At 48.3% G+C, this 144,179-nt stretch overlaps 2 long non-coding RNA genes across 3 annotated transcripts; one reads left to right on the top strand and one right to left on the bottom strand.

The window, feature by feature from the left end:
• Positions 1–20,037: 20,037 nt before the first annotated feature.
• Positions 20,038–25,879, bottom strand: LOC146871445 (uncharacterized). Its single transcript, XR_014959557.1, has 3 exons — positions 25,747–25,879; positions 23,142–23,233; positions 20,038–22,191 (listed from the first exon to the last, which is right to left on the bottom strand). It is a non-coding gene; the product is annotated as an uncharacterized LOC146871445 (long non-coding RNA).
• Positions 25,880–44,566: 18,687 nt separating this feature from the next.
• LOC146871444 (uncharacterized) lies at positions 44,567–115,786 on the top strand. Of its 2 annotated transcripts, XR_014959555.1 has the most exons (5): positions 44,567–44,705; positions 66,822–66,894; positions 66,997–67,066; positions 114,061–114,162; positions 115,156–115,786. It is a non-coding gene; the product is annotated as an uncharacterized LOC146871444 (long non-coding RNA). The 2 variants fall into 2 exon arrangements; XR_014959556.1 differs by lacking the exons at positions 114,061–114,162; positions 115,156–115,786 and adding an exon at positions 67,175–68,546.
• Positions 115,787–144,179: the final 28,393 nt, after the last annotated feature.

Genomic DNA, 144,179 nt, shown 5'->3' with positions numbered 1-144,179 from the left:
ACACCTCCTTTAGTACAAGTGGAGACGTAAGTCGAAGCTCCTGGTGAGCCTCGCCCCCTTTTCCCATCAGAGTCCGTACCACTCCGCACCAAGGCCACAGCTTCAGCTGGCCAGGCGTCTGTTATGGCTTCAGAGCAGAATGAGCACATTCCTCTGACAAGATCCAGTTCTTTTTGGTCAGTAAAGTGCGAAAAACAAGTGAAAAGGAAAACATGCCCTTCTCACCTAGTGAAGCTCAGAAAATGGCGACAACTCAGAAAATAGAGTCACTCAAGTATAAGCTTCTATTCACGCAAAAGAGCAAAATTAGTATGCAAGATGACATAAGATCAGGCCAAAGCCAATAGCAAGCACTGCCGTTAAGCAAGATAAAGTCAGAAATCAGAATGACATGAAGACATGCCAAAGGCAATAGTTCAACACATAATTCACATAACCCAAATAACACTATAGACTTTATCCCTCAGTGTGAGAAAGTGGGTTTCTGTTGCAGTAACCCCCCCCTTTTTTTGCCTAATAGCTGATGCACTCTTCCTTGTTGTGCCCTGGGCTCCTGCCAATCAGGTGCCCAGGACCTGTGTTCCTTCCCTAAAATACAAACTCCCAATTGGCAAACTCTGGCCACATGTCAGCCCCTAGTAAATGGTACCATAGGTACCCAGGGCCTTGTGACCAGGGAAGGCCTCTAAGGGCTGCAGCACTCATTGTGCCACCCTTAGAGGCCCTGTACCCTTACACACACACACTGCCTTTGCAGGCTGAGTGTCTGGGTGCAGGACAAAACAAAGAGTCGACATGGCACACATCTCTGTGTGCCATGCCCATCTCCTACACTGCCAAGGCATATGTCAGCCACCCCTCTGGCTGGGTGCCTTATGCCTATGGTGTGGGCACAGGAGCAGGAGCCCTGTGCCCCTACAGTACCCAGGTCCATTCATGGGCACTGTAAGTACAGTGCTGCCATTTACAAGTACATGGTGCTGAGAGCTCGTCAAACACGAGCTCCACAGCACCATAATGGCAACACTGAAGACTGGGAAGTTTGGTATCAAATTTCTCAGCACATTAAACCCACACTGATGCCAGTGTGGGATTTAATGTACTAAGCACCCCAGAGGGCATCTTAGAGATGCCCCCTTACAGCTAACCTACAATCCACGTCTGCTCTGAGGCTGCCCAGGCTGCCACACAGCAGACACGTTGCTGGACCCCTGGGTGGGAGAGCCCCTGCTCTCCCGGGCCTGCAACAATGCACATCCTGGGTGAGGTGAGAAATCTCCTCCCCCAGGATGAGCAAAGGGAAGCTTCAAAGGCATGCCGCCAGTTGGAGTTTCCCCAGGCCACTGCAACCCCCCACTCTGGCGGGAAGCTTGGCCGGAAACCCCATACAAGGACAGGGGATGTGCCAGCCTGCCCACCCCACCCCTCAGGTGGGGGAGGCGAGGTGAAGCACATCTCCGGGCTCTCGCCATCTTGAAGATGGGAGGCCCTACCCTATCAGGATTAGGCTACTGCCCCCCTCCCACAGGAGAGAGGTAGGATAGGGGGTGTACCCACCCCAGGACAAGGACCCATTGGTCCCTGGCCTTCACCTACCTGTAACGCCCCTAAATCTAGTATTTAGGGGCCCCCTGAACCTTCCTTCCCCAGATTCCAGATAGAAACCTACAAGAAGAGCAAGAAGAAAAAAAGACCTGCCCTGCAGCTGCTAAAAAGAGGAAGACACCAACTGCTTTGGCCCCAGCCCTACCGGCCTGTCGACCCTCGAACCTGCTCCTGCTCCAGCGCGGCATCTCTTGTGGCCAGCAACCTCAAAAACCCCGGAGGACCTGGCTACCTTTGAACTCTGATTCCCTGGGACTCCCATGAGTAGAGGCTCTACTCGAGAAACCTATTCCTAACTCCTGGCAGCAGCCCGGAACCGCGGACCCAACACACTCTGCACCAGCCAAGCCTGGCCAGTGCCGGAGTGGACAAAGACCCTGAGGACGACCCCACGGCAACTGTGACCCCGAGTCCGGCACCCAAGGACCCCCCTCGACATCCTGGACGAAGCCTGCAGCCTCAGAACCGAGTGCCACCCCAGCCGTGATCAACCAGAGGGTAAGATTCCCGACGTCAAAAGGCACCCCTGCACCCGGCGCCCTGCGGCCCCCTGTGCCCAATCCCGGGGTACCCACCTAACCTACAACTACCCAACTTACCCCTCGAAGTGGTGGTGGCACCGGAAACATCCTCGTCCCCGAGCCTGCAGCCTTTTTCCAAACCGGAACATTCCCATTGATTTCCATTGAGCGCCCGAAGGCTCAAAAGCACCCTGCACCCAGCCGCCCGAGTGGCCCTGGCAGTGCACTCTCTACACTAACTTACTTCCCCACTTGCCCTGAGTAAGTGACCAGGAGCCCAGCTCCCACAGACGCGTGGCTTGCCAGACAGCAGCCACCAACCAAGGCCCCCCTATCCCTCATAGGATAACATTGGGCCTAACTCACTCTGCACCCGGCCGTCCTGAAACCGCTGAGGGTGAACCAACTGTACCTACCTGACACTGGGGGACCCCTGAGTCTATGCCCGGAATTTCAACTCTGCCAGTCGAGTACTTACCCTTAAACCGCTAACTTCATTTTCCTCATAGGGTAACATTGACTGGCTTTTTCTTCAAAAATCTTCGAAGTGTGAACTTTTCAAAACTGTAAAAATTCACCAAAAATCAGCCAAGTGACAAAAACGAGTTTACTCACCTGTTCCTGGGTGAGCTCCCAGTGCTGGATCTTGGTGCCCAGCCCTGACCCTGAAAAGTACTCACAACTATACTTACCTCTAACTCATTTTTCTCCCATAGGAAACCATTGTCTGCTTTTCTGTGAAATTTCTTCTAAGTGTCTATTTTTACAAATTTGAAATATTCTTTTAAAATCGTACCATTTCTGCAAACGAAATTACTTACCTGTTTTTGATAAGGACCCCAGTCCTGGATTACTAAAGTAACGATAAAGTACTCTACCTGCAATGTGAATTTCTTGCCATAGAGATCCATTGAATGTTTTCTTTGAAATATTTTCTAAGTGCTAACTCTTGAAATAGCTAAATATTATTTAAAAATCATTACAGTTACTAAGTCGACTTTCATCACTTGATTCTGAATACTGACCCAAGGCTGGTTCTAGGAGCCAGACCTGGAATTCCAAAAGTAATCTGAAAAGTAATTTATTACAAATAACCTGAATGTACCATTGAGCTCAATGCATTGTGATGTTTAGGAAATAGGATTGTTTATTGCAACCAACTGTGACTGTTTACAAAAATTCATTGCTTAAGACAAAAAGTATTTATATGCAACCTCTCATTCTGAGAAAGTATATTTTTATCCCCTTTGTGGTTCTAAAAATAAAACAAGCATATATTTTATATATATAAATCATTGGTTTAGAGTTCAGTTATTGAGTGTGTGAAACCATTTGCTGACTGAGTGTGTACAATAAATGCTTTACACTGTCCTCTGGTACTGCCTTACTGCTCGACCAAGCTACCACTTTTGAGAGTAAGGTCATACCTAACTTTGACCTCTATCAGCCTCTGGGGGACTGGGGACTCTGTACACCCTGTACCTATTAGGGAACAGTATATACAGAGCCACTTTCTCACATTGGTGGATCAGCGGTGGGATACAAACTTGCATTTGTTGGACTACTTGGTTACCATCTGATCACACGACAGAACTCTTAAAAATTGCCTTTAGAATTCTGATTGGTTTTTCCAAAATTACTAAAAGTCTTGCTAGGGCCTTGCTTAAGTCCCATTAGAATTTTAGAAAAATAAAAGTCACTATAGTCAGGGTAGAGGGTTAGAACTGTCAGGTTAGAATGTCTCAAACAAACCCAGCTATTAGTGATAATAATAACATGGACCTGGTGGAGGAGCTCGACCTCACACCTTACTTACACTTGTCTTTCAAGGAATTGAGGTCCTTATGTAAACTCAAAAATTTACAAATGGGTCTGCATCCAACCAAACAAGGGCTCCAGGAGCTCCTGGCTGAGTATGCTAAAGACCACCCATCTGAACATGGTGATGGCCAGTCAGATGAGGAAAGGGAAACAGGGGAGGTGGACAACAACCTCCCCATACTATTTCCTAGGGAGGAGATGGCACCCATACCCTCCAACTCAAGAATTAGCATCTGGGCACTTAGAGACCACACAGGTGGCTCTGGTCCCAGAGACAACACTGGGGGACCCCCCAGTGAAGAGGACAGCCTTGTGAGGCTGGCCAAAAGATTAGATCTAGAGTCCAGGCTCCTGGCTCTAGAAAAGGAAAGGAGAGAGATGGGTTTAGCACCCATCAATGGTGGCAGCAATAATAAAAACAAGGATAGGGAGGAAACTTCTGACCCTAAAATCCCCAAAGGGATTGTCCCTAAATTTGAGGAAGGTGATGATATCACCAAATGGTTCACAGCCTTTGAGAGGGCTTGTGATATCAGGAAAGTAAAGAAACCTCTCTGGGGGGCACTCCTGTGGGAACTGTTCTCTGGTAACTGCAGGGACAGGCTTCTGACTCTCTCTGGGCCAGAAGCAGGATCCTATGACCTCATGAAGAACGCTCTGATTGAGGGATTTGGATTCACCACTGAGGAGTATAGAATTAGATTCAGGGGGGCTCACAAAACCCAGACCCAGTCCTGGAATGATTTTGTAGATTTCTCAGTGAAGACACTGGATGGTTGGTTAGCTGGACATGGTGTGCAGGATTTTACTGGATTGTACAATTTATTCATGAAGGAACATATTTTGAGTAACTGCACAAATGAAAAGTTGCATCAGCATTTGGTAGACCTAGGTCTAAAATCCCCCCAAGAATTGGGAAAAAAGGCAGACCACTGGGTCAAGACTAGGGTGACTAGGACGTCCACTGGGAGGGACCAGAACCAAGGGGTCCCAAAGCCTCCCCAGAAGAAAGAGAGTGAACCCCTTGTGGATAAAAGAAAGGAGTCCCAGGTAGCCCCCCAAAAACCTGACCAGGAGGGTGGGCCCAAAGACACCTCACAAACTAAGCCAGGGTACCAAGGTAAGAATTGGGATCCCAACAGAATATGGTGTTTCAACTGTCAAAAGGCTGGACACCACACCCAGGACTCTAGCTGTCCTAAAAATAAGGTTCCTAGTACAGCTCCAGGGGTGACTAGTGTAGCCCCAGGGGTTGCCAGTGTAGCTTGGGAGGGAGGGTCCTCAGATGAGGAAGTCCTCCTAGCTTTCAACTGGGGAATGGGCCCAAGAAGCAAGCTGGAGATCCCAGAAGGAAGTAGACACTTCCACCACCTACTGGTGAATGGAATCCCAGCCACTGCCCTGAGAGATACCTGTGCCAGTCACACTGTGGTACATGACAGGTTGGTATTCCCACACCAATATGTCCCAGGGGAAACAAGAAGGGTAAGAACTGTCCCAGGGGGAGTCACTGTTAGGCCTGTGGCTATAGTGCCCCTAGCCACAGCTGGGTCCCTTAGATGGAGAAAAGTGATAGTCAGTAAAAACCTCCCCCTTGATTGTCTCTTGGGGAATTATCACTTAGATGTGGAACTGAGCCAAAGAGAGGTGCTGGCCCAATGCCAGGCCTCGCCCAAAGAACCTGTGGGGGCTCAACCTGCAGTCAGTGCAGCTGAGTCCCAAAAGAGTGAGAAGAAACAGGGTAGGAAAGGTGGGCAACCGTTAGCCACAGTTCCAGAGAGCCAGGGAGATTCTATCCCAGTAAGGGAAAACTCCCACAATGGCACTGGTAAAGCCCCCCCTAGCCAACAACAAGACCTGACTAGTCAGGCAACTGTCCAGCCTGAATTAGTGGCTCCTCAGGTGGCAGAACAAAGGGTGGAGAAGGGGTGTTCCCTACCCAGAGTAGGGACCCCCTATCCTCAAACAGACCAACAGCCAGGACCCAAAGAGAACTATAAAATAGCTCCCTCACTTGCCAGTCAGGAGCTAAAGGTGTGGTTCTGGGCACTGACAGCTGTCAGCAGCCTCTGCTGGGTGTTAGCCTTCATGGCAGCCCTATCCTTGGCATGGTGGCCTAACCCCCTGCCAAATAGCAAGTCAGGCCCCCTGACCTTATTGGTCATGGTGGGGTTGCTCAAGCTGTGGGTAGCCTCTGTGGGTAAGCTGGGCCTAGCCCTGGCTAAGTTAGAAACTACCGACGTATACACCTCTAAACCCAAAATAGAAAGATGGGACAAGGACAGTAAAAGACAAGGAGAGGAGCCTTGGGAGATACGTCCTGAAACTAATAAGACAGGCCAGCTCCCCAAAGGGACTGACCTAGGCAGAAGGATGTAAGGCAGAGTAGGCCCTGCAACTTTCAAACCACTTCCCCAACTCTTCCTTGCCTGAAAGACTAGGTAGACTCTCCCTGCTTTGGCAGAAGTCTCCTGGCCTTTGGGCTGGGGGGGGCTTGTGTGAGAAAGTGGGTTTCTGTTGCAGTAACCCCCCCCTTTTATTGCCAGTAGCTGATGCACTTTTCCTTGTTGTGCCCTGGGCTCCTGCCAATCAGGTGCCCAGGACCTGTGTTCCTTCCCTAAAATACAAACTCCCAATTGGCAAACCCTGGCCACATGTCAGCCCCTAGTAAATGGTACCCTAGGTACCCAGGGCCTTGTGACCAGGGAAGGCCTCTAAGGGCTGCAGCACTCATTGTGCCACCCTTAGAGGCCCTGTACCCTTACACACACACACTGCCTTTGCAGGCTGAGTGTCTGGGTGCAGGACAAAACAAAGAGTCGACATGGCACACATCTCTGTGTGCCATGCCCATCTCCTACACTGCCAAGTCATATGTCAGCCACCCCTCTGGCTGGGTGCCTTATGCCTATGGTGTGGGCACAGGAGCAGGAGCCCTGTGCCCCTACAGTACCCAGGTCCATTCATGGGCACTGTAAGTACAGTGCTGCCATTTACAAGTACATGGTGCTGAGAGCTCGTCAAACACGAGCTCCACAGCACCATAATGGCAACACTGAAGACTGGGAAGTTTGGTATTAAACTTCTCAGCACATTAAACCCACACTGATGCCAGTGTGGGATTTAATGTACTAAGCACCCCAGAGGGCATCTTAGAGATGCCCCCTTACAGCTAACCTACAATCCACGTCTGCTCTGAGGCTGCCCAGGCTGCCACACAGCAGACACGTTGCTGGACCCCTGGGTGGGAGAGCCCCTGCTCTCCCGGGCCTGCAACAATGCACATCCTGGGTGAGGTGAGAAATCTCCTCCCCCAGGATGAGCAAAGGGAAGCTTCAAAGGCATGCCGCCAGTTGGAGTTTCCCCAGGCCACTGCAACCCCCCACTCTGGCGGGAAGCTTGGCCGGAAACCCCATACAAGGACAGGGGATGTGCCAGCCTGCCCACCCCACCCCTCAGGTGGGGGAGGCGAGGTGAAGCACATCTCCGGGCTCTCGCCATCTTGAAGATGGGAGGCCCTACCCTATCAGGATTAGGCTACTGCCCCCCTCCCACAGGAGAGAGGCAGGATAGGGGGTGTACCCACCCCAGGACAAGGACCCATTGGTCCCTGGCCTTCACCTACCTGTAACGCCCCTAAATCTAGTATTTAGGGGCCCCCTGAACCTTCCTTCCCCAGATTCCAGATAGAAACCTACAAGAAGAGCAAGAAGAAAAAAAGACCTGCCCTGCAGCTGCTAAAAAGAGGAAGACACCAACTGCTTTGGCCCCAGCCCTACCGACCTGTCGACCCTCGAACCTGCTCCTGCTCCAGCGCGGCATCTCTTGTGGCCAGCAACCTCAAAAATCCCGGAGGACCTGGCTACCTTTGAACTCTGATTCCCTGGGACTCCCATGAGTAGAGGCTCTACTCGAGAAACCTATTCCTAACTCCTGGCAGCAGCCCGGAACCGCGGACCCAACACACTCTGCACCAGCCAAGCCTGGCCAGTGCCGGAGTGGACAAAGACCCTGAGGACGACCCCACGGCGACTGTGACCCCGAGTCCAGCACCCAAGGACCCCCCTCGACATCCTGGACGAAGCCTGCAGCCTCAGAACCGAGTGCCACCCCAGCCGCGATCAACCAGAGGGTAAGATTCCCGACGTCAAAAGGCACCCCTGCACCCGGCGCCCTGCGGCCCCCTGTGCCCAATCCCGGGGTACCCACCTAACCTACAACTACCCAACTTACCCCTCGAAGTGGTGGTGGCACCGGAAACATCCTCGTCCCCGAGCCTGCAGCCTTTTTCCAAACCGGAACATTCCCATTGATTTCCATTGAGCGCCCGAAGGCTCAAAAGCACCCTGCACACAGCCGCCCGAGTGGCCCTGGCAGTGCACTCTCTACACTAACTTACTTCCCCACTTTCCCTGAGTAAGTGACCAGGAGCCCAGCTCCCACAGACGCGTGGCTTGCCAGACAGCAGCCACCAACCAAGGCCCCCCTATCCCTCATAGGATAACATTGGGCCTAACTCACTCTGCACCCGGCCGTCCTGAAACCGCTGAGGGTGAACCAACTGTACCTACCTGACACTGGGGGACCCCTGAGTCTATGCCTGGAATTTCAACTCTGCCAGTCGAGTACTTACCCTTAAACCGCTAACTTCATTTTCCTCATAGGGTAACATTGACTGGCTTTTTCTTCAAAAATCTTCGAAGTGTGAACTTTTCAAAACTGTAAAAATTCACCAAAAATCAGCCAAGTGACAAAAACGAGTTTACTCACCTGTTCCTGGGTGAGCTCCCAGTGCTGGATCTTGGTGCCCAGCCCTGACCCTGAAAAGTACTCACAACTATACTTACCTCTAACTCATTTTTCTCCCATAGGAAACCATTGTCTGCTTTTCTGTGAAATTTCTTCTAAGTGTCTATTTTTACAAATTTGAAATATTCTTTTAAAATCGTACCATTTCTGCAAACGAAATTACTTACCTGTTTTTGATAAGGACCCCAGTCCTGGGTCTAGGCACCCAGTCCTGGATTACTAAAGTAACGATAAAGTACTCTACCTGCAATGTGAATTTCTTGCCATAGAGATCCATTGAATGTTTTCTTTGAAATATTTTCTAAGTGCTAACTCTTGAAATAGCTAAATATTATTTAAAAATCATTACAGTTACTAAGTCGACTTTCATCACTTGATTCTGAATACTGACCCAAGGCTGGTTCTAGGAGCCAGACCTGGAATTCCAAAAGTAATCTGAAAAGTAATTTATTACAAATAACCTGAATGTACCATTGAGCTCAATGCATTGTGATGTTTAGGAAATAGGATTGTTTATTGCAACCAACTGTGACTGTTTACAAAAATTCATTGCTTAAGACAAAAAGTATTTATATGCAACCTCTCATTCTGAGAAAGTATATTTTTATCCCCTTTGTGGTTCTAAAAATAAAACAAGCATATATTTTATATATATAAATCATTGGCCTAGAGTTCAGTTATTGAGTGTGTGAAACCATTTGCTGACTGAGTGTGTACAATAAATGCTTTACACTGTCCTCTGGTACTGCCTTACTGCTCGACCAAGCTACCACTTTTGAGAGTAAGGTCATACCTAACTTTGACCTCTATCAGCCTCTGGGGGACTGGGGACTCTGTACACCCTGTACCTATTAGGGAACAGTATATACAGAGCCACTTTCTCACACTCAGTATACAACTTTGAGCACATGTGTGCACCACCACCCACAACACTGCACCTCAGCATCCCATGCCTTCTATTCTTAGCAAGACTATTCTACTGAAAAACACCAAGATTACAGGACAGAAGAGAAGCAGACATATGCAGGGCCATCCTACGTTAAGGCTAGGGTAATATAACACACTACAGTCAGTACAAAATGGTGGTGGTTGAGAGTCATCATAGGGTGTCAGACAACAAAAAAGGCTTAGTCACTACACTGAACTGTTCCCATTGGGCACAGGGTCAAGACTGATTTGTATATGGCTGGGTTCAAACTGGAATAGCATTGTGAGCAAAAAAACAATGGATTTGCGCCCAGATCTCTGTACTGGGGTAAATGTATGACATTGTTCTGCATTCTGTCCATCAATTGTTGTCTTTGCATTTGTCACCCCGAGTCGGACAGGTATGCCCAGAAGTGGGTCCCTTGCTCTCCAAGCCACTGTAGTCAAGCTATCCTGGCTGATGAGGGGTGAAACCCCGAAACAGGTCCTAGGATGCTTGTTTCCAGTCCAGGGAGGACCTGGACTGTTCACACTATACACACTATATAAGCTGCTAAATATCTGTAATTGTTTTGAAAATAAATATGTATAAGGAGGTGTAATCAATGTGTCTTTATGATAAATATTATTTTTTACTTCCTGATATAGATGCAAATAATAAAATGATAAGAATATAAGGTTAGTTTACGTTGTGCTATATTGTTTAAAATTAAGTGTTTTTTTTGGTTCAGTGCAGACTGATTACAGTCTAAATATTACAGTAATACACAAAAGGGAATTTTTTATTTTTAACTGTCTTAAATAAGAAAGCCCCTGCCCCGCCTGCACGTAGTTGCTTGTTGCAGAAGGAAAGCAGAGAACGTGCAGGCGCTGCTGAAAGTGTCCCGGTGTTTGGAAATTAAACCAGGACGAGTTCAGCACATTTTTCAGTGGGGCCCAAATTCTTGGCAGGGTGGGCAGCGTTCACCCTGTGAAAAAAGTGGGTGGACGCCTTCCACCAGCTTGTACCCCCGACTCGTGCCCTGCTTCCATGTTCACAAGCATCTTATGTTTCATAATATGTGAATGTGTGTTTTTCATGCTTGTATCTTGTTCCTTTATGTTTGCTTGCATGATTGTTTAGGAGCACCTTTATGTGTAAGCATGTGTATTTCTGTGTTTTAATCGTTGTCTCATTATGTTGTTTTTGTATTCCTGTGTGAACGCGCACGTGTGTGTGCGCATGTGTGCATGAGCGTGCATCCCACCCTAGTGCCGAAGTCTGCCTGCGTGTACGTGTTTAGGATGAGCAGAAAGAGCACCGAGGCACTTGGTGATTTACATCTCAGAGCCCTGGTCTCTGGCCTGGGATGGCTTCCCGTATCTGTACAGTTTGATATGCGTTCTGCTTTGTATTACAGATGATCCCTGCCCAGGGGAAGTTGTTAATCTCGGGCTCTTTGCACATGAACTCTTAACAACCAAGAGCACAATAACACCGATTTATTCACGGACCCTGGCACTTGCATTTACAATAGAAATGGGGAGAGGATGTGGTCTCACGGCTAGACTGCCGCCCTTGGAGCTGGGAAACCAAGGGTGGAGCCTCGGGTCTGTAGAGAGCCACACGGGCTCTTCCATACATTGTGTCCAGCATGCACTCCTCGGGGGGGGGCTCAACCCGAGGAGATATAATAAACGGCGAAAGACCGCTTGGGGTCTTCCTGCCATACCCTAGCCAACTGTGTGGAGTGTACTTATTCGTGGCACTGTTTTGGCCTAAATACCCCGGGCCCCGGCCGCGCTACATCGGCGACGAGGGCGGTCGTGCCCCAGTGCGTCTTCTCTGCCTGCTGTGGAGTCCACCCGCATCACTCTGTCACCCTGTGGACAGCATGTCTCTGCTGTCGGCGGCCTGGGCTGCGGTTCCTGTGCCCTGTGCTGCCGCAACAATCAAGCCTCTTACCTCGTTTTCCTCCATCTGGTGCTGCCCGGAGTGGCCGCACCGTATCCTGGCCGCGTATCACCGTGCCGCCTGCCGTCGTCACAGCCTGCTGGGAAATGTGCATGTCCTGCACCCGCCCGCACGTCTACTTGAGTCACCGGGAGCATGCTGAAGCTGGCGGTGCATGCACTGAGGACCAGAGAGAGATGCCAGCACACCGGTGAGTCCCGTGTGTCAGAGGGTGTCACTGCTGCAGCGCGCATGAGTCCATGTGGCAGGTAGGAGCAGGAGAAGCGCTCCAGATGACCGGTGCCTCCCCCTTCTGAAGCACGAGAGCCGGCCTCACAAACAGCAGCCCCCGGTGGACACTAGCACTCATTGCACCCAGCAGCCTAAGTCAGAAGGAGCCCTCTAGGAAAAGTAGGCTCTGTAAGGCTCCACAAGCTGTGCTTAACCCACAAACTGACAGCCAGGCCCCTAGGGGAGCATCTGAGTGTTAACACGGCTCACAGGAGTGTAGAGCCACCTCGCCCAAGGAGGAAAGTCTGACACAGCGTGCCTCCTTAGACCTGCCAAGCACGCAGCTGCACACCAACCATACAAGGTATTTCAGTTTCACAGCGCTGACAATGTGCTCGAGCGCGCCTATGCTATGAGCATCCCGTCAACCGCAGGCACAGGTGGCCAGCAAGCCAGAGCTGGCGGATCGCAAAGAAGGGAGAATGCCCCGCACCTGGGTCACTGCCACGCGATTGTTTCCCCGCTACCACCTTTCAGCGAGAACGCTGACCCTGCAACGGCGGCCCCACGTTGGAAAGCGTGGATCAGACGTTTGAACCATTATTTCAGGGGCACTAGAGAAACCGACGGCACTGTAAAATATAATATGGCGGCGAGGAGATCTATGACCTCTTTGAGACACTGCCCAACACAGGGAATGATGACGACTATGAAGCCGCGGTCGCTGCACTCGAAATGCATTTCGACCCCCAGCTGAACCCTGATTTCGAGCGTTTCAAGTTCAGGCAGGCATCGCAGTCGGACACAGAGTCCGTGGACATGTTTTATGTGTGGCTGCGCAGACTGGTGAGCATGTGTGCCTTCACGGACCAGAGGGAAGAAATACACAGCCAAGTCATCCAGGGAAGCCGCTCAGCGCTGCTAAGGAAACTGATCCTTCGGCAGCCAGGGATCTCTCTGGATGAGATCCTCATCCTGGCCAGGTCTCACGAGCTCTCAGATGCACGGGTGGGCGAAATGGAAGCTGCCTTGCACAGAACCGCTGCAGCGCCACAGGCGCTGAAGTACACACCTGTTAAGGATGAAAGAGTCGAGGCCATACAACGGCGCCCAAGCCCGGCTCACCCTACACCATGACCGTCTATGAGTGGGGCGTGCGGCAACTGTGGAATGGAACACCCGCCAATGGCGGTGTGTAGCGCAAAGGGGAAGACGTGCTCCCGCTGTGGGAAGGTGAATCATTTCGCCAAGGTGTGCCAAAGTAGCCGGTCAAGACAGACTTACGCCAGGCCTCGAAGTATGATGCAACATCTACACCAAGTGTCGCTCGACGATACACAGTCCCAGGAGGGCGACTTGATGCGGGGGCGCTGCCTCGCGCTCGAAGATGATGACGAGGTGTTTGTCATATCCTTCGTCAGCAGGTCGGACAAGCACCGGCGGCCGCCGCTGATGTGCTCTGTGCTGGTTGGAGGGTCTACAGTCCAGGCGCTCATCGATTCGGGCGAATCGGTCAATGTCATTGACTCAGAGCAATACGAGTGGCTGTGACCACAACTTCCTCTTGCACCTACCAAAACCCGGATTTACACTTATGGGGGTACGCACCCTCTGCCCCTCAGGGTGGTCATCGAGGCAGAGGTCACCAGCGACAAACATGTTACGAGGGCCTGATTCCACATCACGGAAGGGAGGAAAGGTACCCTTCTCAGCTGTCGCACTGCAGAAGACCTTCGGCTGGTTTCTTCGCTCATCAGGTTCACGACTCCCACCCTGACGCCATCTTACCAGACTTCACTGCACTATTCACTTGGCAAGCTAAGAGGTAAACAGTTCAAGCTCCACATCGACACCACCGTGAGGCCTACGGCCCTGAGGCACCGGAGGGTGCTGTTCAACCTCCACCCGCAAATAGAGGCGGAACTGAAGAAACTTAACGACCTTGACGTCATTGATAAGGTGTCCGGCCCCACCCCGTGAGTGTCCCCGCTGGTCGTGGCCCCCAAGCCAAAACAGCCGGGAGCCATACGGCTCTGTGTAGACATGAGGCTCCCGAACATAGTAGTCAAAAGGGAACGTCATCTTACCTCCACCATGGATGACATCGTGGCAGACATTAACGGAGCCAAATGGTTCTCCAAGTTAGACCTGAACGCGGGGTACCACCAGCTGGAACTGGAGCCTGAGAGCAGGTACATCACCACGTTCTCCACCCACGTCGGCCTCAGGAGGTACAAGAGACTGAGCTTTGGGGTGTCATCCGCAGCCGAGGTCTTCCAGAATGCCATCTAGGAAGCGCTGTCCGGCCTGCAGGGCGTCGTCAATCTGAGCGATGACATCCTAGTGTTCTCGAACCCCCTGGAAGAACACCACACTCTTCTCCGCGCTTCCCTGCAGCGGCTGGAAGATTGCGGACTGACCCTTCATAGGGCTAAGGGTTCTTTCTACCAGGAGTCAGTCGACTTCTTCAGATACATCTTTACCAGAGACGGGTTGAGGGTGGACTCCAAGAAGGCGATGGCCAACCGAGCGGCGAGCATCCCGAAGTCCCCCACATAAGTCTGCATTTTCCTCGGCATGGCCACCTACTGTTGCAGGTTAATTCCAAATCTGGCCTCTGTCGGAGCCGCTCCGCGCCCTGACCCACAGTGACCGTCAGTGGGAATGGACCACAGTTGCCAACGCAGCATTCAATTCCATCGAGACTGCCATCATGGACAAGACAGTGATGGCCTACTTCCACCCAGGGAGACAGAGTTGGTGGTAGACGCCAGCCCAGTAGGCCTGGGAGCGGTCCTCCTACAGGAACATGACCAGGAAACATGGAAGCCAGTCGCCTATGCCAGCTGGGCGCTATCAGACACCAAGACCAGATCGAGAGGGAGGCCCTGGCAATAAAGTGGGCGTGTCAACATTTTCATCTCTATCTGTATGGACAGGAGTTCCAGGTAGTGACGGACCACAAGCTGCTGCTCCCACTCTTTTCCGGATCATCGAGGCTGGCGCCTCCCAGGATTGAAAGGTGGCCCGTTCAATTACAGGCATACAACTTCAAGGTCCTCTTCCGTCCAGGGGCACATAGCCCAGCAGACTACCCCTCGCGTCACCCTGAGCCGTCAGTCGATCGGACCCCGCCTGCAGAAGTGGCATACTCTGAGGCGTTCATGAAGATGGTCTCGTACAGGGCTGCCCAAAAGCCATGACATTGTAGGAGATGGGCCAAGCAACGGCCGAGGATGAGATGCTCTACAACAAACAAATGATGGACGGAATGCTGACAATGCAGACATTCTCCCCCAGTCAAGAGATCTGGGTTAAATCCATCGTTCTTTAGCCCACTACACCACCCCAGTTTAGACATGGCCATATGCAAATCAGTCTTGACCCTGTGCCTCATGGGAACAGTCCAGCCCGAACTGCCAAGCCATGTCTTCCCTGGACCGGAATCAAGCATCCTAGGACCGGTTTCTGGCTATCAGCCGTCATCAGCCAGGATAGCTTGACTCCAGTGGCGTAGTCAGCACGGGTCCCACGTCTGGGAATACCCATCCCACTTAGGGCGAAAAGCGTTACAACAAACAAATGATGGACGGAATGCTGACAATGCAGACATTCTCCCCCAGTCAAGAGATCTGGGTTAAATGCATCGTTCTTTTGCCCACTACACCACCCCAGTTTAGACATGGCCATATGCAAATCAGTCTTGACCTTGTGCCTCATGGGAACAGTCCAGCCCGAACTGCCAAGCCATGTCTTCCCTGGACCGGAATCAAGCATCCTAGGACCGGTTTCTGGCTATCAGCCGTCATCAGCCAGGATAGCTTGACTCCAGTGGCGTAGTGAGCACGGGTCCCACGTCTGGGAATACCCATCCCACTTAGGGCGAAAAGCGTTACAACAAACAAATGATGGACGGAATGCTGACAATGCAGACATTCTCCCCCAGTCAAGAGATCTGGGTTAAATCCATCGTTCTTTTGCCCACTACACCACCCCAGTTGGTTGCGGGCGGGGCTTGGGAGCAGCCCGGAAGAGGAGCACAGGTCGGAACACCGACGGAGCCGTGCCGGTGTTCCAGGAGGCCAAGAAGTCAGGCGGGAGCCTATCCCGCTCTGACAGCTACCCAGACGCCGCGCAGCCCAAGAGGAAGCTACTGGCTCAGGCAGACCGGCAAGGAAAGGAGCGGAGTCCCCAGAGAGCAGCCCGGTGAGTTGAAATGGGCTTGGGGGCTCCGTGTGTGCGTTGTTGGTGCCGGTCCAAGCCTGGCCTACTTCCTGGGTGGCCCCCGCCTGATAGGGGGGTCGCTCTAACGAGGGGGGCACGTTGTTTCGAGGGCCAGAGGGGCCCGGGAGCATTTTCAGTGCCCCCAGTGTGGGACTGGTTTTCACAGCGGCACCGCAGTTGCGGGCCACTGCAACGTCTGGGGGTCAAGTATATTTCAAGAGCCAGCGCGCTCCAACACTCGAGGGCCCGATAGTTATGGGGCCCCTGAGGGCCACAGTGCTTGGGGGCATAGTTTATTTACAGAGCCCGTGTGGCTCCCCCGTTTGGCACACTGAGTGATTCACAGAGCCTAGGTGGCTCCAACGATTCGCATTATTTGTTTCAGAGCCCCGTGTGGCTCCAACGTTGGGCATATTTGTTTAAAGGGCCATTGAGAGCCCATGCCTCCTTTTTGACATTCCTGCCTGCACAGCTGCCCAGCAAGTAGTGGGTAGCTGCTACATTTAGGCCTGATCCTTTGCGCCCCTTTTGGGAGATTGCTGCATTGGCAGCACAACGCCCTGACATTGCGGGACATAGGGAATTTGAGCCCAGAGGAAAGGTCAGTTGGCCTGGGGTCCATCTTAGTGTGTGTGCCCCCAGATGGGGTACACTGTGTTTATGCCTAAATGTGATGTCTACTGCACAATGCCTTTATGCCCTGATCTATGCCTCTAATGATGTTTATGGTTATGAGGTTTGTGCGTAATATGGTTATGCTAAGGGTTTTTAGGCCTAATATGTTTCATGCCTAATATGATTATTATTGCATAGTGTGTTCCTAACTTTTACCAGTAGTTACTGGTTGCGCTCTACATTTATTATTTGTGCTACATTTACAATTGGCGATTTGTGATTGTTCTGACAGTGGCCCAATTGGCCCTGGTAGGTGTATATAATCCCCTGTAGATACTGCCCAGTGCCAGTTGGCACAGTGTATATTATGTGATTATGATCTAATGTGTTTATTATAATACAAAGGCTATTTTTATATATAACCTTGTGTGGAGTTCCTTTTGTGGTGTGCCTGGGGTGTTGTTGCTGTGTGCGTGCGCAAACGCTTTACACATTGCCTCCGGGATAAGCCTGACTGCTCATGCCAAGCTACCAAGGGGGTGAGCAGGGGTTATCTTGGGCGTGTAACTTCCTTGCCCTGACTAGAGTGGTGTTTTCTGCCTGGCTTTGGCGCAAGCCTTAGCCAACCAGAAATCCCATTTTTAACAGGCCCCAAGCTAACCGGGAGGTGGAACGCTTTATGCTCACACTCAACTGCGTTCTGCGCATCGCCGTGGATCAAGGGGAGGGCGTTGAGTCAGCACTCAATCAATTTCTAGATGCATATGGCAAATGCCCCACAGCACCACCCGGTGTGCCCCAACTCACTTGCTCTTCAAAAGAGCCCCACGGGACAGCATTCCAACTGACGCGGCATGGAAACCTCCAGAGAGGGACAACATAGCCACACAGGCTAGGAGGAGTGTGACCAACCAGAAGGCCAGCAATACCAGAGAAGCGAAAGAGCCCCAGCTGGAAGTTGGAGATCGCGTCGTGGTTAAAGTCAGGCACCCCGGCTGGAAATTCAGAACACCGTACGAGCCAGAAGAATGGACCATCGCCAAGGTGCAAGGGACCATGGTCACAGCACAGAGAGGACAGCAAGTGGTCACACGGAATGTATCATGTTTCAAGAAAACCCATGGTTTGAACACCGACTTGGAGGAGGCCGAAGATATGGGAGAGGCTCCGTGTCACATTCCCATCAGCTCACCGAGGCCTGTGACCTCCCCAACAATAAACTCACAAGCAGGAAGCGGACAAACCGTGACTGACACTCCAAGTCACAGCCGAGATACTGTGACTGAATCCCCCCCCCCCCCCCCAATACCCAGGTAGATGCATTGACCAGCTCCAACTCCCGGAGCCAGAAGTATGGTCTCCAGTCGAACCCTGCACCTAGCCAAAGGTTGAGGACTTCCTGTGCACATCCCCTTAGGCATGCGAACTGTGGTGAACAGACACTAAAGAAAAGGAGGGATGTAGAGAGCCACCCGGAATCTCCTATACATTGTGTCTAGCATGCACTACTCGAGTGGGCTCAACCTGAGGAGATATAATAAACGGTGAAAGAGCGCTCGGGGTCTTCCCGCCATACCCTAGCCAACTGTGTGGAGTGTACTTATTTGTGGCACTGTTTAGGCCCCGCCGTGCTACAGGGTCGTCCTTCTGGGAAAATCACTTAATCTCCCTGCGCCTACCAAAAAAATTAATGTGTCCTTGTGTAACGTAACTGGTGCTCATGTAAAGCGCTCCAATACCTTTGGGTCGAGTTTGCGCTATAAAAATCTGCAAAGAAAAAAAAAATCTCACACACACCTACAATCAGACCAGCAAGGTTTTTGTGATTAACGCTTCGGGATTCACGTCCTAGACATCCCCTTATCTCCTATACCCTCCCTTGCCTCACTTCCCACATCACTGGAAGTATGAATACGTATCAGCGAGTGGCACTAGGTTGTCCGTATGCCATTGAACAACAAAACACATTGTAAATAGGCGTCTTCTTTGAAATGCTCCAGAGTGACACCTGGTTAATATTCTCACTCCAGATCTCACCGTCATGTTTGCTGGGGCTGCTCTCCACATAGTCAGAGGCATGGGTGATTTATGGGTTTTTGACTTGCATCAAGGTTCAGGTGGCAATGAGTGCATGGAAGTCATTATCTGTGGGTGACGTGGACGTGCCAGGTGTGATTTCAGCATCCATATTGCGAGGTTACATAAACCACCCAAAATGCGACCGGAGTGGGGTTACTCTTCCTACATTCAAAGTGTTCGTCAGCCTCTCTGCTGCTCATTGAACATGCAAAGCCCCCCGCATCCCCAGCAGTTGCTGCTAAAATGCTCAGTTTATGCCTCCACCACAGATAGCCTTAATCTCCGCAGGTCTCTCCAACTATTCATAATACCCAGCTGCTTCTCTGATGTTCAACATGCCAATTACTCAACACGCAGAGTGCCCAGCATCCATTGGAGCTGACTCCCTGCTACTCTATTCTCCTCTCAACCACTGCCTTGTGTAGTACTTTACTGCAGCAAGCACTGGGGGGGAAGCTATTCCAGATCAGCAGGCCAAAGGGAGAACACACCCTTGCACATGCTCTCCCCACCTTTGCTACCACTCCCTCGCCTCCCACTCTCAGCTCAGCCAGCATCAAATGCTCAAAGATTTTTACATTAGAATGTGGATCACTAATTAGAGGCCAGCGAAGGTGGTTGCACAGCCTCTAAGGAAGCACTCCAGTACCCTACTCGTTACAGTTCTGCAGGCAGCGGACCTTCCTTGCATATAGTGAGGATTAATGGGTGAAAATGCGAATCTTAACATGCACTAATGCTCACAGCGGGATTAAATAGTACAGAAGCCCTTCCTTGTTTTTAGGTACCACTGCTTTATAAATGCTTGCTTCATCCCCAGGACTACCGACCGGTTAAACGCAAACATTTTGTATACAAATTTCAAATGGGTTCATCCCCAACCCTACTAGCCTTTTACAAGCAGCTGTATATTATATTATATATCACTGCTTTATACGTTCCTGTTTCATTCCATGCCCAATTTTATATACCACGAACTCCAAACCAAAACATATAGGTAAAAACATTGTCATTTACAACGCCAATAGCTCTAACTCTCGCAAACATGAGACCTATTGTATAGGGCAATAAACACGTCCAAGACCCAAATCTGGGGTAAAAGGCAGCTTTATTGGACAGGCAGGCAATTCCACACATAACTTAAAATACAGGTCATATACAGATCATATTTCAAACAACATATCCCTCCCTAACACCCCGCCCCTAAAACAATATACCCCAAAACAACTATTACCCACATTGTTCGGCCTAAACCTCCTACCCGAACCCCTATCTACATATCCTGCCTACCTCTTGCCTCCAACCTCGCTCCCTAGCTTCCCCCTGTCCGAAGCTATTCCTAATGCCCCCAACCCTTCCTGAATGAATGAATGAATGAATGAATGAATGAATGTAGGAAAACGTATAATGCGCAACTAAGCCCAAAGGCATCAAGGCGCCTAACACAAAAAGATCAAACAGACCAGGAACCAAAACTACGGGTAGGCCTTGGCAAAGAGCCACGTCTTTAAAGCCTTCCTAAACGTGGGGACAGTATATTGAGTTCTAATTTCAGAGGGGCACGTATTCCACAGTTTTGGGGCTAAAGACGAAAAGGCCCTCCCTCCCCATTTGACTCTTCGAAAACGGGGAACTGACAGCAGATTCTTTCTCAAAGAGCGAAGGTTTCTGCCCGGGACATAAGGTACAAGCAAGTCCTTCACCCCCTCGGCCCCCACGCCAGATAAAGCCCCGTAGGTCATGCAAAGGATCTTAAAAACGATCCTATCTTGGATCGGGAGCCAATGCAGACTCTTCCTGGCAGTGGTAGCCGAAGAAGTCCTAGGAGCATTAAGCACAAATTTGGCTGCCGCATTCTGGGCTGTTTGCAAACGTGCCACAAGGCCCTTATTTATGCTGGCATAGAGAGCATTGCAGTAATCAAGCCGTGAGGCGACCAATGCAACAACAATCTGTTTGCGGGCATGCGGAGCCAAAATGTCTGATCTTCCTAAGGATCCTAATGATACCCCAACAGGTAGCAACGGTCCTATTAACCTGCTGCGACATGGAGAGAGAGGGATCGATCAGAACTCCCAGATTATGGGCCGAGTCCGTGGGCACAGGGCACACTCCCAAAGAAGGCAATTCCACACATATCTTAAAATACAGGTCATATACATATCATATTTCAAACAACATATCCCTCCCTAACACCCCCGCCCCTAAAACAATATACCCCAAAACAACTATTACCCACATTGTTCGGCCTAAACCTCCTATCCAAACCCCTATCTACATATCCTGCCTACCTCTTGCCTCCAACCTCGCTCCCTAGCTTCCCCCTGCACGAAGCTATTCCTAATGCCCCCAACCCTTCCTGCCTGTCTTGATCTCCTCCAACTCTGCCACCAGGAAAAACCCTAACTCAGGAGTTTTTCCTGTCCCCCCCCTGTTTGTTTAGACTTTCCAATTTGCCCTGGATATGTATTATCATTTGAAATAAAAACAGAGCACCACTGTCGCCAAACAGGTGAACAAATTTGTAATAATTGTTAACCATTGTTAACCATTGTTAAGAACTGTAAACTCAACTGAAAACACTGTCGCCAAACAGGTTTTAACATAGATCCATTATATATCAAAGGAAAACTACCACCATAATCTAAAGTACAAGAGGAGTACAGGAGGGGAGGTGGGCGGGGGGGAGAGGGTAATGCAAACGGTTACAAAAGAGAAAAACATTTTGTTTTACTAATAACCATCTGTAAATTGGAAACGAAGAACGAAAATGCAAAAGACGCAAAAATGCAAAAAATGCTGTTGCTTAAACAGCGATATTTCAACACCATGTTTCTATTTCAAGGACTTTAGAAACCATATCTATTATGTTTAGAAGATAAATCTCATTCCCAATAAAGGACACATGAACTCCATCATGTCTAAAGAACTGGTTGTCTTCTTTTGAAATTTCATTGTGAACTAGCCAATAAATTCTGTTAGAAGAACAAAAACGCTGCAGTTCTCTATTCACTTTCCTTCGCGCTCTTTCAATTGCTGTAAATCTCTCCGCCCCTCGCCAAATTCTGCGTGGCATCAGGGCTGTCAGGACCAGCTGAGATTTGGACCAGGTTTTTGAAAAAAGTTCCAAATCAGATTTCATCTCTATTAGTAGCCCAAGCCCTGATAACTGAACTAGATCGTTCTCCCCTAAATGGATCAAAACAATTTCAGGCTTGTTCTTAAAAGACAACTCGCTCATAAGAGGTAGAAATTGGCCCCACATCATGCCGCTTTTTCCCCACCAAGAAATAGACACATCTTCGGAACTAAAACCTAAATTCCTCCCAAAATGTCTTTTTGCTGCCTGTTTTGCAGCCCATTTGACGAACGAGTGTCCAATTATCCAAACGTGCCGCTGAGACATTGATAAACTTGTCATCAGACCTGCAAAGAAAAAACAATTAAGATCTCATATTTTTAAACTTTGTATTCCAAATTTCTAATATAACGCAGACAACAATCTGAGGACCAGCGTCCCAACTTCTTAACGTCACTAATGGAAAATCCCCATGTGGCAGCTTCTGAAGCCGCCCCAATGCGAAACAAATGTGTACCAAAAAGGGCAGGATTCTTCCCAAGCTTCTTTAAAGACTTCCGCAAGACTGCTAGGAACTGGGTGGCTTTTAACTGAGATCCATCCAAATGACGGAAAACAAACTTCGAAGATGCACCTCCTAAAGCTAGAAAATCTGACCATGCCTGTTTGGGGCATAAAGGACCACCGATATGTTGTAGAATTACTCTTGAACCTTTCCCTGTTTTTGAGCGTTCAAGAAAAATTTCAATATCTGAATGAACCAGGGATACATTGTGGGTTTTAAGATCCTCATACATAGCAGTACCCAGTAATTCAGATATCCTAAACGCTCCAAAAAAGAGCCAAATCATGCATAACTTGAACAATTGTGCTTCAAAATCGGAAAAACAAACATCATATAAAATGATTGTTAACTTATACAATAACTTTAAAGATGTAGGCTCCCTTTTGTACGGCCCTCTCTTTTTTGTTTTCGCCCAACCCTGCAGAATCCTCCTGCCCATTTCCCCCGCTCATGGCTCATATCCCCAAAAGAACTTGCCGTAAAAAGATATTCCAGCCAGCTTCCCTGCGATAGTCGTAGGGGAAATGTTCTTGTCTATATTGAACATGATAAACTTGACAATGTCTGCTCTGCGGTGACACAACCCTCTGCTATCATGAGTTCTATATAATGCGCCTGAATCTAAAAATTCCAGCCAAGCTCTCCTGTATACCATTTTAGTACTTTGTGCTAATGAGTTTTCAATGAGTAGGTGAGCCTTCATGTTGCCAAATCCCATATCCCGCTGGGTACCTGAGTTTTCCGTAGATCTGCTCCGGGCGCCAAACCACAGAATCTCTCCCACTGGAAACGAGATCAGGCATCTGCGATGTTATTCTCAACCCCTGCAATATGTTTTACTTTGAATATTATATTCAACTTTAAACAGTCTAGCATGAATATTTGCAGTAACTTCAACAACTGTCTGTCCTTGGCTTTCTGACCGTTCACAAGATCTACTACGGTCCTGTTATCTACATTAAAAAGCACTGTTCTATTTGCCAGCTTATGTCCCCAAACGGTCAGGGCCACTATCAAAGGAAAACATTTGAGGAAAGCTATGCTTTTCTTATCAGCAACCCATCTGGCAGGCCATCTTTCTGCGCACCACTTCTCTTCCAAAAAATTCCAAAACCATTGGCGCCAGGGGCGTCAGAGAACAACTGCATTTGCCAGACGAAATCCTCGTCTAGTGACCAAAGAGTGACACCATTAAATTCTTTTAAGTACCATAGCCATACTTCAAAATCCGCCCGCATGCTAGCAGTTATTCTGATTCTATGGTGTGGCTTGATACCAGACATGGAAAAGCCGAGGCGCCTACAAAAGGTTCTGCCTGCCTTTATGACTTTGCAGGCGAAATTGAGATGGCCTAACAAACCTTGAACTTCCCGTAAAGTCAGTTTATCTGCATTACATGCATATTCCAATAATTTAGTTATTTCCAATATTTTCTTTTCAGGGAGTCTAGCTTGCATGTTCATAGTGTCTATTTCAATGCCCAGATAAGTCAGACAACAGCTGGGGCCCTCTGTTTTGTCTTCTGCCAAAGGAACGCCCAAGTCCTGAGCGAATTCCTTAAAATCCTTCAAAGCTTTCTCGCAATTTTGTGAACCAGCCCGTCCCATGAATAAAAAATCGTCCAGATAATGTGTAACTCCAGTGTGCCCTGTTCGAAAAGAGAAACACCACTGTAAAAATGAGCTGAAGGATTCAAATAGCCTGCATGATATCGCACAGCCCATAGGAAGGGTTTTTTCTACAAAAAACTTTCCTTCAAAAAAGATGCCCAGAAATGAAAAGTCAGAAGAGTGTACCGGTAGGAGCCTGAAGGCTGACTTGATGTCACATTTTGCCAATTCAGAGTTCGCCCCTGTGTTTCTTATCATTATCAATGCTGAATCTACAGAAGCAAATTGGACCATAGAGTCCTCCTTTGCAATAAAGTTGTTAACAGAAAGACCCTGAGGCCAGGACAGATGTTGGATCATCCTATATTCCCCTTCCGCCTTCTTGGGCACTACGCCTACCGGTGAGACCATGAGATTGTTTAATGGCCAGAAATCAAAGGGGCCTCCCATCCTCCCTTCCTTCACTTCTGTCAGCAGTTTTCTCTTGACGATGTGTGGAAATTAATTTGCCGATTTTAAATTTTGGGCAAACCTATGGTACCTAGGCCCTTAGTTACCCAATTTAAACCCTTCTCTGAAGCCCCATTCTAATATAGTTGCTTCTTGTGTGTCCGGGTAGAATTTTAACCATTTACATAGTTTGTCCAACTTGACCGGAGTAAAAGCCCTTGTGACCAGGCTGGAACACAATACCTCGTCCTCTGTTTGGAAAAACGCCCCCTCCCCAATTTGATTGCTCTCCAAAGCATTGCATAACTGCATGTTTCCCCCCGCACTTTGAGCACTCGTGCTTGTATTTACAAGGGTTTTGTGCACAATATCTTTTATTGAAGTTCCAGCATGTACCGATACCATTGTCTGCGGTCTGTTCCAGGAACCCACCCCCCCAGGGTGGGCCTGCTCTGAAAGGGCGGATAGGAAACCGCTAAGCCGCTAGCTGTATGCATGGATGGTGTAGGCCTTTGAGGGTACATCCACTGAACCCAGAGTTCATTGTCCACCTGCCCCCAAGGTTTTTCGGGTATTAAAACTAATCTGGCTCTAAACTCCTCATCATAGTGTGACCAGGCATAACCCCCAAATACTGTAGCGGCCTTCCGAATTGTATTCAGATACTTAAAAAGCGACACTGACCTGTCAGGGAATTTTTCACAGTATATGCTTGCGAAAATAAGAAAGGCTGATGTCCATGTGTCAATATTGGTTGGCACCCTTGGCCTCCTAGCTAACTCCCATGCCTCTTCCTTTGACCCTTCTTTTGCTTGTATTTCTCTATGTAAAAATGTAAATACATCAAATTCCCCTTTCCAGATTTTTTCTTTGGTAGCTCTGTTTAACCCCTTCCATGCCCATGACGGAACGGTTCCGTCATGAGCATCGGTTGCGCTGTGCTCATGACGGAACCGTTCCGTCATGGGCCCGCCCGCGCTCGAACCCTTCAGCACCGCGGGGGAATTCCCGCAGCGCTGAAGGGGTTAAATGTGCACCAAGTTGCATGGACAAACCCATGTAAGGTAAACGTTTTATTGATGACGTAGTCTGAAATTCAGCTGTTTTAGCGTTGCTGTCAGAACTTACTGAAACTTTTATTTTGTCATCTACCAACTCACCTTCTGCTTCCACCTGGCTACCCTTATCCTGCTTTGTGACCTTATGGCGTTTGTTATCTGTACCCAAGCTTTTCCCCCCCCTCAAACGTTTATGAACAAACTGTGCGGGAGCCTCACCTGAGGTTGTGGGAATGTAGTCTGCAGTATAAGCTCTCTTCTTCAAACCCTTGTCTTGAAATCTTGAACTGATTCTGCCCTGATTGTTTCCGTTTTCTCTATCCTGCGAAAAACAAAATCTAGAGAAATTTTTAGTACATTCCCCCTTTCCCCTCATGGATTCTTGTCAGTCTTTCAGTATCGCCCTTTCATCCACAATGTCACCTTCTTCCTATGATTCAATTTCATCTTCTGAGAAATGCATGTCTACCACCCCGCTATTCCCTACACTCCCACCCCTCATACTACCACATGGCTGCTCCCCATCCCCTATACCCCCATCATATGTTTAGTTTTGTATTTAGCAACTCTTTGTGTGTCCAACGACGTGGGGAATTTCGCCCCAAAATCCCCCTCCACATCGCCTCTTATGTTGCAGGACGTTAGACACCTGACCGGACGTTCTTCACCACCCCTTCTTATGCCTGGCAGTATTTTGCCCACATTGTGTTGCAAACCGCTTGAATTTGCAACCGTAATATCTCTGTTACCTTTAAGTTTTAATAACCTAAGGTCATCATTTATCTCCTGTGGTATCCACACCCATTGTCCATCGTGTTCGCGCTCCCTGAAATGTGCAGTCTGACTAACAAAATTCCTGTCATGACTGTCCAATAATAAATCATTGTTTTTATCTACATTTGAAGAACTGGAAAAATTATTCATATCATGCGTGCTTTTTTGAGGAGATACATATGCCTCTTCACATGCACTGGATGTTCTCTTTGTCTGAAACATGGAGTCGCCTTTTTCACTGGAAATTATAGGAGACAAAACCCTGACAGATTACATTTTATTTTAAAAATTGACATTTTTAAGCTGTTTTTACCAAATATGCAAATATCATTTTTTGACACCAAAACCTGTGGCTCCTGTAAATCAGGGCTTTGTATTTGCTGACTTTGCCCACTAGGTGGAGTATTTTCATTATTTATATGAGGCAGCAGTTCTGTTTTTAACCCCTTCGATGCTCATGACGGAACGGTTCCGTCATGAGCATCGGTTGGGCTGTGCTCATGACGGAACTGTTCCGTCATGAGGACAGCCCCCGGGGGAAGCGCTGGCGCTCCCCCCCTTGTGCAGCGATCTTCACCCCCTTTACGGGGGTGGCAGCGGAAGAGCTTCCGCTGCCACCCCCGAGCCCCCCCGAGCCCCCCCACGCTTTCTGATGACGTCAGCGCGCACAGCGCGCGCCGGCGTCATCAGGAAGCGTTGGACGCGCTGGAATCCATTTCTTCCAGCGCGTCCAAGGGAGCAGAGGTAGGTTTTTGTAGTCCGGTGGGGGCCGCGGCGGTGAAATCTGTAGTATTGAGGCATCGGGGGAGAGGAAAGAGTATTTCCTCTCCCCCGATGTCTCAATACAGGGCATTCCTGCTCCACGATCGCGCACAGCGTCGCGATCGTGGAGTAGGGATGCCCCACTAGACACCAGGGATTTGGTATTTCGAATTTGGGAAGCGACCCCTTAGGCAAGGGTCGCTTCCTTGGGGATAAAAATTTGGCGAAGTCTTTTTTGCCCCCCTGGGGGCAGATCGGTCCGCTTTCTGCGCGTTTCTGCCCCCAGGGGGGGCAGAAAAGCCCACTAGACACCAGGGATGTCGTTTTTACTATGTAGGAAGCGACCCCTTAGGCAAGGGTCGCTTCCTTGGGGGCAAAATTTTTGGAAGTCTTTTCTGCCCCCCCTGGGGGCAGATCGGTCCGCTTTCTGCGCGTTTCTGCCCCCAGGGGGGGCAGAAAAGCCCACTAGACACCAGGGATGTCATTTATGCTATGTAGGAAGCGACCCCTTAGGCAAGGGTCGCTTCCTTGGGGGGCCCAATAATTTGAAGACTTTTCTGCCCCCCCTGGGGGCAGATCGGTCTTCTTTCTGCCCGTTTCTGCCCCCAGGGGGGGCAGAAAAGCCCACTAGACACCAGGGATGTCTATTTCGTTATGTAGGAAGCGACCCCTTGGGCAAGGGTCGCTTCCTAGGGTGGTAAAGTGATTAGAAGACTTTTCTGCCCCCCCTGGGGGCAGATCGGTCGTCTTTCTGCCCGTTTCTGCCCCCAGGGGGGGCAGAAAAGCCCACTAGACACCAGGGATGTCTTTTTCTTTATGTAGGAAGCGACCCCTTGGGCAAGGGTCGCTTCCTTTGCGGCCTAATTATTTAGAATACTTTTCTGCCCCCCCTGGGGGCAGATTGGTCGTCTTTCTGTCCGTTTCTGCTCCTAGGGGGGGGGCAGAAAAGCCCACTAGACACCAGGGATATAAATATTATTGTAGGAAGCGACCCCTTGGGCAAGGGTCGCTTCCTTGGTTTTGAAGACTTTTCTGCCCCCTCTGTGGGCAGATCGGTTTTATTTTTTTGCCGTTTCTGCTCCCATTGGGGGCAGAAAAGCCCACTAGACAACAGGGAATTAGTTCAATTAGAAATAGAAGTGACCCCTCGCTTCCAGGGTGCAATTTGTTATATGTATTTGGCTCACCTGCCCCGGGACTGAATAGCCTTTTTTTTTTCCTGCTGTTTTCTGCCTGACCTGGCACACAAACCGATTGACCATTTGGGTAGTGACATGGCATGTTATAATGTTTATTGTTATATTTTTTGTGATTTCCAATTGTAATGTTTTTTTTGTTTACTTTTTTGTTCTAGGTGAAGGCTTTTCTTCTGTTCACGTTGACGTTTTGGTTCTGGTGGTTTTGCTGTTTGTGTAGTTTGGTAAGAGACTGTTTTTTTGTACAATGCAAATGTGTTTGATTTCTCTGCCTGTTTTTTTTTGCAAATGGTGTAATAATAGCAGTATGTTTGGTTTTTGAGTTTCAAAAACTTTTTGCATTGGTGCACGATGTGTATTTTGTTGTCTTGTGAGTAATTTGTTTTTTTTTCTTCTTTCTAGTTTGATATCGTTGGTCTTTGCTGTGTCACTGCAGAGTTTGTTTCTGGTGAGTGCAGCTGTCTCTTTTGATTTTGGATTGTATAGTTTTTGAGTACATTGATCTTATTGATATAAGGTACACATTTCTTTACTTACTTGGTTTGCACATTGTTGGTTGTTGTTGACTTGTTTGTGCAGTCTTCTATCTTAGTAGGTATAATGGCTAGCCGCAGGATGACTGCTCAGCAGGTTGTTGGTTTGCTGTTTGAGTCTTCCTCTGATATTGGGTCAGAGACTGACTCTGCTTCTGAGGGAGAGGGGGCAGGGGACGATTCTGGCAGTGAGTTTTCTCTCCGTATGGGGTCATCGGATGATGAAGATACTCTTAGTGCGGATGAAGTGCCTGTGTTAGAGGAGGAGACTGATGTGCCGATAGTGCGGCAAGAGGCATCTGGGCTGCAGCCTGCGGCTGCAAGGCTTCCCGTTGGTGTAGTGCGGCAAGAGACATCTGGGCTGCAGGCTGGGACTGCAAGGCTTCCCGTTGGTGTAGTGCGGCAAGAGGCATCTGGGCTGCAGGCTGGGGCTGCAAGCCTTTCCGTTGGTGTAGTGCGGCAAGAGACATCTGGGCTGCAGGCTGGGGCTGCAAGTCTTCCCGCTGAAAGTGATGACCTCTGGGTTGCCCCTGGCATGGTGCAGCCGGAATTTCCTGAGTTTACTGGTGTTCCAGGGTCTAGAGTGAATACCGAGAACTTTTTGCCTGTAAATTTTTTTCTGTTGTTTATGGACGATGTGTTTTTGGCAGAGATTGTTGAGCAGACTAATTTGTATGCCGAACAGTTTTTGAGGGACAACAGTGCCAGTCTTAAGCCACACTCTAGAGCTACCCGGTGGACTCCCACAAATGTTGAAGAGATGAAGAAGTTCTTGGGTTTAACTTTTTTGATGGGCTTGCTAAGGAGGCCATCATTGGCTTCATATTGGTCTAGCAGTCCCTTGATGGCAACGTCTATTTTTCCGGCAGTCATGAGTCGTGACAGGTATTTGCTTCTGCTTCGGATGATGCACTTTGTTGATAATGGTTTAGCGTTGCCACGAGATCACCCTGATTGTGACCGTCTTTTTAAGATTAGGCCTGTCCTTGATCACTTTGTTGATCGATTTTCTGAGATTTATGCCCCTGGTAGAGAAATTGCAGTGGATGAGTCTTTGGTGTTGTTCAAGGGCCGCTTGGTTTTTAGGCAATACATTCCTAGTAAGAGGGCACGCTATGGAATAAAGCTGTATATGCTGTGTGACAGTAGGACTGGATATGTCTCGAATTTCAGGGTGTACACCGGTAAGGAATCTAGGTTTAACCTCCCTGGTTGTCCGTCCACTTTTGGAGTGACTGACAAAATTGTTTGGGAACTTGGTAGAGGATTTTTTAACAAAGGCCACCATTTATATGTAGATAACTTCTACACTGGTGTACGGTTGTTCAGGGAATTGGCCAAAGTGGACACTTTTGCTTGTGGCACAGTCCGCTGTAACCGTAAAGGTTTTCCGAAAGAACTTGTTTGTCAAAAGCTTGTGCGGGGACAGTGCAGTGCGTTGCGTTGCCAGGAGCTTCTTGCTGTGAAGTTTACAGACAGGAGAGATGTCTACATGCTGACTTCCATCCATGATGAAAGCACTGCACCTGTGACTGTTTGGGGTCAGGTCGCTGAAGCGCGCAAACCTGTATGTGTTTTAGACTATAATAGGTACATGGGTGGTGTTGACAGAGTAGATCAGAGGTTGGAACCTTACACTGCTCTTCGTAAGGCTTACATTTGGTACAAGAAGTTGGCTATCCATCTTTTCCACTTGGCAATGTTTAATGCTTTTGTTGTGTTCCAGGATTCTTGCCCTGAGTCAAAGATGACTTTTGCTAAGTTTCAGGAGTCTGTAATAGGCAGCCTTGTTGTAGTGGAACAGGCAAGTGTTCCTAGAGTTGGACTGGTGGAGGATGTTGCTAGATTGAAAGAACGCCACTTTCCAGATCACATTCCTCCCACACCCGCAAAAGATTTTCCCAGTAGGAGATGTAGAGTCTGTTGGCGAAGAGGTTTGCGGAAGGAGAGTCGTATGTACTGCCCCGATTGTCCCTCTCATCCTGCACTGTGTCTCTCTGCTTGTTTCCGAGCGTACCACACGCGTAAAAACTTCTGGGAAGATTCATGAGTGGTAAAGTGAACTGCCTGGTCTGTATTCTTTGGAAAATATGATTCTGTTTCAAGGTTGGTGTTAGTGCAATGTATTTAGTTGCTGATTTTCTGTTAGAAGATTTGTATCTATTTGCAATTTGTTTGTGTTTTTATTTTTTTCTAAAAAAATCCAAAATGTGATGGCGGTGTGTGTAGGCTTGCGCTTGGCTGTTGGTGTGTGTGGACTGGCACTTGGTTGGTGGTGTGCGTGGAATGGTGCTTGGCTGACGGTGTGCGTGGACTGGCGGTGTGCATGGACTGGCGGTGTGCGTGGACTGGTGCGTGGCTGGTGGTGTGCGTGGAATGGTGCTTGGCTGGCGGTGTGCGTGGACTGGTGCGTGGCTGGTGGTGTGCGTGGAATGGTGCTTGGCTGGCGGTGTGCATGGAATGGTGCTTGGCTGGTGGTGTGCGTGGAATGGTGCTTGGCTGGCGGTGTGCGTGGACTGGTACTTGGCTGGCGGTGTGTGTGGACTGGTGGTGTGTGCGGACTGGTGTTTGGCTGGTGGTGTCCGTGGACTGGAGCTTGGCTGGTGGTGTCCGTGGACTGGAGCTTGTCTGGTGGTGTGTGTGGACTGGAGCTTGGCTGGCGGTGTGCGTGGAATGGTGCTTGTCTGGTGGTGTCCGTGGACTGGAGCTTGGCTGGCGGTGTAGGTGGATTGGCGATTGGCTGCCGGTGTGCCTGGACTGGCGATTGGATGGCGGTGTGCCTGGACTGGCGTTTGGCTAGCGGTGTGCGTGGACTGGCGTTTGGCTAGCGGTGTGTGTCGACTGGTGCTTGGCTGGCTGTGTGTGAGTAGTGACTTTCTGCTGGTCACTACACACACTGCTAGCTGAGTGCCACTCCACGCAATCCTTCAGCCTGTGTAGTTGCTGTGTCTGGATTGTGGGCGTGTGAAAGTGATGGGCCCTTGAATGGCGCTGTGTGCTGGTGTGAGTTTTGTTATGTGATGGGCCCGCGGCTGGCGGTGTGAATGGTTTTGTATGTCTCACACGTATGAAAGGTGTATGAATGGCCTGTAAAGAGGTTGGTGCCTTGTCGTGGCTTTACAGCTCACGAGCTGTGAGTCAATGGTTCAGTTTCTTGCCCTTTCAATTATTACCAGTGCATTTCATGTTTTGTGAAATCACTTGGTAATACAATTTTATCTACTGAACCATCACTCACCCTCGTGCCAAATCCAACCAGTATGTGTGTGTGCTTGCGTGTTAGATGACTGTGCAGTAATATTTGTCTTTCTGAAGCAGGGTGTACCTTGTCCCTTTTTGGTGATTTTTGTACTGTGTTGCTTTTGTACCTGGTGGTGCGAATGGTCTTGTTTGTATCACGTATGAAAGGTGTGTGAATGGCCTGTAAAGCGGTTGGTGCCTTGACGTGGCTTTACAGCTCACGAGCTGCAAGTCATTGGTTTGGTTTTTTGTGAATTTAATTATTGACAGTGCATTTCATTTTTGTGAAATCTCTTGTTAATAAAATTTAATACACTGAACCATGACTTGCCCTCGTGCCAAATCCAACCAGTATGTGTGTGTGTTTGAGGAATAGATGGTTGTGCAGGAATCTTTGTCTTTTGTTTCTCTGCCAAGGTACACTTTCCATGTAAGAATAACCCACCAACTGTAGATATTGTCGAAAACCCTTGGGAGTTCATGGTGATGTCTCTCTAGTGATTTAAAAAATATTTTTTATCCCCATTGTCCTGTAAACCTCAAATTGTCTGCCACATTTTCTTTGCAGTATTATTCCTAAATTCTCACGCTGTAGTAACAATAGGTAATCTGGTTTTGCAAGGGGGGTTACTTTGGTTTTTTGCCCAGGGCTCGGCGGCCATCTAGGGAAACCTTTCCAACCCACGCATTTCTGAAAACTAGACACCCGGCGGCTTCCAGGGAGGTATGGCTTGCGTGGATCCCCCAACGTTTCCTTACCCAGAATCCCCTGCAATCCTCATTTTTTGCCCAAAAAATCACTTTTTTCACACATTTTGGGGTGGGAAAGTAGTGGCATCACCGGGCTCACACAAATTTACCACCACCCAGCGTTCCCCCAGGTCTCCCGGTAAAAATGGTGCCTCACTTGTGTGGGAGGCCCAAGTACCCGCGGCAGGCAAGGGCCCCAAACGTAGTGAGGCGACATCAAGATGGCCTATCGCCAAACCACCTGGTTTTGCAAGGGGGGTCACTTTGGTTTTTGGCCCGGTGCGCGGCGGCCATCTAGGGAAACCTACCAAACCCAGGCATTTTTGAAAACTAGACACCCGGCGGCTTCCAGGGAGGTATGGCTTGCGTGGATCCCCCAACGTTTCCTTACCCAGAATCCCCTGCAAACTTCAATTTTTGCTTAAAAAAATCACTTTTTTCACACATTTTGGGGTGGGAAAGTAGTGGCATCACCGGGCTCACACAAATTTACCACCACCCAGCGTTCCCCCAGGTCTCCTGGGAAAAATGGTGCCTCACTTGTGTGGGAGGCCCAAGTACCCGCGGCAGGCAAGGGCCCCAAACGTAGTGAGGCGACATCAAGATGGCCTATCGCCAAACCACCTGGTTTTGCAAGGGGGGTCACTTTGGTTTTTGGCCCGGTGCGCGGCGGCCATCTAGGGAAACCTACCAAACCCAGGCATTTTTGAAAACTAGACACCCGGCGGCTTCCAGGGAGGTATGGCTTGCGTGGATCCCCCAACGTTTCCTTACCCAGAATCCCCTGCAAACCTCAATTTTTGCACAAATCACTTTTTTCACACATTTTGGGGTGGGAAAGTAGTGGCATCACCGGGCTCACACAAATTTACCACCACCCAGCGTTCCCCCAGGTCTCCCGGTAAAAATGGTGCCTCACTTGTGTGGGAGGCCCAAGTACCCGCGGCAGGCAAGGGCCCCAAACGTAGTGAGGCGACATCAAGATGGCCTATCGCCAAACCACTTGGTTTTGCAAGGGGGGTCACTTTGGTTTTTGGCCCGGTGCGCGGCGGCCATCTAGGGAAACCTACCAAACCCAGGCATTTTTTAAAACTAGACACCCGGCGGCTTCCAGGGAGGTATGGCTTGCGTGGATCCCCCAACGTTTCCTTACCCAGAATCCCCTGCAAACCTCATTTTTTGCTCAAAAAATCACTTTTTTCACACATTTTGGGGTGGGAAAGTAGTGGCATCACCGGGCTCACACAAATTTACCACCACCCAGCGTTCCCCCAGGTCTCCCGGTAAAAATGGTGCCTCACTTGTGTGGGAGGCCCAAGTACCCGCGGCAGGCAAGGGCCCCAAACGTAGTGAGGCGACATCAAGATGGCCTATCGCCAAACCACCTGGTTTTGCAAGGGGGGTCACTTTGGTTTTTGGCCCGGTGCGCGGCGGCCATCTAGGGAAACCTACCAAACCCAGGCATTTTTAAAAACTAGACACCCGGCGGCTTCCAGGGAGGTATGGCTTGCGTGGATCCCCCAACGTTTCCTTACCCAGAATCCCCTGCAAACCTCAATGTTTGCTCAAAAAATCACTTTTTTCACACATTTTGGGGTGGGAAAGTAGTGGCATCACCGGGCTCACACAAATTTACCACCACCCAGCGTTCCCCCAGGTCTCCCGGTAAAAATGGTGCCTCACTTGTGTGGGAGGCCCAAGTACCCGCGGCAGGCAAGGGCCCCAAACGTAGTGAGGCGACATCAAGATGGCCTATCGCCAAACCACCTGGTTTTGCAAGGGGGGTCACTTTGGTTTTTGGCCCGGTGCGCGGCGGCCATCTAGGGAAACCTACCAAACCCAGGCATTTTTGAAAACTAGACACCCGGCGGCTTCCAGGGAGGTATGGCTTGCGTGGATCCCCCAACGTTTCCTTACCCAGAATCCCCTGCAAACCTCAATTTTTGCTCAAAAAATCACTTTTTTCACACATTTTGGGGTGGGAAAGTAGTGGCATCACCGGGCTCACACAAATTTACCACCACCCAGCGTTCCCCCAGGTCTCCCGGTAAAAATGGTGCCTCACTTGTGTGGGAGGCCCAAGTACCCGCGGCAGGCAAGGGCCCCAAACGTAGTGAGGCGACATCAAGATGGCCTATCGCCAAACCACCTGGTTTTGCAAGGGGGGTCACTTTGGTTTTTGGCCCGGTGCGCGGCGGCCATCTAGGGAAACCTACCAAACCCAGGCATTTTTGAAAACTACACACCCGGCGGCTTCCAGGGAGGTATGGCTTGCGTGGATCCCCCAACGTTTCCTTACCCAGAATCCCCTGCAAACCTCAATTTTTGCTCAAAAAATCACTTTTTTCACACATTTTGGGGTGGGAAAGTAGTGGCATCACCGGGCTCACACAAATTTACCACCACCCAGCGTTCCCCCAGGTCTCCCGGTAAAAATGGTGCCTCACTTGTGTGGGAGGCCCAAGTACCCGCGGCAGGCAAGGGCCCCAAACGTAGTGAGGCGACATCAAGATGGCCTATCGCCAAACCACCTGGTTTTGCAAGGGGGGTCACTTTGGTTTTTGGCCCGGTGCGCGGCGGCCATCTAGGGAAACCTACCAAACCCAGGCATTTTTGAAAACTAGACACCCGGCGGCTTCCAGGGAGGTATGGCTTGCGTGGATCCCCCAACGTTTCCTTACCCAGAATCCCCTACAAACCTCAATTTTTGCTCAAAAAATCACTTTTTTCACACATTTTGGGATGGGAAAGTAGTGGCATCACCGGGCTCACACAAATTTACCACCACCCAGCGTTCCCCCAGGTCTCCCGGTAAAAATGGTGCCTCACTTGTGTGGGAGGCCCAAGTACCCGCGGCAGGCAAGGGCCCCAAACGTAGTGAGGCGACATCAAGATGGCCTATCGCCAAACCACCTGGTTTTGCAAGGGGGGTCACTTTGGTTTTTGGCCCGGTGCGCGGCGGCCATCTAGGGAAACCTACCACACCCAGGCATTTTTGAAAACTAGACACCCGGCGGCTTCCAGGGAGGTATGGCTTGCGTGGATCCCCCAACGTTTCCTTACCCAGAATCCCCTGCAAACCTCAATTTTTGCTCAAAAAATCACTTTTTTCACACATTTTGGGGTGGGAAAGTAGTGGCATCACCGGGCTCACACAAATTTACCACCACCCAGCGTTCCCCCAGGTCTCCCGGTAAAAATGGTGCCTCACTTGTGTGGGAGGCCCAAGTACCCGCGGCAGGCAAGGGCCCCAAACGTAGTGAGGCGACATCAAGATGGCCTATCGCCAAACCACCTGGTTTTGCAAGGGGGGTCACTTTGGTTTTTGGCCCGGTGCGCGGCGGCCATCTAGGGAAACCTACCAAACCCAGGCATTTTTGAAAACTAGACACCCGGCGGCTTCCAGGGAGGTATGGCTTGCGTGGATCCCCCAACGTTTCCTTACCCAGAATCCCCTGCAAACCTCAATTTTTGCTCAAAAAATCACTTTTTTCACACATTTTGGGGTGGGAAAGTAGTGGCATCACCGGGCTCACACAAATTTACCACCACCCAGCGTTCCCCCAGGTCTCCCGGTAAAAATGGTGCCTCACTTGTGTGGGAGGCCCAAGTACCCGCGGCAGGCAAGGACAACAAACGTAGTGAGGCGACATTTGGGATAGGCAATGTTGATGTTGCCTCACTACGTTTGTTGTCCTTGCCTGCCGCGGGTACTTGGGCCTCCCACACAAGTGAGGCACCATTTTTACCGGGAGACCTGGGGGAACGCTGGGTGGTGGTAAATTTGTGTGAGCCCGGTGATGCCACTACTTTCCCACCCCAAAATGTGTGAAAAAAGTGATTTTTTGAGCAAAAATTGAGGTTTGCAGGGGATTCTGGGTAAGGAAACGTTGGGGGATCCACGCAAGCCATACCTCCCTGGAAGCCGCCGGGTGTCTAGTTTTCAAAAATGCCTGGGTTTGGTAGGTTTCCCTAGATGGCCGCCGCGCACCGGGCCAAAAACCAAAGTGACCCCCCTTGCAAAACCAGGTGGTTTGGCGATAGGCCATCTTGATGTCGCCTCACTACGTTTGGGGCCCTTGCCTGCCGCGGGTACTTGGGCCTCCCACACAAGTGAGGCACCATTTTTACCGGGAGACCTGGGGGAACGCTGGGTGGTGGTAAATTTGTGTGAGCCCGGTGATGCCACTACTTTCCCACCCCAAAATGTGTGAAAAAAGTGATTTTTTGAGCAAAAATTGAGGTTTGCAGGGGATTCTGGGTAAGGAAACGTTGGGGGATCCACGCAAGCCATACCTCCCTGGAAGCCGCCGGGTGTCTAGTTTTCAAAAATGCCTGGGTTTTCTAGGTTTCCCTAGATGGCCGCCGCGCACCGGGCCAAAAACCAAAGTGACCCCCCTTGCAAAACCAGGTGGTTTGGCGATAGGCCATCTTGATGTCGCCTCACTACGTTTGGGGCCCTTGCCTGCCGCGGGTACTTGGGCCTCCCACACAAGTGAGGCACCATTTTTACCGGGAGACCTGGGGGAACGCTGGGTGGTGGTAAATTTGTGTGAGCCCGGTGATGCCACTACTTTCCCACCCCAAAATGTGTGAAAAAAGTGATTTTTTGAGCAAAAATTGAGGTTTGCAGGGGATTCTGGGTAAGGAAACGTTGGTGGATCCACACAAGCCATACCTCCCTGGAAGCCGCCGGGTGTCTAGTTTTCAAAAATGCCTGGGTTTGGTAGGTTTCCCTAGATGGCCGCCGCGCACCGGGCCAAAAACCAAAGTGACCCCCCTTGCAAAACCAGGTGGTTTGGCGATAGGCCATTTTGATGTCGCCTCACTACGTTTGAGGCCCTTGCCTGCCGCGGGTACTTGGCCCTCCCACACAAGTGAGGCACCATTTTTACCGGGAGACCTGGGGGAACGCTGGGTGGTGGTAAATTTGTGTGAGCCCGGTGATGCCACTACTTTCCCACCCCAAAATGTGTGAAAAAAGTGATTTTTTGAGCAAAAAATGATGTTTGCAGGGGATTTTGGGTAAGGAAACGTTGGGGGATCCACGCAAGCCATACCTCCCTGGAAGCCGCCGGGTGTCTAGTTTTCAGAAATGCGTGGGTTTGCTAGGTTTCCCTAGATGGCCGCCGCGCACCGGGCCAAAAACCAAAGTGACCCCCCTTGCAAAACCAGGTGGTTTGGCGATAGGCCATTTTGATGTCGCCTCACTACGTTTGAGGCCCTTGCCTGCCGCGGGTACTTGGCCCTCCCACACAAGTGAGGCACCATTTTTACCGGGAGACCTGGGGGAACGCTGGGTGGTGGTAAATTTGTGTGAGCCCGGTGATGCCACTACTTTCCCACCCCAAAATGTGTGAAAAAAGTGATTTTTTGAGCAAAAAATGATGTTTGCAGGGGATTCTGGGTAAGGAAACGTTGGGGGATCCACGCAAGCCATACCTCCCTGGAAGCCGCCGGGTGTCTAGTTTTCAGAAATGCGTGGGTTTGCTAGGTTTCCCTAGGTGCCGGCAGGGCTAGGGTACAAAATCTACAGCTAGTCACTTTGCCAAAAAAAGGGTCATTTTTCACTGCAAAACCACGTTGCGTTTTGCGCCGTTTCCTGTCGCGGGCACTAAGCCGACCCGCACAAGTGAGGTACCATTTTTCTCGTAGGACTTTGGGGAACGCAGGGTGGGTGGAAATTTGTGGATCCACGCAGATTCCAGAACTTTCCATCACAGAAATGTGGGGAAAATGTGTTTTTTTTGTCAATTTTTTACGTTTGCAAGGGATTCTGGGTAACAGACCATGGTGGGAGGCAGTCAAGTCACCCCATCCTGGATTCCCCTGGGTGTCTAGTTTTCAAAAATGTATAGGTTTGCTAGGTTTCCCTAGGTGCCGGCAGGGCTAGGGTACAAAATCTACAGCTAGTCACTTTGCCAAAAAAAGGGTCATTTTTCACTGCAAAACCACGTTGCGTTTTGCGCCGTTTCCTGTCGCGGGCACTAGGCCGACCCGCACAAGTGAGGTACCATTTTTCTCGTAGGACTTTGGGGAACGCGGGGTGGGTGGAAATTTGTGTATCCACGCAGGTTCCAGAACTTTCCATCACAGAAATGTGGGGAAAATGTGTTTTTTTTGTCAATTTTTTACGTTTGCAAGGGATTCTGGGTAACAGACCATGGTGGGAGGCAGTCAAGTCACACCATCCTGGATTCCCCTGGGTGTCTAGTTTTCAAAAATGTATAGGTTTGCTAGGTTTCCCTAGGTGCCGGCAGGGCTAGGGTACAAAATCTACAGCTAGTCACTTTGCCAAAAAAAGGGTCATTTTTCACTGCAAAACCACGTTGCGTTTTGCGCCGTTTCCTGTCGCGGGCACTAGGCCGACCCGCACAAGTGAGGTACCATTTTTCTCGTAGGACTTTGGGGAACGCGGGGTGGGTGGAAATTTGTGGATCCACGCAGATTCCAGAACTTTCCATCACAGAAATGTGGGGAAAAAGTGTTTTTTTTGTCAATTTTTTACGTTTGCAAGGGATTCTGGGTAACAGACCATGGTGGGAGGCAGTCAAGTCACCCCATCCTGGATTCCCCTGGGTGTCTAGTTTTCAGAAATGTATAGGTTTGCTAGGTTTCCCTAGGTGCCGGCAGGGCTAGGGTACAAAATCTACAGCTAGTCACTTTGCCAAAAAAAGGGTCATTTTTCACTCCAAAACCACGTTGCGTTTTGCGCCGTTTCCTGTCGCGGGCACTAGGCCGACCCGCACAAGTGAGGTACCATTTTTCTCGTAGGACTTTGGGGAACGCGGGGTGGGTGGAAATTTGTGGATCCACGCAGATTCCAGAACTTTCCATCACAGAAATGTGGGGAAAATGTGTTTTTTTTGTCAATTTTTTACGTTTGCAAGGGATTCTGGGTAACAGACCATGGTGGGAGGCAGTCAAGTCACCCCATCCTGGATTCCCCTGGGTGTCTAGTTTTCAGAAATGTATAGGTTTGCTAGGTTTCCCTAGGTGCCGGCAGGGCTAGGGTACAAAATCTACAGCTAGTCACTTTGCCAAAAAAAGGGTCATTTTTCACTCCAAAACCACGTTGCGTTTTGCGCCGTTTCCTGTCGCGGGCACTAGGCCGACCCGCACAAGTGAGGTACCATTTTTCTCGTAGGACTTTGGGGAACGCGGGGTGGGTGGAAATTTGTGGATCCACGCAGATTCCAGAACTTTCCATCACAGAAATGTGGGGAAAATGTGTTTTTTTTGTCAATTTTTTACGTTTGCAAGGGATTCTGGGTAACAGACCATGGTGGGAGGCAGTCAAGTCACCCCATCCTGGATTCCCCTGGGTGTCTAGTTTTCAGAAATGTATAGGTTTGCTAGGTTTCCCTAGGTGCCGGCAGGGCTAGGGTACAAAATCTACAGCTAGTCACTTTGCCAAAAAAAGGGTAATTTTTCACTCCAAAACCACGTTGCGTTTTGCGCCGTTTCCTGTCGCGGGCACTAGGCCGACCCGCACAAGTGAGGTACCATTTTTCTCGTAGGACTTTGGGGAACGCGGGGTGGGTGGAAATTTGTGGATCCACGCAGATTCCAGAACTTTCCATCACAGAAATGTGGGGAAAATGTGTTTTTTTTGTCAATTTTTTACGTTTGCAAGGGATTCTGGGTAACAGACCATGGTGGGAGGCAGTCAAGTCACCCCATCCTGGATTCCCCTGGGTGTCTAGTTTTCAGAAATGTATAGGTTTGCTAGGTTTCCCTAGGTGCCGGCAGGGCTAGGGTACAAAATCTACAGCTAGTCACTTTGCCAAAAAAAGGGTCATTTTTCACTGAAAAACCACGTTGCGTTTTGCGCCGTTTCCTGTCGCGGGCACTAGGCCAACCCGCACAAGTGAGGTACCATTTTTCTCGTAGGACTTTGGGGAATGCGGGGTGGGTGGAAATTTGTGGATCCACGCAGATTCCAGAACTTTCCATCACAGAAATGTGGGGAAAATGTGTTTTTTTTGTCAATTTTTTACGTTTGCAAGGGATTCTGGGTAACAGACCATGGTGGGAGGCAGTCAAGTCACCCCATCCTGGATTCCCCTGGGTGTCTAGTTTTCAGAAATGTATAGGTTTGCTAGTTTTCCCTAGGTGCCGGCAGGGCTAGGGTACAAAATCTACAGCTAGTCACTTTGCCAAAAAAAGGGTCATTTTTCACTGCAAAACCACGTTGCGTTTTGCGCCGTTTCCTGTCGCGGGCACTAGGCCGACCCGCACAAGTGAGGTACCATTTTTCTCGTAGGACTTTGGGGAACGCGGGGAGGGTATAAATTTGTGGATCCACGCAGATTCCAGAACTTTCCATCACAGAAATGTGGGGAAAATGTGTTTTTTTTGTCAATTTTTTACGTTTGCAAGGGATTCTGGGTAACAGACCATGGTGGGAGGCAGTCAAGTCACCCCATCCTGGATTCCCCTGGGTGTCTAGTTTTCAAAAATGTATAGGTTTGCTAGGTTTCCCTAGGTGCCGGCAGGGCTAGGGTACAAAATCTACAGCTAGTCACTTTGCCAAAAAAAGGGTCATTTTTCACTCCAAAACCACGTTGCGTTTTGCGCCGTTTCCTGTCGCGGGCACTAGGCCGACCCGCACAAGTGAGGTACCATTTTTCTCGTAGGACTTTGGGGAACGCGGGGTGGGTGGAAATTTGTTGATCCACGCAGGTTCCAGAACTTTCCATCACAGAAATGTGGGGAAAATGTGTTTTTTTTGTCAATTTTTTACGTTTGCAAGGGATTCTGGGTAACAGACCATGGTGGGAGGCAGTCAAGTCACCCCATCCTGGATTCCCCTGGGTGTCTAGTTTTCAAAAATGTATAGGTTTGCTAGGTTTCCCTAGGTGCCGGCAGGGCTAGGGTACAAAATCTACAGCTAGTCACTTTGCCAAAAAAAGGGTCATTTTTCACTCCAAAACCACGTTGCGTTTTGCGCTGTTTCCTGTCGCGGGCACTAGGCCGACCCGCACAAGTGAGGTACCATTTTTCTCGTAGGACTTTGGGGAACGCGGGGTGGGTGGAAATTTGTGGATCCACGCAGGTTCCAGAACTTTCCATCACAGAAATGTGGGGAAAATGTGTTTTTTTTGTCAATTTTTTACGTTTGCAAGGGATTCTGGGTAACAGACCATGGTGGGAGGCAGTCAAGTCACCCCATCCTGGATTCCCCTGGGTGTCTAGTTTTCAGAAATGTATAGGTTTGCTAGGTTTCCCTAGGTGCCGGCAGGGCTAGGGTACAAAATCTACAGCTAGTCACTTTGCCAAAAAAAGGGTCATTTTTCACTCCAAAACCACGTTGCGTTTTGCGCCGTTTCCTGTCGCGGGCACTAGGCCGACCCGCACAAGTGAGGTACCATTTTTCTCGTAGGACTTTGGGGAACGTGGGGTGGGTGGAAATTTGTGGATCCACGCACATTCCAGAACTTTCCATCACAGAAATGTGGGGAAAATGTGTTTTTTTTGTCAATTTTTTTATGTTTGCAAGGGATTCTGGGTAACAGACCATGGTGGGAGGCAGTCAAGTCACCCCATCCTGGATTCCCCTGGGTGTCTAGTTTTCAGAAATGTATAGGTTTGCTAGGTTTCCCTAGGTGCCGGCAGGGCTAGGGTACAAAATCTACAGCTAGTCACTTTGCCAAAAAAAGGGTCATTTTTCACTGCAAAACCACGTTGCGTTTTGCGCCGTTTCCTGTCGCGGGCACTAGGCCGACCCGCACAAGTGAGGTACCATTTTTCTCGTAGGACTTTGGGGAACGCGGGGTGGGTGGAAATTTGTGGATCCACGCAGATTCCAGAACTTTCCATCACAGAAATGTGGGGAAAATGTGTTTTTTTTGTCAATTTTTTATGTTTGCAAGGGATTCTGGGTAACAGACCATGGTGGGAGGCAGTCAAGTCACCCCATCCTGGATTCCCCTGGGTGTCTAGTTTTCAGAAATGTATAGGTTTGCTAGGTTTCCCTAGGTGCCGGCAGGGCTAGGGTACAAAATCTACAGCTAGTCACTTTGCCAAAAAAAGGGTCATTTTTCACTGCAAAACCACGTTGCGTTTTGCGCCGTTTCCTGCCGCGGGCACTAGGCCGACCCGCACAAGTGAGGTACCATTTTTCTCGTAGGACTTTGGGGAACGCGGGGTGGGTGGAAATTTGTGGATCCACGCAGATTCCAGAACTTTCCATCACAGAAATGTGGGGAAAATGTGTTTTTTTTGTCAATTTTTTACGTTTGCAAGGGATTCTGGGTAACAGACCATGGTGGGAGGCAGTCAAGTCACCCCATCCTGGATTCCCCTGGGTGTCTAGCTTTCAAAAATGTATAGGTTTGCTAGGTTTCCCTAGGTGCCGGCAGGGCTAGGGTTCAAAAACTACAGCTAGACTCTTTGCAAAAAAAGTGTAAATTTTCAGTGTGAAAATGTGGTGTGTTCACCTTAGGTTTTGAGCCACTTCCTGTCGTGGGCACTATGCCTACCCACACAAGTGAGGTACCATTTTTCTCGGGAGACTTAGGGTAGTTCAAATTTGTAAAGCAACTGTTATTACCTATTGATTTTTGATGCATTTCTCCCTTCCAAATGAAAGACATTGTGTAAAAAAAAAGTCATTTTGAAAAATGACCAATAATTGTCATGCAAATATGAGTATTCCCAATTTCGAAAATGTGCAAATATGCACTGTTTCTGAACTCTGTAATTTGTTCCCATTTCAGAAATACATAGGTGACTTTCATACCGATTTTTCCATGTATACATTTTCCCACAATAATTGCTATATACCCGGACCAAAAAAAAAACATTACAAAATGCTGCTCATTTTTCTACTCTGGGTTCGTTGGGCTCTTGGTGAACCTACAAGTCCTATATGTCCCCACAACCAGGAAGGTCTACCGGATGTAACGGTACATTGCTTTCAAAGAGATGTCATAATTCGAAGAAGTTACAGGTAAAAACGTTGACTCAAAAGGCTGCTTTTTTCAACAAATTTTTAATTTTTCCTATATTTGCCTGTAAATTTCTATAAAGAAACCTTGATGGATCTACGCAAATGACCCCTTGCTGAATTCAGAATTTTGTCTACTTTTCAAAAATGTATAGCTTTCCAGGATCCATTATTGTTTTGTTACCCTTTTCTACCGTTAACTGGAAGGAGGTTGAAAGCACAAAAAATAGCAAAAATAGGGTATGTCCCAGAAAAATGCCAAAACTGTGTAAAAAATGTTGGTTTTCTAACAAAATTCTGTCATTCCCTAAAAGCTGGAGAAATTGTGATTTCAGCCCCACAAACCCTTTTTTGATACCATTTGCAGAGAAAAACCCAGAAGCTTTCATTTGCAGCCCGTTTTTCACATTTTTCACAAAAAAAAAAAAAAATTGCTGTATTTTGACTAATTTCTGGGAACCCTCTAGGAGAATCCACAAACCCTGGGTACCTTTAGAATCCCCAAGATGTTGGAAGAAAAGGACGCAAATTTGGCGTGGATACCTAATGTGGTCAAAAAGTTACAGGGGCCTAAGCGCGCACTACCTCAAATAGCCCAAAAAGGGCTTAGCACAGGAGGGGAAAAGGCCTAGCAGCGAAGGGGTTAAAGGAAGACCTCTTTTCTTCCTTGTTTTTGTAATTAAATCACCAACAGGGGCCCTGCGTGTGCGTGGCCTGCCCCTCCCACTTTTTCCCCTGGCAGCCGATGAAGCAGGAGGGGACAGAGAGACCTTCCGCTTTGGAGCTGGTGAAGCGCCTGTCAGCGAATGATTTATGCTGGCAGATGACGCTGGGGAGTCTTCACTAGATAAACAAGCAGTAACAGCTGCTGATACCCGGCCCGCCGCCGGCCTCTTCTGTTGTTCCAGCTCCACCCACGCCTCAGAGAGCACACCGGGAACAATGAGGTCTTCACGCCCTGCCACGCATAAGGTGCGTATCGCTTCTCTCAGGGAAGCAGCCGCCTCCATTATTAGCAGAAAAGCGCGCTAATATTTAAATATAATAAATTAAATTGCCAAGCGACCAAAAAATGTTTTGCCCTACCTTTCCTCACGAAGCGGTAAGCGCGCCACAGAGAGTTCTAGACCCTCAGGCTCGCGCTAAGACCGCCGACCAATAGCAAGTGCCTGCGAGTCCTTGGGCCATACTACTGCCCGAAGCTCCCCGGGGGTGGACAATCTGCGATTGCCACCCCCAGGAGCCCTCATTGCAAATGCTTGTTTTTGTTATCGGACTAACCAATATATATCATGCTGAGGAGGGACAACGCAGGATCATTTGATCCCTTACAGATGTTGCCTTTATCCCACCATCCTTTTCAAAGTGTACCAATTATAAATACCACCTATTATACTTTTAGGCTAACTCCTAAAACCATTCTGAAACATAACACTGAACAACGTCACTGGTAATCCTCTTCCAGGATCCTACAGAATGAGCTATGATGCAGTGAATATAGCGGTTGGTCCATATGAATGCCACTGAAACACAGCACGCCATATTTTCAATTAGTCCAACAAAAGTTATGACAAACTGAGGTGTTCGTATTTTGAGTCGGGAGTAACATGGCCGCTATCAGTTTTCCAAGCAGTTGCAGCCGCGAGCTACTACACCCAGCAGTTGGTCACGGATATTAATTAATTGGGTTATGATTTATTTCCACAGTTCGTCATTCTCCGTCAGTATCTTTAGGGGGGCGGGGTAAGCGTTAGGGGCGAGAGAGGTGCTGGCTGCTATTAATCAGACATTAAGTGTGCTCGTGTTTACACAGCAGCTGAGACACAGTGGAGGTTTCCCTTTGTTTTACTAATCCCCGATATATCCCTTCAAAACACTTGGAGGTGCCTGACTCCTTCCGTGTCCGTTTACAAATTATTTAAAATGTACACGTGCGTGGTTGATATTAAAGTTTAACAGAGAGAGTCCGCGTACTCACTTGTAGACGCCAAGTAAATGTGTTTCCGTGAAACAAGGAAAATACAGCTGCCTTAGCTTGGTACACAAGGTAAGAAGCAGCGAGGACCATGACACGTTCACATTCCAATTCAGGGACCCTCGTCGCAATTCTGAAATTAGGCTGTTTATCCTGTTAAAAAAAGGGAACTGAGGGTGTAACTTTCTCAATGGAGTAATCTATGTGTGTGTTGACATGATAGTGAAGAGGTCTGTGCTAAGAATCTATACCCCCAAGCAATGTGAGGTGCTCATAACGACAGAATATTGCTAAAATGCACATCATGTCTCTCCCTTCTGCTTTACCCCTTTCTCTACCTACCTGAGTGTCTGTTTTTCACATTCTCTTACTCATATTTTTATCTCTTCGAATGCAGCGTCCTTTACAGCATTGAAGCTTTGCCAAGTGGCCAATATGTTTAAAGTGCTCTCTGTTAACCTTTTTGTATTGAGGAAAAACTCCCAAACACTTTTTTTAGTACAAAAAACAAACATCCGCTGCACTTGTGTCTTTCTACACTTCTCTTGCTTTGCATGGGGGACACAGACGAGTGAACACTGTCTTTCTCCCATTCCTAATTTAATGGGGGAGGGGGGATTTCTGAGAGCTACAGAGATCGAATATGGACTACCATTGTACAGTAATTCAAATATTGATTCCAAATTTGCCTCTAAATTCAGAGGTGCCCACAAAATGCGGAGCCATTTCCTGTGATTAAAGTTTTAACATTAGGGATACAGGACCAACATTTCTAATTTAAACTTATGGGGTAATATTGGGGTAAATTATAACAGCCACATGCTATGAATTTGGAGGTCTTAATATTAGTTCAATGGATAGAAGTTCGATTCAGCCAACCATAGCTTATCCAATCCGATGGGCTATCTGTACCCTAAACTCAGTTTTTAATCGACCCAATATGGAAAACAGGCCATTTGAGTAAAGGGTCTGAAGCCAGAGATACTATTTTCCAAGTTCCATACATTTATACTCTGTAGCCAGCTATACAATTGGTCACGTGTTTTACTCTCATACTGTAGCCTGAGATACCGGAGTACGAGTTTCATACTCTTACCCTCTCCAGAGAAAATTACGGTAAATAACGGGATGGAGAAAATTTGCCACATCGACGTGTTGAGTTTTACCTGTGTCATTCAGTCATCTCTACAAAGAAGAACACAGGTTCTGCTCTGTAATGTGGTCTTACATCTTATGTAGAGTGGTCCATTGATAACTTGATGTAATGTTTTAAATCTTTCCTTCTGTGTCCAAACGTCAATATAAAATCATTAGTATTCAATTTTGCAATCACAAATGTCTCTTACAGTGCCTCCAGTTCATTATTTTGTTTAAACTTCAAATGCAATAAAATAAATAACTTCTATAGAGGATGGCTTCACTGTACCCAGGGATGTTTGGTACCAATCATCTTGTCTTAATAAATCCACACTGATGCCAGTGTTGGTTTTATTAATAAATACACACAGGGGACATGTTAGAAGGTTCCCTGAAAACCTACCAAACACTGGTGTGGTCTCTGACTAGTCTTAAATGTCCAAAATAAGTGATGGAATGCACTCCTTTTTTTATCCCAGTTTTCATCCTCGTAAATGTTTCACACTGGCGTGCTGACTGGGCGCAGGCCTTACCCCGATGGCACGCTTATGTAAATCCATGAGGTATGGAGCATCGTTATGCCCCAATCCCAGTTGCACAGCGATGTCCATAAGTATACAAAAATACTCCGATTCAATGATGTCGTCCATTTTTAACCATTTAATAACAGTTTCATCCAATATGTTTTTACCAACCACACCAAATGAGAGGACACCAGGACCTACCAGAGCTATGCCGTAGCAAGAGGTATTGGACCTCCTACAACCGGCACTGAGACGAAGAGTCCAATCCGGACTCCAACTAACCAGGAAGCAAGCACCCACCGAGGGACATTGAAACCCCTGAGACCCACTTAATGAATGGCCCAAGTGTCCCGAAATCGTCCCTGCAACCTACCTGCCCATGACCGCGAAAACAAGCTTGACGCACTGAGCCAGGCTGACCTATCCGCTCCATACCCAGCCTGCTGGCCTGGGTACCGACAAACCAGCTGTGGTCCTCAGGCCCTTTTATTTGGGGTCCCCCGTAAATACAGGTCAGTCCCCTTATACAGCCTGTTTTGGGGTGGTCTCCTTCTCCGTAGCACATCAGCTACCAACGACCTCAGCACCCTGCTCCCGGCCAAATCCGGGATGCTCCTGACAAACCACTGGTGGAATATTGGATATTGGCCTGCTGCTACTCTAAACTTCAAAGGTAAAACCCTAGAACTGACGGTAGGATTTTATATTTTTTTCTATAGACTTTCATTGGGCGTATTTGCGCACAATAGTGAGCTATTTTCCGAACTTTGAAAATTCATAACTAAAAAAAATACTTGCCTGTGAACAAAGTTCTTGGTCTTGAAAATTATATAAAAATCAGTATTATTTTTGCAAATTGGTCTTGATTTATTCTTGAGTGTGTGTGCTTTATTGCCATTGTGAGTACAACAAATGCTTATCACTACCCTCTGATAAGTCTGACTGCTCGCCCACACTACCACAAATAGAGCATTAGTATTATCTACTTTTGCCTCCATATAGTTGAGGACCAACTGTACTCTCTGCACAGTGTACTTCATTTTAGTGCACTATATAGCGAGTGAGCTATCTACATCATCCCAGGTTTCTGATTTCAAATATCTCTGTGAGTCACCTTAAAATAATTGACACTAGAATCAGAGGATGCCAAACATTTGCTGCTCTTTGTTCAGAAAATGATAAACCTTTGACTGCTAATGAGCTTCACGTCCTGGGGACGACACTGAGCAGATAGGAACTTTTAACCACCAGAACTGCATGATGCTACTTGTAACAGGTATGTGCTTGTAAAACTACAGCAAATCTACAAGTAGCAGAATACAAATTTACACAAGTTAAGAAGCAAAAAAGTGGCTGGACATGACCTGGTCAAAGGAGGTTCTCTGCTTACCCATTATCTTATTTAAAGTGCCATTGACCAATGTATCCGCCTGCTGAGCCGCAATCCTTGTGGTCTTTTGGAGACTACCACCTGTTGGAAAATTTGCAAACTTCCCTAGAGACCAATACACTTCACCTCCAATCTTATGCAGTATATTTCAGTGAGAGGTTTCATGTCTAGATATTTCCAAGATGTCTGTTGTGGACACCAGGTGGCCATAGTAAACAGACTGTGTTATTTTGGATTATTTAATCAGAGCCCTTCAAAACAGCTTGGAAAGCATTAGACTTTCTAGTCAAATTCTTTGAAGACTGTGCTGTGAATTTTACAGTGTATTTTTAAAAATGATTCACAAGTAGAGATGCTTCCTCCACCCCAAGTACTGCCAGGCAGGGTTCACCTTGCTCAGTTGGGGCTATTTAGAATATGGTACAAGGTGAAGGGTAATTTATTCTTCTAGTTTCTCCCACACATACACCCTAGAGGTAGCTTACACAGAGGCTTATAAATGTTTGGTCACACTCATTCTCTGGTCTTTGCTGCACAACTAGGGTAATTGAAGTGCTAGACGTGCAATAGATGCAGAACATGTACTTTGGAAGTGATTGCACACAGTACCTTATGTAGGTCTGATCACATCTGTTAGACTTGGCATTGTTTGGCGTGCTTCCCCTGAGTTTTTTGCTTTCTGACCACCCGGTTCTGAGTCTGTTTGTGCTAGCTTAGTGTTTCTGCGCACTTTTCTCACTGCTAATCAGTGGTAAAGTGCAAGTGCTCCTGTGGTAAAATGTGTTATGGATTAGTGTTTCCATGATTGGCCTGTTTGATTTATGTGTCAGTGCCTAGTAAAGTGCACGGCGTGTGCCAGGGCCTGTGAATCCAATGCCATTGGTGGGCTGCAGCACGGGATTGTGCCACCCACACAAGCGGCCCGTAAAAGGTAACTTAGACCCGTCATTGCGGAGTCTGCGCACAGTTTGTAACTGCCATGTTGACTTGGCCACTGCACACACTTGCCAGTCCCTCACCTTCCCTTTTCTTCCATGTCAGCCACCCCAAAGGTAGGCCCAAGGTACCCCTGTGGGCCGGTTGCAGTGTATGAGAAAGGTAGTGTGAGAAGTTGGCCTGATATATGCTGTCCACTAGTCCAAACAACCCCTTATTGGTTATAGGTTAAAGACAACCTTTATTGAAAGCTATCCTAGTGGTAGATATGGAGAGCAGCCTTCAGGCTAAGTCTTGAAGGAATGTAAAGCAGCTTGTTTTACCAGTCTATAATCTCTTGAGTCACTAAATGAAAGATATCCACACCAGGTATATATATATATATATATATATATATATATATATATATCAAATATATGTGTTTATTACTAAACACACCCTCCTAGTCTCTTTATGAGACTAGAGGTTAAAACACATAAGTTGCACTTCAATAATCACAGTAAAATAGCACAAATGCACGTCAGGCCCTAGGGGCAAGCCAAACCATATACTAAAATAGTGGTATAAGAACCACGACTTAACTAGACACAAGGCCTAGAGCCTGTAGAATCGCTGGGTCCCCAAGGAACCACCCAAGGTAGTGACACAGGGGACCCACAGGGGCCGTGTGCAGTGTGTGAACACAGCCGCGAGCTCCCGTTATCTTCTATGGGGAAAGTCGTGGTTAGATTTGTTTTTATTTTTTTAATTCTTTTTATTAAACCAATTCGACAGTCAGATAGCATATATTCATTGGCAGGCGTCATCAGTTACAATCGGCCACAAATTATACATCTCAATACATGTTTACAATGGAGTTTCAAGCTGATTAGGGGGTTACATGAGCCTCATCCGCAGCTAGTCTGCTAGGTGGGGGATACACATCTCCTCTGTAGTGGTTCCAAGCTCCCCACACTTTACTCCACTTTCCGGGACAACCCCTGGCCACAAACACCGCCTTTTCCCTCAACATGCACCAGTCTAGATCTTCCTTCCATTTTCCCAGACCGGGTGGCTGTACCGCCCCCCACAATTACGCGATGTTCCGCTTCGCTATCATGAACGCCAGCGTAGCCCACTGTGTAGTGCACACGTTGAGGTCCATAGGCTCCCAGACATTGAGCAGGCACCTACGCGCCTCTGGGTGGATGTCAACCCCTAGCACAGCCCGCATAACTCGGTGCACACCTTCCCAATACTCTGCTATCTGCCGGCACCCCCAAAGGGTATGGAAAAAAGTCCCTAGTTCCCCACACCCCCGTCTACACTCCCCACTTTCCGCCCATCCCATACGAACCAGCCCAGGACCCGTTATGTATGTCATATGCAAAATATTGAGCTGAACCAGCCTAAGTCGGGCCTGTGTTGCCACCACCCTGGGGGAGGAGACTGCCTCCTGCCAGTCCTCATCGTCAAGTTCGTGGCCTTCAGCATTCCATCTCTCCCTAAGGCGCACCAGTGGATCCTCCATATTGTTGATTAGCTTCTTATAAATAGGAGAGATGGTTTTCTCTGGGATATTCCCGTCTAGGACCCTAGTCTCCAATGGTGACGCCTCTGGTAGCGACCCACCCTCTGGGATCTTTGCCAATAACGCATGTCGGATCTGCAGATACCTGAAGTGCTCGGTGTCTGCCATGCCATATTGCTCCTTGAGGGCAGCGAACGATAGAACCGCGCCCGTCCCCACATGTCCTTGATCTGCGTGATCCCTATAAGATCCCACTTGTCAAAGCCCTTGGATTTCCAAAGGCTCCCCAGTTTTTCGGAACTCCACAGAGGCGTGGCCTGCGTCAGCCTACCGTCCCATCCCAAATGCTTATTGACCGTATGCCACACCTGGACTGTGTAGGCGGTAGGGCCTGTCAACGAGTATCTACCCGGCCTTGCATACAGCGCCCTAGTATAGTCTCCCCCCGGTATCAGCCACCTATCCATGGCGTAACCGGGATCACCAGGGTCGGCGTGCATCCCATGATTAATCGCAGCCAGCTGGGCCGCCCAATAGTACTTCCGAATGTCAGGGAGACTAATCCCCCCCCGTCATACCAATTCAGGGTCAATTTGGTGAACCCAATCCGCGGTCTGCCATCCCAAAGAAGCTTCCTTTGGAGGCCCTCAACCTCCTTAAAGTAGGACCCCGGGACCGGGTCCATTGTGTTGTGGAGCACGTACAGGAAACGCGGAAGTGCCATCATTTTGAAGAGGACCGCTCTCCCCAGCATAGAGAGAGGAAGGGACCTCCAACGTGCGACATCTGTTTTGAGTCGCTGCAGGGGCGGGTCCAGATTGGAAGCAAAACGCCGCCCCGGATCCAGGGACACATAAATTCCGAGGTAACGGAAGCCATCTACAACGATTGTGATTGGGCAACCCGACGGTATCGCTGGTGGATCACCTGCCAGCACATATATGACAGACTTGGACCAATTAACTGTGTACCCGGAATATCTACCAAAGATGGCTAAGACGTCCAACAAGCAAATCAGTGACGCCCTTGGAGAGGCAATGTAGAGCAGGACATCGTCCGCATATAGGGAGATCTTGTGTTCCCATTCAGCGGTCCACCGCAATCCACAAATAGATTGGTCTTGTCGGACCCAAGCTGCCAGCGGTTCGAGTGCCAGTGCAAAAAGCAGCGGCGACAGGGGGCAACCTTGACGCATGCCCCTGCCTAGCTGGAAGTCTTTGGACTTCCGATTATTCACTACTACCCGGGCCATCGGTTCAGAGTGCAAGAGTCGGATCCAACTCAGGAACACCGGCCCAAATCCGAATCTGCGCAACACCGCAAATAAATAGGGCCACTCAACCATGTCGAAAGCCATGGTAGCATCCAACGAGACCAGGGCCGCCGCTTCCTGTATCATCGGCACCCTACTCAACACCCCATGCAGGCGGCGCAGGTTAAGGGCCGTATTGCGATGCGGCATAAAACCCGATTGATCCGGGTGCACGAGAGCGGTTATTACCTTCCTTAGCCTCGTGGCCAACAATTTTGCCAGTATTTTAGGCTCCGCGTTAAGGAGCGGTATAGGCCTTTAGGATCCTCGGTGTGTTGCAGGTTTACCCTCTTTGTGTATGACGACTATATTGGCGACCCGTTGATCATACGGAAGCATTCCCGCATCTCTGCTGTACTCAAACATTGCACGGACGTGCGGGGCGAGTTTATTTGCCGCCAACTTGTACAGTTCGACCGGGATACCGTTAGGACCCATGGCCTTCCCGGAGCGCACCTCACGAATCGCCTGCGCCACCTCCTCATCCGTCAATGGGGACTCCATATAGGCCCTGTTTTCGTCCGAGACTATGGGGAGCTTTACATCCCTCATCATTTCACTATTTTCCTCTTCCGTGTATGCACCAGAGGCAATATAGATCGTGCGGTAGTAATCAGCGAATACGTCGGCAATGGCCTGCGGCTCGGTGATAGGCTGCATATCGTCGCCCTGTAGTTCAGGCACAAGACGCGAGGCCCACTCCCTCTTGTCTAGCCATGCTATCAGCTTCCCAGCTTTGTCCCCTAGTTCATATACCCTGCTCTGGATCCTGCCGCTCTGAGCCTGCGCCCTACTCTTAGCAACAGCATTTAATTCTTCCAGCCGCAGTCTCAACCGGTGGAGGCCCTCAGGGGTCACTCCCCGGGCCATCTCCTCCTCTGCCCTCAGCACCTCTTACCAGCTCGGCCTGTCCATCTCTCTTCTTCCCGGCTATGGCAGAAACCATCTCGCCCCTAATGACCATTTTATATGCCTCCCACAGAGTCTGCGCAGAGTCCACCGTGCCTCCGTTTTCTCGGAAATAGGCGTCTGTGGCTGTAATGGCAGTCTTACGGACAATGGGATCAATCAGATGCCATGGGTTTATCGGGGCTAACTTCCCGGCCGCGAAGGTTCCCATTTTCATTTGAAGCCACACGGGGGAGTGATAAGAGATACCACGCCCCAAGTGACGGATCTCCTGGATGGTATGGGCCTGTGACGCCGGAACCAGAATGTAATCAATGCGAGACAGACTACGGTGCACGCTTGAAACATGTGTGTACTGTGTCTCATTGGGGTTGAAGGTACGCCATCCATCTACCATTCCCGTTGTTTCCAGAAATCCGGACAGCTACTTCTGAGCGGGCTGCAAACCGCGCGGCGGGTGCCTGTCTACCTCCCCGGCCACCACCGTGTTTAAATCTCCCCCTATTACTAGGACCCCCAATGGGAATGTCAGAAAAATGGAGCCAAGATCCTTAAAGGCATCCGCCTGCAAACCGGGCGGGACGTACATGGAAAGAAACGTTGCCGTTCTCCCTTCCCACTGACCCGAAATCCCAACATATCTGCCACGGACATCCGTCCATGTTGCCGTTATCGCGAAAGGGAAGGAGTTCTTCACAAGGATACCCACCCCTCGAGACCCAGACGTGAACCCCGAGTGTGCCACCATGTTGTACTGAAGAAGGACCACATCCGGAGCGTGCCTCTTAACAAACTGGCTTACCATCCCTCGTTTCAGTTTATCCCCCAACCCGTTCACATTCCAACTGAGGACTTTGATCCCCAAGTCTCGCTCATTCCCCATTTCTCCGGTGTGTCAGACGCCCCCGACGCTCCGCCCACCATTCTGACATTGTCAAAAAACACAAAACAACAACAAACTGAAATACAATAGCAATCCCCAACCGCCCCCCCACCCTGCACCCCTGCTGACTGGGACCACCCATATAAACTGGCAGAGTGCCTGTCGCCCTGAACCCTATCCCGAACACAACTAAATTTAGAACGGAGGAGGTAGCCCACTCACCACCCCCAGGTCCCCATCGTCTAAATGAATTTTGCCCTCAGCGTCCTTCAGCAGTCCATTACTGCGCTGCCCAGCTCCCACTGTTTGAGTCCCTCCTGGGGTCCACGACCCCCATACCTGACCACCAGGGTAGTGTCCAGAGGGCAGTCCGCCAACCTCAAGCCTGCCCCGGTATCTCCTCTTCCTCACCTCCGCGTCGTCCACCGGGCCCACGGTCACGCCGCCCCGCAATCCAATCCGCAGGCCCCTCACGGGTGTCAAAAAACCATACCCTGCCCTCACTTTCCACCCGCAATCGGGCCGGGAGCATCATGGCGTATTTAATTCCTTTATCCCGGAGCTGTTTCTTAACCGCCAGGAAATACTTACGCTGTTTCTGCACCAGTTGGGTGAAATCCGGGAAGAAGGAGAGGGTGGCGTTCTCATAACGCAGAGGAGGCGACGCCCGGGCCAACTGCAGGATAGCGTCTCTGTCTCTAAAGTTAAGCACCCGTGCAATAAGAGGGCGGGGGGGCGCCCCTGGCCTGGGGCGTCCACCCGTGATCCTGTGCGCCCGCTCGATGGTGAAAAACTTCCCAAAGCCCCCGGGCTTGAGGTGGTTAAGAATCAAGTCTTCTATAAAGAGATCCGGTGCAGGCCCCTCCGATTTCTCGGGGACCACCAAAATTCGAATGTTATTCCGTCTAGACCTCCCTTCATACTCGTCCAGCTTGCGCTCTGCCAATGCACAAAATCCCTTGAGATCGTGGACCTCCCGCTGGAGATCCGCCACATCTTCTGTCAGGCCGGCCGTTTTAATGTCTAAGGTCTTGACCTTCTCATTAACTTTGGTGAGGTCCGCCCTGATCAAGTTAACTTCAACGGAGACCGTGTCCAGTTTATGTTCCAGGGACTCCAATTTACATTCAAGGGAGGATTTGACCCCTCCTATGGCGGTCATTACATCCTGCAGGGTCAGCTCCAGAGGGGGACCCCCCGACCCACCCCCCCCCCCCACCCCCCCCCCGGCTCTCAAAGTCTGGCCCTGGTCCACCTACGGGTCCCTGGGCTGCGTGTAGCAGTCCAATTTGTTAGACTGGACCTGTTTATTACCTTTACTACTCCTGGGCTGGGACTTTTTGGTCTCCACTCTGCTCCCCATGGCACCGGCCGGTTCCTGCGGCTCCTCTCCAGCGCCGGGGCACACCCTACTCCGAATCGCGGCTCCAACACCGCCGAAGCGTCCGTCGGTCCGCCGTTCTCGCAGAGTCCGGCGCCTCACCACTCAGGTCTCCGATGCCCCTTGAACAACCACCAAGGATGACCACGGCCAGCCGCCGCCCGTAGCTCCTCTGCGCCACGTCTCAATGTATACCAGAACCGGGGAGCGGGGAAATAGCCAGACAGGCCACCCCCCCGGCCCCCCCAACCTGTGATCACCTCGTCAGGGGGTACTCCGTAGATGCTGCCAGGGGTGTATCTCCAATTCGCCCTCTCAGCTCAGCGATATCTTGGCCAGCACACCCACGTGGCGCGCTCCCTCAGGCACCACACGCCCCCCGGGCAGCTCCGCAGGTCTTCTTGCCGGATCCCCGCCGGCCACAGGAGCGGTCCACTATATATCACCCTGACAGCAGAGCTCTCCCATCCAGCGCGCCCCAAGGACTCTTCCTCGAGGCGCCTCAGTCACGGGTGCTTCGCGAGTTCTGCCGCGGCTCACAAAATCTACAGGCCCGCCTCTCCACTGCCGCCGGGGGGGAGCCGAGGCCAGCACCCGCTGAATGAGAGAGGCGCGGGACTCCCAGCTGCTCCCCCAGTCAAGAACGGGCGGAAAAATTTTCGTTTCACTTTCCGGCCGGGCCCTCCGGACAGCGCCCCGCCTTCCTCGCTTCTCCGCTCCGCCTCTTCTTCAAGCGAGCCCCCGGCCTGAGGTCTCGTTTAGGCCCACACACGCGGCACAGGGAACTCGGCCGATCCGGGGGCTAGAAGGACCGCAGTTGCGGGACTGGGCACCGCTTCCACCGCAGCGTCGATGCACGGACAGCGTGAGCAGGATATGTGACAGGATGATAGGTCCCCGGGGTGGCGACCACGGAGCTCGGCGCTCAAGCGGCCATCATGGTCCGACGCTTGGCTCCTCCCCAGTGGTTAGATTTTTAGAGATTAGGGACACTTAGAAATGAGTCAGGACCAAACCCTTTTGGACTTAGGAAGTTCTAGGGCTAGCACCCATGGGAGCGCTGGAGTACTCGTGTTACCTCACCCAGGGAAGCCGGGAGCATAGGTGTCGGGTCACGTTGTCCATTTCAATGGGAGCTGGCGAAGAAGTGCTGCTGCTGTGAAGATGCGAAGTGTCCGAAGAGATCCAAGCCTGGATCGAAGATGAGAAGAACCTGAAAGCAGAGGGGACAGAGTCTGGGTCACTTGCCAGTGACCAGGAAGGCGATGAGCAGATGCCCACCGATGTCAGGTGAAAGAGGTGAAGCTTGACTCTTCAGCCACGAGGACCAGAAGGCGTCGAGGACGACCAGGAGCTGGATTCGAGCTGTCCCACGAAGGATGTCGAGTGATGCAGCGTCGGTGCCCGGATTGGACACAACTAGCCTTGGCAACAGCAACCCACGCAGAAACGAGAAAGATGCTTCGGTGCAGACCAGCAAGGTCTGTGAGACTCACCACTTGGATGGGAGTTAGGGCACGTCCGGAGCAACCAGGAAAGCCCAAGGAAAGGCAAATTTACCCCCTCAGGGACCCACCAGTCAACAGACCAGTGATTGCGAAGGGACCTCGAGACGAAACACAAAATGACGGCCCACGGGTCACTCGGAAAGACCAGGCCGACAATCTTCGGTGGATTCAGTGCTCGAGGTGGGGGCTACAAGTCAGCCCAAGCACGACTTCAAGAGACGTCGAAGTCAATGCACTTACAGAAATGCACAGTGACCAGGAGTTCCGGTTCCACGCTACTCATGAGGGCTGCGGGTCTCAGCTTTGCTGGGGACTTGGGTCGGCCTCTGAGATGTCTGGAAATCGTCTTCCTGGGCTGCAAATACTTCGGAGTCCGGCGGGAGCTTCGATGATGCAGACCGGCAAATTGCTTCGTTGGTGCCTGCCAAGCAGGGGAGTCACTCCTTGACCCCAAGGGAGATTTTTTCAGTCCTCTGGTCTTGAGCAGAGCGTCGAAGATCCAGGATTCAGCTTCAGAGTTTCGTCCAGGATAATCTAAAGTCCTAAGGACAGGGGCCCCATACTTATACTAAGGTAGGGGGTTGGACATACTCTGGGGACCCACCTATGGGAGGGTTTGGAAAGAGGGGTGGCTACACCCATTTCCTTTGTCCAGTTCTGCGCCAGAGCAGGGGCTGGAAGTCCCTGAACCGGTTTGAGCTGGTCTATGCACAGGGACACCAAATATGCCCCCAGTGCAGGACTTCAAAGCACTCAGAGAGTGCTCCCATCCAGCCCCAATACACATAAGCCTGTCTGGGAGGTGGTTACACCTCCCTGTGACAGGAAACCTATTGTCCAGGCCTCCCCTGCCGGAGTTTTGGTCAGCAGCAGGAGGCCAGACCCGTGTCTGTGGCTGCAGCATCCATTTTGTGATGCCAGGGCTCTATTAAGTTTCTACCGGGTATACCAGTGCTGTCATGTCTCTCCCGCTAGAAGGGTGGGATCATACTCCCACACCAGTTACTGGTGTGGGGGTATGATTCCAAGGTGTTTGACACCAAACACGACATGTTTCCGTGCAGCCAGTCCAAAGTTAGCATTTACCGTTTGGTTATAATGCACTTAAGAGTATATGGTCAGGCTGCACTACCAACATCCGAGAAGGGTCTCCGAACGCTGCAGAGGGGCTCTGCTCATGCAGGGGCACCCTCTCACATAGGAACCAAGCACTCTGCCTTCAGGATTGATAAGGCCTGCCATAGGAGTGACTTATAGGTTTATATGTGGGTATATGGTGAGATATAGTGAACCTATATCTCAGTAAGGGGTGCATGCACCACCTTACCCAGGCTGCAGTAGCAGACCTGTGGTGTCATTTTGGGTGGCTTTCCAGGGGTGGCATAATACATGCTTCAGCCCCTGGTAGGCCTCTGGGGTACCTATGCCCTGGGTACATAGTATACCATATACTAGGGGCTTACAAGGGCACCTCAGTTCCAATCTGAACGGTACCTAAAGTACATTGAATCATTTTAGAGAGGAAGCAGCTAGGCTGGGTCCCTGAATAGCAGGGTCCCAGCCAGACTAAAGTCGAAAAACAGTGAAACACCAGCAAAAAGTGGGGGTAAACATGTGAAGCAGATCCTACTCTCCTACAGGTAGGACATGCCCTGGTGTGTGTGGCATGTCCTGATAGTGAACTACGGCCAATTTCGTTTTTCGCTATTGCAAGGCTACCTGTTCCCTATACGACCGAATGAGGAGTTTGTTCATAACATCTTATATACATAACTGGCCAGGGGAATTAGGTAGGAAAATAAAGTTTAGTATGCCTGTACTCAGAATCTAAAGATGCATCTTTTAGTGAAGGTGATTTTTACATTCTGTGTAGAAAGTAGGTATTTTCTTGCTCAGTCATCCCGTGTGCCTCTGCTGGAATGTGGATTGCCTGTCTGGGTTTTGGATGACAGAAGGCTGGGGAGCAGGAGTGGCTCCAGATAGTCTAGGTGGGTCAGGAAAGGGCTGAATAGACCTGGGCTCCAATTTGGGAAGGGGGAGGAGATTTCCTTGCACCTCAAAGGGCCTGGTCTGCCTCTGACCATGCAGTCTCCATCTCCTGCCAGGAAGTCACACCAGAGAAGGCAGAAATGGTTCTGTCTGGGCACAGACACTCTCTGCCTAAGAGATCAAAGGATTTTGGGATATAAATATTCAGGCCCAGACCCCTGACTTTTAGAACTCTTTTGGATCAAGAAGACTCCCAAGAAGAAGAGCTGGAGAAGCTGTGAGGAGGAACTACTACTTTGCTGTGTGCTTTGCTGTGTTGGCCTGCAGTGGCTGCTTCTGTCTTGGGTAGTGAAAGGAGTGGGCTGAACTTTCTGCAATCTACTTTTGTGAGCTTCTCCAAGGGGTTGAGGTATAGCTTGCCCCCTGTTTAAGAAGTCTCAGGAACAGTAAAGTCTTCAAGCTTTTCTGCTCTCAGCACTGGGGACTGTGTGTTTTGTGCTGCAACAAAGGAAAAAGCAACCTGCTGTTGACTCCGTGTCCTGAAGGCACCACAGAGGGCACTGCTGCAATGCTGCACTGCTACCCTGGTCTCAACGACGACGCCTGCTGACGCCGCAACTGAGCCACTGCTCGCACCGCGACCTGTGGGCACCGCAGTCCGCACCGCTTCATGACGACGCCTTGGTATCCCCGATGCCGCCGCTCCATGCCGAAATCTACGCTGCTGCTTGCACCGTGGTTTGAGGGCACCGCTCGTAAAGTTACACGACGCACCGCCCTCATCCTGCACCGCAGCCTTGACGCCTGCCGACGCCAGCACTCTTGACTTAAACAGAGTGAAGTTTGACCTGCAACCGTGTGACTTCAAGGGCCACGATGACTCCTGCACCGACCTCTGGAACCGACGCCTGTGGACGCCGTGCTTTCGGAAGCTCAATGAGAGGTCGCCGACGCCCTGCGTTTCTAAAAGGTACTGTTTGCGGGTCTTCCCGACAACGTAGCTGGCCTGCGATGCCGCGGTCAGCCAGAACTGTTTGGATTTGTTTTCTCCCGGACGGAGCTATCGACATCAAGGAACTATTTTTCAAGCATATTTTGATAATTGAAGATTTTTAAGTACTGTATTGTGGATTTTTTATCATTTTTGGTCTTGCCTTAAATATATAAAAATATTGGATATTTTTCTAAACTGGTGTGGTGTCCTTTTGTAGTGCTTACACTGTATTACTGTTGGGTATGTGCAAATGATTTACACACTGCCTTTAAGATAAGCCTAACTGTTCGTGCCAAGCTACCAAGGGGGTGAGCAGGGTTTATTTTAGGAGTGTAACTCCATTATCCTGACTAGAGTGGTGGTTTCTGCCCGACTTTGGCACATGCCCTAGCCGACCAAAAATCCCATTTCTAACAACATCTAAGCATCAAAGGGTTAATTTTCCTCCTGGATATGACTGCTACAAATTCCCTTTGACACCTAAGCCGATTCCTTCCCTACATTAACTGAAAATACTAGGTCTGGAATGCTGCAGTGCGAAGTTTAGTCTATAAATGCCCTGCAAGTAGGCTGAGCTCAACTCAACTGAGCTTAACCCCAACCCAAGCCAACCCAACTCAACTCAGCCCCATTCCACTCCACTCCACTCCACTTTGCTCTGTTACGCTCCACTCCACTCAGCTTAATCTCAAATCATAACTCTAACATAAAAGAAAAAAACATGTTCAAGAATAATTTGAAACATATATCTCTGAAATTCACTGTGCTTTCAGATGGGACTCTGCACATGATTGCCACAACCAAAACCATTCAATCCATGCCCGCTCTAATGACTGTTCACAGTCTGCTCAGTCCACTCCTGGAGCCCTCCGTGTCCAAAATAATTACTTGCTTTTTTGCTGTACATCTGGCTCAGATGTTCAGTAGTCGTGGCCTATATGGAGTAGGAGCAGATTCTCCCAACTCTGCTCCTGCAGAAATGAAAGAATTCCACTTACTTGAGACCTCAGTCAGTGGAGACATAGAGTTAGGGGACTAACACTAAGACGAACTGGGTGTTGGGTTTGAAGAATGCCCAGAACAGTGGAGACAAGGCTGCTGATCCTGGCACATGGTATTACCAAAATGGATGGCCACACCCAACTGAAGGGCAGTGTGGTGGGGCAGACAACCTGCCCAGGCCTCTGCGAGGCATGAGTCCTCCTCTCAGCGGACAACAAGTTATACCCAAGCATTCTATGGACACTGGCCTAGGGCACCCTGCTGAAGTGAATGTCTGGTGCAAACAGCAGGGCGCATACAAAAGGAAGCCTACCAGCCATGGCCCACTGAAGGTCAGTGAGACAGGACTGTGACTGAAATTAGAGCCCCCTCTAGACAGCAACAAGCATATCTGCCCGCCTCATATGAGAGCGCCCTAAAGAAGGGGGAGCGCCGGCGTGTGATGCCCCCCAGGGGATACACTGACACTAGGGGTCAGTGCACCACTGGAAAGTGAGGACCATACCCTGGCAGTGCTTGGGGGCAGCTGACCGGGATTGGCCAAATAAAAGGAGCACCAAAGTGACAGTCCTCCCAGCCAACAGCGAGTATTCCTACACCACCAACTGAGAGACGTCCCTGGAGGAGGGGGGTTAGGGGTCAAACGCTGCCCACTCTGAGGTTCCACTGACATGAGGGGTCAGTGCACTACTAGGATCATACTCTGATGGACGACAAACATATCTTGGAGAATTTAGGGATTTGGGGAGGCAGCAGACCAGGGTCCACTGGTAAAGGTAGCTCTGCGATGGGTACAGGATGATCTCTCCATTGTTGGTGACCACACTGGACTGGCCTTCAAAGTGGGAGCCTCCCCTTACTAATAACAAGTATCCTCATTTCTGTCATCAAGAGACCACCCAAAAAGATTGAGGCGAGCCTAAACAGATAGCCCTCCACAGGGCTGTAGCTGTGCAGGGTTTGTTGCCTTTCTGACTCTGTGGGTCTAGGAAACAGTGTTCATGGTGATTAAAGATGATAATGCGCCTCAGAAAAATAGGTCAGCACAGTATGGCCTTGTCCGCGTAATAAGAGTGTTTCCACTATGAGACAGTGAACAGCACACAAGAGAGCTGGGTGAGTGAGGATCACATTTCCTGACACACACTCCTGACACGCATTCACCCTGCGACGCAGCTAAATCTACAATAGTGGTCCTCGACGGGGTGCCCTTAAGTGCAACAGTGTATTCACCATTGAACTCCGACATGGCTTCAAGTAAAAATGTAAAAGACACCACACTCTGGGACATGCTGTCTATGAATGCTGCAAAGAAGACTGATACCCGTTGATGTCACATGGAGAAGGGGGCAAAATTCAGGCTCTGCAGCAACCAACACAGGAAGCCCCTATTACCTGTTTCTTCATGGAGGGCCTCTTTGACAAACTCAGAGATTATATATCGGCCCTGAGGGAAGATGTAGTGAGAAAGGTGAAGCACGACTTGATGAAGTTGGGGCAGCAGGTCTCTACGCAGGAGGATTCCAGGGATGCCAGAGAGGAGGAAATAGAGTCTCTACAACAACAGATGTTCATGCTCAAGAAGCAGAATATAGACCTCCAATGCCATCTGAAAGACTTTGAAAATAGATCCTGGAGATCCAACATAAGAATTCACAGAGCTCCGAAAGGAAACATTGAAAGATATGTGAAATTACTGTTCAGACAGATATGCCTGGAGCAACAAGGAGATTCACCTGGATGGAAAACATTGGGTGTGCCTGACTTATTCTAGAGCCTAAGGGGCAGCCCCCAACATCCTAACATGTGTGCACTATTACAAGCAAAAGAAGGATATTTGGGCAGTGAAATGAGAGAAAGCTGTTGCGTCTTTTGAGGCGGCCATGCTGTGGCTCTACTAGGACTTATGTTTGGTCAGTTTGCAGCAAAGCTGTCACCGCCATCCAGCAGCTCACTACCTGAGGGAAAAGGGAGTGAAATATCAATGAGGCCATCTGCTTAAACTTATATTCGCGTGAAGATGTTACATCCCAACACATTTGTTCCCTAGAAAAGGTGAGATGAATCCTAGGGCTCAACGAGGTCCAAGAAGGAGGAGAACCATCACATTCAGCTTCCAGTCACTGCCCTCCCTGGAGCCACAAATCAGGTAGATGTTGCAAACCAAGTTTGAAGAAAATATCCCTGAAAGGCTACAGTGGAGGACATCTGACGAGAAACAAGGGATGTAATTAGCAAACTCAAAGTGAGTGGAAATAACTCGGAAGGATGATGCATTCATCTTCTGGAGAAACTTGGGCAGGACTTAGCTTTGAGGCTGACATGGTTCTAAGAATCGGAGAGGCACACTCTAGTATTAGATTGTTGAGCAATTGAGTGGAGCGGGTCACAAGTCTTTAGACAACATTTACTAGGGGGAGAAGTACTTGGTATGAAAGAAGTGGCCAGGGCTACTTGCCAGTTTAAGTTATTCTTAGATGAGGGAGGGAGTTGTAGGAAATTATCATCATTCCTTAACGTTTAAGTGAAATGCACCCCCAATTCCAGTCTTTTTTGTGATGAGTCACCTATCTCCAATCACAATGCTATGTGCTAGAGCCTGCAGTTGCTCATTGCTTCAGACTCCATCATGATACCTAAGCCAAACCTAAATTAAAACATATGCTTAAAATGGTGAGCTTGAATGTCAAGGGTCCTAATGCCTAATGAAAGGACTGGCCCTATTTAATATGCTGAAGGCCTCAGAGTGGGACATTTGCCTGCTCCAGGAGACGCACCTGCAGCAGGATTGGAGTCAACTCCGCTCAAAATGTTTCCCTAGAGAATATCTTTCTTCAGGCTCTAGTAAGTCTGGTGGAGTGGGGTTGCTATTGGGCACCTCCTTCATGGGGAAGTATTATCCACACATATCGAGAAAAAGGGGAGGGTGCTAGCGCTCTAGCTGGATTGACGGGTACACGTTCATGATTGACACAATATATGCACCCCATAAAAGGCAAGAAAGGTTATTCAGAGGCAAGCTGGTGAAGGTATTAACTTCCCCGGAGACGGACCTCTTTGCAGGAGGTGACCTAAATATTGTCATGGATTCAACTATACATGGATCGGAGCGTAAGTCCGGACAGATGAGGGCCATAGCACAAGAGAGGTTCACTTGGTTGAGGAAAATACACATGACAAATATCTGGCTTTCAAAACACCCATAGTCCAGAGATGGTGGGCCTGATTCACAAATCAATCAAAAAATGGGGGGAGATAGAGGTTGAGGTTAGGTTCACCCTCCTAACTGAATGAAGTTTCACAAAATCTGGAATACCAGAAATAAAAACCTAACCGTGGGGAAGAACAAGGTTTTCATTGAACATGTATGAAAATCCTCTTTCCAGAAAGAAAAATTATTTTCTAGAGTCCCTTCACCCACCAGGGTTTCCCCTAGGTGGCATGCTTCTTCACTGGAGTCCTCTCACTCCGCTGCGGATTGAGGCGTGCTCGGACTTGCGGAACTACGTAGGAGCACTAAGTTGTGGTAAATGTGTAGTACAGTGAAAGTGGAGTGGAAAAACTAAAAGTTAAAAATACCTAATTAGTGGGCTAATATTGTATTCCTGCCCCTAGTTGGTATGACTAAAATCAGGGGATAATAGGGAAAGTCTAACTATAATGAGTATAGAGTCCCTAGTATTGGGTCGACATATTTCGAGCCGTCCCCTCAAAGCTCTTCTTCAGGACCACACGAGGAGCAGCCCTGTGTGTGCTACTCCTAAGCAAACCTATAATTAGGAATTAATGAGGTGCACACCTACTTTGTATATACCCAACACGTAATACATTTGGTTAATCACTGACCCGTATCTGAGGAAATAAATCAAAGAAAGAATTAAAAACGCGCCAGGCTGGTAGGTTCTTGACACATGCGGCATCTTAGCTTAATCAATGTACTCCTCTATAGTGGGTGGGTGTAATTGAAAGTAATAATTAGTGCAAACATCCAGCGTGGTAAGAAACTTACACTTGTGACGCCTGGTAATAAATAAATGGTTAAATACATAATGAAAAATACTCTTGTAAAGACACCACGTGACATACAACATGTAACACTTAATTGTCAGCTTATTAGTGACACATACTTTAGTTGAGGCAGAATTTTACCTCATGATCTGCAGGGGTAGAGGGGCTTGTAGTCACACCCTAAGGAAATAATGGGGACACAGAGTGGTAATTAGCAAGGAAAAAAACAGAGGGGAATTCTCCCGTTGTCTCACATTGATCTAAAATGGGATATTGAAAACTCATTAGTTCCTAGGAAAGGAACTTAAGGAGAAAAGGGTTAGCAAGACTTACTTTGTCAAAGCGCACCTCTGCCAAATCACCTAACTGTGCACTGCACATTTTCCACAACTTAGTGCTCCTACGTAGTTCCGCAAGTCGCAGCACACCTCAATCCGCAGTGCATTGAGAGGACCCCAATGATGAGCATGCCACCTAGGGGAACCCCCGGTGGGTGAGGGGACTCTAGAAAAGAATTTTTCTTTCTAGAAAGAGGATTTTCATACACATCCAGTGAAAACCCTGTTCTTCCCCACGATTAGGTTTTTATTTTTGGTATTCCAGATTTTGTGAAACCTGATTCACAAAGGTCAAGTTAGACGAAATTCTAACTTTTTTGACTTTCTGTATTCACAAAGGGCATTTACGAGTAGTAAATGCCCTTTGTGATTACCGAAAGTCGTAAAGTTGGACTTTCGTCTAACTTGACCTTTGTGTCAGGCATTAGGCCGGTAAATGCTGCCTGCCAGCACCAGTGTGGATGAGAGAACACCCAACTGCAGAAAACTACATTTCCTGACAGGCGGAGCAGGAGTCACGTCCCACATGACCCAGAAGCTCGTCGGACCCGGATATAGCGGCAGTCGGGTAGAGAAGAAGCTGCTAATTATCCTGGCGCTTCTATTGGAGGCTGCTGTCTCGATTCCAAAGGAGCGTGGTGGGGTAAGAGTGCCTTGGGCACTTTCTGGATTTTATCCCCGCTAGCTTTGTGCCCTGTATTCTTGGCCGGGTTCTCCGGCACCTTCATGCGCTGTTCCTCTGTTGGCAAAGACCGCCACGTTCTGCGTCTCGTGCAGAGGAGCATTGTGTGTGTTTTTATTCTGAGGGGTTTTACATTCTTTACACTTCTCTGTTGGAGGAGATACGCGTTCTGCAGTCTTGTGCAGAGGAGTGTTAAGTAGCTCGATCCAAACAACTCCCCCTGCTGCACCTGTACTCCCTGTTGGCGAGACTAGCCTTCCTTGGGGTCTCATGCGGGGAGTTTTGGGGTTTACTCTTGTTAGCTGCTGTGGTGGCTCTGGAATACCTTTTTTAACCTTGTCAGTTGGTGTGGATCACGGACCAGGGTTGGCTCCACACCTATAAAGACCACCTCAGTGATCAGAGTAACACTGAAGGTTACTACAGCTGAGGATTGGGATTATCAGTGTTGTTTGTTCATGAATATTGACAGATATTGAGTCTTGACATAGAGTTGTGTGTTCTTAACAAAATTATGTCCGCTCTGCAACGGCATTATACAAAGAAAGAATTGTATTAGTGCCTTCTTTAAGTTTCACGTTTGGTTGTACTCCTTGTTTCTTTTCCCTAGGAGAGAGAGAGAAACCGAGGGGGAGGAGGACGACCCTGCTTTGCATACACGGTCATTCTGCATGTACCATAGGGTAGGTAGGGAGAGAAAGTTTACACCCTGGGGACCAATGTGCTTAAAGGTTATGCAGCTATAGGCTTTTCATCTCCATAATTGTTTGTCTTTTTTCCGGTAGTTCATGCAAGAAGATTTCAACCACCCTCTTCTCTCTACTGGTATTGATACATCCTTCTTTTACTTTACAGGTAGATCAGTACTTACAATACATATGTTGATGTAGTGGTATTTCACTTTTCTGTGTGTTGTTTCTAAGAGCAGGATAGTGACGGTGTCCTTTGTTGTGTCATCCACAGATCTCCCTCCTTGCTGTTCCTACCCTTACCTTCCCTCGCTTGAGTGTCTCACTAGTCCGCGTGTATTTTATTTTCCGGACTTGGGATGGTCGAGAGGTCGACCCCTTTTGAGCATCAGTACAGTTCCGAGGAAACTGAAGGTGGAACCTGACACTTTGTGAATTGGGCCCTACATGTTTTTCTGAAATGACTATCAGGTCTATGCCAGGTTGAATTATTTCTGAGACACTTCACCAATTATCATTAAGACTGATTTGGTGGAAATAGAATGTGCTGCCTTCTCTGACCAAACACCATTGTCCTATTCACTTTGCATTCCCAGGGCACTGAGAGCCATCAAATATCAGAGAGTCAACAATAATATAGTCAAACACAAATGTCACAAAGCTGAAAAACTGCACACAAGAGAATGACCATGATAAAACTAACATAGCATTATTAAGGGATACACTCAAGGCTATAGTGAAGGGGGTCATCATTGCCATCGCTATCAAGGTCAACAAGGAGAGTAAGGAGAAAAGGCTGGAACTGGAATCACAGATAAAGAAATTAGAGGAAGTGCTTAAGTAATCCGGTTCACGGCAAGTTTGGGAACTAACTGTCAGCGGCTAGAATCAAATTTAAATCAATAGATATGGACAAAGCTAAATACACGCTGATTCAAATGTGTCAGGGGTATCAGAAAAGAGGCCATAAAACTGTCAGGTTGCTAGTCTGTAGACTTAAGGCTAAAGATAAACAGGGACAAAGTAACAGAGATCAGGGACCACATTCGGAATATGATAAGGGAGCTGTACAATTGCCAGGGCCTTCTGGAAATTTTACAGACTTCTATACTGCTGACAAAGCCCCAGGGAAAGTGCTAGACTTGTTTCTTCCAGAAGTCAGAATCCCAACGTTATTAACACACCATATGGATTTGTTAGATGCAGACATAACCATAGAAGAGGTCATCTCTAACATTTTAATCAACTAGTCAACAAGACTCCAGGCCCTGACAGGTTCAAACCCTTATTCCGCAAAACATTCTGCCATGACACAGCATCTTGTTGGGTGCAGATTTAGGTTCCGTATATAGGTTTCCCGATTTATGCCCTTATATAGGTACAATTCACATTGCCCTTATTTGGACATAGAAATCTGGCCCTTATTTAGACATTGTCCGTACAAACCAAATACAGGCATGGCCACCTACATCCGTCCATCCACGTCACAACGACTTCTTGGAAAACCAGACCCTTAAGCCTTCAGGAATTTCCCTCAGCTTGAATATTGATTTCTCCAAGAACTCATTAAGTATGCATGAACATCTATTCCTTAGGGGTTCATTCATAACGTTCCTCTGCCCGACTTTTAAGTCAATAGTGGCATTCCTAGACACCTTCAAGGTATAAATATACCAGCACTTGCCTTGGCAAATTGCGGTTCCCGGAGGATTCGATCCAACCCAGACTACGCGGTTTGCCACGGCAAGTTCGGAAGGAGATCGAGTTCCAGCCTGATGCACTGACCTGATGCTGTCATCCTCCTCACAGAGAATCCAGCTCCAGTGCTCTCTGACTTCCCTTGCGGGGGGTTAGACTATCGAGTCCAGAAAAGAGATTCCAACCTCTCTCATTCTAAGGTATGGAGCTGACTAGAACTTAGAGAAACTTTTGGCAACTCTTGGCTAAACTAAAATATAGCTAGCTATACTTTAGAGCTAGCACCTACATCAAACCTCGTACTGCACTTAGGTTAGGTACACTGGGGTAGAACAATTTAGAAGCATCAGATGAGTACCACATTTTAGCATTATGTTATTTATGTATGTATTTTGATTAATCTGTTATAGCTACAAACCATGCTATTGCAGTATTATTTTATCTTACTGCTAACCTCGTACATATTGTACATCGCAGTCTGTCTTACGATTGTAGCAATTCATATCTCTTGCAAGAGACATAAGACTGTTCAATGAACCCTTTTATTGAAAGCGCCCGTCTCCCTATTTCTGTGCAACTCTGTAGAAACGAAACATGCACGATTGACTGAGTGAAACTGTTATCTATTGTTTCCACGAGACTGTTCCGATTCTTAAGGGAAACAAAGTTGTCATGTTTATGCGGTTATCAGAGACTAATCCCTTCTTGTATATTCGAGAAGTTTCTAGTGACCTCTGAGTTAGCTGGCACACACAAGTAATTAAGTTTAATATACTCGATAGAGATGTACTGACCTTAGTCCTATGTCAAATCTATAGTGTATGTTATTCCAATGCACAGAGCCTATCAGGGATATAGGAACTACACTACAATCTCTCCTCACCGGTCTCTTGAAGTGTTTCGCTGAAACAGGTATATTAACTGAGTCAATGAGCGAGGCTATAAGAGCAGCGATTCATAAACCCGGGAAAAGCCCCACCAATTGTGTCTCCTAAAGGCCTATTTCTTCATTTAATGTAAATGCCTAAAGTTTCACTGGCCTGCTAGCTAAGAGACTGGGATGGCATATGCAGGGACTAATTGACATTGATAACAAGCATTGAAAATGCAATAGGTCTCGCCTTTGATTAAGTTAAAGCTATTTGCTTTGCTAATAGTCTTATATAGCAAAGCAAATGGCTTTAACTTAATGAAAGGCGAGACCTATTGCATTTTTAATGCTTGTTGCTTTATTGTGCCATCTCAACCTGCAGATACAGGCTGCTGCAGTGTCTTTGAATGCTATTAAGGAATTTGATTTCATAGTATGGCCTTACTTGTTTAGAAATCTTAACCGTGTGAGCCACAGTTCCATCTTTATAAAGTGGGTGCGACTACTTTAAACCCTCCCGGATGGCTATATTACGGGTCAATCATATAAGCTCCTCTCATATCACCATACAAGGCTGGTCTTCAACTTAAAAACAAATCATTAATTCCCATGGGGAAATTATTAAATACTACGTTTTTGAAACTAGAAGAGTTTATGAGGCCCAATGAGGAATCGCCACTAGACAAAGAAATAGTTGTTGAGCGTTTCCCAGCGAACTCCCCGAACTGTTACTACTGTTTTATCTTAATGTTGCACTTGAGAGAAAACAATCAGTTTCCAAAATGTACCATTTGTCAGTGAAGGTTGAACACAGGACCACTCTCAGGTCAAAGAGAAATGGGAGAGTCTCGGCAAGAAGATAACCTATGCAGTAGAAATATTGTCCGCAAAATCAAAAGGGTTTTATGAATGGCCAGCGCAAAGCAACTCATTACAAATTCCTACAAATGGTTTATTATACACAGGCTAGCCCCAGAAACCCGAGACTCGCAAAGAGGCAAACTGTGGCCGTCGTGGGGCCCCGAGGCCAACTTTCTTGTGGCATGGTGAGGTCCCCATGTAATGAATTACTGGGCACAGGTATTTAAAGATTTGATATTGATAATTGAGATGCATATAGTACCGGACACATTTGTTCACTATCTCCCCAATGCAACTTACAGCCTTGGCGCAGGCTAACAGACATATTGCTAGGAACTTGGATTGACACACACACACGCGATATGATATATTGCAACACAACTAATGAACTGTTTTCCTATCTTCAACTCACCAAAAGTACAGATGATGGACGTGATGCTGAATCAAACATTTAGCCCGAGTCACAGATCTGGGTTAAATCCATTGTTTTTTTTGCACGCCACGCCATTCCAGTTTAGACCCAGCCATATGCAATCAGTCTTCAACCTGCCAGCATGCAACCCAGGTATTTTTGGCATCAGCTACACAGCTTCTTGGCTGGACAGAGCTAATACTGTTAAGCCTAGTGAAGGGATCCCCTTTGATAATGGCTTTAAAGTGTACTTTGGTACAAATTGATGCTGTAGGAAGGCAACCTCTCTGGATGAAATAGGCACAGATGTGGAGGATGGTGGGGTATTAAAGAAACAACCAATAAAGGATACAGTTCATTTCACTGCTTAGATTTTACGTTGTTACAAAATTGTCCAAGCTCTATGAGCCATTCCAGGCGGTACTCAAGATGCCCCAAATGGCCCAGTTAGTAAAAAGTTTTTTTTAATTTTTTGTTGGTATAGAATACTATGAAAATGGACAGATAACGTGTACACAAAAAAAAAAATCTATTGGACAGTTTTGCAAGTTAGTAGTTCTTATGCTGCATGAACAACTGCACTAAACCTATGGCTAAGGCAAAGAAATATTATGGGCCCACCTTAAAGAATTTTTTTTCCAAGTATGTGTCAGTGCACAAATCACTGAATAAGAATAAGAGGCGCATGAGCTATATTACTTTAATATAGCAGCCATTCTGGCTCTTGAACTTCAAAGTCAAATCTATTTTTTCGAGGCACATTACAGAAACAGAAAAAGCACCTATTTATGCAAGCCTCAACAAGCATGGTGGCCTCACAAAATATCCCTGACCCCAAGTTATATGCATGTGGCATCCTATCAACTATCTAAAGATGCAGCAGATGAGGGTGAATCTTCCGGTGATTAATAAGGCAATGTAGAAATCTGTGACTATAAGAACAGCTTTCCAACCTTCAAAGCACAGCAGGGGAGTTGCTGTGAAAGGTGCTGAATTTGATTTTTTTTAATAGAGTCGAAAAGGGTATAAATAAGAACATAATGCAGTGATTGCCAAACTTTTTTGACTAGCGGCTCCCTTGACCTATTGGCCGTGGCTCCCCACTGTTACTTTTCTTTAGGAGGGTGGGTGGGGGGGGGACTGTAAGCCTGGCCTCGGTAGTACTTGCATTTTTCTCCCTGAAAATAATTGGGATGAAGCGGAAGGTATTATAATCATATACTCATGGTGTTTTTTCTTACTAGGGCGGAGCAATAAAATATTCGTAGTTATACTTCTTTGTCCATGCATTTTTTAGAGAACCCTCTCAAACTTTTTATCCCACATACAGTACTAGATAGCACCCCTATGCATGTAGGCTCCATTGCCAAAGTGTTTCTGCTCTTGAAGAATATTTGCATGCACTTCTATTTCTACCCATGTCATACGTGCCAACACACTGTCAGCAGGGTGAGTCACACATTTTTAAACCACATAAATCTTTATTTTAGCTGTCTCCTCCCTGAGATTTTCTCCAATTCAGTGCAAGCCAAATAAAGTCCTCTGATTTTTTTTTTTCTTTTTTAAACGCCCCTCTTTCTTGCTTCCTAATGTCGTCAGTATGCCCTGCATGGTGTTTTACTTCCCTGTGCTCATAGAGAGAGCTGGCCTGTCTGGAAATGTGTGTGTACTGAAAGAAATGTGTACTGGAAGTACCTATGGTTCAAGTACACATATCAATACTTGATATCACTTAGTGGTTTGAGAGACAGGACAACTGTACTTTTCCTGATAACTTGCTTTGCTGTAAAATGCATTTGGAAAAAACTAAATATCAACGAGTAACAAAATAAACCGGGTGTCTTCCACTTACTTTGGGAGTGTTAGAAGGTGGGATCCAGTGAAATATGGAGATCATCTCCCTCGACATGCCATCAATTAGGCACTACGTTTCCATCTTTAGGCATGTCACTTACAAATCATCGACATCATGCATTTAAGTCTAATTAGTTTAACTGAAGCCAACAAACCCTTCAACATTAAATGCATTAAAGTGCATGGCTTCCCTGGCTAGTTTAGATGGCTCCCCAGGGAGCCACGGCGCACAAACAGGGAACCACTAACATAATGGTAATCTCTCTAGAACATATATAGCCTCGCATCAGGATTTATCCATGCCACTTTTTACCGCATGCAGTAAGATCTTCCTCAAAACCCACCTGATGCTGGGGCCTGCTCCTACATTCTGCTATGGATTCAGATTAGAGATCTCCATATGACATGGAGGTCAACTCTTCCACTCATCACATTAAACAACAACTTCTGTTTCTCCCTGACATATGAGCCCGTTCCTGGGCCTCCCAGGTCCAGTTTATAAATGATTGAAGCGGGTTCACTCCGAAGGGGTGGAGGGGGTGAGGAGCCCTCAACGAGAACAGAGAAGGTTCCTATGGAAAAGCACTCATACATACATTATTTAGGAGGATCCACATAGGAGGAAGCTCTTGGGCCCACCCAAACCACTTTGTTGACTTGATAGAGGGTGACGAAAAGCTATCAGAGGAACATTGTACCCAAAACTCCCCATTTCAGGATACATGGCATTCCATGCAATGTAGATTTACCTGATGCCAAATTCTTTGTTTACTAGGATTTATACTCGCAAAAAGAGGCCCGGCAAAAATGTGGAGCAGTACAGCCAGCCTACTAAACAAATGCGGTCAGCAAAAAAGATCACTTGTATGAAGGATGAAAGAGCAGCGTATGAGGGGAGAGGATGCCGAACAAATTTGTTAACATTTGGGGTGAGTGAAGGGTCCACATGGTCTGGATTGGAAGCCTCAGACTACGATAAGATAGGGCCTACCATAAGAAAGAGGCCTCAGACACTATTACAGGTGAACATGAGTCGATACAGGTGTGGGGAGCAAGGGGGGTACAACAGGAACCTCAGACCACTAGGTGCTACAACATTTGTGCATATCTTGGACTTTATTATTGCCAATACACATATTTAGCGAATTGCATGTTGATTGTTTGAATGTGAACTGCAAAAAACAAAAATGAAGGTATATTTTTTTTTAAAAGACCATTGAGGGTGTTTACGTTTCTTGGTGTGACATCCAGCTCAATGATTCACCAAAGCACTTTCAATCCATAGGCTCATTCCTTCTAGTGGACTACTCCAAATCAACATGAAACATCTGCTCATTGACAACGACCTTAAAGAAGCACAAAAAACAGCTGGTGCTGGCTGGGGCTCAAGAGGACAGTATAGTATTTGAGCTCCAGGACATATCCCTGCATTGTTAGCCAATCAACAGGCATGGGCAATTGGTGAAGCACCTGACGTGGAGTATATTTAAAGAAAAGAATGTAACCTGTGGTTGTCTAAAAATACTCAGACATGTCTACCTCACCACCTTCAAAAGGTTAGGATCATGGCTTACCAATTTTTTATGGTAGGACCAGAATAAATATGGCCAGGTGATCCAAGACATCTACTGTAGAGCTGATGTGGAGCAGACAAGCTAGGAGTGTGGAAGCATAAGCAGAAAAGATGTGATCTCCTGCAGGGTGATGCTACAGCGCTGTGTCACAAAGGCACTCGCAGTGACAGTTGTGTGGTGGATTTTTTCTCTACTCCCCAGCGATGCCATAATATACATGCTACAAGGTGTTAAGGAGATGATGCATCAATGTACAAACCCTGGTGTGCTAAATCACTCTCAACCCAAACTCACCTCATGAATCGCATAGGTTTCCAGTCAGAGGCACTCGTCACCATAAAGCTTCAGCCACAGAAAAGACTGCAGCAAAAGCAGACTCCTTCAAAACGTAAGAGCAGGCACACTTGGTAACAGGAGTAAAAGCCTTGCTGAAATATATTAGGGCTCTGCATAGTGAGCCTCACACTAAACCATGCAGCAATGATCAGGCTCTCAAGGCAGTGGAGGCTGAAAATAGTGATCCTGGAGAGGCATTGCTAATTTAATAATAACATGTTTTTTAAAACACGCACCCATGCAAAATACAAGGGATTCCAAAAGTGTTCTGTGATTAATACTGCATTTGTAAAGCGCACAGCTACCTCTAAGCACTAGCAGAAAGATCAACACAGGAAGCTTAACAGTAATCATGCTAAATTACATTTATGCAGAAGTCACAAAGTCGTTTTTAAGCTCTTCCTAAATACAACTTCAGACACAATGCTACTCAAGTCAAGCGGAAGCGCATTGCACAACTTAAATGCCAGGAAATTGAATGATCTATCTCATCTTCTATCCTTGTGGATGCAGAAGAGTTGAAGAAGCTTAAGACTGTTGGACCTAAGATCTCTCCTGAACATAAGGCTTGAAGTGGCACCTGAGGTAGAGAGGGCCCCAGTGATTGTAGGCCCTGAAAGCAAGAATGGGAGCTGTGAACTGGATTCTTTTATTGACTGGCAGACAGTGAAGATGACGCAAGGGTCCTGATGCCGCTACCAAGTGGGAAATATTCAGAAATATTCAGAATTAGGCGGACAGCATTTTTCTGAATGATTTGAAGATGCTGACTCAGAAAGGCCAGGAGCCCCAGATACAAAGAGTGGAACCAACAGGGTTAAAAGTACTGAAAAGTCAGAATGGGATTGCAACAACCAATTCACTATGGTGGACTACAGGGGGGTCAAGACACTGATTCTAATTTCGAAGTAACCTGATATCAGGCATTCTCCCATGTACAAGAATATTACTATTCAGAATGAGCCATTATGAGCAAGCAAGAAGAAGAAACTAATATAAAAGGAGTATCGATCCACACTTGCCCCCCTATCTAAGAAAAGGAGGACATTATCAGGGACATTTTTTGTTTTTTTGAAAGCAGATTCTACTGCATCATTCTTGGACAAAATTTGAACAAATGCAGTTTGGAACCCTAGGGATACTGTAATCCAATAATTAATTGTGTAAGGAAGAGCCACATGCAGTTGAATATCCACCCTGTGGGAGAGCATTCATTAATTTTTCTCCAATCTCTCATTCGATTCCTTTCCTCGTGCCCACATTTGGGCATAAATAACTAAATTAGAAAGTACAGATTGTAGGACTACAACATATGGTGTACTCTGACCTTCTCTGGTTCCATGTGTGGCGTTTAAATAGCGAAATGAGGCAGTGAACAGCCAAGTCACCCAAGGCATTTTTCCATTATTTTGTTTCTAGGTCTCGCCAAGCAGCGCTTGCGCTCTCTCTTCGAGACATGCTGTATTCAGGATATGTGCATAAAGCTCCCCTTACTTCCTCGCCATCTTTTTCATTGGCTCCTGTCCCTGTCCTTTGTAAACGGTGGCTTTTCATTGGTCATTAGGCATTGTAGTTCCTCCTTAGTACCACCTGGTCTCTTCTTGTAACCTCCCATGAGGAAACCCCCTGATCAATGTTTGTTACGCCATAGGTTTTAAATTACAGCCTCAAGGCACTATTTTCCTAAAGGCCTTCAGACAGGCCACTCACTTGGTCCTAAACTAAATTTGGCAGTGGTTCCGTTACTCGCTAGCACATCTCACATTTATAATAGACCTTCTATAAATTTCCCTTTATCAGCTCCACAGAGTACAACCTAATACAGAATTAATATAATAATTCCTTTGTCACATTTCAAGACTACTAATTGTAAACATGGAGATAGCTATTTGAATGCACTTGTGGTACTGTCTTGCATGCAATGCATTATATGTAGGGTAGATTTACCATTTCTTCTGCAGGGTGCAGTACCATATGTGACCAAACGTTTATGATGCCACTAGGGACCTCTAGGATCAGCTTACGGTACTGCAGCTAGACAAGCAGTGCTGGTGCTTGCTCACTAGGGACCTCTAGGAGCAGCATGCGGTACTGCAGCTAGACAAGCAGTGCTGGTGCTTGCTCACTGGGACCTCTAGGAGCAGCTTGTGGTACTGCACCTAGACATGCAGTGCTGGTGCTTGCTCACTAGGGAGCTCTAGGAGCAGCTTGCAGTACTGCACTGAGACATACAATGCTGGTTCTTGGCTCACTATGCAATCATTTGCAATGCACTAGGTCTCGCATTACTGAAAGTATGAGCTATTGGCATAGCATTATTATTTGCAACGGCAATACCTCAAACTACCAGTAATGTGAGACCAATTGCATTGCAAATTCTTGTCATATCTTGGAGTTAATTATCTGGTGTCTTTTGTAGGACTGTTCGTACATAAAAAGATTCGAACAAAGAAGCTACACATTGTCTACAGTTTACAAAACACAAAAATACCACACGTTGATGTGAAATAAACACCCAAAACAACATTTTGTTTCTGCAAAAATTATTGTTATATCGAAAAAAGAGCTGGCACCCTAGTATCACAGATAAGAAAAAAGCAAGCTGTAATGCCTAATATTGTGGTCTTCCTAACAAACAGAAATCCGAACGTAAAATTGGAATTTTAAAAAGGCAGCAGATGTTAGGCAACGTATGTGTGCATTTGTCATGATAGGCCCTACTGTGCAACAAAGACAATCAATGCTATCAAGCCAAATTAGTGCAAGCACTGCATGTTCCAATGGTCTAGTAAATTCTGTCTAAAACTGTTGGGGACACAACTACTGGAACTATAATGGAAGATTTATACCCGAGGCACCAAATGAAGGGGGGGGGGGGGGACTACTGGCAAATACCCAGACGACTAAGCAGCACTACACCACAACTGCGGAGGATTAATTAATGAACCCATATCTGTAGGTCAACGGACTAGTCACCAGTGCTGCAAAAATCACCAAGTTTGTACAGTGTGATCACTGGCACCACAACTAACTGAAGCAACATTACTGGCAGTGTAACTTATAGCAACCCTGGTTTTCCAACACAAGTAGTTGCACCATAACAAAGAGGCTATGATGCAGGAATCATAACGAATGGAGGGTGTGTTTACAGTGGACATCTATCAATAAAATATTTCACACAAAAAAACATTCAAATCTGTAAACGGGGCAACTGATATGGAAACATGTTGAAGCTATGAGAGAACAAAACAAATCAGCTCTCTTAAAGTGATAACCTTAGCTGGCTAATGTAAAAGCCAATGCAGCAAGTGCCCGTGTTCTGGTGTATGTTAATGTTCTGTTGCCTGAAATCCTTTCTGACCTTAACAACTTTAACAGGGAATTAATGTGCCCTTGTTCTGCATGTCAAGTGCTGGCAAGTGCGGTTGAGAGATGTCCAAGCTCCACTGTCGTCCTAAATCAAGGATGCTGTTTATCAGATGTAATATGCGCCGTCGGAAACCTCTTGTTGTGTATATATGATGGAATGGCAGATACGTGCTACCGATCATTTTCTAGCACTACTTTGAGACAAACATGTTCTTTGACCTACTTTTGGCAGCCTCATAAATACATTTCGTTATAGCATATTTCACGTGCCCACCCAACCCCACATCATTGGTTGCATGTGGACAAATGTGGTGAGTCTTATCTTGCCACTCCATGGTATTGTGAAATACTTGGGTCCCAGCAAAAGATGCTGGGACAGACCACTTGCAGTCAACAGCCCATATCTAAGCAACAGACAATGGGTACCTAATGGGCTCTATCTCCAGGTAGAAGAGCGTGAGTGTCGAAGGGTAGCAAATGATTACCTAAAATCACACTCCTTAAATACCTTGGCAGTAGCCTGCGTCACAGACATGCAATCTATACTACATCCCTCTAGAACAGTATCTAGGACACCGGAGAGCTGCTTTGGGGTCCCTTCTTCAAAACCTTAGACCTCTTATCCAAGACTGGAGTATGTTTATTCCAATCTGGTTGCCAGACTGTGTTGTCTCCATCCTTTCAACACCTGGTTTTTATCCTCTGCAGGCAGGCAAATAATGTTTTCCTTCTGTTGCAACCTCCTGTAACTCCTATTAACCAAGATGTATCTACAAGGCCTACGTTCTTGTCATCAATGCGTTGTATACCAATAAAAAAGCTGCTCTTTTGCCTTGGCTGGTGGTGGGCTCCAACCCCAAAACCATGCAGTATCTTCTCATTGGCTCCATCTACATTTCAAACCCTCCTCAGCACCTGTCGCACAGTTGATTTGTTAAATCTATTCTCTGTCCACAGTCCGACTGCTTTGTAGCTGCTTCCGCCCACAGCTGTGCACCCTCTGTCTTTACAAACTTGTGTCTCGTGGCCATTTTCAGAAATCCCCACATCTAAGTCCTTATAGTCCATTCCCTCTCGCCTACCATGTTCAAGTCATTCTCCTGTCCTCATCTTTAGCCCTCTGCAGCTCCACGACCGCGGCTTGGTCGTCTGAGCTTTGGTATATGGTTAGAGGTGTGTAGTATCTCCGTCCTGTTTGTTGTCTTCGCTCACCCAAGCTTTGGTGGTGGACTAAATTCACTTACTCCAGGCTGGTGTGTTGACTATATCCTCCCTCTCCATTGTCGACAGCGTTGCCACCATACAGCCGGCCCCCATTTGGTGCATCATCCATATTATTCCTCTTCTTAGGTTATGTGTATTCAACACCGCTCGAAAAGATGTGCTACGTCTGCCCTTTCTCCTCCCACCTGTCAGCGTGCGGTCTTTCACCTTTTCCCATTCGCCAACATGGCGTATTGTCCATGCCAGCCTCAACCCTAGAAATTGTGTTGTAGATATCCTCCCTACAAACTGGCTGGTCGCTAATCTCCAACCGCTTAGCTTGTGTTTCTGTGAACAATCCCCTGTCTGGTGGGTGTCCTGTATCATCGCCAAAATGAGGATGATGCTACTCTGCATATACTTCTCAGTTCTCCCCCTGTGTAGAGTACGGTCTGTTTTTCAACAATTAGAAAACCTTTCCCGAAAACATTACGTCCTACTGTATTCTACAGAACAATTGTGTATTTTATGTTGCTTCATGTTACTGATCAGTGTTTACACTTTGTAATTGTATGTCTTTAATTTGAAAATGAGATTAGCGGCACGTCTCTCAGCAAGCGTGTAATGTTTATTGGAAATGTACCGGCACTTCTCAGTATTAAACAGGCACTTGGGAATAGCTGGAACTTGTACTTTTACATTTCCATTTCAAACATTTTCTTATACATTCACGAAATGTCTACACACGTCATATTAGGTCGTACAGTTAGGGCGCAAACCTACATAAACAGTTCGCCAGACTCTCATACCTTACTTGGTTGTAATCTCTTCCCCTCCCACCTTGCCTCCCTCAAACCCGTCTACGGCCAGTTTGTCCTGTTTCTACTCGAGAGTTCGACTCTCCTTCTCTTCTGCCTAGAATATTAGTGTCGGTCATTCCACGCCCACTACCGTTATGCCCTCACCTCATCTGGTGCACTTTCATCAGTTCTGGACCCCTAAGCTCTAATGCTATGTTTATCCGCTAGCTCTGCTCGCACCAGCAATGTGCCGCCTCTACCCAACTCCCCATCATTATTAGACCCACACTCCACCAGCTATCTAAAATAAAGTGTTTTGTCATTTCCTATGCTCTTGAAACACCTATTTCCCCTTACATACAGCCCGCAATCCCATTCATTGTCTACGGTAAAATAATGTATGTGGCCCGTCCCCTTGCATTCCCTGGCCGGCTCACGGGTAGCTGAAGCTCATTCCCAATCTCACAAATGCCACTTCCCAGAACTAACTTGTCGCTTGTCTGTTTCTCTATTTTCCTTCTTTTCTTCTCCCTGAAGAAAGAGAGAATAAAAGAAGTTTCAATCAGGCGCTGCTACAGCGGTTGTGGAAGCAAGAAGCGAGCGGTGCGCGCGCACATACTCACGGCTCCACAGCATTCGCCATATTTCCCTCTCCCCATCGGCGGCCCACAATACCACAGTGCAGCGCCCTGCGCTTTCCAGCTGCATAATTCTATGGCCATGTCCATTCCGAATGAGAAGTAGGGATAGCGCCAGAAACACCGATTTAACCACTGACTCAATGTTGATATATAGACATAGAAAAAGCACTATCATTTTATTGGAATGTGCATATTAAAGTAGCTTCGCATCGGAGGCCGCCTCAATTTGAAATTATTCTTCTGAAATTATTGACTTATCCGCAGTCGACAAGCAACCTTAAAACGTTTATACTAGGGGATAGTTACAAACTACATTTTAGTATCAAGATAGAAGTTATACACAATGCAAATCACTAAATAATTTGATAAAACTGCAGGTAATATTTGTTTCTAAAATGTGGCTATAGTTGCTAATTTCAACTTGTCCGTCATGTTATTCTACGGTTAATGTACTAACGCTTGGCTTTGTTCTGCTGAAACGCTGTAATGAAAAGACACGCAGAATGCAATGGAAAACAAGCGCACGTGTTTGCCAGTGAAACTGAAAGCTAAATGGAGCGCGCGAGGAGAGAAGTGTGAGAGGAGACGGCAGAGAGGAGAAGCCATGCGCGTGCACGTCGCCTGTCCGTGCGCACACATGGTTTGTCTCCCTTCGCTAGCAAAACCGACAACAATAGTCTCGCCAAGGCGAATCAGCGCATGCGCTGCGTTCGCTAGGCGAGACCTAAAAACGGATGTATACCAGAGAGGGGATGTGAAGAAAATGCAAAACAGGTTACACAAATCTTGGACAAGATTAAATGCACCCGAGATGCTGCCTTATTGCTGTTCTGACTCAGAGAAGGCCTTTGATAGAGTGCGTTGGCCATTTCTGACAAGGGTCTAAGTCTTGGGAACTAGATTTAAGGCTTTGGTGCTGAGTGGTTACACTAGGCATATGGCTAGTGTAAGCGTCAAGGAGTACCTCAGAGCCATTCGTGAAAAGAGAGGAGAATGAGACAGGTTTGCCCCCTATGCCCACCCTTGTTTGCTCTCCATATGGAAATCATGGCAGAGTCTGTGAGGAACAATCCAGCCATTCATAGCCTGAAAACTGGCTCCCAGGCCCATAGGATTGCTCTTTACCCTAACAATGTGCTGGTAATGCTCACAGACTCCCTGTGATCAATTCCTGTCAGAGTTGAGATCTTTTGGTTCACACTTGGGCTTTAAACTAAACATATAGAAATCACAAATCCTAAATATTTCCACACCGTCTGAGCAACAAAAAGAGCTGCAGGAAAATATCTCATTGGCATGGTCTGAGGGCCAAATACAATTCCTTAGTGTCAACATTTGTTCCTTATAAGTAAGGACAGCAGCGATTTACTATATGGATCTATTGGCCATTGCTCATAAAGATCTACACTCTTTGGAAGTGAATGGTCTATCTTTCCTGAGGAGTTTATCTGCAATTAAAATGATCCTTTACCAAGGATATTATGTGTGATGTAGACACTTCCACTACAAACCCCAAGCAGGTACAGGGTAAACTGTGGAGTATAATTGAAAGCTTCATCTGGGAAAGCAAGAAACCCTGGATCATAGAGAAATATTCTTGCCTACTACCAGACGAGGATCTGGGGCATGTTATCAAACTGGTTAAGTATTATCAAGTAGCCCAGTTCCGTTTTATTGTAGAATGGAATGGGAAATAGTCTGAAAAGCACAGGTGTTTCTTTGACCAGACAATGCCGGGACATATATTTGGAAAGTGGGCTGGCTACCACGAAAACTTCAGTCGTGGGGCTTATACTCCTGCCCGATCAGCAGGACCAATTTGGCAGCTTGGGATGTGGTAGTGATGTTGAAGGGGCTCTCTACCTTTCTCTCTCCACTAATTCCTTAGAAAGGCAACCCAGACTTTTCTGCAGCCACGACAGAGATGCCTTCGCTGCATGGCAGAAAGCAGGCTGTGAATTTTTTGGCAGTTGCGACCGGCATTAATCGCGGCTGGAGGGGGTGGGGACTAGCGTTTGTAGGGTCGCGTGTGGAGGAGGGGGGTTTAATTTAATAATTAAAACAAAACTTACCTGTCCGCCTGCCGGTCCCGCGTTTTCTCGGCACCAGCTCCTGCTCTCCTGCTTCCGGCAGGAACAGTAAGCAGGCAGCCTCCCTCCCCTCCCCTAAGCCAATCATTACGCTGCAATAGCAGCGTTGTGATTGGTGGGGACGCCGCCCAGCCAGGGGCTTACGGGGAGGTCATTTTCTCCATGTAGGCTGCATTGCAGCCTGCATGGAGAAAGGGCAGAGTGCGCATTACTGGTTTGGGAGGCCCCGGTTGGGACTCAAGAGGTGGCTACTTAGAAAATGGGGCGACAAACAACAGGTCTCTCAAATATATAATTTTCTCAGCCTCATCACACAAGTAGGCAAACCTCCAGAGCAGAAGAGATAGTGGGAGGAACTGGATCACTGACTTACAGACACAGAATGGCCACATATCCTCTATAGATACAGGAGACAGCCCCAAGTGCTATGGGCAGGGGCGTTTTGCCGAAAACCACCTTATATTGGCACTATACATTAGCAAAGGTACAAGCCATGCATGGAGTGATTGCAAGCTGGTGGAGTGCTGGACGGGGTGCGGCTAGACTGGACCCTGCTGCACTCTTTATGGCACTGCCCCAAGTTAAAAAGATATTGGCAGGACATATTAACTGACATAAACTCTATGTTTGAGACAGAGAACCCACAGTTACCAGAGTACTTAATATTAGGCCTCCCGAATAAGGTAACATACCCACTATGCTCCCGTAGGGGAAAGGTAATTACACTCACTCAGTGGGCCCCCAGGCAGACTATTATGGCTCTGTGGGGGCACTGACATAGTGCCAGAACACCGATCATGACATTATAAGATATGGGAGCTCATGGGCATGGAAAAACTCCCTGCAGCATCTGACCAAAGGGAGGCAGAGGTCAAGAAAACCAGGACTCCTGGATATCCGCACACAAATTCAAGGAACTATTGTGTCCTAGATGCCTCAAAATATTATGTACTACAGACGAATGGTGCATGGTCAAACATAGGGACCCTGACAATGATTAACAAAATGGGCAAAGAGAATCTACTATGAGCCTCAGACAGAGGCAGAGATAAAGTACAAAGTACATCTGACACAGACTAAGCGGGTATAACATACCACTGTATAAATTCTTCTGCAAGCTAGGAAGCATTGGGATGGGGGAATTGGAGTGGGGATGGGCAGTGGGTTGATGGTTGTTACAAATTGTTTACCCACTGGCATCCGGTTGTAAATGGGTGTGAATAAAAACATACATTTGGTACTGAACAACACACACACAAAGTTTCTGCAGTTTCTGAATTAGTACAGACGAGAGCCTCACCTGGCCCCAAATCGGTGGTGTTCACGACCACAGATCACTTCACTTCCAATACTGCAGGCGTGATTGCCTCTGTATTTTTTTTTTCATTTTTCTTACTTGTATTTAACTTTCCATTGTTACAGATTAACAATGTCACAAGTATAACAAACAAGCAAAACGACGGCAGACTATAACAGCAGCACCTCACTATTTCGTTCCTTATGTATCAATGTTTCATACAAGTATGCACAACAAATCCTGTCACTGCTGTCGTTTGGTGCAACTGCAACGCAGATCAAGAATCTTGAGCATCTGGTATGGTGCACCACTGAGCTTCTTTTCCAAGGTTCAATAAGACAAATGTTCCTTTCAGGTTTCTCCTTTATTAGAACAAATCAAAGTCTCTGCATCAACATACAACATCCAGCCAACGTGTTTTGTTCAGTTGTCATTGGACTTCGTCAGGGCTTTTATAGTAATGAATAGGTCAGACGTCCAGTTTAAGTCGCAAGTGGTAAAACCATAGCAAGTGTAACTTGAGTTATTTCTCCATGCATTCATATGTAACAACCAGAGCTGGCACACTTCAATGAAAACCGGCCCCACGTTAGGGCCCCGGGTATGATAGCCTGTCATAATTGCCATAGAAGCGCAGCAATACGCCCAGTGTCCAGCCAGGTAGAAATCATTTGTGAGACTTGAGAACAAGAGGCAAGCCCTTGGAGTCCTCTGGGTTCAAGTGATGCAGGTCCAGTCATTCTCACCTACGCAGGTGAACAGCAGGCAGCAGGGCAGCTCATCGAGACGAGAGCACAGAAAGGCAGGGTTTCGCAAAGCAGCAGTCCAGCAGAGTAGCAGCCTTTCAACAGCGCAGCATCGCCTTTTTTTGGCAGAGTAGTCACAGGTCCAGAAGTGTAAAGATTTGGTAGTGCCAGAGCTCAAGTACTTGTATCCAGTGGTGCCTTTGAAGTGAGGAAGACATCAAAGAACGTTTTGAAGTGCACTGAGGTTCTACATTCCTGCTCTGACCTTAGACACACTATAGGGGGGTAAGCAATAATTTGTGTGGGGACAGGACACAGCCCTTTTAGATGTAAGTGCCATCTCCTCCCTCCCACCCTGCTCAGGATGGCCCATATGCATGCAGATGACCACTCAGGCACACCTACCCTTCCATTGTGTGTGACTGTCTAGACGGAGTGCTGGAACACAACTGTCACCCTCCCATCCCCTCCCCAAACGTGTACTCCAGAGACAGGAAGAAGGCAGCAAATGGCTAAAGTAATTAAATGCCAACTTTGTAAAAGTGGCATTTGCTAAACTGGAATTTAAAAACCAACTTCACCATAAGATGTTATTTTAAATGGTGAGTTCAGTGACACAAAACATGAAAAGTTCATCTCTTTACAATTGAGAATTACACTTAATGATGTAATATAGTAATCCCAATGTTATCCAATGGGAGAGATAGGCCTTGCAGTAGTGAAAAACTAAACTGGGGAGTTTACCCTACTAGGACATGTAAAAATTCAAAGTAAATGACCTACCTTTTAAAGACGTGGCACCCTGAACCTGTGGGCAGACAGAGCCTTAAATATTATAAACAACAACTAGCCTGACCCACAGTACACCTGATACTGAGAATGCGAAACTTGAAGGGTTTCTAATAATTTCCAATTCACTAGAGTGTGTTCCCTATCACTACTCAGTGTGTCGTGGTGTATCAAATTTAAAATGTCATAGAACCATCATAACGCAAATCCCACCCAGAAGTGACCACAAAAAGTGTGGGAAGGAGAGAAAGCACCTCACGGTAGTAACACCAAGGGGGTTGCTGGCTGGTACTCACCGGCATACCCTCTTATCATCATAGGTTGCTTTCTCTCCATGCAGAAAAAGAAAGTGTGTGTATTCTTTTGAAGAAATCTCAAACCCAGTGAAGTAAGAAACGATAGTAAAACTCAAGTGTGAATGAACTATCAGTGCCTAATGTCTTTGCAAGTGCTCATTGGACACCTGTGAGAATATAAAAGTGTAATTCTCACCATTAAGAACCGGTAAAGCTTACTGGCGCAACTTAACTTTATTAAGTGCTGTAAGCTTGCCCAATTAAAAATGGTTTAGGTCAAACCATAATCAATTCTCTAAAGCCAACATGTTTTGTTGCTGAACCGTCATGCAACTTCTTCAGGGCATTTGGGGTTCCAAATATCAACTTCACGTGAGATTCACCTAAAACCTATGATGGTATGACAAAGAACACAAAGAATGCCATATGTAAAAGCCTTCTGCCTTCTGGGAGGACATGCTATAATCAAAAGCTTGCTCTGAGAAATATAAACAAACCCAGCTTTACCAATCGGTTGCGGAGTCTCCTCGTACCTGCAACCATCTTAGAGTGGCACACGCGTCCTCCGATCACATGCCCCTGGGGTGACTGCCCAATGTCTAGTCCCCTATAAATGTATATAACAAGACATTACACCTCATATCAATTCCTTTTATCCTAAAAAGCATAATAGCGTTTTCCCGTCGATGTTTTTCAAACCTACTTCAATGTAAATATTGCTCAGCATTTCGCAATACGAGCACCCAAACTTCCTATGAGCCCCCTTTCAAAGCGCAGCCTGTTACAACTATATCTGCGTATTCACGCCGCTACCTGATAATTACGTTAAACTCTGGACCGCCGATAGATATTCATGGTGGGCGGGGCTGGATAAAGATCACAGCCGAAAAAGAACAGCATATTCCGCGTTTTTTAACACGGAAAAAAAAAACAGGTCCACACATACAACTCCAGTCATTCCCGCGCACCTCCAACAACTTTGGTGCTGCATATTAAAGCCCACATATCTGTGCTGTGAAAACATAAAAAACACACACACACCTCCCGCATGCACACGTCTTACCCCTGCCGTGTCCCACCGGTGTGTGTGAAGCTCCATCATTGAGCTCTCACACCCGCGCGGCATAAGTACGTAGCTGGCCCCGCCCTCACTAAACCAAGACGCCCCATGTCATCTGTGGGCAATTCCTTCGTGAATGGTGGCCATCTTAACGGGAAGGCATTGACTGAAAAGGTCACTTTTAATAAAGTTTTAGGTTCACTTTACCTTACCGCGTACTGTGGAAGGAGAAACTTTTAGCAAGTGAAAACATGCATTCAATTTGAAAGATCAACATGTTCAAAGGCACGAACTGCATACTTAAATTAAAAGCATAATGCTGGTTTCAAGAGCTATGCAGGAAAAGGAGACATTGGCACATACCCCTTTACATCAAAGAAAATTGATTATATGAAAAAACCTTCATTTCCCAAAAAAAAAATGATTTACTGGGGGCGGGGCCAGCTACGTACTTATGTCGGAGCTTCACACACGCCGGTGGGACGCGGCAGGGGTAAGACGTGTGAATGCGGGAGGTGTGTGTGTGTTTTTTATGTTTTCACCGCGCAGATATGTGGGCTTTAATATGCAGCACCGCAGTTGTTGGAGGTGCGCTGGAAAGACTGGAGTTGTACGCGTGGACCTGGTTTTCTTTTCCGTGTTAAAAAACGAGGAATATGCTGTTCTTTTCCAGCTGTGATCTTTATCCAACCCCGCCCACCATGAATATCTATCGGCGGTCCAGAGTTTAACGTAATTATCATGTAGAGACGTCAATACGCAGATATAGTCGTAACAGGCTGCGCCTTGAAAGGGGGCTCACAGGAAGTTTGGGTGCCCGTATTGCGATATGCTGAGCAATATTAACATTGAAGTAGGTTTGAAAAACAAATCGACAGGAAAACGCTATTATGCTTTTTAGGATAAAAGGAATTGATATGAGGTGTAATGTCTTGTTATATACATTTATAGGAGACTAGACATTGGGCAGTCACCCCAGGGGCACGTGATCGGAGGACGCGTGTGCCAATCTAAGACGGTTGCAGGTAGGAGGAGACTCCGCAACCGATTGGTAAAGATGGGTTTGTTTATATTTCTCAGAGCAAGCTTTTGATTATTGCATGTCCTCCCAGAAAGCAGATGGCTTTTACATATGGCATTCTTTGTGTTCTTTGTCATACCATCATAGGTTTTAGGTGAATCTCACGTGAAGTTGATATTTGGAACCTCAAATGCCCTGAAGAAGTTGCATGAAGGTTCAGCAACGAAACATGTTGGCTTTAGAGAATTGATTATGGTTTGACCAAAACCATTTTTAATGGGGGAAGCTTACAGCACCTAATAAAGTTAAGTTGAGCCAGTAAGCTTCACTGGTTTTTAATGGTGAGAATTACACTTTTATATTCTCACAGTGGTCCAATGGGCACATGCAAAGACATTAGGCACTGATAGTTCATTCACACTTGAGTTTTACTATCTTTTCTTACTTCACTGGGTTTGAGATTTCTTCAACAGAATACACACACTTTCTTTTTCTGCATGGAGAGAAAGCAACCTTTGATGATAAGCGGGTATGCCGGTGAGTACCAGCCAGCAACCCCCTTGGTGTTACTACCGTGAGGTGCTTTCGCTCCTTTCCCACACTTTTTCTGGTCACTTCTGGGTGGGATTTGCGTTATGATGGTTCTATGACATTTTAAATTTGATACACCACGACACTGAGTAGTGATAGGGAATACACTCTATGGAATTGGAAAGTATTAGAAACCCTTCAAGTGACGCATTCTCAGTATCGGGTGTACTGTGGGTCAGGCTAGTTGTTTATAATGTACTGAGTGGGGGGCGGCCTGGTCTTTCTTTCCCCCTGTTGCTCCTTTTGCGTTGTGGTAGAGCCTTAAATATGCCAAGTGGGAATAAGCCAGTGTTACCATGTTTAGAGGAGAGAGTACAAGCATGCTAGCACTGCTCACCAGTGTTAAAATGCACAGAATCCTAAAATCAGCAAGAACTAGATCAGAAAAAGAGAGGGAGGCAGACAAAAAGTTAGGGGAAGTCGACACGAAGGCTACCAGGTCAAACAGGCATGAAAAATATTATCTTCACTGAGAAATGATCTAAGAGTGTACAGAGAAGATAAGAAATATCTAACAGCCATGGAGATTCCCAGTTGAATAAAAAGAGTACTCCCTTTTCTTCCCCATGGCGATACCTCCAAACATCCACTGGATCTAGCATATCCAGAAGAATTGCTCTTTTTTGTATTTTTTGTACATTTCCGCCCTGGGTTTCCTAAGAAGTTCAGAGTTTAAAACTAGATTGCAGTCGCCCTCCCAGATCGGAAGATCAATTTTAGTATGCTAGACTGCTGCGAAAAGCGTGTTGAAGAATTTGGATTCATCTGTATTTGGTGCATATGTATTGATTAGTACTATTTTCCCACTGTTAAGAAACTCTGTTAATATTAGTTGCCAACTGCCTGGGCTCTATTAGTATTCCTGTTGGAAAACCATGCTTAGAATAACCTAGTAAGGTTATAAGGGGGAACTCACCCACAAAGTTCTTGTGGCATGCTTCATCATTGAACCCCCTCATCCAGAATGGCAGTACACATGGATGGGCTCAACCAGAAAAAGAGTTATTTGATATTGTAGGACCAGCTAATGCCAGCACTGTTGGCCAAAGCACCTCTGCCTCAGCACTTGTGCCCCCTCCCCATGGTGAGGCGCAGCCTGGTCCTCGCTTTTCAGCCCCCAGAACCAACAATGGGCGCCGCTCCGCCTAGGTGAGCCTCTTCATGTAACGCCTGGCTCGGCAGAGAGCTGCACAGAATGCCTCAGGCTCTCTAACATCACCTATCCTAGCCAGGCCTCTGAGGCTCCCCTGCATCTATAGGCCACAGTAGTGCAATAGCACAGATACCTGCTCCACGAGCACAATAATTCTCCTTCAAGGTCTTGGGTCCTTTACGCCTTCAGCGCCATATACGGGGGTTGCCAGATCATGTGATGACTGCATTTTCAGGGAAGATGGTTGGCACGAACCAGGAGCTCTGTGTTATGTAGCTATCTTAGACTGTGATGTGAACACACCCCTGTGACTGTCTTTTTGACATGCCTGTTTGAGGTAGATTTGAAGGTGAATGCTTCCTTTTCATTCATCACCAGCTGCCTGTAGTGTCCGGTAGGGACAAGGAAAACACGGACACGCTGGGTGGTATGGAGCTCCTTTATTCACGACCCTCACAGTACCCCAGGTGTCGGCTAACTGCCGTTCCTGGTCCCCGGCTCCTCCCTTTCCCCCCGCCCTCGTTCTCCCTCGGCAGGGTCCTAGTGCCCCTTACATCATTACATCTCCCCCCCCCTTGTAAACAAAAGAATAGAAACAACAAAATAAAGTATTTTCAACGTTACAGTTCTTCAATCAGGCGGGACGGTTTCTTAATTGTCCGCTGGGGGCGTGATTGATGATCAGTACTACCTCGCTCATGTTCGCCAGTCATTTCCATCAGGGCCTGACTGCAGCGGGGTGGTGTCTCTGGTTCTCTTTTCTCGACTCGCAGTTCAGTTAGCAGTTCCTTGACCTTCGGGCTGCACTTTTTGAAGTATGTCACATTCCTAGTGACTCGTCTTCCGTCAGTTTCCGCAGTGATTATAGTCCCTTTCTGTTGCACCACTTTCAGTGGAGTTTCGTGATATCTGCAGTCAGTCTTTCGGTGTTGCTCTTGTCGCGCTAACACCCCGTCTCCTTCTCTGATCTCCGCGGGAGAGGCATGTCGCCGTTCATCCGCGTAGTCCTTCATTTTCTCTTTCTTCAGCCTGTCTGTGGCTGCAATATCTTCATGGTCAGAGTCGCGGTATTGTTCACTCGCGGGGGCACCTATCATTGGTAGTCTAGTGCGCGCGGGCCGTCCTAGCATGAGGGTGGCCGGACACTTGCCCGTGGTGGAGTGGGGTGTATTTCGATAGGGTCTTAATACCTCGTTCAGTGCTGTCTGGACGCTCTTTCGAGTGAGTTCCGCCTGTTGTATTGCTTTCTTGATCGTGGACATGAAACGTTCAATCATTCCGTTCGCCTGCGGCCATAGTGGTGTGATCTTCCGGTGTTTAAAGTTGAGGTGTTGGGCAAAATCGGCGAAGTCGTGGCTGTTGAATGGGGGCCCGTTGTCGGATTTCACCACTTGAGGAATGCCCCACGCAGCAAAGACTTCCTCTAGTATGGATATGGCGCTGGATGCTTTTGTGGAGTGTGCATGGTTGTGCAATGGGGAATCTGGAATATTCATCCATGATGACCAACACATATTGGCCTGACTTGAATGGCCCAAAGAAATCAATGGCAACATGTTGCCAGACGCCCTCCGGTAGTGGAGACATTTGTAGCGGTGCCGGGTTATCTGGACGGCTCACCAGTTGACATTGTGGGCAGTCCTTCAGTGTTGTTTCCACCATTTGGTCCAGTGTTGGAAACCAGACTCTTTCGCATAGTGCTCTTTTCGTTGCTACTATGCCCCAGTGTCCTTCATGTGCTAAGTTTATGACCCCTTGTCTTAGTTGCCGTGGGATCACCAGTCGCGTGTCCCTTAAGATGAGACCATTGGTCGCTATGGACAGTTCTTCATGGACGTGCTTGAACGCTGCCATCTCTTGGTCATTTTGTTCCTTGGTGTGCGCCTGTCGCCAGCTGTTCGTTTGTATCCTGCTCTTTACTTCTTGTAGGGTGACGTCAGACTGTTTCGCCTCACAGATGGCTTCCAGCGGGACTGCAGGGGGTCTAGCCTGATCTACCACGAAATGAATGTATTCGTCCGCAATCGATTGTTCGCATCGGCTCGTCTTGGTCGGGTGTCTGGACATATAGTCGGCAGGGTTTTCAGCTTTTCCGGGCTTGAGTATGATGGTGTATGTGTATTCTTGTAGCCTGAGGCCCCATCTCTCTATCCGTGGCGGCATTTTTGTTCGAGGGTTTCCAAATATTGTGATCAGAGCCTGATGGTCAGTGACCAGGGTGAAGTGTTTTCCGAAGATGAATATGTGGAAATGTTCGCACGCCCACACGACAGCCAAGCTTTCCTTTTCTGGCTGGGAATATGCTCTCTCTGTGTCTGTTAGACTCCTGCTGGCATATGCTACAATGTGCCGTCGGTCCTCCTCTCTGTCATATTGCGCTAAGATGGCTCCTAGCCCCACTGGGCTGGCGTCCACTGTGATCTCTGTCTTTATTTTTGGATTGAAGTAGGCCAAGTTGTTAGCCGACTCTACCGCTTTCTTGATCTCTCTGAACGCCCCTTCACAGTGAGTGGACCACAGGAACGGCTGCCCTTGTTTGGTGAGTGTTCTCAGGGGGTGACTTATCGTGGCGTAGTCTGGTATATATCTGGAGCAGTAGCTGGCCATGCCTAGGAATGAACGTACGTCGCCAACGTCCTTTGGGCTTGGTGTGTCATTTAGCGCTGCTACTTTTTCATGATCTGGCTTCCTGCCATTTCCGGAGAATATGTGTCCAAAGAATTTCAGCGTTGGTTTGTGGAATTCACACTTGTCCATGTTGAGTGTGAGGTTTGCCTCTGTCAGTGCATGACAAACCAGATCTAGCGCTCTGTCATGTTCTTGAGTTGTTGCTCCGTATACCAGGATGTCATCACTATAATTTAGTACATGGAGCACATGATGAATAGTTCTTCTTATGGCTTCTTGAAATATTTCTGCTGCTGAGGACACCCCAAAACTGAGTCTTTTGTATCGGAATAGCCCTAGGTGCGTTGAGAACGTTGTGATGTATCTGGACCGCTCGTGCAGCTCTAGTTGGTGATATCCTTTGTTGAGGTCTAGTTTTGAAAATATTTTTGCTCCATTGAGTGACGTGATCATGTCGCTGATGTGGGGGCCTGGGTATCTCTCTCTCTCTATCGCTGTGTTAGGTGCTCTCATGTCCACACACAGGCAGACTTGACTTGTCTCTCCTTTCTTTGGGACTACTACGACCGGGGAGACCCATGGTGTGGGCCCATCAGTTCTCTCTATAATGTCAGCCTCTAGTAGAGAGGTGTGGCTCACTAGTTAGAGGCGGCAGACCCGTAAGCTGAGAATCGGCCAGGGACCAGGGTTCAATTCCCGACGCGGCAGGGTCGTGGACCATGGTCAAAACGGACTCGATAATTCTCGGCCTCGGTACGTACTCTAACCAGGAACACACTCGGCAACTCTGGGCATTAAGCTTGCCTCATCTCTACAACGGCCCCCCACAGACGCCGGGGATGCCTGGTTTCACCTTGGAGATACCCAGAAAGGGACCATCTCACAGGGATAGCCAGGATGGGTTCCCCAGCGGTCTACAGCGCCGGGACGCCCCGTTGCTGGGGTAGCTGTGCGCTTTACAAGTCTACAACATACAACAACATACATACATAGTAGATCCTGTAACTCCTTCTCTACTGCTTCTTGCAGGTGGAATGGGATCTTTCTGTGGTGTTGGGCCACTGGTGTGATTTGTTCATTGATGTGAAATCTGACTTGGCAGTTTTTCATTTTTCCGAGACCTTGGAAGAGTTTGGGGAACTTTTGAATGACATCTACTTTGTCATCCACTTTGTATAGTATGTCTATCAGCTTTAGTCTTTCTGCAGTGGGCAGATTTAGCAAACTATCTGCCTCCGGCCCTTCAATAACGTGAATGTAGGCTTGTATCGTGCGAACGCGATACGATATATCCGTTGCGAACTTCCCAAGACACGGCAGTGGTTTCTTTGACATCCACGTGTACACCTGCACATGGGCGTCGACTAGTTTGGGAGGCGGCCGCATTCTTTGATATTCCGCTACTGGTAGGTAATTTAGTGACACCCCACTGTCCAGTACGAACTTGGTGCGATGAGAGCCAACTCTGAGGTCTAGTCGTGGGTATTCTTTTAGCCGGTCATGATCAGCCACAAAGTGGATATATTCGTTTCGGTCTTGGGGGATGGGTGAGAGGGAGCTGGATTCTCTCGATGATGCCTGTCGAGATTGCCAGGTCCGGCAGGAGTGACAGCTGGATTGTGACGACCCTGTGGATGAGTCTTGTTTATCCTGAACTGCTCTGACGTGATGACGACTACCCGAGGGATGGTGTTGCCGGGGCTGTCTTTGTTGGTCATCCTTGTGTGATGTGCCGCACATGCTTTCAAAGTGGTTGCTCCTGCCACATTTCCGACATTGTTGTCCTAGTGCCGGACATGCGTCTGCATGCGGGAAGTCGTAGCCGCACCTGTAGCATTTCAATTGTCGTTTCTGAGTGTGGTTCGCGCTTTGGCGTGAGTTGCTTGACGAGTGGTATTGCTTCTTGGATCTGGAGGGGCGCACTTGAGGTGAGGATCGTCTATGTGCTTGTCGAGACTGCATTCTGAATGCCTGTTCACGCTTTTCACTTCTCCCGGCTTCCATCTTCTTTGCGTGTTCATCTGCTTGATCCTCGACTCTTGTCATTTCTTCAATCCCTTCTAGCGGGTAGCTTTTCTTTAGCAGTTTGCGCCTCAGCGGTTCTGATAGGCAGCCTTCTATTATCCTTAGTCGGAGGGCATCTTCGGTGGAGAAATTATCGAACTCACAGTATCTTGCAAGACGCCTCAGACGTGTGACAAACACACCCATTTGTTCACCTCTTTCCTGTGACGCTAGGTTGAAAATGTATCGCTCATAGTCAACATTTTTTTTGTGTAGGAATTTGCAGTTGAGTGCGTCACAGACTTTGTCATATGAGCTGACGGACTCAAGAGGCAGTTCTTTTATTATCTGTCCAACTTCTTTGCCGACCAGATTCTTGAGGGCAATCATTTTCTGTTCCAGGTCCGTTACATGAGACCCTTTCATGAAGTCCGTGAAGTCTTCTAGCCATTCTTGCCACCGCAGGCCCATGCCCCCGCCTGATTCAAGAGTGAGGGGCTCTGGAGGGCGTAGGAACAAAACTCCCAGCACACCCATGGGAGCCGCAGCGACATCCATTATCTCGTTGTTTGTTGCGCTTGTCGGTGCTGGTTTATACTATTTGTTGCACTCGCCAGTGCTTGTTTGCTGTGTTAGTTGCACTCGCCAGTGCTTGTTTGCTATGTTTGTTGCACTTGCCAGTGCTTGTTTGCAATGTTCGTTGTACTCGCCATTGCTTGTTTATAATGTTTGTTGTGCTTGTTTATAATGTTCATTGCACTCGCCAGTGCTTGTTTGCTGTGTTCGTTGCACTCGCCAGTGCTTGTTTGCTATGTTTGTTGCACTCGCCAGTGCTTGCTTGCTATGTTTGTTGCACTCGCCAGTGCTTGTTTGCTGTGTTCGTTGCACTCGCCAGTGCTTGTTTGCTGTTTCAGGTTCTCTGCCTGACTTCAAAATGGCCTCCGAATATCCCTGACAGGGGATTGGATAATACTGCCTGACTTCAAAATGGCCGCCGCGAGAGTCACTTGTGCAACGAGATTTGGCCTTTTCTTCACCGGGGAATTATATTATTTATTCACGCTCTCTCTCCCTCACCGCTTGTCAGTTTCGATCGGCACTTTCTCTGGCCAGGCACCAGGTGAGGCAGCTCTTTCTCCGGCTCCGTTTTTTTTTTGTTTAATGAAGTTACTGCCGGGGTGGACTCCCGGCGAGTAGGCAGGCAGCAGGCCCGCGGTGTGGCGGGGCGAGCTCCGGGCAGTCCGACACACTCCCGGATGGCTGGGGTGGGCTCCCAGCACGCGAGGACGATCGCGCTGTTTCCGGCTCCACCACGCAATTAGGTGCTTCCCTTTCCCAGGGGCCACACCAGGTTAGCCTTCTTTCGCGTGTTGTGTATCTGCGTATCCCACCGTTCGTCGCCAGATGTAGTGTCCGGTAGGGACAAGGAAAACACGGACACGCTGGGTGGTATGGAGCTCCTTTATTCACGACCCTCACAGTACCCCAGGTGTCGGCTAACTGCCGTTCCTGGTCCCCGGCTCCTCCCTTTCCCCCGCCCTCGTTCTCCCTCGGCAGGGTCCTAGTGCCCCTTACATCATTACACTGCCCAGGCCAGTCTTAATATTGTAGAGTGATAGACCATCAAGAGAGAATGATAGACCATCCAGAGCCAGAGAGAGTGATATGCCAACCAGTTTGGAGGAGTGATATATTCAGTGAAAGGGTGAACTATGCAACACTCCTGGAAGAGTGATTTACTAACCAGAGTAATGTGGAGTGATATCCTCAGTGCCAAGGTAAGTGATATACCACCCAGGAACAGAGATACACCTGCCAGAGCCAAGAGAAGCACTATGTTCAGAGTAAGATAGGGTTATGTAACCCACCTGGAAGAGAGACTCACTAACTAGAGCTCTGGGGAGTAAATTCACTCAGAGCCAGGTTGAGTGATATACCAGTCACATGCAGAAACAGTAATACATAGGCCAGAGTCTTGGAGTGTGGTCGCCATCGGGTGTATACAGACAAATCTATGGTGCTTGATATACACATCGTGGAATGTAGGTTTATAAACAGAGCTAGAAGAGTGATACAAAGGCACTGGCAGTAATACACCATATCTATTAGGAGTGATATAACTATCATGAGGTGGCTAAGGCAGACTCTGTGGGTTATTCACTAGGGAGAGATGCACACTGAAACACCTAAGTATACTCACAGTCATAGCATATTTAGAGACACTTACAAACACCCCCTCTACCCCTCCCTCCACCTCAAGGACAGTGCAATACAAACAGTAGGGTCTGGCTTGATGTAAAGGAGTCTGAGTAAATGATATAAACAAAACAAAGTGCAGTAGTATGCAAAGAGCATGGGATGAAAATGAAATAGGCTTCGCTAGAGGAGTGATTCACAAACAAGGAAGTGATATACACGAAGACGACAGTGGAATGATACAGTAGGAGTCAGAGGAAATAGTACAAGAAGATCTTGTTAGATACAAGACACGAAGTGATATACTGAAAACCGGGGAAGGTGGGGGGATATAAAGACAGATAAGAGAAATGATACAGAGGGAGCCAAGAATGACTGATACAAGCATGTGTATATCCAGTGGAATAATATACACACAGCCATTGGGAGTGATGTAGCGAGAACCCCGGAGGAGGTCGTAGAAACAAACCCTAGGACTGGGTCATACACACTGAAGCAGGGGGGACATGGAGGGGGTAATACAGAGAGCCAGAAGAATGATGCACACAAATCCTCCTTCCAAGAGCTAGGGAAGTAATTGAAAGGAAGTTATATACTCTGGTGCAATACTCTGACTTAGGGGCAGTGAAATACCCTGATGCAATTCTTGGAAGTTGGTGGGGGGGGGAGCAGTACAAAGAATGAAGTGTGAAGTGACATACCCGGAAGCACTAGTCTGAACTGGGAGAGCCAGGTAGAGTGATACACCTAAATGTAATACTCTGAGCTGGGGGAATATTGTAGAGTCAGGGGATGATAGACCCAGAAGCAATAGTCTGAAGTGGGGGAGTGATCTGGAGAAAGACAGATGACTGACATACCTAGATGTAATACTCTGAGCTTGGGGAAGTGATATAGAATGGGGTGGAGATAGACCCAGATGCAATATTCTGAATTTGGAGCTTTGATGTAGAATCAGGGGAATGACAGACCCAAAGACGATCTTCTGAGCCTGGGGAACTGATGTAGAATGACAGGAAGTGATAAACCCTGATGCAATACTTGCAGCGAAGCTGGGGAGAGTGATATAACCAGAAGCGGCAGTCTGGACTGGGTGAGTGACGTACCAAGAGGCGGGGAGGGCGAGGTGGGGGGTATTAAATACCCAGATATAATACTCTGAGTTTAGGGGGTTGAAACAGAATGAGGGGAGGAAGGGGATGTAGTGGTAGACCCAGATGAAATACTTTGAGCTGGGGGAGTAGTGTACGTAATGTCAGAAATAATATGTAGGGAATAACCTTCCCCTGCTCTTCATTATAAAGACATTGCAAGTCACAGAGGAGTTATGTGACCATATTGGAGAACGGTGCCAAAGGTCGACTTCCTTTATGAGGTCATGGAAAATTGAAATGACTTTAACTATCCTTAAAATGGACAGCTGGTATAATGTATTCCTTATGGGGAACAGCCATTACAACGCGGTTTTTACCACGCGCAGCTTTTACATCGCATGCGTTACAACGCATGCGATGTTACAACGCAATGCCATTACAACGCAAGTCTTTACATCGACTTGCGCTAGATGGCGTGCTAACATTACAAATAGTGTAGTTTACTATCCCAACACCTTCCCTACTGTTACGTGGACTGGAGTTGGAATAGTAATTTACACTTTTCTAATGTTAGCACGCCATCTAGTGCAAGTCGATGTAAAGACTTGCGTTGTAATGGCATAGCGTTATAACATCGCATGCGTTGTAACGCATGCGATGTAACTGCACGCGTTGTAATGACATGCGTTGTAATGTCATACATCCATTCCTTACAATACATGGCCTCACCACAACCTTTCCCACAAACTATTTAAATCCTTGGTGCGGTGCTTTCATATGAAAGAGATGAGATGTTTGTAAACTTAAACAAGAAGATTAGAATCTCTAGACCAAAAATTAACACAATAAAAATCAGTTAGATATTTTTTTAATTTATTTTTAAATTTTTTATTTCAGAACCAGCTGAGACAGAAGTCCAAATACAAAAATATTGTACAATACAATATGCCAACACTATCAAATGTAATACAGGCATTTTCATATATAATACAATCTCATTATGATAAAAAAATAAATCGAAGAGAAAAAAAAAAAGAAAAAAAAGGATATTACAATGATTTATTCTCAATGTGAGCAGAGCCCCTTTCTCCAGTTAATAATTGGTTGCCAGATCGCCTTGCCACGCATTTGAGCCCTCTAGTAGAATAGATGGCGCTTTCCTGGTTAAAGACACCAAGAAAGCGGGCCAACCACACTTGAAAACTTGGCGGGTCTGAGTCTTTCCACCGAGCTGCTAGTATGATCCGAAGGACCGCCGCTCCAATAAAAAGCATGGCCTTTTCATCCCTATTTAGGCTAAGTGTATTATCAGTGCCTAACAAATATAGCGTGGGGGAGTCAGGTAACTTATGGACAAACACTTCATCCCAAAAATCACAGATCATTTTTTTAATGAGAGTTAATTGATCACACTCACTAAACATGTGTATTAATGTAGCGGGGCCTTTATGACATCTAGGACAATGATCATTCTCTCTTTTGCCCCAAGTAAATAATTTGGCCGGGGTAAAATATAAGTTATATATAGTTTTATACGTCTGGGCTTTTAATCTAGCTGACATAAGGAGACATGATGATAGATAGAGACTCATGTCGATATCTACATTTGGGTTGTCAAGTTTCTCTGCCCAAGCAGTTTCCGTATGCTCTATGTCATCTTGAAGCTTATCCAGCAATAACCCATAAATTGTACCTATTCTAGTCGTATTTTTGCCTATAATATCAATAATTTCAATTTTTCCCAAATCAATATTGGGAGCTTTGTATTTAATAGATTGAATCTGCAAAAATGTAAGATATTGTCCATTTGAAAGATGAAATTTCTTTTGCAGATCTGAAAATTTAGAAACCGGATTCGCACCCAAAAAGTCACCTATAGTAATAATACCAATAGTTTGCCATTTCTTTGAGATAGCATCATAGACTAGTTCAGGTAGTAAGTTAGAGTGCCATAAGGGAGAGTATCTATTAATTTTTGAAATATGCATATATTTTGTTATTTTAAACCATATTTTCCATGCGCTAGAGATAACTTTAAATGTAATCTTTTTATAATAGCTTCGCTCCAGTTGTCTCAAAAAGAGACCTTTAACTTTTTCACCTAGGGATAGCTCATAGATAGAGGGGAGAGATTCAGCTTCAAAAATCTCTTGATTGGGATTGACTTTGAGAAGCGGAGCCATCTGTTGGAGAAATGAGGCCCAAAGGTAAAACAAGATATTTAGAACTGCTAATCCTCCTTTGTTCTGAGGAAGCAGGAGAAGCTTCAAGGATCTTCTAATTTTACCCTGTTGCCACATAAATTTAGACATAACAGAGTCTAATATTTTAAGGGCCTTCTCCTCAGGAATTAGAGGAATAGCTCTAAATAAATAGAGCACCCTAGGAAGGATATTCATTTAAAAAAAATGTCCTCTACCAATAATGGATAGATGTAGACTATTAACCCGGTCTAAATCTTTTTTTATAGTGTTTAATAAGGGCTCATAGTTAAGTCTGGGGATTTGTAGAACATCGGGGCTTATGCGAACACCAAGGTATATAGCGGTATCAGATTTCCTACGATCGTTACAAATAATATTATCTGTGCATAGCATAATTGTTTTTTCTTTATTTAATGAACATCCAGAGTAAAGTCCAAACGTGTGTGTTATAGTCTCTATTTCAGACATTGCCTCAGAGGGATTCGATGTTAATAGAGCAATGTCGTCGGCATATGCCCAAACTTTAGTTTTATATTGATTAACCACTATAGGTATGATTTGGGGATTCTCTAGTAGTTTCAAAATTAGAGGGTTGATATAAAGGGCAAATAATATTGGGGAACAGGGACAACCCTGACGTGTGCCTCTTGATACTCTGATTATATTTGATTCAGAACCCATTATTTGTAATTTTGCTATTGGTTCAATATACATAGCCATTATAGATTTGACAAATTTGGGGCCAAAATTATAGCTGGTCATTACTGCCCATAAAAAAATTCCAAGACACCCGGTCAAAGGCCTTCTCAGCGTCCAAAAGAATCATCGACATCTGCCCTCCTGTTGCAGACATTATGTCAAACAGGGAAATAACTCTCCGAGTATGATCAGTCGTGCCTTTACCGGGGATAAATCCATGTTGCCATGGGGAGACCAGCTGTTCAATGACCCGACCGAGCCGAATGGCCATAATTTTGGCGTATAACTTAGAGTCAGAATTTATCAGGGAAATTGGACGATAGGATGATAGTTGATCCGGAGGCTTACCCTTTTTCGGGAAAATAATTATATAAGTTTCTCTCCATGAAACAGGTGAAATACCGCTCCATTGAATCCCTAAAAAAAGATCATAAATAAGTGGACCTATAGTATGACTAAGAATTTTATATAGTTCAAGAGGAATTTTATCGGGACCTGCCGCTTTCCCGGAGGCCAATGAAGACAGGGCAAACTGAACTTCTATGAGTGTAATTTCTTTCTCAAGATCTTCTCTAATATTGTCGTCTAAAGTCTTATTTACCTCTGGGTGTTCGAGAAAATTATTCAAAAACCAGTCTAAGTCTGCCCCATTAGTTATATTATCATCCTGGTAAAGATTCTGATAATATTGTTGGAATGCACTAATTATATCAGGTGTTTGTGTAAACGTCTGCGCTGCCATTTTTATCTTTGTAATAGCATTATAGGAAATTTGTTGGCATGTATGTAGTGCCAGTTGTTTGCCTACCTTTTCCCCATTCTCATATATTTCTTTTTGGTGTGTTTTATACGTCTCAGCAGCTTTCTGAGTCAAGCCAGAATTGAGTTCAGTTTTTAACACCAACAGATGATACATAGCTAATTTCCCATTATCGCCGTGTGCTATTTGCACAGTATGTTCTTCCTCAACCCTAGCCAGAGCAGCCATTTGTTGTTGATAAATCTTACTAGTTTCTTTCCGTATTCTGGCTTGATAACTGATTGTTTCGCCTCTTAGAGCCGCATTAAATCAATCCCATACTACAATCCTAGAGGCGCTATATCTATTCATGTCAAAAAACTCTTGAGTCAAGCTAGTAATGTGAGTAATATATTCCATGTTAACTAATAGCTTCCGATCAAAAGTCCAGATATAGCGTTCCCTCTTAATAGATATAATCTTAACTGTGAGAGTTAAAGCATTATGATCAGAGATGATTTTAGGTTCCTTAATAATTGAGACATTGTTCACCAGATCGTTTGTGGCAAGAAAATAATCGATTCTAACATATTTGTTGTGGGGACAAGAATAATAGGTGTAACCAGGATCCGGATAATTTTTAAGCTCCCAAATATCATTTAAACCAAAGCTGTCGCAGAGTCTAGAAATAGCTTTAAAAACTCGGGGCTTACGGCCTTTATAATGTTGGCGTATATTGCTGCAAAATTGGGGGTCTAATGAAATATTTAAGTCGCCGCATAAGATAAGTGGCCCTGTATTGCTGCTAATTCGAGTTCAAGTAGCTCAAATATAGTCGGGTCATCTTGGTTAGATCCGTAAATAGAGCAGATAGTAATGCCTAGGCCCAATTTAATAATAACCCACCCACCACCAACCTCCCCTGACTAACCCCCCCACCCCACCTCCCTGCGAGACGTCCTGGGTCATAGAGCACCCAGGAGTAGGTGCCGGTGTGAGCAGTACGTCCCGGCAAGCAATGTATACTTTTGGGTTGAGAAAAAAAAAAAATTAAGTTACTTCACTTTATAATTCTCATAACCCAGGCTATAGAAAGTAAAATACTTTCTACCTCTATTTAGTTTTATTATCAATATACTGCTAGTGTCCATTCTTTTCTTCTGTGCCGCTATGTTATTTTCCGGTGTTATGCTTAGTTGTCTCAGTAATTTCTTTCAGGTAGGATTCGGCCTGAATATCACTTATGACGTTTTTAGTTGTTCCTTTATAGATGACTTTAAGACGAGCCGGATTTTGCAGAAACACGGTTGCTCCGATTTGCTCAAAAGGGGTGAAAAGTTGCCTCATTCGCCATCTTCGCTCTACTGTAGGATGGGCAAAGTCCGGGCGAGCGAAGCAGGTAAACCCCTTATATTCTTTTTTTATTTGAGGGTCTGGCAATATCGTAGATTTTTTCCCTTAAAATAAAATTCCCGAAGTAAACTAACATTGCTCTCGGATATTGTGGAGTCTTATGTTTCGGGAGTGCCAAGGGGAAACGATGTGCTCGTGCTCGTTGAATCTCTTTATTCAAATCCCAGGTTTGAAGTTCCGGGAAGGTTGTTTTTAGTAGATCAGCCATAAACCCACTTGGGTCTTTGCCCTCGGCGCCCTCAGGAATGCCAAGAAAGCGCAGGTTGTTTCTCCTGCCTCTATTCTCTAAATCCTCTACCTTTTGCATCAAGTCTTTGATAATGCCATCATGCTCTTTTTCCTGGGATTGGAGTTTGGTGACATCGGATTCTAGATTTTCTGTACGGGATTCAACAGAGGCCATACGATTCGATATTTTGGTGCATGTTTGACCAATTTTATAAACAGTACATTGCAATTTTTGTATGGCCGCCTGAGTCCTATTACTATCAATTTTAACGTATTTATGAAAAAGTTTAATGGAGTTAAATAGTTCACTCATAGATGGCTCATCTGTAATTCCATATCTGTCATTGTACTCTTCTCTTTGTACTGGGGTCATCTCCTCTAAGGCCCCCATAACGCATTCGTTAGATTCAGATTTGCGAGGATTTTGAGATATAAAATCATTCTGTGTATACTTTGGTTTTTCTACATAGTGTTCCACATTACTTCTGGGATTAGTAGTTTCATCGTATGATATTTTTCTTTGTTATAGAATTTTGAAAGAACAACCCTGATTTGGCTGGGAGTGTATTATCAGATGCCTTCATAGTTGTTACTGCTAGCTTATGGCTAGAACTTCTTTCATTTGGGTCATCTTCGCTTGAGTCACTTGTCATACTAGAGATAGATACTCCTGTCTCATAAATATCTGAATCAGACTCGGCGATAGATACTTTGGGCTCCAAAAATAAGTTTCTGTCTGAGGAGGATGCAAGTGCCAATTGCTCGAATCTCAAGGGTTCAGTTGAGAGTATAGACTTGAGGTCCTTCTCATCATGTATTGTTGTAGGTAAAATTATATTTTCCGTCTCATCTATCTTAGAAATTTCTATTGAATTGTTTTGCCCGTCCTTAGATATAGGGGTAAATATGTTAGCGATCCGGGGTTGGAAATCTATCTGTTGGCCAGTGGTTTTAGCAGCTGCTTTCAAATTCTTGATGGTCTGTAATCTTCTTGCCTTTTTGGCCATTAATTCCAAGTTATCATCGTCATTGGCCCGTTTTTCAGTAGCCATTGTGTTATCATTTAGAATTATCATCTCATTGCTCTCCATTTTATCCTTGTCTTTTTCTTTAACCTCATCTTTATTAGCGTTTCTCTCCGAGTTCTTGTCAGATGCCTTTTCCGTTACTTTTTCAGTATTTTTATTTTTATTTTTATCCTTGTTTTTAGGTTTTTCCATATTGCAGTTGCTTCCACCTTTTTTCGCCTACTGTTTCTTTGGCCTTTGACCCTCTAGCTTCCGGTCGTTGCGGTCCGTCTTTTACCTTTTGAGGATTTTTAATCAGTTAGTTATTTGATGCAAAAAGATATTAGAATCAGTTTAATACGTGCCAGGTTTTAAAAACATGCTGTAGCTCAGAATGTATAGAGACATGCAAAGAAATTCTATTTTTCCTATACTATTACCTAAAGGAGGGTTCTCCGAGTAGCTTGGGAGCTACTGGTACCTCTCCAGCTACCTGTGAGTATCTGCCCTTTGTGTAACTCTATGTAGTAAATGACAAGTTTTGTGTGGTTAAATTAAGTATGTTCCCAATATTGAAAATGATGCATTGAAAAGGAAAATGTGTGTGTGTGTGTGTTTTTTTTTAAATGATTAGCTAATCTTTTTAGGAAAAAATGTATCTATGGCTGATATTTAAATGGTAATTCATGCTGCCTTAATACTGAAGTTTTTTCGTAGGGCCCATGACATTATCGCTGGTGAACACGCCTGATGCACTGAGCTACTCCCTACTACAAATCCTGCATGCAGTGGCAAATAGTGGAATCTTGTCTGCAGTGGTCTCTTTTTTAACACTGCGAATTTGTGTTAGTAGCTCTGGGTGTTTTTTTTTTAACACAAGTAGCTCTTACTATAGAAAGGATTAGAGCTCACTGACCTACAGTATGTAAAAACTAAATATGTTACCATAAATATCTCCTTTCGGCGTATCACTGCTCATCTAGAGAAACAGACCAGAAGGAAAAGCCAAGATTAATTTTCCTGTTTTGTAAACTGCAGTTTTAATTAGTCTTTGGCAGCAGGCATTGTGAGATCAGAACTGAACTGTAATACGTTATTACAGTTGAGTCTAAGAGTCATTTCTTTATTGCAGGCGACTTGGGACGTCACACGTTCCTTGTAATTAGGGTCGTATACAGGAGGTGCAGGCTCCCGTGTGTTCTACCCAGATTCAATACGCTGAACAGGGGCGAGGGGGGTGTTAAGAGAGTCGGGTCAGGTGTGTGACTGATTTACACTGATACGGCGGCTCTCTGGCGCAGGCAGAGCTCATAAGGAGGCTGGCTCTGGCGCTGAAGCTTCACTGGCCCTGAGCTCTGAAGGGAGCATAACCTCCGCGGGAGCCATGAGCAGCCCCCTGCAGGTCTGCACCCTGCTGCTGCTGCTGCTGCTGCGCGCCTCGCGATGCGCCGTCATCACTGGGGTGAGTCTGGCTCCCGCTGCTAATGCGAGTTACACAGTGCGCTGTTACTGTCTGCTTTTACTGCGTGTGAGTGAGTTCGCACTTTGTGCCTTGGGTTAGAAAGCGCACGGATCTCGTTCACTCTGTAAAACGCTTGTGTCATTCAACTATTTTCTATCCTGTGTGTCTGTATTTCATATATGTTTACATTTTATGAGTCTTCTAAGAGTCTAGGGGCCCTCAAAGTCGCCCAAAGACGGCGCGGTGCTACAAGAAAGACTGTAATGTAATTATACATAGAAAGAGAGACTAACACATTCACACTGACACTTGCGTATGTATATGTTATATTAGTTGTATAAAGATATGGAGCAGTATATCTATATATTTATTGATGCATACACTCACACAAAACAAATATGTAGATATACATAGTAATATATTTGTAAGAAAACGTGTGTGTGTGTGACACGAATGTTCGTGTTATCGATCTCCAGGGTAGCCTATTAAATCCCAAACTGTGCGCAAATAATGAAATTATGTCGGCTAGGTGTTATATTCCAAGACGCCGGTTTTACATCCTGTGGAGTAGCAGTCTCACTGTCTCACACGAGTGACAACACTTGCACACCCTATAAAGTAGCAGTCTCACATTACTTCCAACACTCTCTTATTCTCCTACTATCAACAGCCTCTCACAACTCTTCCACACTAGCAGTTCCACAATACGGACAACAGCCAGATCCCTCACAAACTAGCAGTCTTACACTGCCAACACTTACACACAGCTTATAGAGTAGTAGTCTCCCACTAGCCACAGCTTTCCTAACTTCACACTACCAACAGCACTCGCTCACCCTTCATCTCACACTCACTCAAGCACTCTCACACACCCTTCACAGACACCACTCTCAAACGCCTCACAAACTAGCCGCCCGCACTTCCAGAAGCACTTTCACACCAGTAAGATCCTCTCACTCCCCTCACATGCTGGAAGTCAGACAGTACCAGAACGCCGTCACACCCCTCACAGACCAGCAGCGAAGCCAACAAGTCCGGCACAGGTACTGTATCTAAAGCGCCATCCTCAGGTCAGTATTCGTAATGCCTCTGTATGGTAAAGTCTGACAAACTACGCAGATGCACATTGGCGCAGTTTGTAAAGCGCTATTACCCACGAGCCAGAATGAAAACCCACTCCCGTCTGACCCGTGGTCCTCAGCTTGTGGTTGCTGTAATACTTTTCAGTTTCTCTGCACCGCACGGCGGTCTTGTCTTATATCACGACCTTCATGCCACAGACCACCTGCGAGGCTGTGCGGCGTCCTGTTCACTCAGTGGCGGTTTGTGAACTTTGAATGTGGAGGGCCAATCTTAGCCTGACTTCCCTGAGTTTCTCCCTACTTTCTTTTCTCTTTTAATGGTGTGAAAATTAGTTATATGTATTAGAATTGCCTATAATAGGATGTACAAATCACAAGCTATATACACCAGAGACAAACAAAAATGTATAGGCTCAGGGAGAAATGCTAATACTCAAATGCTCACAGGCCCAGAGAGATTGCACCTGGTCAGCTATAAGACAGCAGTTGAGGTTATATCATTAAACCTTTAGCAATATATATCTCATGAATTTCCTCTACAGATATTATGAAATAGCCATGGCAGTGCCCTCTGATACAACTGATTAAAATCAGATCCCCTGATACGCGAAGGAATCTGATTTTATTTGGTCTAGTGGACACGCTGTGATAATGCCAACTCATCTAGTGCCAACCGAAACGTAATGGAGAGGTCAAAAAGTATTATTGTACTGATCAGGTAACTCAGGATTGAGCCCCTGCTGCAAACGTTTTTGTGACTTGCATATTGCGTTTTCATTCTGGCAAGGAAGTCTCATCATTGTGGTAATCCATACAATGGATGACTTTGCAGTGGGGAAAATATTTCACAGCAAGGGACACACTGTTTTGTGGGTGCTGCATAATTCATCACAGGTGCAGGCCTTAAGGACATGAAAAGGACATACAGGTACCTGTTACAAATTAGGCCTGGTGGTCAAATGTTTAAAGCACTATATAATTTTAACACTGCAATGAACTTCATTGTGCGAGGTATACAAAAATGTTTTTATTTTTTAGAAATTCCCATTGTCTATCATCACTGCCGGATAGGCATTAGCGGTTCTTAGTATCTGTGTGCAGACCCTCAGCCAGCACCCCATTGTTTATCTTCCATCGTTTTTCTATGTGGGCTGAATACTCTAGACAACACCTATGTTTAAGCAAAATATTTTCCTGCTTTTCTTGAAGTGTCCGATGGTAGCTATAAATAATAAAAGCATACATTTCACTTCATTGGCAAGCAGGTGACAGGCCTGTCAAACGCCCATCACCACTGCGCACTAAACTTCCTCATTAGTAAAAAGCAAATGTTTTCCTTTAACAACTTTATTGAAAAGTTTAAGTGAAAAGCATTTTGCAGTCTCCTCTTCCAACACCTAACAGTTCAAAAGACTTGGTACTGCCATTATTCACATTTAGAAGCTTGCATCTCTCTCTGACCCACGCATTTTTAAACAAACCTTCACTTGACCCATTTCATACATTTCCGTAATGTTTTTTAACTCACAGCTTAAGGCTCAAGGCTGCCCCAAAGAGCTTCCAGCCAGGGGCCTTGCGGTGTTAGGCCTCACCTACCTAGCAGTGCCAATAAGAACAGCTTTGAGAGAGTACTCCAAAGGCCGACTGGAGACGATATAGATCCGAAGGACGAACAGTAAGGGCGCAAAAGCCTTCAGCAAGGGACATGTGAAAATCCCACCTCCTATTCTCATAGGCTGACTGTTTCAAGGGTCAACCAGTCAGAGGAGGAGGCGGGATCCTAGAAAGATGTTCTCAACTACGTAACGGATCCGGGCGAGTGGAGTACTCAACCTGAGCCCTGGAAAAACTGCTGCTTTAGGCAGCATCTGATTGCCCTCACCTCTGCCTTACAGACGTTCACTGCGCATGCGGGATTAGGTCGATATAGAAGTTGTCCAGCTCACATGTGCAGCGTGTGTTTGGACACAGCTGTGTTGCACTGCTTCTTCCAGACCTGACAGTGCTGCCTCAAACAAGTCTTTTAATCTCTTTCTCCTTACCCCAAGACTCATGGGGCTCCGCCCCCTATGCTCTCATGCACAAACCGCCCCTGCTCAGTGGTAGATTAAACGCCACTGCCGGCAAACTGGGCGGAGGGCCCCGGGCTCGGGAGGGTGTGGGTCAAGATGGTCTGTATCTGAGATGACCTTTGGGGCAACAGGGATGACGTCCAGGGGTGCCTCTTAAAATTCCCAGCCTTCTACGCCTTTTTCATTTATATTGTAGGGCTCTCCTCATGCAGCGCTCATAACGTTTGAGACATGCTGAAAGGGAGCTATCTCACTAGAACTGGAAACTGCGCGCTACACACATCACATGTGTATTCACAAATGTCTGCAGCAGGTGCAGTAGCCTATTGAGCATTCTGAATGGCGTGTGATATTGTAGTCTGCGGTCTGCAGGATACACATAGTTGTCTGCACTAGCTGAGGTTTTCTGCCTGAGATTAGAACCAGCGACCTGCAGGCAGCACAGATCTCTACAGATGGTTTATTAACCCATTATACTGTCTCCCAATGATTGAAAATAATAATTTATGGATTCTGCAAAGAGCTCTGCAACAGATACATGTTTTTCAAAAGCGATTTCAGTAACACTTTAGCCTGCTTGGTTAGACTTCAGGTCGCGTTCTTTCTCATTACCTTCTCAAACTGAGTGGTTCCTGTACACTGCGGTCGCTCCGTTCACTTCATTTACCCTTCTGTAATTTTACATTGATTTTCGTTCCTTCCTTTCACTCTCTTGTGGTCTGTCACACTTGAGTAGATCTGCCCTTGTGCGCTGCATTCTCTATCTCCTCCCTGCCTTGTCTGTTTTCCACTGCTTTCTTTCTTTTTGTGTTTTTATCTTAATTTGTAGGTCTCGACTAGGCAGCGCTTGCGCTGTCTCATTGAGACAAGCAGTATATACTATAGTGGGGAAGCTGCGTTTAAGCTCCGCCCACTCTCCGTCCATCTTTTGGATTGGCTTATATCCTAAATGCTGCATTCTGATTGATTTTCGGCTTCTTAGTCCCGCCCCATGACGGCCATGTTGTCATTTGTGTCCTTCCATGTCTATCGGCCCCTTTACTCCACAGACTACTTTCTTCCAGTCCCTCCCCCTCCCTCCCTCCCGCAGTCTGTGACTTCTTGGCGGCCCCCGCCCCCCTCCGGGCACTGCCTTCTCATTTTAGAAGTTTACTCCCCTGGAGTATTGCCTCATGAACAAGCAGCAACGCGCACGCTGTCCGTCTCTCCATTTCCAGCGTGACTGTGTTTTCGGTATTCCTTTGTAGCGTGCACTTTACAGTGCCCTTGGGGCACAAGCAGGGACCGAACTTGAATGCTCCTGTATCTGGATGCAGTCTAGGGTCCCCCTGGGGCTCAAACAGGCATCGGCTCCAGCATGCGTTTGTTGTTGGTGTTCCTGCATCGCCTTTCATACCCCCAGCCATACTGCAATTTGAAGCACCCTGATCAGCGTGCCTAACGCTGCAGCCGCCTTCCTGTGTGCCTTTGGAAACATTGAAAACGCTAAACATACTCGATATTTCACCATCAATGAACTATGTAGTTGCAGCTGGTTTAAAGAGGAGAAGGCGGCTCTCTTCTGCTGTGAAGTAAGTGACTTGATAGGCAGGTAAAGAAAGAGCGCGCCTTCTCTCCAGGGTCCCTGCTCCTGAAAGAAATGTAAATGTTTGCATTTTGGACAAAAGTAAAGGTTACTTGGGATTTGTCCTTTTAATGGAAACCTATGAAACACATTTCAGTAGGCATAGTTAGCTTAATTTCAGCATACTGAAACCACTGTCAACATTTAAACACACACTTTTTGCAACTTTATCGTCAGGCTATTTATACTGAGTGTAACCTTTGTGACCCAGCCCTCATTGTACTAGGGGTCATAGTTCACATACTTTTCTTTGTGAAGTTTGACTGTTGGTTACACCAAAATGAAACCCAGAAAAAAAATTAATTTGAGTTTAAAGCTCCAGCAGCGGCCGTCGGCGGCCTGGGGGCCCCGTGCGGCCACAGATTTCGCTTACGTTACTTTGTTAAAGAGAAGCCACAGTCCATGCTACTGGCTGAACTCTTTATTACCGTGTGAGGCTGTTTCTGTGAAGACAGGCACGTGGCAGACAGGAGTGTCAACAGAGCCCGCTGGAGCTGTTGGAGGCTCTAAAGCGGCTGGGAGTGCTCAGAGAAGGCTGACTCAACGAGTGATGACACTACAGAGGCCCGGGGGCAGCGAGAAGGCAGTGCCTGCAAGTGAGTGCAGTGAGGACGCATTATCGGTGATTTAGGACACAGAGGAGGCCATGTTACGAAGATAAGGGCACTGAATGCCTGTCAAAGAGAGGAGGACTCAGAGAAGGCCGTGTGTGTGAGGGAGGGCATTGTGGAGGCAGTGTTTATAGGTGAGGCCGTGAGGGTGCTGAGGACGCATTGTCGGTGAGTGAAGGCACCAATGAGGCTATGTCTGCGAGTAATGGCACAGAAGACGCCATGTCTGTGATTTAGTGCACTGAGGACACAATCTCCCGGAGTGATGGCACTGAGATGGCCTTGTCGATGAGTGAGGGTACTGAGCAGGCCATGTTTATGATTCAGTGTACCAAGGTGACCGTGTCCATGAGGGAGGGCAATGAGGAGGCCGTGTCTGTGTAAGAGCACCAAAGGGGCCTTGTTTTTGAATGAGAGCATTGACATGGCAGAGTCTGTGAATGCGGCACTGAAGAAGTGTACCTGCAAATGAGGACACTGAAGAGGCTGTGTCCATGAGTTTGGGCACTCAGGACACACTGTTAGTGAGTGAGACCACTGGAGAGTCTAGGTCTGAAAGATGAGGGTACTGAAGATGTCTCTTAGTGGATGGAGTTATTAATTTGTGAAAAAATAAGTGCTGGGGCCCTTGTCAGGCGGCCACTGCAGCTTGTAATACCAATAGCCCCTGCTGTGTGCGCCACCAATAACAGAACCAGCACAAGTACTTACCATCGAACTCCTAAGCGCTATATAAATGCAAACCCTTCCTTCTTCCATCCCTCCCCTATCCTTTTACAATCCAAATAACAGACTAAAATTTCCACCACTCAAATTAATTTCATATTTCCCTAGACTAATTCACCACTAATCCTGATTTGTTTCCGGAGTAGCTTGTTACCCGCCAAAAAGCGCCTCAATACCTCATCAGGGGTAGCAAAGGCTATAAAAATGCAAACCTGTCCCTCTTCTATCCCTCCACTATCCTTCTCAATCCAAAAACAGACTAACATATCCACCGCACAAATTCATTTTATATTTCACTATACTAATTCATGACTAATCCTTTTGGGTTCCAGAGTAGCGTGCTACTCGCCGAAAAAGCGCTTCAACGCCTCGTCAGGGTTAGTAAGCGCTATATAAATGCAATTACATAGACCGGTAAACCGAAACAGAAACTACGTGGCACTACCTGTTAATTCTTTTTTTGTTTAGTGATCACTGTGCACCGGAATTATGCTGCAGGGATTAATAAATTAGACAGCAAGAAACAGCAAATTATGTGTCCTGGTGAGGGGGAGTGAAGGGAATTTCCCAGTTGAATATGTCGCAAACAAACATTGCCCCGGATCACAGCAGCTCTTTCTGAGCCAAGCCTACGCTGCACACAGACAATAAAATATTTCACGTTCGTTTCCACTTGTCTGCTTGGCACTGGGATTGTTTACAGGGAGGACACACTAATCTGTCCTGTGCCTCCACAGCCTCTTGCGAGTCTGTTCGCTGCTTAAGTCATTCAGCACACACCTTGAGCTGCTGCAGCAGCCGTGGTGCCCCCCACTGCAATGCTTGGCATCTGCAGCCGAGACACCCTGCGAGCAGCAGGTTAACAGCTGCTTATATGCACTTCTCTTCTCCAGCTTTGTTTTCCTGCCCCGAAGAAAGATGTCTTTCCTTCATTTAACTACAGTAGCAGAGTCTTCATTTTGCATACGTAATACCACTTAAGTGGTAAAAAAAAATACCTCTTTTGCTCTTTCTTACCCACTGTAGGCATTCTCTCCTCCTACACCGCCCTTTCTTTCCTCTTTAGTCCCTGCCCTTCTCTCCCCCCCCACTCCTTAATTACGCACACCCCACCCCTCCATCTCCGTGCCCTCCTGGTCCACGCAGTGCAGACATAGTTTCAAACTGCTTGAGCCAGAGAAAGATGATGTAACATTACACAGGCTCAGTTCAATTAAGAACAGCAATTTACTACAGCGCACTACACATGCAATACTATTTATTTATTTAGTTACATCGTAGTTGCAGAATTAGACTGCAGCAAATATTTCCCTCTAGGATTCCATGCAAGAGTCGTCACAAGATTCACTACACCCGTGGATCTCTGGTGTTGACCTTGGTGCTATGCTGCCGTGTTGTCTAGTTTTGTGTGGTGTGGTATCATGTTATCTAGGGTGATGGCATTGTATCTGCTCTGGTGTCATGTTGTACAGCACAGCACCATGTTGCATGTTATCTTGTGTTGAGCTGTTGTGTAGTCCTCTGTTGAGCTGCCACGGTGCGCACTGTGTTCATGGTGCACACTGTGGTACCGCACTGCACAGCGTTGCTTCCTGTTTTTTAATGTTACATTATGTTGTTTAATGTGATGTCTTGTCTGTTGTGGTGCAACCATGTAGTCCAGTGTGGTGTGACCGCAGTGCCAAGCAGGAGGGTCGTGTTGCCCTGTCAGTGCATTCGTTCTTACGGTTACCCCTTTGTCTAACATCTGCTCTCTGCAACTCTTTACCTCAGAACTCGCTGGGGCGGGAATATTGCTTTTCCTTTAAAGTTTGTTTCCAGTTCCTGGTGCCTATTGAAACGGAGTAGTGAGTGAATGATAAACAAAGAATGTCTTCCTGGTGCCAGGATGCCTGGCCGCTGCATGTGTAACTTGCGCCACCAAGCCTGAGTCTCTGCTCCAGTGTCTGCCTCGGAGCCTTTAAAAGGGCCTCGTTATATCTGAAAAAGTTCAGAAAGGGATTTTTTACCTGTATCTGGTTTAAGCAGCAGTACAGATCCCTGTCCCCCCGACTGCAAGCTATGAAACTTGCCCCAGTCGCCTAGTTTTGCAATACAAAACAGTCACTGATAAAGTGGGATCCTAATAACCACGTGTCTCGGTGCCACTGCACCTGCTGCACCATCGCTAACCATGCCCCTGACTTCCCACGGAACAATGGTTGCATTAGTGTGGCATGAACACAGCCAGGTGCAACCACAGCCAGGTGGAGATCACACCGTCCAAGACACTGTTAACCAGAGGAGAGGTACTGCTGTGGTGTGTAGTTTTATCCTGTCCATGAACACCAACACATCCGAACACCAACCCTCCAGGGTTGGTTCCAGTCTCATTTCTTCTGTTCTTACCATGCTGTCAGCAGTGCAGTGAAAGACCCTTCAAGTGCAGAGCCAGGGTGCGTGATATAATCTATACTAACTTGGATGTAACAATGACTTCATGCAGAATAGGTCTTGAATTAATGCGCAACACATGTAAACACAAACACAAATCTTATTTACCTACACTGCTTGCAGAAATGCTGTTCATCACATTAAAGCCAGTCCTACTGACTTTGCCAGTGCTCTGGAAAAGTATTGTACACAAATAAATACTTTCTGAATTGAATACATGTAAAAGGTAAATAATTTATTATGAAAAACAGCGTGATGATTGAGTGTCTTTCTCAGATTTAAAATAGCCCCTCCTGCAGTCCAGTTGAAAAACATCCTGGAAGAAGAATGATACACCAAAAATCCACTTGCATAAAGTGAACAAGTTAATCCTCTGGGGTGAGTCAAAGTCCATTCTATGTACATGTTAAAGAATTGGTAACAGTAGGTCAGCAGACTGCTGTACTGTCAAAGTAGGTCTAAAAACAGTGCTCAAGATTTATCTCCTGGTACTGGAAGACACAGGATAATTAGCATCTAACCTTAAAATATCGTTAAATGTACAGATTTCGTCCAATGTTTCGTATTAGCTAAAGTTATGTATTAAGAAGTGTGCCTTTGCTGTCTATGGTCACACTACAGGCCAATGATCTTAAACTATAACTAAAGTTGGTGCTTGTCAACCACCCATCTGCCTTCTTTGCACCGCTACTTTTCTTTAGTACTTGTTCAAAATGTTGTCTGCTGAATAAGTAACTGAAATAAGTAAGAAGGGGGTGTTTTTTGACCAGAGAGGCTGGAGTTGCTGGGTCTATTGGCAGAGGATCTCCACACGGTTAATTTTGAATTGCTGCTGAACTCTGCTTAATCTCTGGCTGCAATGTTTTGTGACTATGAAAAGGCCAGGCAAAATGGTACTCACAACAAATAGATCTGCAAACCCATTTCATCCCAAAAACACACAAGGTTTGTACTGTTAACCGCACGAGCGGTGCAAAGTTTGTCAAATATGGTTGTCTTTTGATCTTAAGTCTAGTTTGTACATCATGGTGATCGAGTGCTTTCAGCAATCTGTATTGTATGGGTGCACTATATTCATGGTTAAGAAGCACTCACATGTAGTTTATCGTTTGCAGTGTTTTATGATCATTAAGATGTATTTAGTTGAATCATTTAAACATTAATCGTAGTGAATACATTCAAGAAGGACTGTATATGTATTGAAATTCCTGAATGTATAAGATACAGGCAGATATTATATTCATATAGTGTAACTGTGATTAGTTTATATTGTCCGAGTCTAGGCCCAAAATCGTATATTGTTTTTAGTTTCGCATCTCCTTGGTCTCTCAAGAAATAAATAATTAAATGCATGTTGTGTTCGAAAAACAGTGTTCTCATCCTACTGCAGGTGCAGGACTGCAAACTCGTTATTTTCATATTGAAGAAGATACTCGGAATGTCTTCGAAGATGGCTGGAAAGCGAGACGGGAGGACGCCTTTTGTGTCTGGCCTATTTGGGAACCAAGGTCATTCGAACAAAGAAGATTTAATTAAAAGGCTCCTGGAAATTTACCTCACAGACAAAGTTGCAATGGAAAGTTTAGGATGACGTATTGCCAATTGAATGCCATGTTTTTGTATGATGCGCAGGGACAGTGAAACCAGACATCTGCTAGCTTTCGGAGGAGAAGGAGCATCTTAGAGCGAGCTCCAAAGCCTTAAGCTTATCAACCTGTTTGACGTGAGTACTTCTTAGGAAGTCAACATGTGCTGACACCTTTGGGAAATGAAGGAACGGAATTAGGTAGGACCTCCATTTAGAGCAGTGTAGGGAAAAATATTTTATTTCTTCCTAATGAAAAGGGAGCTAGACTCTGCATCTATTCTTTGTTGCATTCTAATTTTGGAGTTTACCATTTTATGCCTTTTGTGCCGAGTAACCTGCATTCGTAGACTTGGCTCTGTATTGATCTTTTTGTATCTATATACTTTGATTCTTCGCTGTGTCTACATCCAATTGTTTTTGGCCTTATAATAAATCGACAAAACTAAAGTTCGGAGTCTGTAGTCCTTTAACGCATTTCTTTATTGAAAGTATACTCCTGAGTTGTTTTGCTCCCCTCAACCACTTTTAGTAGGTCAATAAAAGACCATCTGCTCCAAAATTCGAGAGGAAAATAAGGGGTGTAATTTGGCGTAATCAAATGGTAGCAGAGGATGGTTTGCCTCTAAAGATGAGGGGAAAATAGACAAATTAGGTGTAGAGTAGGAAGAATATCAGCTTCTGATGCGGAGAGAACAACGGCGAAGATTGGCGGAGACCAGCGGACGTTGACGATGCAGTGGAAACAGTGGTAGCGTGAGTATGAAAGGAACTGTGTGGTGTGATAGATTGCGGTGATGAATTAATCATGTGATGTCTTTCGGAGTTGGAATGTATATTGAGTGATTGTGGTTATTGGTACTGGTCCGAACACCTGCGGTCAGGAAGTTTGGTGGACTGACATAGTTTTGTATTGTAATTGTCTGATCAGAATTGTGAGAGTCGTGAAGCGCTAACAACGATTCACTTGCGACAGGGAACTTTGTGTGAGTGTGGGAATACGTTGCTGTAGGAAGCCCCAGGTACCAGGGGTGGACTAAGGTGGGCCAACGCAGGTCAGGGGTTACAGCAGATGAACGTTCTTGTATGTATGCTCTCTCGATCTTTTAGCTGACAGACAATTACTTGCTTTCTGTAACTGTGAGTTATTGTGACTGTGTTAGGAACAGTTACTTGGTTTAATAACTTTTGGATATACAGTTACTTGTAGTGTGAATGTGCGAGCGAGTATATGAAGTGAAATTGTAAAGGTGGGGAGCTGCTGCAAAGAGTGAGCAGTGACGTCAGTGCGTGCCGCGCTGGGATTTGTCGAAGTTCGTCTGAAGCGGAATATTGGATTGTGGGTTGCAAATTGATCGATTCTCATAATGCGATGCTTTAAGGTGTTGCGAGATTTATGTAGAGGTGATACAGGGGTGGTGACTCGGGTTGGCGAAGAAGCTCTGCCAGAGGACTCACCAGCACTGTTGGAAGGCGGACCCCGGGGGGGTCGGAGAGACCACCCAGGGGGGCCCCCACACTGTACGAAGTAGCCGAGCGCTGCTGAGAAGCCTCCTAGGAGAGGTCCTTCTCCTACACCGTACTAGCACAGTAACACCACCACACAGGACTCGAGGATGTTTATCAAGACGAGCAATTCTTTATCAGCATTTAGGAAGTTACGGTGATCGATATATACAAGGGGGGATCGAGGGATCCGCAAGAGTCTCAAAGTCTTTGGTCGGGACAGGGTAGCGGGCCAGTCTTTAGTAGCAGCTGGGTACGAGGGTACCTTAGGCCCAGTTCTTGATCCTCAAGCTGGAGGGACTCCGGGTCTCGGAGTGGTCGAGCCGCGACGGCGTCAGCAGGGCTCTGTCGATCAGTTCGTGGAGCTTGAGCCGCGACTAGGTCAGCAGGGCTCTTAAGGTGGTTCAGTTCAGCTCGAGCCGCGACGACGTCAGCAGGGCTCTGGTGGAAGTTTCAGCGAGGTTGGACCGCGACAGCGTCAGCAGGGCTCCGATGTTCCGTGAGGTTCCTTGTCTCAATAAGGTGGAGCCGCGACGCAGTCAGCAGGGCTCGTGGTAGTGTCAGCAAGAGTTCTTCGACGATCGCACCTAGGTTTTGAGGGACGGCGGGGGTCCCATCGAAACTCTCCTCCTCCGGGAGTGGTGAAGTGGCCATGCGGTGCCCCCTGGCCAGATCTTGGTGCCTCGATGTCGGGGCTTCGCTGGGGCCGAGGCCGGAGGGAGCCGGGCTGCGTGGGCTGGTGCGTGGAGCAAGCATGGGGGGGACCCCGAAGAGATGAGGGGTCCCTGTGCGGCCTGGAAAAGGGGGCCGCTGCGGCGGGTGTAGGAAAACGGGTACAATCCAAAGGGGGCCTCGAAGGGAGGAGGGGTCCCTGGCGGCCTGAGAGGGCGGCCCGTGTAGGCCGGTGCGGGGGACGAGCACAATCCAAGAGGGTTAAGACCACGCCACGAGGCCGGGTCCAACAGGCGTCCCCCCCCAGCCGAAGGCAGGGAGAGTCACCCATCTCCTTGGGGGTTCTCCTCGTCGAGGCGGAAGAAGCGGGACAGGTCGTTGGCGTTGGCGTGGTCATTGCCGGGCCGGTGTTCAACAGAGAAGTCCATCCCTTGCAGCGAGATGGACCATCCCAGCAGCTTGGGGTTCTCGCCCCTTATTTGCATTAACCACCGCAACGGCCGGTGGTCGGTCTGGACCCGGAAGTGGGTGCCAAAGAGATAGGGCCGGAGCTTTTTGAGGGCCCACACTACAACGAAGGCCTCCCGCTCGATGGTGCTCCACCGCTGCTCCCGGGGCAGCAGCCGTCGGCTGATGAAGGCCACGGGTCTGTCGAGTCCCTCCGAATCTACCTGGGACAGGACGGCCCCAACTCCATATTCGGAGGCGTCCGTCTGCACCACGAACTCCTTGCTGTAGTCAGGGGCCTGTAGCACGGGGGCAGTGCACATCGCCGTTTTGAGAGTCTCGAAGGCCGTCTGGCAGCGGGGGGTCCAGTGTACCTTCTTGGGCTGCTTTTTTGACGTGAGCTCTGTGAGGGGGCTGACAATGCTCCCATAGTTTCTGTTGAATCGCCGGTAGTACCCAGTGAGGCCCAGGAAGGCCCGGACAGCTGTCTGGGTGGTGAGGGGTTCCCACGCCTGGATGGCATCAACTTTCGGTTGGAGGGGAGCCACCTGACCGCTCCCTACTTGATGGCCCAGATAGGTCACCGATCCTTGGCCTATCTGGCATTTGCTGGCCTTGATCGTGAGCCCGGCCCTTTGAAGGGCGGCCAGGACTGCTTTGAGGTGCCCCAGGGGCTCAGCCCAGTGGCTGCTGTATACGGCAATGTCATCTAAATAAGCCGCGCTGAAGGCCTCTAGCCCGGCCAGGACCTTGTTCACTAGTCTCTGGACGGGGGCCGGGGCGTTCTTCATGCCGAAGGGCATCACCCGAAAGTGGTAGTGCCCATCAGGAGTGGAGAAAGCGGATCTCTCTTGGGCACCAGGGGTGAGCTGGATCTGCCAGTACCCGGCGGTGAGGTCAAAAGTGCTCAGGTAGCGGGCTGCCCCTAAGCGGTCGATGAGCTCGTCGGCCCGGGGAAGAGGATGGGCATCGGTCTTGGTAACAGCGTTCAGGGCCCGGTAGTCCACACAAAATCGTAGCTCCGGGGGGGTGCCTGGTGCGGCGGCCTTTGGCACCAGGACGACGGGACTGGCCCACGGGCTGTCGGAGGGCTCGATGACCCCGAGGGCCAGCATCTTCGCCACCTCAGCCTGGATGCAGGCCCGCACCCGGTCGGGTACTCTGTAGGCTCTGTGTCGCACGGGGAGGACTGTTCCCAGTGTCGACGTCGTGGACACACCAGGGAGTCACCCCCGGAGTGAGGGAGAAGAGGGCCACAAAGGGCTGCAACAGTTGCTGGCAGTCATGGTGCTGTTCCGGGGTCAGGGAGGAGGCGAGTTGGACGCCTTCGATGGTCCCGTTGTGGTCGCTGGTCCGCAGGAGGTCGGGTAGGGGCTCGGAGTCGCCCTCGCACCCGTCGTCGGTCGCTAGCAGTAGGCTTAGTTCGGTCTGGGCAAAGTGGGGTTTGAGCCGGTTAGCGTGTAGAACCCGGAGGGGGTTCCGGGGAGACTCCATGTCGATCAGGTAGGTGACAGGGCTCTTCTTTTCCACCATCTTGAAGGGCCCGGTCCATTTGTCCTGGAGGGCGCAGGGGTCAACCGGTGACATGACCCAGACTTGCTGGCCCGGCTCAAACTCGATGGTAGAGGCGTTTTGATCGTACCATCTTTTCATGTCCTCTTGGCTGGCCTCGAGGTTGGCTTCGGCCAGGGCTCGGAACCTTCGTGTCTGGTTTCGTAGGGTCAGGAGGTATCTGTAGACGTCGGGAGGGGCATCTCGGGGCTTCGTCTCCCAGCCCTCCTTGACCAGGCTGAGGGGTCCTCTGACTGGATGCCCGTACAACAATTCGAAAGGGCTGAATCCCAGGGACTTCTGCGGGACCTCCCGATAGGCAAACAGGAGGCACGGCAGCAGGACATCCCATCTCCGCCGTAGGGGTTCTTCCAGGCCCTTGATCATGCCTTTTAAGGGTCTGTTGAACCGCTCGACCAGTCCGTTCCCCTGAGGGTGGTATGGGGTGGTGAACTTGTACGTGACCCCGCACTGCTGCCACAGGGACCGCATGTATTTAGAGATGAAGTTCGTACCTTGGTCGCTCACCACTTCTCGGGGGAACCCCACTCTCGAGAAGATCCCCATTAAGGCCCGGCCCACTACGGGGGCTGTCACAGTTCGAAGCGGGATGGCCTCAGGGTACCTGGTTGCGTGGTCTACGAGGACCAGGATGAAGCGGTGACCCAGGGCGGTCCGGGGGTCCAGGGGCCCTACGATGTCTATTCCGACCCGTTCGAACGGGGTGTTGACTGCTGGGAAGGGCTGGAGAGGGGCTTTGACCCGTCCCCCCGTCTTGCCGCTGGCTTGGCAGGTCTGGCAGGACCGGCAGTGGTTGTCCACGTCCTTCCGCATCCGGGGCCAGTAGAAGTGGGTCACCAGGCAGCTGTAGGTTTTGTCCTGCCCCAGGTGTCCGGCGAGGGGCACATCATGTGCCAGGTTAAGGAGGAACTCCCGGAATCGGAGGGGGACCACCAGCACTCGACTGGCCCCCAGTTCCGCAATCTTCTGCTCGCTGTACAGTAGTCCTTCGGCCCAATAGACCCAGTGGGTTCCGGTCTGGTCACCGTTGGCCTGCGAGGCCGCTTGCTGCCGGACTCCTTCAAGGGAGGGGCAGGTCTTCTGTTCCTTCAAGAACTGTTCTCTGGTGGGGCCCCCGTCGTGGCGCCACTGGGCAAGCTCCGGGAGTGTGCCGAGAGAGGCGATCTCGTCCGGGGGGGGGCACCGTGGATCTGGCATCGGTGTCCGCTTCTTCCTCGCTGGAGGCAGGTGGTGGCACGGGCCCCTCGGGCTCGACGGTGTCAGCGGCCATGGACGAACGGGGGGCCTGGGCGGCCATGGACCGGGTGGTGGCGCAGGCCCATTCGGGTAGTCCTAGCATTCGGAGATGGTCTTGCCGCTCCACTTGAACCCAGGGGGAACTCTCGAGGTCGTTCCCCAGGAGGCAGTCCACCGGAGCGTCGTCGCGGACAGTCACCTTCAGCATGCCCATCACCCCTCCCCATTCGAAGGGAATCTGGGCCATCTGGCACATGCTCTCGCTGTTGTCGGCCGTCCAGACGGGGCATAGCACATTCGGCAGGATCTGTTCGGGGGCCACCAGGTGGCAGCGGACAGCGGTGACACTGGCTCCGGTGTCACGGAGGGCTTCGGCCCGTCGTCCATTGATAGTGACCCACTGTTGGTACTTCTGGGTGTTGCTCGGGATGGGTGTTCGGGGCACCATTTCTCGGCTGCCCAGGCAGACCAGGGACATGGCCGCCGGCTCCCACTCAGTGGACCCCCCGTCGAGGGGCTCTTCCTCTTCCTCTCCTTCTCCCAGGGCGGCAGCTGCTAGTTGTTGGGGCGGGGGCCCGCTGGTCCCACTTCGTCGGTTCCGGGGGCAGGCAGGGTCGCTGGCATAGTGTCCTGTTTGTTGGCAGCCGTAGCAGGTTATCGTGGGCCGTGGTCCGGTTTTGGCTGGCGTCGTCCCTCTTCGGGCTAGGTTCGGGGAGGTGTGTTGCTGAGGCGGCCCCCCGAGGCGGACTCCGGGGCGGCCCGGCTGGGATGTCTCGATTCCTGTTCGACCCTCCTCCCCCGCCGCGCTGGCGGGGGGGTCCGGTGGGGTTTCGCTGGTACTCCCCCATCGAGCTCCGGGGGACTCGGGTGTTGACCCATCGATCGGCCTCGGCGGCGAGCTTCCGCGGCTCGGTCAGCTTGCTGTCAAGGAGGTGTTGTCTTAGCTCCACGAAGCAGTTGTTGGAGAGGTGTTCCCAAATAATGAGGTCGACCAACTGCCCGTAAGTGGTGACCTTGCTCCCCTTGATCCTACCTTCCAGGGCCCTGCTGAAAAAGTCAACGTACTCTACCCACGTGGTACTGGGGATTTTCTGGCAGTCTCTGCAACGCTGGCGGTACATTTCCGCGGTTAGTCCATAGCGGGTGAGCAGGGCCTCCTTCATATGGTCGTACGAGGTCATCACCTCTTCCGGGAGCTGGAGTAGGGTGTCTCGGCCCTCGCTAAGGAACCGACCCCATAGGCCGGCACCCCAATCCTTCCAGGGTACCCGATGGGAGGTCATGGCCACCTCGTACGCCTTAAACCACTGCTGGATGTCGTCGTTTTTATAATACTCCTTGACGACATCTTTGGGTATATGGACCTTGGCTTCGGTGGGCGGCAGAGCGTCTCTATTGCTGGGGGTGCCGGTCTCCCCCTTCTGGGCCTTGAGCTCGAGTTCTTTGAGGCCCCGCTCGTGTTCGAGGGTCAGCCTTTTCTCCTCCAGCTCTCGATGCCGCTTCTTCTCCTCTTGTAGCCGTAGCTGTTCCATGGCCAATTTCTTTTCGGCCAGCAGGAGTTCGCCGTCCAGCCGAAGTCGTGCGAGCTCTAGCTCATGGGTCCGGACCTTCTCCCGCTCTCGTATTTCTTCCGCGGAGAGGCCGGTTTCCAGGCTGTTTCTCCCTCCGTTCGCTGGGGTCGGTGCTGGTGGCGTGGCTGCATTCAGGGGTAGGGGACCTTCACTCTGGGAGGGGCCCGCCTCGAACTCTATCCAGGTTCTCAGGGCTTCCTGCATCTCTTCCTTGGTACCTAGGCCGGTGGTCGCAATGCCCTTGTCCTTGCAGAACTGTTTTAACTCTTTGTGCGTGTACTCTTCCAATCGTTCTGGTTGGAACTCCATGGTTGCTGTTCGTCTGGATGGATAGCGAGTGGGTTACTTGCTTGTACGATCTGCGTTCGGCTCAGATCCCGTCGCTGGCCACCAAATGTTGGAAGGCGGACCCCGGGGGGGTCGGAGAGACCACCCAGGGGGGCCCCCACACTGTACGAAGTAGCCGAGCGCTGCTGAAAAGCCTCCTAGGAGAGGTCCTTCTCCTACACCGTACTAGCACAGTAACACCACCACACAGGACTCGAGGATGTTTATCAAGACGAGCAATTCTTTATCAGCATTTAGGAAGTTACGGTGATCGATATATACAAGGGGGGATCGAGGGATCCGCAAGAGTCTCAAAGTCTTTGGTCGGGACGGGGTAGCGGGACAGTCTTTAGTAGCAGCTGGGTACGAGGGTACCTTAGGCCCAGTTCTTGATCCTCAAGCTGGAGGGACTCCGGGTCTCGGAGTGGTCGAGCCGCGACGGCGTCAGCAGGGCTCTGTCGATCAGTTCGTGGAGCTTGAGCCGCGACTAGGTCAGCAGGGCTCTTAAGGTGGTTCAGTTCAGCTCGAGCCGCGACGACGTCAGCAGGGCTCTGGTGGAAGTTTCAGCGAGGTTGGGCCGCGACAGCGTCAGCCGGGCTCCGATGTTCCGTGAGGTTCCTTGTCTCAATAAGGTGGAGCCGCGACGCAGTCAGCAGGGCTCGTGGTAGTGTCAGCAAGAGTTCTTCTCCGTAGGGTCAGCCGCGATTCCATCAGCAGGGCTCTTGACTCCGGGATACAACTCCTGTCCCATTGCGGGGTTGCCCCAGATATAGGTCTGGAGCCCTTTGATGTCCGGACCCTTGCGCCTGGGGGGGGCGGAGAGGCCGGGCGGGGAGAGGCCAGACGCCCAGCGGGAGAGGCGCCAGGCCCGGGGAGTCCGGAGGACGATCGCACCTAGGTGTTGAGGGACGGCGGGGGTCCCATCGAAACTCTCCTCCTCCGGGAGTGGTGAAGTGGCCATGCGGTGCCCCCTGGCCAGATCTTGGTGCCTCGATGTCGGGGCTTCGCTGGGGCCGAGGCCGGAGGGAGCCGGGCTGCGTGGGCTGGTGCGTGGAGCAAGCATGGGGGGGACCCCGAAGAGATGAGGGGTCCCTGTGCGGCCTGGAAAAGGGGGCCGCTGCGGCAGGTGTAGGAAAACGGGTACAATCCAAAGGGGGCCTCGAAGGGAGGAGGGGTCCCTGGCGGCCTGAGAGGGCGGCCCGTGTAGGCCGATGCGGGGGACGAGCACAATCCAAGAGGGTTAAGACCATGCCACGAGGCCGGGTCCAACAAGCACATTACATGGCAACGAATGTAGGACTCCATACCATAGTGTGGCTTCAGAATTGGCATAAACTCACAGAGAAAGAGGGTGAATTGGCCTTCCCTCGTTATGGATCATTTTGTATGGAGGTGCTGTACCAACTGAGGGGGGTAATGTCTGCCCTTAAACCTCCACCTAGTCCCACCCAATTTGAAGCATTAGATGCTTGGATGAGAGCAGCATTAGCAAAGAGAAGAGAGACTCCACAGGGAAGAATGAGGAAAGCGATGAAGGCATATCAGGATGCTAGATGGGACGCACAATTGAAGAGATGGAGAGTAGAAACCATAGAAGAGAACAATTGTATCCATTCAGGCTGTTAGAAGGTGGGTCGGAAGAGAACAGTAAGACAGAAGAGGATAGTGATACCGATGACAGTTTTCTTGATAGACTGTTAGCAGAACATCCTCCACCCTATGACTCTAGGTCAGAGGCAGAGAGGACTCAACAAACAGAAGAAACTCTTGGAGTGAGACAAGTGGGTTCAGAGGAGCAGCCAATCGGAGTAAGAGGGAGGATTTCAGTGGAAGACGAATCCCAGGAGGGTCTGGAGGAATAGGATATCCACATTCTGAGCCAACTGAATCTACAGGAAATATGCAGTTACCAGATTCTCTGTCGGTACCAGTTACTATTGAACCAGGGCTTTCAATATATAACCCTAGAGAGAGAGAGCACGCGATAGTCAACAGCATACAGGAGCAGGGGAAGAGACTATATCTGGAGGGAGTCTTGCAATGAGTGGGACAGGCATAGTGCAGGTGCCAGTGGAATCTAGTACTCCACTGCCAGCTACAGCTGATCCATCGAGGATGGACAGTGGGTCAGAACGAAGACGGACAGGAGCTTTGGCAAATTCTAGATCAGACATCAGAATGTGGGTTCCACCGGTGAGGGAGTCAATGATACAGAATGAAGAAAGAGAGACGAGACGAGAAGCACCTAGAGTAGCACCGTTTGAGCCACATTTTGTGTGTCCAGGGAATCATTGGTGAAGCCGAAGCTGGGAGAGAGAAAGTCACCCAATTGTGAGAATGGAAGAAAGTGAGGGTCCAAGGAGAACACAAAGTTGTGAAAGGAAGTGTTGGACCCGGCCTCGTGGCGTGGTCCTTAACCCCCTGGATTGTGCCCGTTCCCCGCCCCGGCCGTCACGGGCCACCCGTCTGAACTGCACCAAGGCCCTTCACCCGGAGCTGCACGTGGACGCATACTCCTCGTGGCTCCGCCATCTTGTGGGCATCCACGTCACACCGTGCACCAGCCGGCGCGACCCCGCTCAACCCGGCCTCGACCCCAGCGAAGCCCCGACATCGAGGCACCACGAACTAGCCAGGGGGTGCCACAGGAACCATTCATCGCCCCCGGCGGAGGACAGTATCGATGGGACCCCCAACTGTCCTCCCCTCTCGAGGTGTGATCGCCCTGCAACTCCCATGGGCCTGGCGCCTCTCCTGCTGGGCGTCTGGCCGCCTCCACCCGGCCACTCCGCCCCCTCGGGCGCATAGGTCCGGACATCAAAGGGCTCCAGACCTATATCTGGGGCGACCCCACCACAGCTCGGCAGTTGTATCCCGGAGTCGAGAGCCCTGCTGATTGAATCGCGGCTGACCCTACGGAGAAGAACTCTTGTCGGAACCATCACGAGCCCTGCTGACTGCGTCGCGGCTCCCTCCTGTGAACCCTTTTCTGAACCACCTGGAACATCGGAGCCCTGCAGACGCCGTCGCGGCCCAACCTCGCTGGAACCTTCCTCGGAGCCCTGCTGACGACGTCGCGGCTCGAGCTGAACAGAGACCATCTTGAGAGCCCTCCTGATTGAATCGCGGCTCTCCACGAACTGTACGCCAGAGCCCTGCTGACGCCGTCGCGGCTCGACCCCTCCGAGGTCGGAGGTCCTCCAGCGTGAGGATAAGAACTGGGCCCCAGGTACCCTCGTACCACATTCCTGCCAAAGACTGTCCCGCTACCCCTACCCTTCCAAAGAGACATTGAGACTTTTGGTGGATCCCTCGATCCCTTCGTGTAAATATTGAGCTCGTAACCTTTTATTGATGATAAAGAATTGCTTGTCTTGAGACAACCTCCTTGAGTCCGGTGTGGTGGTGTTACTGTGCTAGTACGGGATAGGAGAAGGATCTCTCAGGAGACTTCTCGGCAGCGCTCGGCTACTTCGTGCAGTGAGAGGGCCCCCCCCTTGGTGGTCTCACCGACTCCTCGGGGTCCGCCTTCCAACATTTGGTGGCAGCGGTGGGATCCGAGCCGAACGCAGTACGTACCAGCCAGTACCCACTAGCTACCCATCCAAACGAATAGCATCATGAGCAGCCAGGAAAACAACGCGACAATGGAGTTCCAGCCCGAACGGCTGGAAGAATATACGCACAAAGAATTAAAACAGTTCTGCAGAGACAAAGGCATTGCAACCACCAGCCTCGGTACCAAGGAAGAGATGCAGAAAGCTCTGAGGGCATGGTTGGAGGCTGGGGCAGGCCCCTCCCAGGAAGAAGGGCCCTTGCCCCTGACGGAGACCACAGCAACCGCACTGACCCCGGCAACCGGAGGAAGAAAGAGCCTAGAAACCGGCCTCTCCGAGGAAGAAATACGAGAGCGGGAAAAGGTCCGGAGCCACGAACTAGAGCTCGCCCGACTGCGGCTGGACGGCGAACTCCAGCTGGCAGAAAAGAAACTGGCCCTCGAGCAGCTACGCCTTCAAGAAGAAATAGAAGAGAAGAGACGACACCGGGAGTTGGAGGAAAAGAAACTAACTCTTGAGCACGAGCGCAGTCTCAAGGAGCTCGAGATCAAGGCCAAGAACGGAGGGACCAACACCCCCAGTACTAGAGACACTCTACCGCCCCCCGAGGCCAAGGTGCATATCCCGAAGGAGGTCGTCAAGGAGTATTACAAGAATGACGATATCCAACAATGGTTCAAGGCCTACGAGGTGGCCATGACCTCCCATTGGGTGCCCCGAAAAGACTGGGGCGCAGGCCTGTGGGGGCGATTCCTGAGTGAAGGGCGGGACACGCTGCTCCAGCTACCGGAGGAGGTGATGACCTCCTACGATCACATGAAGGAGGCCCTGCTCACCCGATACGGGCTAACAGCGGAGATGTACCGCCAGCGGTTCCGAGACTGCAAGAAAATCCCGGGTACCACATGGGTGGAATATGTGGACTTTTTCAGTCGGGCCCTAGAAGGGTGGATCAAAGGCAGCAAAGTAACCACCTACGGACAACTGGTCGACCTCATCGTCTGGGAACACCTTTCCAATAATTGCTTCGTGGAACTGAGACAGCACCTCCTCGACAGCAAAATGACCGACCCGCGAAAACTTGCCGTCGAGGCCGATCGATGGGTCAACTCCCGGGTCCCCCGGAGCTCAATGGGGGAGTACCAGAGGAACCCCAACGGACCCCCACGCCAGCGCGGTGGGGGGGAGGGCCGAACAGGAACCGAGACCCTCCCGCTGGGGCCCCCAGGAGCCCCCCTCGAGGGCCACCGCAGCCACATCTCTCCCCGAGCCTAGCGCGAAGGGTGGGCCCGGCCCGACCCGAACCACGGCCACCCGTGACCTGCTATGGCTGCCAACAAACCGGACACTTTGCCAGCGACCCGGCCTGCCCCCTGAACCGAAGAAACGGGGCCGGCGGGCCCCCGCCCCGGCAGCTGACAGCCGCCGCCTTGGGGGGAGAGGAGGAAGAAGAGGCCCTCGACCGAGAAAACACTGAGTGGGAGCCGGCAGCCATGTCCCTGGTCTGCCTGGGTAGCCGAGAGATGGTACCCTGCACCCCCATCCCAACCAACACCCAGAAGTACCGGCAGCAGGTCACGGTCAACGGACAACGGGCCGAAGCCCTTCGCGACACCGGCGCCAGTATCACCGCTGTCCGCTGCCACCTGGTGACCCCTGAACAGATTCTACCGAATGTGCTGTGCCCGGTGCGGACGGCCGACAACAGTGAAAGCCTATGCCAGATGGCCCTGGTCCCCTTCGAGTGGGGAGGGGTGACGGGCCTGCTGAAGGTGACGGTGCGCGACGACGCCCCGGTCGACTGCCTCCTGGGGAACGACTTGGAGAGTTCCCCCTGGGCTCAAGTAGAACGATGAGAGCACCTCCGAATGTTGGGACTGGCTGATTGGGCCTGCGCCATCACCCGGTCCATGACCGCCCAGGCCCCCCGCTCCTCCTCGACCTCCGGGACGGCCCGACCCGAGGGGCTCACACCCCCTCCCGCCAGCAGCGAGGAGGAGGCAGACACCGACCCCGGGCCCAGCGAATCCTCCCCCGAAGACATGGCTTCTCCGAGCGCCCTACCAGAACTGACGCAATGGCAACATGAAGGGGGCCCCACCCGAGAGCAGTTCCAGCAAGAGCAACAGTCCTGTCCCTCTCTCGAAAGGGTCCGACAGCAGGCGACCGTGCAAGCCAACGGTGACCAGACCGGCACCCACTGGATCTACTGGGCCGAGGGCCTGTTGTACAGTGAACAGAAAGTGGCAGAACTCGGGGCCGGCCGCGTGTTGGTGGTCCCCCTCCGCTTCCGGGAGTTCCTTCTCAACCTGGCCCATGATGTGCCCCTCGCCGGACACTTGGGGCAAGACAAAACGTACAGTCGTCTGGTGACCCACTTCTACTGGACTCGGATGCGGAGAGATGTGGACAACCACTGCCGGTCCTGCCAGACCTGCCAAGCCAGCGGGAAGACGGGGGGTCGGGTCAAGGCCCCCCTCCAGCCCTTTCCCGCCGTCAGCACCCCGTTTGAACGAGTCGGAATCGACATTGTGGGACCCCTGGACCCCCAAACCGCCCTGGGCCACCGCTTCATCCTGGTCCTCGTGGACCACGCCACCAGGTACCCGGAGGCGGTCTCGCTCAGAACTATAACGGCCCCTGTGGTAGGCCGGGCCTTGATGGGGATCTTCTCCCGAGTGGGATTCCCCAGCGAAGTGGTGAGCGACCGTGGCACGAACTTTATCTCCAGGTACATGCGGTCCCTGTGGCAACAATGCGGGGTCACATACAAGTTCACGACCCCATATCACCCTCAGGGGAACGGGCTGGTTGAGCGGTTCAACCGAACATTGAAAGGGATGATCCAGGGCCTGGAAGAACCCCTCAGGCGGAAATGGGATGTCCTGCTGCCCTGCCTCCTGTTTGCCTATCGGGAGGTCCCGCAGAAGTCCCTGGGGTTCAGCCCGTTTGAACTATTGTATGGGCACCCGGTCCGCGGACCACTCAGCCTGGTCAAGGAGGGCTGGGAGATGAAGCCCCGAGGCGCCCCTCCTGACGTCTACCGATACCTCCTGACCCTCCGAAACCAGACCCGCAAGTTCCGAGCCATAGCCGAAGCCAACCTCGAGGCCAGCCAGGAGGACATGAAGCGGTGGTACGATCGCAACACTTCTACGGTAGAATTCGAGCCAGGTCAGAAAGTATGGGTCATGGCCCCGGTCGAACCCGGCGCCCTCCAGGACAAGTGGACCGGGCCCTTCAAGGTGGTGGAGAAGAAAAGTCCCGTCACCTACCTGGTCGATCTGGAGTCCCCCCGGAACCCCCTCCGGGTCCTACATGCGAACAGGCTAAAACCCCACTTCGCCCGGACCGAACTGAGCCTGCTGCTGGCGACCGACGAGGGGAGCGAGGACGACTCCGAGCCCTTGCCCGACCTCTTGCAATCCGACAGTCACGATGGATCGATCGAAGGGGTCCAACTCGCCTCGTCCCTGACCCCGGAGCAGCGCAACGACTGCCAGCGATTACTGCGGGACTACGCAGCCCTCTTCTCTCTCACCCCGGGGGTGACCCACTGGTGCGTCCACGACGTCGACACCGGGGAGAACCCCCCCATACGACACAGAGCCTACCGGGTGCCTGACCGAGTGCGGGCCTGCATCCAGGCCGAAGTAGCGAAGATGCTGGCCCTGGGGGTCATCGAGCCTTCCGACAGCCCGTGGGCCAGCCCTGTCGTCCTGGTGCCCAAGGCCGCAGCTCCCGGTCACCCCCCGGAGTTGCGATTCTGCGTGGACTACCGAGCCCTGAATGTAGTAACCAAGACAGACGCACACCCGATACCCCGGGCCGACGAACTGATCGACCGCCTAGGGGCCGCTCGCTACTTGAGCACGCTGGACCTCACCGCCGGGTACTGGCAAATCCAGCTCACCCCCGGCGCCCAAGAAAGATCCGCCTTTTCGACCCCGGATGGGCATTACCACTTTCGGGTGATGCCCTTCGGAATGAAGAACGCCCCGGCCACCTTCCAAAGACTGGTGAACAAGGTTTTGGCCGGGCTTGAGGCCTTCAGCGCGGCCTACTTAGATGACATTGCCGTGTACAGCAACCACTGGGCCGAGCACCTTCTCCACCTGAAGGCCGTCCTGGCCGCCCTTCAGCGGGCCGGGCTCACAATCAAGGCCAGCAAATGCCAAATCGGCCACGGATCCGTGACCTACCTGGGCCATCAAGTGGGGAGAGGGCAGGTGGCCCCCCTCCAAGCAAAGATAGATGCCATCCAGACCTGGGAACCCCCCACTACCCAGACCGCTGTCCGGGCCTTCCTGGGCCTCACCGGATACTACCGGCGGTTTATCCGAGACTATGGGAGCATTGTTGGCCCCCTCACAGAGTTAACGTCCAAAAAGCAGCCAAGAAGGTACACTGGACACCCCGCTGCCAAACAGCCTTCGACACCCTAAAGACAGCCATGTGTACTGCTCCGGTGCTGCAGGCCCCGGACTACCAGAAGGAGTTCGTGGTACAGACGGACGCCTCCGAGTATGGGATCGGGGCCGTCCTATCCCAAGCCGACGAAAAGGGGCTCGACCGACCAGTGGCCTTCATCAGCCGACAACTACTGCCCCGAGAGCAACGCTGGAGCACTATTGAGCGTGAGGCCTTCGCTGTGGTGTGGGCCCTCAAGAAGCTCCGGCCCTACCTCTTTGGCACCCACTTCCGGGTCCAGACCGACCACCGGCCCTTGCAATGGCTAATGCAAATGCGGGGCGAGAACCCCAAGCTGCTGCGGTGGTCCATCTCGCTACAAGGGATGGACTTTGACGTCGAACACCGGCCCGGCAATGACCACGCCAACGCCGACGGCCTGTCCCGCTTCTTCCGCCTTGACGAGGAGAATCCCCAAGGAGATGGGTGACTCTCCCTGCCTTCGGCTGGGGGGGACGCCTGTTGGACCCGGCCTCGTGGCGTGGTCCTTAACCCCCTGGATTGTGCCCGTTCCCCGCCCCGGCCGTCACGGGCCACCCGTCTGAACTGCACCAAGGCCCTTCACCCGGAGCTGCACGTGGACGCATACTCCTCGTGGCTCCGCCATCTTGTGGGCATCCACGTCACACCGTGCACCAGCCGGCGCGACCCCGCTCAACCCGGCCTCGACCCCAGCGAAGCCCCGACATCGAGGCACCACGAACTAGCCAGGGGGTGCCACAGGAACCATTCATCGCCCCCGGCGGAGGACAGTATCGATGGGACCCCCAACTGTCCTCCCCTCTCAAGGTGTGATCGCCCTGCAACTCCCATGGGCCTGGCGCCTCTCCTGCTGGGCGTCTGGCCGCCTCCACCCGGCCACTCCGCCCCCTCGGGCGCATAGGTCCGGACATCAAAGGGCTCCAGACCTATATCTGGGGCGACCCCACCACAGCTCGGCAGTTGTATCCCGGAGTCGAGAGCCCTGCTGATTGAATCGCGGCTGACCCTACGGAGAAGAACTCTTGTCGGAACCATCACGAGCCCTGCTGACTGCGTCGCGGCTCCCTCCTGTGAACCCTTTTCTGAACCACCTGGAACATCGGAGCCCTGCAGACGCCGTCGCGGCCCAACCTCGCTGGAACCTTCCTCGGAGCCCTGCTGACGACGTCGCGGCTCGAGCTGAACAGAGACCATCTTGAGAGCCCTGCTGATTGAATCGCGGCTCTCCACGAACTGTACGCCAGAGCCCTGCTGACGCCGTCGCGGCTCGACCCCTCCGAGGTCGGAGGTCTTCCAGCGTGAGGATAAGAACTGGGCCCCAGGTACCCTCGTACCACATTCCTGCCAAAGACTGTCCCGCTACCCCTACCCTTCCAAAGAGACATTGAGACTTTTGGTGGATCCCTCGATCCCTTCGTGTAAATATTGAGCTCGTAACCTTTTATTGATGATAAAGAATTGCTTGTCTTGAGACAACCTCCTTGAGTCCGGTGTGGTGGTGTTACTGTGCTAGTACGGGATAGGAGAAGGATCTCTCAGGAGACTTCTCGGCAGCGCTCGGCTACTTCGTGCAGTGAGAGGGCCCCCCCCTTGGTGGTCTCACCGACTCCTCGGGGTCCGCCTTCCAACAGGAAGGAATTGGGAAGTGAAAGAGACCAGAAGATGATACAGGGTGCATTGAAGACACTGTAGTTAGATGTGGTGAGATTAAAAGCAGAAATCAATGAGGTAATTCAAGGGAACTTGCCATTAGAAAGAACTGATACTTACGACCCAAGTAAATTGCTATTCGTAGCTAAGGACATCACCAGAAATGCGAAGAGATCTCATGATGCCTTGTCCCAATTGGCCCGAAGGTATGAGGTGGATTTGACAAAGACTAAAATGATGCAAGGAACATGCCGATTGAACTACACAGATAAGGAATTGGAAGAGAAGCGAATGATAGGACTAAAAGCACACATCAGGGAACTGGTGATAGGGATGCGAGGTTAGAAAGAACTAGATAGATGGGAAGAGAGATGGGCTAAAAAGAAAAGTGCCAAGAATGGGACAGGAAATACTCCGCCTCCGGGTGGAGGGACGGGAGTCGCAGGAAATTTCCCTCTGAGAGAAGTACAGAATGGAGGGTGTGTACATGTGCCATGGAGCAAGGGTGATTTGGCAGCATTCACTAATGATTTTCCTCGGCTGCGGGAGAAACCCGCTGATTGGTACAAACAATTAGATTGGTTTGTCAAGATTTCAAAGGTGTTATGGATTGATTTGAACACCTTGTTTGATATAGTGGTTCCAGGTGACTTGTGGGTTGCATGTAAAATTGCCATTGAGTGGCCAGCTGCAGAACCAGCTAGAGACCCAGTGAATAATGGTCCTTCACCTGAGGTAATGAAAAAATATAAGCAGGTGATTACCTGGTTTCAATCGAAGGTATTTCCCCAAACTGTTGATTGGCTTAAAATTGATCGCACCACTCAAGATCCCAAAGAATCGGTACATGACTATTATGAGCGATTGTTAGTGGCTTTTAAACAGCATAGTGGTCTAGACACTATTGAGCAGAAACATATGGGACAGTTTGTCTCAAAGTTTGTACTGGGGTTAAGATCTGATACTAGCTTGATGATACAGACACATTTGAAATGTTGGGAAAATAAAACGGTAGACGAAATTCTGCGTTATGCAAAATACTGTAGTGATCAGGTGGAATCGACACAAAAGAAATTGAAAGACAAGTTGATGTTGGTGCAGTTGAGGAATGCTGAAATGCCCGATCAGATTCAAGGAGGAATGGGTGGAGGCAGAGGAGGTGGTAGAGGAATGGGTCAACAGATGATGACCCAACCTGGTCAGGGAAGAGGAAGAGGCATGGACATGAGTACAAGCGAGTGGGTGGCACAATAAAAGAAGGTCACTGCATGCCATTATTGTCACAAAACCGGACATTGGAAACCCGAGTGTCGATTGAATCCAGCAAATCAATTACAGAATGAGGGAGAGGGACAAATGTCCGAGACTTTGAATACTGTGACTAGACCTAGGTTCATGTATGGAGGGCATGAGCTGCAAGTACAAATACCTCAGCCTCCAAGAATACCTATGCATAATCAGACATATCATCAGATGCCTTACTTTGAAATACAAGACAGATTTGATCAGAATCAGGATTCTCAGGAGTGCCAGAGGGGGGTGCAGGAAGGTTGTACTTTGGGTGCAATTCTGGAAGTAGATCAGAGCGGATCATTTATAGATGCAGAAGTGAATGGATATCCTGTTACTTTCTTGTTAGACATTGGAGCTGCGCATTCTACAGTAAGAACAGAAGTGGTCCCAAATTTATCCCTGTAAGGACAATCAATTCAAGTAGTGAGAGTCAGTAACCAGAAAATGACAAATCCATTGACAAATGAGTTACCTGTGAGAATAGGACCATTTCGGGATGCACACCAATTTGTAGTGTGCAACACAAGTCCAGTCTGTCTATTAGGGTGAGACCTTCTATGTAAACTAAACTGTACCATATTGTGCACTCCGAGAGGTGCGGAGTTGCAGGCCTGTGATGATGATGCCGATTTTAAAATAGCTAATATGAGCATGTGTGCAGAACTCTTTGTGGTCTTCACCATAGAGGAATTACCGCATGACTTGAGAGACTCGGTTTCCCCAAAATTGTGGGATTTCACAGGTGAAGAGATAGGTCTGATCCGAGGGGTTGATCCTGTTAAGATACAGGTCAAACCAAATGCGGAATTTCCATGAACACCGCAATATAAATTGACTCCCGAAACTGTGGCCGGAATAAAACCTGTCATTGAGTCCATGATTGCACAGGGCATACTCAAGGAGATACGAGAAAGTCCCTGTAACTCACCTATCATGGGACTGCAGAAACCCAGTGGCAAGTACAGAATAGTGCAAGACCTACGCACGGTTAATGAAATTGTGATCCCATGTTGTCCTGCGGTACAGAATCCAGCTGCTATTCTATTCCAGATACCATGTGAAGCAGAATGGTTTACAGTCATAGATTTATGTCCGGCATTTTTCTCCATACCATTACGTGAAGAGCGCCAGTATTTATTTGCATTTCGGATGGGCGACCGTGTCTTAACATGGTGTAGAATCCCTCAACAGTATACAGAAAGCCCCTCCATCTTTAGCCAGTGTTTGAAAAAGAATCTTGAAGCCTGGTGATGCCTCAGAAGTCAGTCCTGGTCCAATACATTGACGACCTCCTGGTCGCTTCAGAGACCGAAGACGCTTGTAGGATTGACACTGTGACTTTGTTGAACCATTTGGTAGAGAATGGACACAAAGTGTCCCCAAACAAACTTCAGTTTTGTTTGCCTGAAGTACAGTATCTAGCGCATTGGATTGAGAAAGGAAAACAAACGGTGTCACCGGATCGCATAGAGACGATCCTGCAAATGGAAGCTCCGAAAACACAAAAAGAAGTCTGCATGTTTTTGGGAATGGTCGGCTATTGTCGACAGTGGATCCCAAACGTTTTGTTGTAAGTAAAGACACTGTTGAGACTGACTCAAAAATACATTAGTGATCCGGTACCATGGGATGAAGAATGCTTGAGAGCCTTCCGTGAGCAGAGAGGAAGCAAATGTCGTGCCCCAGCTCTTGGAATGCCAGACTATAACAAAGCGTTTTTGCTCCTCTGCTGTGAGAAGGAGGGATGTGCGTTAGCGGTCCTTGTACAGACACATGGGGGTGCCCGTAGACCAGTGGCTTACTTTTCAGCTACATTAGATCCAGCAGCTTCTGCGGTGCCCAGATGTCTCTTTGAAACGTTGTACCACCTTGAACCCTGCTACATTGCTGCCCATTCCGCAAGTGGAAGATGATAAGGATTGTGAAGAGCATGACTGCCTCAATGTTACCGAACTATCTACCAAACCCAGACATTGTTGATGAACCTTTGCCCAAATCTGATTTGATCCTTTTTGTTGATGGTTAATGTCTCAGAGACAATGTAGGGTATTTGAGAGCAGCGTTTGCTGTGTGCACCATCATGGGAGTGGTGGAAGCTGCCTGTTTGAATACAGTATACTCTGCTCAGGTAGCCAAGATTATTGCTCTGATACGTGCCTGTATCACCTCAAATGGAGTCCGAGTGACGATCGATACGGACAGTCAATATGGGTTTGGAGTAGTTCATGACTTTGGTCAGTTATTGTCACAGAGGGGGTTTCTAGCATCCTCAGGGTCCCCAATCAGTAATGGAGAATATGTGCGCCAATTATTGTATGCCTTGCAGAAACCCAAAGAGATTGCTGTGGTGAAATGTGCTGCTCATGGGAGGGGGGAGGACTTTGTTACAAAGGGAAACCATTACGCAGATGAAGTAGCTCGTTTTTGTGCTATACATGCTTGTGTTTTTAATGGAGAATATATTGGAGAGAGCACAGAAGAGACCGAGCTCAGCATGATGTTAGCTATAGCTGATACTTGGGATGAGGTGAAGCGGTTGCAGGATGAGGTCTCAGAGGAAGAAACTGCTTCATGGGTTAGAGCAAGCTGTGAAAAGAGAGAGGATGGCATTTGAGTTTCACCCGATGACAGAGCAGTATTACCCAATTGTCTATTGAGCCTGATGGCAAGGCAGATTCACGGAGCAGTTTATCTGCGAAGAGATGCCATGGTGCGAGTGTTCAAGCAAATGTGGTTTAACCCAGGAGTTCGTGTGAATGCTGAAGAGGTGTGTCACAGGTGAGTGCCATGTCAGCAAATGAATGTCGGAAAGAAAACTGTGGCTGCAATGAGTCGCATTGGGAGATCAGGAGGCCCTTTCAATAGAATACAATTGGACTTTATTGAAATGCCTAGATGTAACAGGCTGAGATATGTTTTGCTGGTGGTGTGTATCTTTTCGCGTTGGGTGGAGGCCTATCCAACTAGATGATGTGATAGTCTCACAGTGGCAAAGCTGCTATTAAGGGAACTGATACCATGGTATGGATTTCCGACCTCTGTGGAGGCAGATAGAGGAACACACTTCCATAGCGAACTCATGAAATTGTTGTGTGCCGCCTTGAATGTTGATCAGAGGTTGCATTGTAGCTGCAGGCCTGAAGCATCTGGTCTTGTGGAGCAGGTAAATGGCACAATCAAGGTGAGAGTGGCTAAGGTTTGCCAGATGCATTGCCACTAGTCTTAATCAGTGTGTGTAGCACTCCTTACAGGAGGACAGGGCTCTCCCCCCATGAGATATTAACTGGAAGAGCTATGCGATTGCCTCTGGTGCCAGCTACGGCATTGATAAACATCACAGATGATATGGTGTTGGATTATTTTAGGGGACTGGCTGATGTGGTTAATTCTGTATCTCACCAGGTCGAGGCTGCGACTGCATCCACCTCAAGAGACCTGCTTCATGATCCTAACCCTGGTGACTGGGTGCTGGTTCAAAAGCATGTGAGGAAGATCTGCCTTGATGCTCGTTGGAAAGAACCATATTAGGTGATATTGGTCATGAGTACAGCTGTGAAGTGTGGGGATTACCGAACAGGATCCATGCTTCCCATACTCGCCGAGTTCCAGAGACCGTGGAAGAAACTACTTCCCTTGCTCCAAGAAGAACAACTGAAAATGCAACACAAATTGAAGGAACAGATCAAGTTATAATAAGTTCTGAAGAGGCTGAACAGTCATCCGAGCAGGAAGGAAGTAAACAAACTGCCTCGGAGTTAAGTACATAAACTGAGATCAACGAGATTGCGGATATTCACTTGAACCAGGCCAGAGTGAACGGCTTGGCGCAGAAGGGTCAGACCAAGAGGAAGAGCCCAGCTAGAAAACAAAGGCTGAACATAAGGCTCGCACCTGAGAAAAATCTTGCTCCAATTCCTGAAACGTCCGAATCTGATCAAAGTGAAACAGAAGAAGGACCAGATGGTCTGAGATGATCCAGAAGAAAGAGGATACCATCTTAAAAGTATGCATCTCCTGTGCGGGTGTATCTTGTTGCAGATGCAGAAACCGAAGAATTCCGGGAGATTGGGGACTGGAACAGTGAGCTACGGAGGGGACACCCTCTCGATTGACATTCAGTTACTTGTCCCCGGAGTAGAAGCCTTTGGAACCCTAACTCTGACAGTCCCTAATCCACGAAGACTGAGTGGTTTGCGAGTTTTGATCCTCAACCAGGTTGGTTTCCCTTCATTTGGTCGACAGCTCACCGCACAAGAATTGGGAGAAATCCGTGCAGAAATTCTGCAACTCGTCCTTACCATACTTGACTCAAATATTATTACAAATGAAGCTTGAACTGTGAATAAAGAACACATTAGGTCCTTGAAAGAAGATAACCTAGATCCAAAAAGAAGAAGATTTAAATTTAGGGTCTTTCAAATAGCAGAAGAATTGAGGGTTAGGGCTGACTACATCTCTTCAATAGGTTTAGTGTTAATGGACTGAATACTGCAATAATCAAATGGAAAAAGCAGATTAAAAGAGACATTGTGAATAGCAGACTAAAGCAATAGCAGAGTAAAGCAAAGAAAAGAGAAAACACAAAGAGACTTTATTACTTTCCTTTGCACTTCACAACCGAACAGTGGAACATGGCTTCCGAAAAATCAGGACGCAAGCAGAAGTGTATAATTGGTACCCTTATTGTAGTTGTGCTTACTGTCATAACTGTGGTGATTGTAATGGGGAACAGACTACATTTACCACACCCGTCTCAGATTTAGAAGAGGGTCCATCCATAAAAGATAGATGAGAGATGATCAAGGAAACTAGTTGAAAATTACATGTAGATCTGTCAAAAGGTGATTTCACGCTGAATGCATATGCTCGTTTATTGTATGAGTATGTGGACACCATGGAAGCGAAAGATTGTTATGTGTGTATGCAACTACCCGCATCAGTAGAAGAAGGTATTCAATACCATCATTTGCCTTTGACCTATGGCATTACATGTAGTGTGTTATTGAGCATGTTTTATAGTAAGGCACACTTTGAGTACTATTTCTAATTATGATGTGGTACTCTCCGAAATCCCAGTTCTTAAGTACATGATCAAATATGATTATTATAAAAATATAGAGCAAATGTCTACATATTTTGTGCCTACTATTACTTTAGATACATCTTACACCCACAGGCATAATTTGACCTGCATGTTAGCAGACATTGAAAAGAAGTTTGTTGATCAGATAGAAGATCGGCATAGACAGACCTTATTTAGACCAGATCCTAAGCATAAAGTTATTCCATGGACCAAAGAAGAATTGGATCACAAAGCAAAAGGGTGTTCTGGAACAATAGCTTTAGACTTCCAGCAGAAGGGGAAGCTGTGCATTAGACACCCGTCAACATATTATGACAGTTTTTTTGTGGCTGTGAGTGATTGTGAACACATTTTCCTGATTGAAGAATCCACTAGAAAAGCGCTATTGAATAAGTTAACCATAGTGCGTATTTTGTGTGTGGAAAGAATGCCTATGTGAAGTTGCCCAAGAATTTGTATGGTACGTGTTATTTGGCTGTAGTATTTCCCAAAATCTTCCATGTGGATGATTTATGGCCCTTGGAAGGGAACGGACCCCATAGAGGAGAACGCGGTGCAAGTGCCGGAGAACATTGGTGATGTGTTTGGAGCTATGATACCCAGTATGGGTGTGATTTTGAATGATGTGAAAATCAGAAAGTTGGCAACATTAGTAGATCAACTCTCTGTGAATACGGCCCAAATTCTCTTATTAGTTGATGGAGAGATGGTCTCGATAAGGGCTATGGTTCTTCAAAATCGCCTTGCTTTAGACGTGTTACTAGCAAAAGCCAGAGGAGTCTGCAAATTACTGAGAGTTCAACAGTGCTGCACTTATATACCTGACAATAGTCGGGATATAAGGAAATATATTAATAATATCTCAGATATACATCAAGAGTTACGTAATCTGGCTGCTGAAGGACTCTGGGACCAAATTGGTAAGGGATTTGGAAAGATTGGGAGCTGGTTTGGAAGTTTGGGGCAAGGAATAATGGGATACATCTTGAAACCCATCATAATAGCTGCCATTTGTATAATTGTCCTACTGGGAGCCATAAAGGCGTACAAATGGCAAAAGGCCAGACATCAGGAAAATGTCCTGAAAAAGCGGGAACAGCAAATGGAACAACTGCAGGACAGTCATTACCAGCACCTTCAGGGGTTTAGAAAGATTTAGACAGGGACGGTAAGCTACAGCTTCTGTTTAGGTCGGTCTTTTCTACAAGGAGAAAACAGTCAAAGAATATAATGTTGGTGTTATGACACTAGTCATAAGAGGGGGGAACTGATAGAGCGCTTTCAGCAATCTATATTGTATGGGTGCACTATATTCATGGTGAAGACGCACTGACATGTAGTTTATCGTTTGAAGTGTTTTATGATTATTAAGATGTATTTAGGTGAATCATTTAAACATTAATCCTAGTGAATACATTCAAGAAGGACTGTATATGTATTGAAATTCCTGAATGTATAAGATACAGGATGATATTATATTCATATAGTGTAACTGTGATTAATTTAAATTGTCCGAGTCTAGGCCCAAAATCGCAGATTGTTTTTCGTTTCGCATTTTCGTTTCGCATCTCCTTGGTCTCTCAAGAAATAAATAATTAAATGCATGTTGTGTTTGAAAAACAGTGTGTTTTCATCCTACTGCAGGTGCAGGAATGTAAACTCATTATTTTCAGAATAAAGAAGATACTCAGAATGTGTTTGAAGATGGCTGGAAAGTGAGACGGGAGGACGCCTTTCGTGTCTGGCCTGTCTGGGAACCAAGGTCATTCGAACAAAGAAGATTTAATTAAAAGGCTCCTGGAAATTTACCACATAGACAAAGTTGCAATGGAAAGTTTAGTATGATGTATTGCCAATTGAATCCCATGTTTTTGTATGATGCGCAGCTGTAAAAGCCATCTTTCTTGTATGATACCAAATGCTGTAAGCTTTTAGGCCTTGCTAAGCTGACCTAAAAGCAGTGCACAAAATGCTTGTATTTTTCCATTTGCTTCAGAGACACAGCTTTTGTAACACAAGGTTTGATCAAGAATAATACGTGACAGGGAAGATGCTCACGTAGACACAGACATTTTAGCATAGCACATTTTGCAATATGTCTGGTCCTTTCTATTATGTTGCAATAATTAACTGGGAAGGTACCAACGTTGATAGATTACATTACAGTGGAATGTCCCCATAGCTGCCCACTTGGGACACGTGGTCAGCAACAGTATATTTCGGACCTTAAAAGGTATAGCACAATCTAGGCCTTTGCTAATTGGTCAAATGGATAGGGCTTAATTTGTGCTACGTATGTGATGATGCCGCATCCTTTGTGGTTTTGGCCTATAAAAGCTGTCACCAACGTCACATCTTTGGGCATTCAGTATCTATATTGTCTGCCTCCGTGCTGCACGTACTTTTGCATTATTTGTTGTTCCCTAATAAATCTTGCTAACAGTTGTGCTGACAGAGACTTGTGTTATTTGTATTATTCCTTATTATTTCTATTTCAGCTTCTACATTTGGTGGAGAATGCAGCCCCAAAACATCTGACCGGCTTCAACGGCCACCGGCTGCTGGACTCCAACTCCTCGGGAGCTCGGAGACCTGAGGTGGTGACATTTCAATTTGTCTTCTCTATCTCCGCTCTCTTGCTGTTCGAGGACGACACCAGTGCTTAACAGTTAGTTGCCTGCGTCATTTCTTTGGCTCCTGCTCTTTATTACTCAGCACATTTGTAAGCGCTCTCCTTTTATCTTGGTCCTCTTCTCATGCCCCTGCCAGTGTTCCTTTGGCTGGTGTGCCTCTGTCTAGGGTATAGCTCCATTGGTTGTTTACCAAAGTACTTCTTGGCTGTCATACTGGCCGTCCTCATTCCTTTCTTTGTTCTCCTTTTTCTATCTCGGATGATTTCCATGTACCTGTGTCGCCATTCTGCTGGCGACGTTTCCTCCACTTCCTCTTAACGTTTGCTCAGCACCACTCACTCTGATTCTGCTTCGAAGCTCTTTCTGCTTTTTTGACCTCTGACACTGCTGCCGCCTCTCAGCTGTCTTTTAATGTGCATTTTGATCTCCTTTGTAGTTTCTGGTCCTCATCTCCACCCCTCCAGACCGGCGATGGTGTCCTTCTGCTTGATTCCATGCACGCAGTCACTCCCTGGTGCTAATCAGCGCTTGGCTGTAACTAGGACCAAGGAGGGCGTACTTCTGCAACCCCTTTGTCTTGCCTGCAGAGAGTCTCCGGTCTATGGGGGTGGAGCACCATTTCGCCCCCGGTCCCCTGGTGGCAGCTGAGGTTGGTACGCTTTGGCAGACCAGTCATCACTCGGTGAGTACATATTAAGGGTTTACACCCTCCTGGTTGGGTTGCAGCAGGTAGCTCCTCGTTTTAGAGTTGTGGCAGTTTTGCTCCCCATGTGCAGGTGGTTGTGGTGAAAGCACCCCTGTGGCTTCACGCGGTTCAGGTGCAGCGGCTGCACATGGTTCAGGTGCAGGTGCGATATCGTATATTTGGTGTTAGGATATGGTACCATGGTTATGTTTTTATTTGTATTTTTATTGACGCATGTATCCTCTGTGTATTTTTAGGTTTTTCGCCCTGCTGTCACTGACGGCTCTGTTGGTGGCTGTGTCTCTCTCTTTTGTGCACTTCTGGTGCTGGGCCAGTGTTGCACCATCTTGTCGCCTCTAGCGTCTGAGGGACACAGTTGCCATCTCCTTGCTGGAATGTTTGTTTTGATCTCGTTTTGAGTTTCCTCTCATGTGTATCCTCTGATTGTGCTGTCCTCTGTTTTATTCCCTCTCTTTTTCGGTCTGCTATCGTTGCCACTGGGTAACTATGTTTCCACAGTGGCTCTGTGTATTCTTTTTTATTGCCCTGTGCGTGGGCATTCTTTGCCAAGCTTTCTTTTCTGGTCCCCAGGGGGCCTGCATCTGTTTGTTCCTGAGGGGTCAGAAAAGGGAAGATTGGGTGCCATCGCAACTGGAGCACCCCTATTGGCTAGCCTGAGTTCTGAGGGAACTCAGTCAAGAGTGGGCTGACGAGCCCCTTTAGGACCTTGGTTGGAGGGACTGGTGGAGGGTTGGTGATTAGCATCCCCTCCAGATTTACATATTAGTTATAGGTGTGAACTGTTTGCAGATGGTGCTTCATTCAGAATTTAGATTAGGGTTACATTTCTGTTTCTAGGCAGCCAGTGGCACTCCAACCAGACTAATAGGTCCGGGGACCCTGCTCAGTGGGAGCAGGGTCAGGAGGATTCGGTGGGAATTCTCGGAAGTGGGCCCATGGGTGCTGTCTCAGTTTGAGCACACCCAGCGTCGTAAGGGGTTGTAACTGCAGATACTCCCCTGGTATTCTATCGCTGTCTATGATTCAGGGTTCACCTCGCTCCTTGATGATGTGCTTTGTACTGGGATTATACTTGCTGCACTGTCACCTTCACCACTGGGGTTCGGTGAGGGAAAATATTGGCCTTTTTTCCTTGACCACGCAGTAACTCCCTGAAAATAGGCAGCACAAGACTACTGATGTTTCAGGGAGGGTGAAATTCTGCAGTTTCCTGTCTTGCCTGCGACGCACACTGGCTCCAGGGGTGGAAGGTGTCAGATGCTGAGAAAAGGAGGGTGGGGGGGGGGGGGGGGGAGGGGTGAACGCCTTGTTTCACACAGGGAAGGAATACGTAATTTATTGTTTTCCTTGATTTGCATTAATAAGTTTCTTGAGTTTTATGATTTTTGTTGTTAATACCTGTGTTCATCAGTTATCAAATTTGACTGTACATCTACATTTTTGACTGATCTGACTTTGACACGAGTACACCGATTTCTGTTCCCATTTTCATACAATAATGCTTCTAGACTGCTCAAATAGACACTTTCACATCGTTTTTATATTGCACATTACCCTATGTCTGTGCACTGCTACTTATGATATGTCAGGTTCCAGCTCTCCTTATGATTACACTCATTACACTCACACTATTTTGGGATTAGATAACAGGTGCTTGTGTAGATCCGCACCAACTAGGGATAGACCCCGGCTATTTGTGTTATATGTGTGTGCCTGTGTAAGTGCAGAGTTCACCTGTTCTTGTCTCACCTTTTATGGGATTCTGAAAATTTTGTTCAGCAGCACCTCTATGGGTCTGCGTGGCCAGAGAGAAAGGAAGGGGACGAAATATCTTATTCTACCTCTGTCTCTTTTCTTCCTATCAATGAATATTTTCGGTGGACTTGTAGCAAATGCCATTTCATGTCACGTTGTCTGATGATGGGCGCTTGCTCTGCTTCATTTTAACAATGCGCAGCTGCATGTTTGATTGCTACATGATTAGTATCTGTTATCGATCTGTATTATCTGTTATCCATACCCCCACACCTCAGGAATGAGCAGCCAGAAATAGTCTGCTAACTACCTTCTGTGTCACTGTACCGAAGTGTGTCTGTAAGTTTGTC

The sequence above is a fragment of the Triturus cristatus genome, chromosome 1_1 (genome assembly GCF_964204655.1).
Source record: "Triturus cristatus chromosome 1_1, aTriCri1.1, whole genome shotgun sequence".
NCBI lineage: Eukaryota > Metazoa > Chordata > Amphibia > Caudata > Salamandridae > Triturus > Triturus cristatus.
Note: the sequence above shows the minus strand (reverse complement) of the source record. Positions and strands in the feature narration are given on the sequence as shown.